At 40.0% G+C, this 144,179-nt stretch overlaps 6 protein-coding genes and 2 long non-coding RNA genes across 19 annotated transcripts; 4 read left to right on the forward strand and 4 right to left on the reverse strand.

Annotated features, from left to right (window-relative positions):
• Positions 1 to 4,528: 4,528 nt before the first annotated feature.
• atp5pd (ATP synthase peripheral stalk subunit d) lies at positions 4,529 to 16,664 on the reverse strand. 2 transcript variants are annotated; one of them, XM_040048306.1, is made up of 6 exons: positions 16,499 to 16,664; positions 11,137 to 11,275; positions 10,719 to 10,815; positions 9,924 to 9,995; positions 9,624 to 9,686; positions 4,529 to 4,794 (listed from the first exon to the last, which is right to left on the reverse strand). In XM_040048306.1, exons 2-6 carry the CDS (start codon positions 11,256 to 11,258, stop codon positions 4,663 to 4,665), a joined length of 486 nt encoding a protein of 161 aa, XP_039904240.1. In that variant the 5' UTR covers positions 11,259 to 11,275; positions 16,499 to 16,664; the 3' UTR covers positions 4,529 to 4,662. The 2 variants fall into 2 exon arrangements, with proteins under 2 accessions (XP_039904240.1, XP_039904233.1); XM_040048299.1 differs by lacking the exon at positions 16,499 to 16,664 and adding an exon at positions 12,790 to 12,934.
• LOC120744112 (medium-chain acyl-CoA ligase ACSF2, mitochondrial-like) lies at positions 15,398 to 21,092 on the forward strand. Of its 2 annotated transcripts, XM_040048259.1 has the most exons (17): positions 15,398 to 15,587; positions 15,882 to 16,033; positions 16,805 to 17,000; positions 17,510 to 17,638; positions 18,220 to 18,273; positions 18,436 to 18,554; positions 18,701 to 18,863; positions 18,994 to 19,089; positions 19,169 to 19,320; positions 19,416 to 19,504; positions 19,591 to 19,667; positions 19,759 to 19,866; positions 19,952 to 20,103; positions 20,188 to 20,329; positions 20,502 to 20,612; positions 20,700 to 20,768; positions 20,866 to 21,092. In XM_040048259.1, exons 2-17 carry the CDS (start codon positions 15,912 to 15,914, stop codon positions 20,914 to 20,916), a joined length of 1,830 nt encoding a protein of 609 aa, XP_039904193.1. In that variant the 5' UTR covers positions 15,398 to 15,587; positions 15,882 to 15,911; the 3' UTR covers positions 20,917 to 21,092. The 2 variants fall into 2 exon arrangements, with proteins under 2 accessions (XP_039904193.1, XP_039904202.1); XM_040048268.1 differs by lacking the exons at positions 20,700 to 20,768; positions 20,866 to 21,092 and having other exon boundaries at positions 15,493 to 15,587; positions 20,232 to 20,329.
• Positions 21,093 to 21,625: 533 nt separating this feature from the next.
• Positions 21,626 to 38,851, reverse strand: ndel1b (nudE neurodevelopment protein 1-like 1b). Of its 2 annotated transcripts, none has more exons than XM_040048290.1 (9): positions 38,831 to 38,851; positions 27,287 to 27,383; positions 25,536 to 25,689; positions 24,616 to 24,764; positions 24,384 to 24,520; positions 24,107 to 24,274; positions 23,935 to 24,026; positions 23,646 to 23,791; positions 21,626 to 23,510 (listed from the first exon to the last, which is right to left on the reverse strand). In XM_040048290.1, exons 2-9 carry the CDS (start codon positions 27,370 to 27,372, stop codon positions 23,420 to 23,422), a joined length of 1,023 nt encoding a protein of 340 aa, XP_039904224.1. In that variant the 5' UTR covers positions 27,373 to 27,383; positions 38,831 to 38,851; the 3' UTR covers positions 21,626 to 23,419. The 2 variants fall into 2 exon arrangements, with proteins under 2 accessions (XP_039904224.1, XP_039904215.1); XM_040048281.1 differs by lacking the exon at positions 38,831 to 38,851 and adding an exon at positions 29,619 to 29,785.
• LOC120744153 lies at positions 27,755 to 48,687 on the forward strand. Of its 3 annotated transcripts, none has more exons than XR_005698312.1 (5): positions 27,755 to 27,765; positions 31,045 to 31,049; positions 32,985 to 32,986; positions 47,715 to 48,346; positions 48,540 to 48,687. It is a non-coding gene; the product is annotated as an uncharacterized LOC120744153 (long non-coding RNA). The 3 variants fall into 3 exon arrangements; XR_005698310.1 differs by lacking the exon at positions 32,985 to 32,986 and adding an exon at positions 38,308 to 38,311; XR_005698309.1 differs by lacking the exons at positions 27,755 to 27,765; positions 31,045 to 31,049; positions 32,985 to 32,986 and having other exon boundaries at positions 47,673 to 48,346.
• An 8,522-nt stretch (positions 48,688 to 57,209) lies between these two features.
• LOC120744163 (RING finger protein 222) lies at positions 57,210 to 59,094 on the reverse strand. The gene has a single exon (XM_040048329.1). The coding sequence runs from the start codon at positions 58,952 to 58,954 to the stop codon at positions 58,334 to 58,336; it is 621 nt and encodes a 206-aa protein (XP_039904263.1). The 5' UTR covers positions 58,955 to 59,094; the 3' UTR covers positions 57,210 to 58,333.
• Positions 59,095 to 64,096: 5,002 nt separating this feature from the next.
• LOC120744167 lies at positions 64,097 to 69,213 on the forward strand. Its single transcript, XR_005698314.1, has 2 exons — positions 64,097 to 68,268; positions 68,344 to 69,213. It is a non-coding gene; the product is annotated as an uncharacterized LOC120744167 (long non-coding RNA).
• Positions 69,214 to 76,327: 7,114 nt separating this feature from the next.
• Positions 76,328 to 102,035, reverse strand: arhgap44a (Rho GTPase activating protein 44a). Of its 7 annotated transcripts, XM_040048377.1 has the most exons (22): positions 101,697 to 102,034; positions 91,784 to 91,823; positions 90,742 to 90,861; positions 90,586 to 90,662; positions 90,315 to 90,426; positions 90,105 to 90,181; positions 89,883 to 89,997; positions 89,632 to 89,700; positions 88,944 to 89,025; positions 88,558 to 88,685; positions 88,305 to 88,416; positions 87,785 to 87,866; positions 87,531 to 87,611; positions 86,929 to 87,042; positions 86,743 to 86,834; positions 85,731 to 85,914; positions 84,861 to 84,878; positions 84,564 to 84,752; positions 81,182 to 81,327; positions 80,671 to 81,072; positions 79,970 to 80,021; positions 78,837 to 78,946 (listed from the first exon to the last, which is right to left on the reverse strand). In XM_040048377.1, the coding sequence occupies exons 1-21, from the start codon at positions 101,747 to 101,749 to the stop codon at positions 80,014 to 80,016; spliced, it is 2,301 nt and encodes a 766-aa protein (XP_039904311.1). In that variant the 5' UTR covers positions 101,750 to 102,034; the 3' UTR covers positions 78,837 to 78,946; positions 79,970 to 80,013. The 7 variants fall into 7 exon arrangements, 6 of the variants coding, with proteins under 6 accessions (XP_039904285.1, XP_039904321.1, XP_039904292.1 ...); XM_040048351.1 differs by lacking the exon at positions 79,970 to 80,021 and having other exon boundaries at positions 76,328 to 78,946; positions 101,697 to 102,035; XM_040048387.1 differs by lacking the exon at positions 79,970 to 80,021 and having other exon boundaries at positions 76,328 to 78,946; positions 80,998 to 81,072; positions 101,697 to 102,033.
• Positions 102,036 to 117,545: 15,510 nt separating this feature from the next.
• Positions 117,546 to 134,611, forward strand: hs3st3b1a (heparan sulfate (glucosamine) 3-O-sulfotransferase 3B1a). Its single transcript, XM_040048405.1, has 2 exons — positions 117,546 to 118,363; positions 126,522 to 134,611. The coding sequence occupies exons 1-2, from the start codon at positions 117,870 to 117,872 to the stop codon at positions 127,138 to 127,140; spliced, it is 1,113 nt and encodes a 370-aa protein (XP_039904339.1). The 5' UTR covers positions 117,546 to 117,869; the 3' UTR covers positions 127,141 to 134,611.
• Positions 134,612 to 144,179: the final 9,568 nt, after the last annotated feature.

Genomic DNA, 144,179 nt, shown 5'->3' on the forward strand with positions numbered 1-144,179 from the left:
GTCATTCATCAGCACTTGCTTCTTTTCTAATTGTGATAATGTGACCTGCTCAGGCCCCATTGCTCTCAGGCCTGTCAGATGCATCGGTCAGAGAGGAAGATCTCCTGTTTGCACAGCCCGGTGAGCACCAGTTGCTTTGCCCTGTTGGTTGACTCCTCCTTGGTAACTGGGCCAACCCACTTTGACCTCTGACCGGGGCTGTGGCCTTTGGATAGGTGGAGAAAAAAATGGTTCCTGCCTAAATTCAGCCATTAAATTCTGGAGTAGACGGGGCCATGCCCTCTAGCCTCCAAAGGAAACACACATTTTAGGGCATTGTGGCATGACAAAGATCATCAGCCCATGGCGGTGCAAGTGCAGAGCGTGATAGATTGCGTAATTTAACATGTGACATTTGATGGATGTCCAAATGAGGGCTATAATAGGTTGTGTGAAGGATAGGTAGGAAGTGAACACTTAGATTTTCACACAGGAGCGGATGTGAGCTGTTTGCTCTGAGGACAGAATGATGGATCGATTCTGAATGGGGGACAACGGCACTAAAGAGGATCTAGGTGCATCCTCCCTGTGTTTAATATACAAACATTACTGTTTGTCCGGACAGCGAGACAGTTTCTAAGGCTAACACAATTCAAAGTAATATGTCAACAACACTGAACAAACCAAGAAATGAATGTGGCAAAAGTCACATTTAGCGAGGTAACAAATAAACATGTTTCCACCCTCATTGACTAATGCTCCACTGCTCCATTCGTGTCAAACAATCGCAATAACCATGCCAGAGTCCTTGGATCCAAGATTTCTACAATACTGTGCAAAATTGCGTAGCCATCCCTTCTTTTCTTTTTTGTTTTCAAGGAGCCACACTTTATTGTAATATTTTAAAGTGTGCTTGAGTTATAACAGTTCTTCAGGCTTGTAGTTTTTCATTGGTGATTAAATCCTTTTTCACTCATTTTCAAGCCAGTCCTTGTACCTGACTATTTGAAGCCACTTAACGTTGCTCTATGAAGTGTTTAAGAATAAAAAGGCACCACACTCAAAAGTCCAACCAGTGTTGTGTCTACATATAAAAGGCAACTTAGGAAAATTGCATTTTAAATGACTTTGTTGCTAACAGCCTGTTGCAAAACAATAAATTCTTCCCTAATTTTCAAACTTAATCTACAACTAATGATCATTTTTGTTTGTTTGGTTTTTTTGAATTTTTGCCCCCCCAAAAAGTGACTCCCCCCCAAAAAATTGAAGAAACTGTAAAAGTGTCAGGCCTAAGAATTATCTGCAGTCGATGAACTATATCTGAAAATGATTTTCTTAAGAAATAGGAAAAAAAACCTGAAGCATCAGATTCACAATGACTTCATTTTTCAAACTGAGAAATTACAAGAAAGCGAATAAAAATACACGGCTGCTCGTATTTTCACATTTACAACATAAAGAATGGAGGGGTGACTTAAGACTTGTGAATAGCGCTTTGGATGTTTAAGATATTTTCTTTCACACCAAGATTATGCCCTCCAAGTCATCTTGGCTCAGTTTTTTTAATACACATTGTTGTTGAAACATCTTATACTCTGTATTCCAGGTTACATGCCACAGGAGAGCAGAGGGATTTCATTAAAATCATTACTGGCTGTAAAACAGTGCGCCGAGTCCTGAGCCGTGGCAACAGTTAATAAGCAGACAAGTGTTGGCAACAGCTGAATGGTCAGCTGGGAAAAGAATGGCTGAGGCAAGGGAAAGTATAACTACAGGGGGTCATGCACTCACACTTGCATATGTGTGTAGCTGTTTCGCATAGTAGCTTAGCACAGGTGACTCCCACTGACCATTAATCACAGTCGGGGAACCTGTTGTGTTGCACAGCAGAACAGAAAAATAAGAACACAGAGTTACAGACCGAGAGGGGATGAAACACATATGTTTGTGGTCTTATTTATCAAGAGAAAGAAAGAAAAAAAAGCATGTTTTTATTTTCCCCCTGCTTTGTTTTTGCCAACAATTTATCCCCACTGACTTTTTTTCAGACTGTTTCCTTCTCTTTTTCAGTCTCACTCTTTGGTATCTACTCCAGAAAACTGTGTTGAGGCTGTATGCAAAGGTGGCAGCACCGTCACGTCGCGTTTGCCCAGTCGCAGACTAAAGAGACGAGCGCTCTGTGGTGTGACATGCTGTGTAGATTTTGGGAGGATTATCACCGCTCCACTGTGGAATGTCTTACTGGGAGAAATCAGAGTGGATGGATGAGGCCACGGGAGCCCACTCTGCTAAAAATGTGAAGCTGGCTGAAGATTTCCATTTCTAGTTTTTGTCTGTAACTACAGCAAGGCCGAAATGTTAATCTTACTCTTCATTTTATCTTTAAATTGAATCGTTTTAACATATTTGTTCAATATTCAGGAGAAGACAGACCGAAGTTTCCATATATTAGAAGTTTGGTTTGATTCCCAGCTCCTCAAGTCAACATGTCAAAGTGGATGATTGTGGCTCTGAGAGCTTTGAGTGGTCGAGCTAGACTAGAAGCATAAATGCAGTCTGCTTACCATTTTGTGTTGCTTTGTGTTTAAAATTAAAATCCTCATGAATCTCCTTTTATTGTGCAATCTATCTGCATGCAATTTTGTGAGTCTTATATTACTGCATTACTCTTTAAGTTAATTACAAGAACTGCTGATGCTCACCGTACTGTAAAGGATCACACTCTTTAGGGACCCATACTACTTACCTCTTATACAAGTAGTTGCAAATTTTAAAATCACTTGTATGCAGATAGCATCCAGCTGTTCTGCTCTTTCCCACCTAACCAGATTTCTAAACTTGCAGATCTAAAGACATATTAGACTGCCATCAAGTGTTGGTTAAAAGCTCATTTTCAACAATTACATTTCTGACTAAACAGTAGCTCAGATATTTAATCCCAAAGATCAAACAATACCTCAGATCTGCGAGATCTTCTGTAGATTAAAATTTTGTGTAACACTGGGGGTTATCTTGGACAGTTACCTGCCTTTAAGGCTTTTATGTCAGGAAGCTGACTTGATCTTTTCATCTCAGGGACACTACTGAGGTAAGATGAAATGTTTCCAAGGTGGAATTGGAGAAATTGTTCATGCTCTTATCTTTTCCCGCTGAAATATTTGCAACTGTCTACTTAAATGTCTTGAAAAAATCATCTTTAAATCAGGTTCAGTCTGTCTAAAATACAGCTAGGGATTTCATATCTCTCATATTTTGGAGTATCTTCACTCTGCCTCCTCTTAGCTTTGGAGTTCTTGTTTTAACTCTCGAAGCTTTGAATGGTTAAGACACCACAGACCCTCTCCGAACTTTTACTGACCTACTCTTCCAAGATGTTTGTTACGTCTTTGGAGCGTAGGTTACTGCTGGTGCCTTGTACTCATTTTACACTTAAGGCATTCTTTTTTGGCATTTGGGAAGTTTCATGTGTGTTCTTTAATATATGTTTTCCTTTTGTGTATTCTTTTAGGTGTCAAGCACCTTGTTACTTTGTCTGTAAACGTGCTTTATAAATGTACTAGAATTGCTTGTAGAGGTTTGCCAAAAGTTGGTCATGATTGAGAAAATGTTCTCATTTCATAGTAAAATAGGCTTAAAGAGGCAAAAACGCTGGTAGAGCAATGTTTTTACTCTATGTTTCATTGCTGAACACAGAAGGCTCGACTCGCTTCATTATGCTTTTTCAGCCCAATGTCGCCCCCTGCAGGTTCCTCTTAATGCAGCAGCTTTTGTCGGTGTTGTCGAGGTTGGGGTACATTCCCGTACTTATCACCATTAAGCCCGCAGTGATGGGCCGAGTTACATACAGCATTAAGCCACAAACCAAAGCCATAATAATAGTGCAGTGAGAGCACAGAAAGCGGGCTTTATGTTTAAAGTCTCTCTCCAGTCCCAGAGAGACTGCTCATATTTCCATCTGTGGTGAAATGCGGATTTATACTGTAGTCATAACAAAGCCTGAACAAGACTGACACTGCATAATAAAAGGGTTGGATGATCATTTGTTCTGCAGACATAGCTGTCCACAAACTGATGGATTGCTTGACTGTCTAATGTAACAGTGTATAGCATGTATTCATACATCGAGGGATTACCTAACTGCACACAGAAGTAAATATACAATAAGGAAGAGCTGCATCTGCCTTTCTGATGAGGAAAACTGACAAAGACGAGGCATTGCGGGTTCCCCAAAGGCAGCACCGACCCCACGAAGGAGGGAAACTGTACTCTCCTTTCTGCTGAGTGTGACTTGGCCGAGTGTGTGCTTAAAAACTGCGTATCCACAAGGGTCGAGTTTTCAGTGAGAGCCGGGCGATATTTCATACCAAATTTAGAAAGAAAACAGTCAAAGGTATCAAGTTGAGTTCATGACGCCTGGGAAGAAATCCTGTAATAAAATAACAGTTGTTTGCCTGCGAGGGATCTGAGAGGTTGTTTATAATGGGTCTGTGAACACTGATGAACTTTGACGCTATTTGATGACCACAAAAAAAACACAAGACAGAGGAGCCACGATTTCAGGATTTAATTACGCCAAATTACAAAGAAATAAAACACACGATGCTTTCATTTCTTGAGAAGTTGATGTACAGACTTATAGACAGATCTTTCCTCAGCATATGGAATATAAATAGTGTGGTGAATTTACAGATCAGCAATGGGCTTGTGTGGCCAATAAGGATGCTTTTCTTTGTCCAGCTTTGTTTCTGGGAATGTGTCATTCAGGTCTTCAATCGTCATCTGGTCAAATGGGATCATGTTCTTGAATTTTTCCAGCTGGGAAAGGAAGAAAAGATGATCAGGAAAAAGAAAAAAAACAAAAAAAACATGGCTTTAATAAACCCTACTAGGCCTTAAGTGGAAATGTCTCAGCAGACTTTTTTCTCCTTCAGAATAAAATGTGCTGCCAGTTTTCCAAGAACACCCAATATTCAGGAGCACTGGGTGCTACTGAATATCCACCTGAACCTGATAAATACAGAGTAAAGTGGTTGCCCCATGATCGGAAGGTCGGGGGTTCGAATCCACTGAATGGCTATTCTGAGGTACCCCTGAGCAAGGTACCGTCCCTACACACTGCTCCCCGGGCGCCTGCTCAGTGGCTGCCCACTGCTTCATTGAGTGAATGGGCCAAATGCAGAGAAAAAAACAATTTCCCCACGGGGATCAATAAAGTATACATCATTATTATTATCATTATTATCACTGACTGTGGAAGAGTTGTTCTGGACTGCCAATTTATTTAATATTCCTCTGTCTCTGAATGTGTGCCAGCCTGAAATTAAACTGTGGCTGTCAGAGTTGGTGGAGACACATTTACTAGGGGTGCAACGATACACAAAATTCACGGTTCGGTTCGATACTTTGGTGTCACGGTTCGATATTTTTTTGATACAAAACAAATGTTCATGCCTTTTTAATTTGTCATTTATTAAAATTATAAATATATATTTTAACTCAAAAGTACAGTTTTTAAATTTAATGTTGCTGAAACAAAAGTAATTAAAAAAATATATATATATATATCTCAGGGCTCTCAAAATTTCAAAATCCCTGGTAGCCCTTCGGGCAGGGACAGTTTTTGGTAGCCCAAAGTAAATGTAAGTAGCCCGAATAAAAAAAGAGCAATTTTTTGATTGATGTTTTGTTTCCTGTTTTGTTTCCTTTACAATATTATACATTAAAGTATAATATTGTAAAGGAAACAAAACATTAATCAAAAAATTGTTGAAAAACAAATTACAACATTGTATAAAAATTACAATCATCAACTCAAATACTTGGTTCTAATTGAACAGAAATTTCTATGAACTTGTAAGAACTGTGTAGGACATGAATCAGTCTGTGTCAGATCCTGAATTTGAAATTTCCACTGAAGTCACGGGTAAGAGACAAGTGGAACCAAGATCTAGGCCATTTGCTTTTTGAAGTTTGCAAAGACTGCTAAATTTTGCCAGTGGTAGTTCACTCTTCGCAACATAAACAGATTTTTTCAGGTTTATTTTTAGTATGTTATTTGCAATTGGTGTTTGTTCTGGGAAAGATATTGCAGACTGAGCAATAATGCATTTCTTGCATTTCTCATGGCTTCTAATGGGGGCCTTTCTTAAAATGACTGGTCCCAGTAACAAAGGCGCTTGTCGACTCAGAAATCGAGAGAAAACCAACAACACACCCGGCAGAACATTATGTTATTTACACGGGTGCACATAAGTGGTCCGCATGTGCGCATTCGCTGTCAAAATAAAAGACGCGCACCAGATAAGAAGTTGCAACGTGCGTTTGCGTCCATATAAAAAGCACTGTTTTTGTCCACTAGAGTGGGATTTTCACGGCACATTCCGCACCACATCTCTGTGCGTTCATCATTTGTTTGAAGCCAGCTCACCTCCTGCAACCACTTTTCCGAGAATACGCGCTTCTTTTGTGGTTCGGACTCCTTCTGACATTTCTTTGGAGGTGGAGGAACACCAAAGTAATTGCTTAAAGGAGCTTCTTCGACATCTTTAAGAGTTTTAAACAAATGTCTGTCCTCCTCCAGAATATCTTATGTATGCAAACACGCGTTGCAACTTCATATCTTGTGCGCGTTTTTTTTTTTTTTTTTTTTTGACAGCGAATGCGCACCTGCGGACCACTTATGTGCAGCCCCGGTTATATAGCTTGTCATATTGCAGCCACAGAAATTCTTTTGTCCATGAAACCATAAAGCTGCACTTTCTTTTTGCCTTATAGTCTGATTTGTCATAACTTTTCCGTTTTGTGGTAAGCTTTTCTTTGGCTGTCACTTCTTCACCCTGACCTGTCTTATTTGGCTCAGCAGAACTAAAATATATATCCTGCTGCTTTTACACACACACACACACACACACACACACATAACGGTCAGCGATTCTCTGCGCGATCAACCTCTCATATGTTTAAGCTTGCTGCGGGAGATTTCACTTGTCATGTTTGCATAGTAAGCTAACGATTGATAAGACGATGTCAGAGGAATTGGTGCGCAAATTATCATCACTCACCAATCAGTACTGTCGCTCTCTATACACAGTTCGGGCGATTGCAAAGTGAAAGCAAAAAACAAGCGCAAATTCAAAAGAGATTTCAATATGTCACATATTGACAGTGGCTCACCGATGCCAATGACATAATTACCCAGCTACATTTCCGAAAGAATGCAAAAGCATTGACATATATTTTTCCTTCCGACAATAGCCCGACGGGCAGGGCAGAGATAGATTTTGGTAGCCTGACTAGAAAAATCGCTAGCCCCGGGACGTCGGGCTAGCGATTTTGCGAGCCCTGTATCTGATTGAGGAATCACTCATCTTTGGAAAAGAGAGTTTATTACAGAGAAATGGCTCTTTCCAAAATAAAAGCTATACTATACGCTTCTTCTGGGCTATATTCTCAGCAGCATATTGTAGCGGGTCAGGGCTGTTCGGGGTTCTGTTTGTACAGTTATGTTTTGTTTATGTTGCCATAGTGACGGGTGATGCCCTCTCGCTGCGACGGTGTGTCCTTCCGGGGTCAGAGGGCGCCCTGTGTGTTGTTGTTGCTGTGCGGTTGCCGTGCTGAGCAGTTAGCTAGCGGCAGTGTTCTTCTGCAGATGTCAATAAACGGCTGTGCTCCCTGGCTAGCTCACGGGAAGCAAGACTAAACGACACCTCCGTCTCTTCCTTGTCTGAGCTCGCCACATTGGTGTCAGAAGTGGGATGATGGTGGCACCCCATGTTCTGACCCGAGTGACTTTTCCCCCGCCGGTCGTGACCGGCCGGTGCGCCAAAAGAAGGCACCTGGACATTTGCAAAGTGAAAGCAAAAAACAAGCGCAAATTCAAACGCGATTTTAATATGTCACATATTGACAGTGGCTCACGATGCCATGACATAATACCGCTACATTTTGCAGCTTGACTATTTTTCCTTCTGATAGCCCCGGGGGGCAGAGAATTTGGTAGCCCGACTGGGTCGTAGCCCGGGGTCGGGCTAGCATTTTGAGCCTGTATCTGATTGACATACTCATCTTTGGAAAAGAGTTTATTAGGAAATGGCTCTTCAAAATAAAGCTATCATCGCTCTTCTGGGCTATATCTAGGCAATTGTGCGGGTCAGGGCTGTTCGGGGTTCTGTTTGTACAGTTATGTTTTGTTTATGTTGCCATAGTGACGGGTGACGCCCTCTCGCTGCGACGGTGTGTCCTTCCGGGGTCAGAGGGCGCCCTGTGTGTTGTTGTTGTTGTTGCTGTTCTTCTTCAGATGTCAATAAACGGCTGTGCTCCCTGGCTAGCTCACGGGAAGCAACACCAAACGACACCTCCGTCTCCTCCTTGTCTGAGCTCACCACAATATTAAACATATCAGGTCCCCATAAGGAGAATCATGTGCTAACGGCTGTCTAAATGACTCGGGTAAAGTTTGTAGCATGCATGCTTGTTGTTTTTGTCTGCTTCTACTTGTCTTTGCACTAGGATGATGTCGGCGTAAATGTGCAGTCATATTCGTTGTGTTCCCACTAGTGCTGTCAGCGTTAATCTCGTTGAAATGACGTTAACGCCACAACACGGCAAATCGCCGTTAACGAGCTACCCCTGATCACCCTGTGCGTGGGGCTAGACGGCCAACACGTTAACGAGCTAACTGCGCTAACACACTAGTTCCCACCCATGTAATTGAGCATTGCGTGGCACATCCAACATACTGTTTTACTTTAGTCCATGACTCGCTTACCTTCAGGGTCATACGTCACATGAAAACCAAAATAATTCCAAACGCCAGATCTGAATGAGGGTGGGGGAAGGTTCAATTTGCCATGTTGCAAGGAGAGCTTAACTTCTGTCTCGCTAGCTTGCCCTGCGCTCTTCCTTCTGACGATGCTGTCTGTGTTGAACGCTCAGTGGATCTGCGCTCGACAGTGCAGCCTAGGCGGAGTAGTCGAACGCAGATTCACTGAGCGCTCAACACAGACAGCATCGTCAGAAGGAAAGTTGATAAAATAAATTACAAATTTTGTATTGTTCGATACATATGCGTACCGAACCAAAAGCACTGTATCGAACGGTTCAATATTGATACCAGTATCGTTGCACCCCTAACATTTACATAATAATGTATACGTGTATATATACGTATACTTGTACTTCTGGGAGTATAAGTGTTGAGGAGGGAGCGGAGGCTGCCATTGCAACTTGGATAAATACTATAATGATTACAGAGTATCTGAAGACTGCCCTTCGCCTCAAACAGGTGGAGCGCCAAACTGCCTTTTCTGCTAATTAATTCCGTGATGTTAACGCTGTGCGCCCCAGTGCACTTTTTCCAGCAGTCACCTGTTGTCTCGGGTGTGGCTATGATACTTTAACCTGATCTAACAGGTGCAAACGTTTTCTGAACCCCTGAGGCAAGTGAAAATCCCGTCATCGCTTCCTGTGTTTCTGCTCCAGCTCCTGACAAACTGCTGCCAGGTACTAACACCTAATGCAAAACCGAGTCAAGTAGATGCTAGCGGAAAATAGCATGATGTTTGATCTTAAGGAAAGATGGTGTTGAAAAAGTTAAATGTCACTTAAGTTGTCCAAAAATAACAAATGAAAAGTATAAAGCTCACCTGTTTTTCATACTGAGCTATACGAGCCTTGGATGCTTCAACGTAGGCAGTGGCTGTTTTGTTCTGGAAGACAAGTAAACATTACAAGACTGGATAGTATTTTAATATAAATGACTCACTACCTGCTCTAAACTAATACTGAAAAGACTCATTCATGTGCATGTTCATTATCCGTGATTATGTTGTGCTTGACTTTTTTTATTTTTTCAAAATTAAACTTTGGATTTTGTCCTTCTCAGCTTTATGTTCAGGATGGGACACACATTCTTACATCCACCATCTCCAAACAGAGGCACTCACCGCTTCCTCCTCCTGAGCATTTATAATTGCTGTCTGAGTGTCTACAGGCTCCGGGACCTTCAGGGCACTGAACTGTGGGACACATTAAATATAAGATTTATACATTCACGTAACTGGGAAAAAGGCCACAAGTACGCAAAATACACAAAGCACAGCTGCTAATTTTTTCCCCAGTATTTTTAAGCACTGGTTCAAATGTTTCTAAACCCTGTGAAAAACTGTAACTAAAGTGAATCTGGCTGCTGTTTTGGTTGAAACTTTAAAAAATGCTGGAAAAAATGAGTGCAAATTAAAAAGCATGATTATTTTGCCAAAAGCCTGTAACTGGAAAATATCATTAATATTAATATGATGTTAACATTTTACATTTCTTCATTAAAGCTATTGTAGAGGCACTACAACCCTGATTCTAAAAATGTTGGGACACTGTGTAAAATGTAAACAAGAACAGAACTCAAATCATATTTCATTTGCAATTCGTTGCTAATAAAACATCTCATTTTGTAACTAATTAGGTTAATTGGCAACAGGTCAGTTGCATACTTGGTTATATAAAAAGCAGCTTAGATAGGCAGAATCTCAAAAGGAAAGGTGGGCAGAGGTTCACCCATCAACAGACTTTTATTAAAAGTGGTAGATTTTTCATATTTGATATGTTTCAAACACGTTTCTAGGTTTTACTATGAATAAAAAAAAAGGAGCTTATGAGATTTACAAATCATTGCATTCTATGTTTATTTGCATGTTGCGTGGGTGCCAACTTCTTTTGAATCAGTACATTTAGTGCAGGCTTACCTTCTTTTCAAACTCATCCACCATGCCTGCTTTAGCCACAACAGATCTGTAGTAGGTCCAGTCAATAGCAGGAGGTTTCTCGGGTAGAGAGGTGAGCCTGTGAGCACACAACAGCTAACTTACTGTCATCACAAGACATGTAAACAGACAAGACATGACAGAAGAGCCCTTCTTGACAAAATCTGCACACTTTCACAGGTGTATTCTGGGCATACTCATGATGCAATGCCAATAACAGATACAGAGGTCGTCTAAATAAAGTTAATTGCAGTTAACTAAATACTAAGAAATAATACCAAACATGTATGACACGGGTGGCAAGAATAGCATGCTGGTGACTTCACACCAGCATGCTATTTTATGGGCGCAATGTGCCTTTGTAAAATGCTGGAACAGGGTTTGAAGACTGAATACACACTTGGCAGCAATGGCATCACTTCGTGTCTTCAGGTTGTTGAACATGGTCCTCTGGTTGGGCGGCACCCTCTCTGCGAAAGCCGCCCAGTCAATGGCCTTCAGTGCAGCTCGTCTCCCAGCCATGTTTGGGAATGTGTGAGCTGAAGAGGACAACAAGACCGGAGACCGGTGTTTCAGATTAACTGGTGTTGGTCAAACAGAACGCAGGGACTGAAGCTGTCACAAGTTCAGCTTTAAATTTGGATTCCTGTGCTGGTTGTTTCTAATGCAACACTTCAGTCATCAGAAAGACACTAAACAAAATCTGAAAACAAATAAATGTATTCCATAAAAAGGTTATACTGGTTTTCATAAGAAACATATTTACATTTGCTTGACTCATTTAAACATTCTTCTCCTGAAAGTGAAACTCCTACAAATACCTCTGTTCCCAACTTTCAGGTGACAAACTTATACTGAGGCCATTTAGTAAATCCAGCAGCTTTTTAACGTCAAAAGAAGGCTCTGCGCTGCTGCAGACATTAGTAAATCTGACCCTAAACGTTCTTCCATCTTTAAAATGCCAGCCTTTGTAATAAGGGATATTTTTTCGACAGGCTTTTCTCATTTAAATCACCTCATAAAACAACAGGGTTGGAACGCAGTGTGGCGTTTTGTAGTCCATCTTCAACACGGCGGACATCCTGAGTCACATCGTTAAGGAGAGACAAGTGTAAGGCTGTTCTCTTTTACCTAAGTCCTGAGAAATTCTCCTATCCACTTTTCCTTGTAAGAGTTTAGGAAAAGAGATTAGGACTAGGATACAGGAGGTACTTTTGGAAAGCATTCCAGGTGTAGTTGTGTCACAGGTTAACCGGGTTTACTGTCACAATGACAGCGTAACATGGGCTGACATCCAATCTGGGTGCAGATACGTGTATGTGTGATTGTATGGTGTAGTTGCAGTGATGATCGATCTCACATCAAAGAAAGCGTTCGGGAATATTTAAAATATCCTGGTATGTTTAAAACACATTGAGCTGGTCATTGTCTAAAAATGGAGAATGAGCACTGAGCATACAGCTGCCCACGTTAGACTGACTGGGTGAACAGCACCATGCAGGGAAACCCGAAAGTCGGTGGAGCTGATCGGTGATGTCATAGGGAAAATATCGGCTTGTGATTTATGTTACAGAAACACAAAGGTGCGCGACCGGACAGAAGGCTTTTTAAATATTTATTTATTTGTTTTTAATTAAAATAATGTAATCGTTGTCTGAAGATAATTTTCATACTGATTATCACCTTACAATCAATAACGATGCTGCTTTAACTTTCTGGGTAAAATATTGCTCAGTGAGAGCCATTAAAGGGTTGTTTTTCTTCACAGATTGTTTTTTTTATTTATTATTGTTGTTCTTATTAAAATGTCCCATCCGCACACTTATGTTATACAGCTAACGCAATGTGCCTTCAGTCTAATGAACTTAAAACGTAGCTAAACATTAGCAGCATAAGCATCCCGAGGTTAGCACGCAGTAAACACGGTTTATACGTTGCTGTCGTTTTATTTTTTCTAACATTTTGTGAACAACTTTGAAAAAGCTGTCCAAGATTAGACTCTGGCGATTAGTTTTAAGGTTTGTTTTGATAAATCTGAACTTCATGTACATACCAACTCCGCAGGGACAGACCGCCGACAGGAAGCGGAAGATTGTCTTCTTCTTCTACATATATATTGGCGGTTGGCAAACAACTGAAAGGTGCATTACCGCCACCAACGGGTATGGAGTGTGGTCTGGAACATCACTCAAAAAACCCTAAAAAACCCAAACAAACAAAGCCCATCATTAACCCTTTTTCCTATTTCCACCATAAACTCTGGGACCACAACTGCTACACCAGTTTCTCTCCACATCATATTGTAAGCTTTTTCTATGTCAAAAAACACTGCAACTACATTCTCTTTATTTATTTCTGCTGAGTTCATGTTCCAAACACAATACTAGATTCATTGCATTTCTCCCTCTTCTGAACCCACTTTGATGTTTAGATATATAGCCTTTACTTTCTATATAGTATATTAATCTTTCATTTATCATTCGTTCCATTACTTTGCAGACATTTGATGTTAAAGCGATAGGCCTGTAAATTTCCTGGGTGGACACCACCACAGCCTCCTTCCAGCTTTGTGGCAGTTTTCCACCCTCCCAAACTCTGTTATACAACTCTAACAAAAGATCTTTAGCTGACTCACTGAGTTGGTTTAACATGATATAGCATACCTGATCTTTTCCTGGTGCTGATAATTTAGATTTCCAGAGTATTCGATGTAGTTCTGTCTTTGTAAAAGGAATATTTAATGAATCATCTGTATCCTCTACCAGTTCCAATAAGTCTCTATTCTCTGTAATTGTCATTTCTCTTCCTCATCGCCCTTCCTTACTAACATTGCCTGAACTGTGGATGTTAACAAAAGTTTTTGCCAACACGTTTGCCTTTTTCTCATCTCATGTTACTACTCCATCCCTCAAGATTGGATAACGATACTCCCTTTTCATACCATTCATCCTTCTAATCATTGACCAAACATTCTGTATTTTTGTCTCCCTCCCCACTGAATTACAAAAACCCCTCCAGAATTCCCTCTTTGCATTTTTAATGGTTGTTTTTACCTTAGCTTTTTATCTTTTATATTCAGTGAAATTCTGAAAATTGTGATTCTTTTTTAATATCTTAAAAGCCTAATCACTTTAATCACTTTATCACACTTCTTCGTCCACCAAGGTACAATTGTCTTCTTCCTTCTACCTTCTTTCCTTTTTATCACCCTGCTTGCCGCCTCTAAAACGGCCTCACAAATAGAATAATTTAACTCATCCACCCCCACATTCATATCAATCTTTTGCATTTCTTGATCACTAATTATTCTAAATGTATCCCAATCAAGATCATTAAAACACCACTTTTTCACCCCCTTATATCCTGTTTCTCTATAATCAACTCACTCTGTCATTATAGGATAATGGTCACTTTCAGTACCTGCCAGGAACAATTACCTCCCAATGAGTTTGACTCCAAAGTAAGGTCAATTGCTGATTCGGACCCAGTTATAACATTCACTCTTGTATCACTTCCATCATTTACGGAAGACGGTCAAACAGTTTAACCGCCTACATGGCTTAAAATTGCCATCTGCTGTTTGGTGTGTGTAACGATCGTGAATAAGGACGAAGGACAAATAGTACAATGAAACAAAGAAAGAAAAAAAAAAGAAAAGAAAAAAGAAATAGAAATCAACTAAACATAACATTCAATGCTGAAATGAATTATTCTGATAATAAATGCAAGTAAATAGCTGTAATTTGGCATGAATGTGCTTTACTAATTTTTCCAGCTTTACTCTAAAGAGCTGAATGAAATGAACCACAAACCTGGTAATTTTTACAATAAAGTAAAATTAGTAAAATTTTTAGCTGATTTCAAGCCAAAATAAACCAATGAGAGGCTTTTCTAATAATTAATAATCTTTCAGAGACCTGAAAACAAAACACTACAAGAAGAAATACTGGTAAAATGAGAAACTTTATTTTACAACTGTTACATGTTTTTTTATTAAGAATAAACAAATTATGGCCAAACTTTGTGTCGGACAAATGGCTTCACATTTGGCTCTAGAACACTTTGGTATACAGAGAGGTTCATACTTGAATCAGTGACTACAAGACTCCAGTTTCCAATAGCTGGGAATCGAATAAGCCGTGCTGCCATGTTTCTTCAGAGAGAAGGTGCTTCTTCCTGATAACCCTTCCAAACAACCCAAGGTAATTAGTCTTTTTCTAACTGTTCTAATTGTCATGGACTTTAACATTTGAACTGAGCCCCGTAGTGTCTGAGATGTAGCTCCTGTTTTGTTTTTTGTTTTTATTACAGTGCCACTGAGCATTGCATTGCCTGACCTTGGGGTGTATTTGCTGGGGAAGAGTGTGAGATTGTGTTAGCATACACCTGAATGCTCCACACCAGAAAACTGCCAAAACCTCTACTTTTATAGAGGTGCTCATGCTGGTTTTTTTTTTTTTTTTTTTTTTTTTAAAAAAAAAAACAAAAAAAACCCCAAAATCTTAGTAGCATTTCACATAAGCTGAACATGTGGATAACTGTGAATAATAAATAATCTGCTCTGGACTGCAGTGAATGATTGCACAGACAAGACAGACTGACATTGTTAATGATAGGAGGACAGCTGAGTTACAAAGAAAAATGTTGAACTTTGCATTTAATACTGACTACATACACTCCTAAAACTGTCCAGATTCACGGTTGTATAGTGTAGGCTGCTCTGTTGTATCAGACAACTGTGCATTTCTTCGGACAGACTGAGCGATAAGTCAGTGTCAGTGATGACTACCAGAAGATCACTGTAGTCCTGGAATACTCCAAGGGGAACACAAACCGACAATCAAAATTTGGGTGAATATGCTTTTACTTTGTCTTTGGTTTCATGAGCCTGTGGTGCATCATGCACACAGTTAACACTTAATATGAATGAAATCAAAGATTGCAATCCTGAATGCACTGAACTTAACCACTGACATTCACTTGGAAATGATTAACCCTGAATATACACGCATGTCAGCCAGTGAGGGTGAGTGGAAGTTAAAGATTACACATGAACTAATAAAATCCAGAGCAAACCAGCAGTCAGCAATATTTATTTACAAGACCCAGCATTTTGCAACCTAGATGCATTTTCACTCTACTTAGATCCAGCTGTCAGTCAGCAGCTTGAGTCCAATGCCGACACCGATTTCATCCTTGCTGCTCGGATCCTGTGCCCACAGTCTCAGATGTGTGAATGGACTCAAATACAGCAACACGTGGAAATCATGCTCCGCAGCTTTACTGCAGTGGTGCCGGTAAGTTTATGTGACTAATTTTTAGCACATGTGCAATACTGAGCAGCATAAAGATTCATTATTTTTTTTAGGTTTTTTCATTGCATTGGCTCTTCAAAATGATCATTTTACTTGCATTAGTCATTTTATGCCCTGATTGTTCTTAGCCTTTAACAGTGAGACTGAGCTTGATTACTGTGCACTGGTGCATGTTTGAATGTATTTTTTTATTTATTTGACTTAAAAGGTAAATATTTAAACAATCTGTTTTGGAGGAAGGAAGGTTCAGGGTTTAAGTAGTCATCGTCATGAGCTCATCCGATTAGAATGAGAATAAGCAGTCAATCATTTACAGGTTTTGTCATTTTATTGAATAATGGGTAAAGGAAGGAAAGACACATGGACTGCTATCTCTAAAAAGGACAAAGTATGATTTAAGTAACTCAAAATGATACATGAACTCAGGAGACTCAAAGAGAAACTCACCTCAGCTGCCGCCCCATGTGGGAGTGAAGAAAGAGTGAGGGGTAGGTGAGTGCAGTCCTTATATAACGAGTGACAGGTGAGTGCAATTAAGGCCAAGCACCACACCCAATCAAAGGTGAGGAAAAGAAACAAGGTGCATCTGGTGAAGTGAATGTGCTAAAAGGTGAGCCTTTGCAACAATCTCCTCATTAATGACAATTACGACCTGTGGATTCCAGTTGGGTATTATCGGCAATAATATCACTAAAAATGCACTAAACTCACAGGTCGTACCATCTGATCTCCGAACCCTGTGTTCTATATCAGGGCTCTTCACGTGGACAGTCCTCCTCAAAACCCATCACTGACCACCAGCTATGTCCACGGCACCTCCTCTTTCTCACTACTCCCCCTGACTGTGAGCCAGAGTCTGGATGCAACTGCCCAACGCTGGCCTGAACGGGAAGCTGTGATCTTTGTGCAGGATGGCATCCGAAAAACGTTTGCACAGTTTCAACAAGACGTACGTGATTTCATCCATTTAGCTTTTGCTTTTTCATGCATTTGACAACCCTTACACATTATTTATATGTATTTAGTTATTGTTTTAGTGGTTGAATCTGACGTTTTAATCATTTTAATATGGGCTTTTCCCATTAAGATCCAAGATGTAGGACCTTTACTCTCAGTGGTGACTTTGCATAAGAATCTGGTTGATTGTTAAACCCTGATTACATCATTTTAAGAAAAACATGGACATAAAATGTGGTTCCTGGAAAGTATTAACCTGGTTTGATAGTGACTCTCTGTGCACCATCTGTAGTTTGTCTTTTGAAGACATTAAAAAATAAGATTAGCTGTGTTAAAAAGCCCATCTTACAGACATCAGAAAGAGACTTAAAAACAAAAAGAAAAGACAGAAGAAGCTTATTTAAGTTTGCTGCTTTTTACCACAGAACCCTGTTAATCATTTTTAACTTTTGAAAGTGTTGTGTGTATTTTTATTTTTTTTGTCATTTTCTTTTTGTGCAGGTTGACAAGGCTGCTGCAGGCCTCCTTGCTCTGGAGCTGAAGCGAGGCGATCGACTGGGAGTCTGGGGGACAAACACATATCAGTGGATCCTTTTCCAGTTTGCTTCAGCCAAGGCTGGAATCATACTGGTTAGTACAGGAGCTGTGTACATGCCCTTGAAACAGCTTTTACAGCACCGTAGCTTGTGTTATCAAACACAGTCAAATGTAAGTGACAAGGACATTGAACCTGGCAGTTGCATAGAGGAGCTGTTATGTAATCTCACAATTTTATGCTCACCAGCTCAAAAGTAATCTGTCATCATCACCTATAATATAATGTGCATAATCAGACACCTTTCTCACTCACTATGTGTTAACAGACCTCTCTGCATTAAATCATTCTTGTTATTAATCTCTGGCTCTCTTCCACAGCATGTCTTTTATCCTGTCTTCCTTCTCTCATGTGAGGGAGTTTTTCCTTCCTACTGTCGCCAACCTGCTCGCTCATAGGGGGGTCATATGATTGTTGGGTTTTTCTCTGTATGTATTATTGTAGGGTCTACCTTACAATATAAAGCATCTTGAGGCGACTGTTATTGTGATTTGGTGCTCTTTAAATAAAATTGATTTGAATGATATGGTATGGTATGATTTCTGTAGTCTTTTGAAAAAAGACAGTGAAGCTTTGCATGGATAAAACTTTTGTCTTTGAACTGTTATCTTTGCAGGTGCCCTTGAACCCAGCCTATCAGGTAAAGGAAGTGGAGTTCACTATACTAAAGGTACAGTCAGTTGGCCCTATTGGGACAATAGCCTGAAATTGAATAGAAATGTTTAGCCTGCTTACAATTTCTATGCTGTACTTCCATTGGTTACTAATAATTTACTGGATTATTCAAGCGTAAAGGAATTTGAATGTATTTAAACAGATTTGTTGCATCTAGGTCCAGTGTAAGGCAGTGGTATGTCCAACCAGCTTTAAAACCCAGAGATTTTGTGAGATGCTGAGGGAGATTTGCCCAGAGATTGGCACAACACCAGGAGGCAAATTTAAAAGCTCCAGGTTAGTCAGATTCAAATATCCCTCCTCTGCTGATATTAAGGGACTATGAAATCTTTTTATAACTTATCACTTTTAAAAAAATGATAGTGTTGAAGTTGAAGCTGTTTAGGATTTGAGACAAAGATATGGTCATGGGTTTTTTTTAGGTTGCCATACTTGGAAATGGTGATTGTGACCGACAGCAGGCAGCCAGGGATGCTCCACGTAGATGATGTGATGCAAGCAGGGGAGAGTCGGCACCACAGAGAGCTGATGGATCTGCAGAGCAAGCTTTCCTTTGATGACCCCATCAACATTCAGTTTACATCAGTAACATTCAGTGTTTCAACTTTTTCCAGGGCACGCATGTATCATATTGACCTGTAACAACAATTAGAGCATTGAAAACGATCTAATAATCATTCTGCTCATTGCTGTACAAATTGCTCATTTGTATAAGGGTACGACTGGGAACCCAAAAGGAGCTGTGCTTTCCCACCACAACATTGTAAATAATGCCTACTTCCTGGGCCTCCGCGTCGGTTACGGATGGAGAGTAAGTTCATGTACGTGTTACTAACAAGAAGAAAGCACAAATAATAGTGAATTACTTCCTTATCTCTATTCACCATCAGCCTCGGGTGCGAGTGTGTGTGCCTGTTCCATTCTACCACTGCTTCGGCTCCGTGCTTGGAGGAATGAGCATGGCAGTTCACGGCATCACGCTAGTTTTTCCTTCCGCAGCCTACAACAGCTGTGCCAATTTAGAGGCCATTCAAAGTGAAAAGTACAGCACCACTCATCTTCACTATCATAAGTGTCCAGCTGTACAAGAATAAGCACTTTCACAGATTACCATCCATGTCTTTTCTTTTACTCCAGGTGCAATTTTGTGTATGGTACCCCCACCATGTTCACTGATCTGCTAAGCCAAGATTTACAAAAATATGATTTGTCTTCAGTTGAAGCTGGTGAGAGACCAAAAGACATGACACCACATTTAATGGGTTAAAATTGGTGTCATGTCTACCCTTCATATTTGCTACTGCATTTTTAGGGATCATGGGAGGTTCTCCGTGCCCTCCAGAGATTGTGAGAAGACTGACAACAGACATGAATATGAAGGAGATAACAGTGAGATGATACCTCTTCAGATAACACTAAAACTTACAGGAAAAGCACGTACCAGCACATAGCAACATATGCAAATCATTTTTCCCCCCAGTTATGCTATGGAACAACTGAAAACAGTCCTGTTACATTTCTTGGGTTTCCAGAGGACAACGAGGAGCTGAAGATGAACACCGTAGGATGCATCCTGGGTCACACTGAGGTATAATTTCTTTCCCACACAAACCTTCATCTACACATCCCTCTAACACAGTGACACGTGGTATTTTTGCATGCCTTAACCTTAGGCTAAAGTGGTGGACCCCGCTACTGGGGAGATTGTCCCTCTTGGGGCCTCAGGTGAGCTGCTGATCAGAGGCAGCTGTGTGATGCATGGGTACTGGGATGAGCCAGAGAAAACCAGAGAGGTGATCTCCCAAGACCGCTGGTACAGGACTGGGTAAGGTGGAGTTTCACATATGTCCCTAGATACACAATTGTTGAGTAGAGGGCAGTGTGGGAAGTGTAGTTGTTGTCTGTACAGTGACACAGCCAGTCTGAACAGTCTGGGATACTGCTCCATTGAAGGACGCATAAAGGATATGATCATTCGAGGAGGAGAGAACATCTATCCAGCTGAGATAGAGCAATTTCTCTACAATCATCCTAAAGTAAAGGAAGTGCAGGTAAGATTAAACCACTCGGGGGCAGCATGAGTACTAAGTAGTGTCTCTGTGTGGGTATAGAGCTTAAAAATACTATTTTGGTTGTTGTAAGCAATAAGCAGCCTCTGAGAATACGCATTAATCAGCTGTAGTGTTCGGTATAAACTGCAACTCTTCCTTCCCGTGCTTTCAGGTGGTTGGAGTGAAAGATGAGCGGCTGGGCGAGCAAGTTTGTGCTTGCATCAAGCTGAAGGAGGGTCAGAGTTCCAGTGCGGAAGAGATAAGAGCTTTCTGCAAAGGCCAGGTAGGAAGAGATAAAACATAAGACTGCTAGCACCTGTAACCCCTTTAAATTGAAGCATGACTGTAGCTTGCCCCCTCTTGCCTTTAGATTTCTCACTTCAAGATCCCACACTATGTGTTATTTGTGGACAGCTACCCTCTCACGGTCTCTGGAAAGGTAGGAAACGTTCACACCAACATGCCATCTGTTTCCAGCATACATGTATTTATATACTCATAACACATAATTAATATGAAATGAAATATTTTTCTAGATCAAGAAGAACATATTAAAGGAAACAATGGAGAAGAAGTTGGGCCTTTAATTTTGTGTCCACGGTTGGAGAGCACCTGAAATGCAGAACAGTGGAAATTGGAACATTTCCATGTTCTTTTTAAATTGTAGTTGTGGGGTGCTATATAAATAAAAATTATTACATTGTTGTTGTTGTTGTTTTTAAACCAACCATAAAACTTTCTTAACCAAACTATGAAACTTAAATTGCTGAACTTTTTTTTTTTTGTTTAAGATCTATGACAACACCAATATTTCACTGAATTAAAAGACAAATTGTACCATTGTGCAGTGTGACAAAAAGAACAAAACAAAAAAAACCTTTGGGAAAACGATGCTTTGGAAAAGTAAAAGTAAGCGCTCTTTGTGCTGTGTAATCATGAAGCTCCTTTAAACCACTACCACCCTTCTAACCTGGGACACTGTTGAATGGTTAGTAATGGTGCTTTTCTATTCAGTTTGTGCACTCAAAGTTTTTTCTTATTACTAGTCTCATTTACACAGATGTTCAAATTATTGCTCATTTTCTATGTTGAACAATTTGTAACCTTGTAACATTCTCACTCCTGGTAGATGCGCTGGGTTTAATATCTTGCTTAAGGATACTTCAACACAAAGGCTGGAAGAGCCAGAGATCAAACCATCAACCTTCTGATTAGTAAACAAAACCACTCTATATCTTGATTCACTACTACTGTGTACATTTAAAAAAAAGAAAAAGAAAAAGAAAAAAAACCACATCCATCATTATCAATCTTTATTTAAACAATTTGATATCATAATACAATGGGCTTAACCACCATACAATAGTAAAACCCATTATCTGAACACATGCCATACAGAATCTGAAATAAATAGGACCTTATTGCCAAATGTCAATATCCACAAAGTGGTAGGCAAAATTGTCATCTATACAAGCTATACACCAACTATAGAACCAATTTAAGTAACAGGCTCCTATTGTGCCCCAAGTGGCATCAAATGATCAACTAACAATGAATACAAGTCTTTGTGTGAGCCTTTAGGGTGCAAATTGGTGACGCTGAGGAATTAAAGATATGTAAGTGAGGGGATGCAGAGCCAAATATGTAAAAATGTAAATATTGCCAAAATAACATTATAGTTGTTGTTATTAATGCACCATAACTCCAGATAAAACTGAGGGAAAAAAATAAATTAAAAAAAATCCTTGAGTCAGTTTTAAGCAGTTTGATTTGTATGAGCCAAAAATGACACCCATCAATAATTAATAGCTGCTAACTCCTAACATGTCACAATGAGGTAATAAGCCTGGAACGACACACACACACACACAAAAAAAAAAATCAATACATTAAATATTATAAAAAGGCAATACTGTTCTCTTGAAAAAACGTCAGTGGACGTCTGCAGAGGAATACACTCGACAGCAGCAGAAACCTGTAAATTCAGGTTTAACCCAGAGGGGAGAACAAGCTGATATTTCCACAAGCACTCCAGACATCAGCCAGTAACAAGAGGAACAACTGCAGCACGGCTACATGGCTTTAAACAGTCAACATTCATTTCGGTCATTCTTCAATTTAAACACATGCAAGAAAAAAATAAAATAAAATCACACAGGAAATTTTCACTTTAAAGTATACTGTGAGATAAATTAGTTAATGTGAACAGATCCCTTTTTAAATATAGAACAATCTAAACAGAAATTAGTTTAACTGTGCAATGCAATGAAACAGAAAAGGAAGGAAAGTTCAAAGGAAGCTGTGGTCTCTCATAGACCAGTTGTCAAGGATGAGTCTTCATATGAACTGTGGAATCACCTAGGTAACCGTGCCAGTTCAAAGTTGACATCTTAAGGTCAAAACATTGCAGTGACATTCATTCAAGCACAGTGCAGTACAGCTTTAGGCACAAGCAAGAAGAGAATGTGGTAGGAACACACACCAGTCAGCCACAACATTAAAACCACTAAAAGCTGATGTGAAAAATGATGATCACCTGGTTACGAAGCACTGTTCTGCTGCAAAGCCCCAGGTACTAAGCTTAACCTCATGGTATATCACTCCCTGATGGTAGTGCCCTTCCTGCTGGAGGAGAACACACCCAGCCACACTCCAAAACAGCTCCTAAACTGCCTGAGAAAGAGTATAAGGCATTGATCTCCAGAGTCCCCAGCTCCCAAACTTACTGAACATCTGTGTGGGAGGCACCAGAAACATCTGCTTCCCGTGCTCCCCAGACACCACAGCTGCTCCAGAAGCCCACCAGGTCCATGCCCCGATGGGTATGTACACAATATAGGAAAGTGCTTTCAATGCTTTTTTGGCTGACTGGTGCAAATGACTGCACCTACTCACAGATGCACTTAGAGCTGCAAAACAGACACAAGCCTCGCTTGCACACACCGAGCTAAAAAATTCACACATCACTCCAGCTCTGTTTTCATTCACTCACACACACACACACACACACACACACACTCTGTGTTCCCAGACTGTGTTGAGGAGATAAGAGTTTCTTTAGAGCTTTCTCTGGCTTGAGGAGCTCCTCAATCACACACTCAAAGGCAGCATGCCCGGTGGAGACAGGGCTCTGGATGGTGTCATGGAAGTCAAGGTGCTGGGGTCCAATCCATTAACAGTGCTGCAGATGTCAAAAGACATACTCAACATTAGCAAAGATATACACACAGCCGGGGCATCCGATTTTAACATCAAACTAAATAACAGAAGGACAAACAGACAGGGAAAGGAGAAAAGCACATGCTAAAAGACTTACGTTTTGTCGAAGTAGGTAGTATGTAGTGAGTGAGAGAAATTGGTGGCATTGCTGTTGAGAAGCATGCTTTTGTCTGTGGAGTAGTTTTTTCTTGCTGCCTGGTCTTTGGCAAAGTTCCTGCAGGCAGCAAGTTTCGACTCCAAAGCCTAATGACAAAACAGGAAATCTCAAATTAGCATCATCATAATTATCTTTCCTTTTAGCGTCGCTGAAAAGACTTGCTCCTCAGTGCAACATGTGCAGAGCTGTTAAAATGTAAAGCCAAAACAGTAAAGTGAGTAACACCTACCCCGACTTTTCTCAGAAGGTCGCCAACAATGTTAAGAGCTGAGATTCTTGCAGAGGGAGTCAGAGACGAGTTACCGCAGCCGTTGGTCAGTGCTAGGACATATAAGCCAGAGTTAACTCATATTACAACTTTTACTCAAACATGAGAAAAATGGAGTAGGAATAATTCTAACCTTTGGGGCTGATAAAAGAGTGCTCTATATTCTTTCCTACAGGTGTTGCTGGGAGGGATAAAGAGGCTTGTACAGCTGAATCAATCTTGTCTATGTCTAAAGTGGGTGAGCTGGGTGCTGACATCCTGTCTGTGGTCCTTTCGCGCACTGCCAGCTCCTGCCTCAGGTCTAAAGAAGGAAAACAAAAAAGAGAGAAAGTTAAGAAACACCGGCTCTTGCACAAATGATGCACGGCCCAGAAAGGGGAAGAATTCATTTATGTGGGCTTTATCTTTACCTCGTGCTTCATCTTTCAACCGCTGCACAGATACAAGGAGAGACTCTTTCTCATCCAGCTCACTCTCCAGAAAGGCATTCCTTTCAATTGCCTGGTTCAAACGGGTCTCAAAGTCTTCAAGAGACACTATTGTAGCCCTACACAAACGGTGACAAGTATTTTATGAGTGTTGACATGTTTGAGGTAAATGCTAGAATACAAACAGAATTTGCACATTGCACGTCATTCTCACCTTTTTGCTCTCTCGAGGTCATCGTTGGCCTGTTCAAGCTCTCGGACATATTTATGGAGTTGATCCTTGATGCTGCGAGTCTGTCCCAGGTCGTCCTCTAGCAAAGAGATCTGTTTATAACTCTGGGCATATTGCTGCTCCAGCTTTTCCTGGAAGACATGGAAAATGTGCAGATAAGAGAATAGTGAGTCTATAAAGAGAAACAAGGACAACAAAGATGCTACTTGATGAGGAATCTAGTTTAAAAATAAATGGTAAATGGCCTGTATTTATATAGCGCTTTACTAGTCCCTAAGGACCCCAAAGCGACATATCCAGTCATCCACCCATTCACACACACATTCACACACTGGTGATGGCAGCTACATTGTAGCCACAGCCATCCTGGGGCGCACTGACAGAGGCGAGGCTGCCGGACACTGGCGCCACCAGGCCCTCTGACCACCACCAGTTTTATCCACTACAAAGACTATCCACTACAAATAACGTTTTATCCACTACAAAGATCAGCATCAGTCAGAACGAATCTCAGGACGGTCACAAGGTTTCAAAGAACATCGTTGTCCAACAGTTGTTAAAGGAAGGCATAATTTATGAGCTCTCTGGTGTAGTTGTACAGTACAGTCACCAATGTGCATAACCAAACAAGCACACTGAAACCCGTGTTCATGTCTACTGTGATAAGAACTAGGCTTGCCTTGCAGTTTTCTATTTTCTTCTTCTTTATCCTGACATCCTATTAAGAAGTGCTGGAGGATTACCTAAGAAAACCCAGATTAACACCTACCATACAAATGAGGCATTGGACCTTGTGTGCAGGATCCAACAAAGATCAGATAACCTCTTAGGTAATCACAAATGACTTTATTAGTGTTCTAGCCAAAGGTAAACGCTTAATGAAGATCAAAAAGGCCCGTTACCTTGAGGTTGGAAACCTCATTCTTTAGCCTCTCGTTTTCACTCTGTAGGTCTCGAAGACGTTGTTCAGCTTGACCAAGTTGTGCCTCCAACTCAGCTTCCAGTTCTCTGCTCCCCTCCTGGAACTCCTGCAACTCCTCTTGGGCTTCATGGCAACTAAATGGCAAAAATACAGAGAGAGTGGGTAAAACCATAAACGGTCATTGTGATAAAAGCTTTCCTGTTCATCGTCCCCCATTCAGTTCTGCACAGCTAACCGGCTGAATGACTGTGCCTATGAGCTCTAGAAAACTGACAGACCTTTGTCCTGCAAGCTGAGCCAAGCCAAGCATGTTCTAGCAGCTTTCTACCCCACTAATGGCCAAAAATAAACCTGTATGAAAGCCAGTTACAGGTTCGTATTTGTAGTCTGGCCTCTGTCAAAGAGGAAATAAGGGTTCAGCTCAGCATTGTCGAGTTAAGCATTCTAAATATACAGCTCTGAAGAGACAGCTGAACTGTGACAGTAGCTGGTTCAAAAATAGGTGAGAAGAACGGGCATGCTGCCATGCATCTCCAGAGTGGAACAGGTTAAAGGTCACAAGCAGGGAAAAAAAAAAAAAAACAGGAGGATAAAAGTTATGAAACAGGATGTTTTTACACACTAAATATTGCATAAAATAGTAATTATTTGTAAATGCATTTATGTAAAGGTAGAAAAGAGAGGAAAAGGCTTCTTAATATAATTTATTTTTTCTCCTGCCGAGCTGACACTTGGTAACACTGGTCAGCTGACTCTGTGCTGGGATAATGCCCTCACAGTGGCTCCACAGAGCACTGAAATGCACGAATCAGTTGTTGTGTGTTCCACACATACCAGCATCACACATGGTGCTTGATCAGCACACACAGGGCCCTGTAACATAACTATGTAACCCTAATAGATTAAATTGGCCAATAGTATTCCATACATCAGAATGAAAAAAAAAGTTCTATTAATGATAAACAATGTTGCGGTTGCCTTGTAAATAAACTCAAAATAAAAAGTTTAAAAATATCACTTCAGTGGAAGGATATTCTGAGAAAATGCATGCCCTAAAAACTGCAACACACTATGGCAAATCTCCTTGAAGCCACTTTTCTTTCCATGCACTGATGTTTTTTCCACCATGTGCCCACAGGAATGTCTCAAAGTAAGCAGGACTTTAACCCCTGCTGTGCACTTTTACACTTCTTCTCATAGACTGTACGTCCACAAATAGGAAAGGAAGACTAAACAAACGTCAAATGACACTCTTAAGTGACACTAATGCCTATCCTGTGGCCTGTGTCATTTCCTATTGAGTAAACCTTAACGTCTGTCAGTGCTGATTTCATTACTCTTTTCTGGCCATTTGCCTTATACGGCTAAACACAGCCTGTGTGGAAACTTTTGGCACAAAGTTATTATGTAATCACATCTTTCAAAACTACTGCGCAAACCACATAGTCAGCAAAACAAAGCAGCTGCTTATTATGCAAGGATGAGCATCTACTGTCCCCAAAAGCTGTTTTTCATCTTATGCTATGTTTGAAGAATCGCTGTCATTCGATTTCCAACTCCGCTTTCTTTCAAGACAGTATGTTATGTAACCTAATTTTGGCTTAATATCAAACTGAAATGAAAGACTCACACAGGCCTGTTCTTTGAAGAAATTAAGCCATACACACCAACTCATACCATAAATAAATTCAGCCATGCATTGCTGTCAGATGCGACACAAATGCCACCTACCTTTTCTTATATTTGAGGGCTTGGGACTTCCAGTAATCAACCTCCTCATCCTTTGACGAAAATTTGGGAATCATCTCTGTGTCCATGTCAGGGCAACCTGAGGATTGAAGGCACATTTGTATTACATTTACAGATTTTTTCAGTTAGATTTGAATTTGTAACGAAAAGCTAAACTAGTAAACGGACAGCTCAGCAGTTTTGCCATTTGCATCCTCTGACATGTTAAATCAAGCGGAGCATATTCTGTTCTTATCTCAGAGCAGAGCCACCATCAAACATTCTCCTCATTCATCACTGGAGAAGAAAGGCCCTATCTCAGCGACAGACCATCCTGACCGCGTAACCCTGTGGGATGAGGTCGTCCATCCTCAGTTACTCATAAATCAACAATGCTAAGAAACCCCCCCCCCCCCAACTTAAATACAGTTTGAAGCAATTACTTCCAAATACCACAAATAATTGATAATAACGTGTGCTCAGTGTGCCAATGCCTTTATATACCTGGGAAAGCTTCAGTGTTATGTGCATTAAGTTTTAACCTCTTAGCTCGCTCAACTCATGCAACCTCAACATGACGAGTTCATTTGCTAAAAAGATCAACGTGTGAGTCCAGTTCTTACATTTTTCGCAAGTGGGTACGTTTTTCATCTTCCTTCCTGTTTGCAGAATTAGCACTTTAATAGACAGTCGTTCCTCTTTTCTGGTGAGCAATTCAACTCTGTGATGTATATGGACCTACGCAGCTGTTGTCAGGGAATCATTAAACACATCTGGAAAGAGCTGCTGTTGGCGTCATGTGTGGGTCTGGTGAAACAGCTGCCAAAACCAGCACTACCACTGCTGTAGCCCCGGGAATATTTATAATCTGGCCCTGGCTTCTAAGGATTTCCTGCAGATAGGACCAGCAGCAAGTGGACATGACACAGGAAAACCCTGAGCTGAAATCAAATGTGCTCTGATTTTTGTGTAAACTGCCTCGACAAAAGTCTCCTATAAAATAAATAAATAAATAAATAAATAAATAAAGAGAATCTAGGGGCTTGCTTGGCTTGGGCCTGGGTGTTGCTTCTAAGTCTAGACTCAGAGAGATGATGACTTTGACTGCAGTTTCCTTTACAGCATTCCTCAGAGATGCCGTCATGAACAGCTTCCCGTATATAAGACCCTCACATGTCAGCACGCTGCAGACCATAATAACGAGGGGGTAACAGAAAGTAAGGGAAATTTTTCAAAGCTTCCTCTGACAAAACATGCTGGATGTCAGGAGACCAGACACAACACTCTAGGGAAGTACCTAAAAAGTTTCTTTTGATTTACTAGACAAAGATCAAACACTACTCATCTCTCTCAATGCTAGGATACAGAGGCTTGAAAGGGATCTGGTGCTTTCTGCTAAATCTTGTAGCCCATCAAAGCCCTACACAGGACAATAACCCTAAGTCATATCCTGTACCAGGTAAAAGCAGAGACAGTCAGAACAGGATAGCTCCTGTTATTTTTCCATTTCCTTTGGATAGCTCTCTGGTTCATCCCTGGATCTGTTTGTCTACTGCAACAACACCGCTACAGACATGGCCCGAATCCAGCAAAGATCTGGAAATTACAGACAAGGGAAGGCAATTAAAGAGAGTGCTTCCTTTTCCACATTCGTGTCTCTGTGTCCTGTGTTGATGCTGACAAAGTCACTTTTCCCCTCATGTACAGAAAAATCCTACATTTGTCTTCAGATTCCTTCTTGGAGTTTTGCTGGTTTGTATAGCTTTATAGGGTGTGGTGGCACAACCCCTGACCTGGGTCCATATTTTGGTCTCCATGTTATGGATTAGCCCACCATACAGACAAACATGTTTAATGAGACAAAAAAACAAAAAAAACGTAAGATTCAATAAAAAGCATGAGACCAAGAACCTCTTATTGATTATGTGACGGCTGGTATTGATCTCAAATGTATCAAAAGGTCTAATTCAGCCCAGCAGCTACAGGCTGTGATTTAACGACGCTGATGATTTTTAGACGTTTGAACGTGTCGGTATCTGATAGTGGGAGCTATGACCGCACAGAGGCTCGGGCTCACGCCAAAAACTGTCGGCTCGCTCTCGCGTTACAAGTAAAAATGCAGCACACGGAACGAGCGGGATTTAAAGGCGTATGAAGCAAACATTTAAGGTGACACTTCTCGATATTTATCCCGAAATAACCATATAATCTTCGTAACGTTTAGGAGAGTAAAGTCTAAAAAACACACACACAAATGCCTCGACAGCTGGTTACACGGACAGGTCAAACACTAAAAACGCGTTAGAGGTCAAATTTAAGAGATTTAAACGGCTACCTGCTCATGTCAAGTCGGTCTACTGTTGTCTTCCGTAGCAGCGAGTCGATTTCCAGCCGGTAAAACACCCAACGATAAGCAGAGCTCCTCTTTGCCGGGCCTCGGGTGATACTGACGTTTCCCAATGAGGTAACTGAGCTCTGTTTAGGAAATTGCCAACGCGTCTCCCGGAACCAACGTAAATCCTGACAGGGGCGTACGTGATGACGTGATTTCACGTTACATCACACGCAGGCCTGCTCCTGCAAAAGATCTTCGCGATTTAACCACACCACACCCTTTTTCGCACTGAACCTCCACTAAACAATAACTTTTTTTTCTATTCAATGAAATGTCGTCAAATAAATAGGCATGATTATCAAACCCATGCCTATCAAATAATTCAAGCAGAAAAAACAACAAAAAGGGCAAATATCAAACATAAAAATAAATACATTAAAAAACTTAAATAGCATGTAAAGAAAAAATTGTTCTTTTTCACACAAACTACATAAATTACTGTTAAGCTTAAAGCAATCTCAAACTTACAGTACATGGACAAATATCATTGATTATCATGAAACGAACTAACAAATATATAAGATAACAAATATATGTGATAAAGATATCGTTGATGCTTCGTCAGCTTTATTTGTAAAACTGCTTAGTACTGTGATACCTTAGATTGGCCACTTGTACACCAAGTGATGTGGCCTTTTTTTAAATCTCAAATTATTATTATTTATAACATTTATGTGAACTGTGGTGATACAAGAGAACAGAATACCAAATTGGGACAAGACAGTTCAAGAAACCTTTTTAATTTGAAATCATATATCTATGTCCGTCTTGATAGGATGTACCTTTGAAATAGGTCTAGGTGACAGGCCTAGGTGGTGTGACCCACTACAATGGTCCTGATTTCTCAAGTGGCACCTTGGGAAAATGAATTGTGTTCCTGATGGACAAATATTGAAAATCTTTGAAGAATACTCATAAAAAGCCCCATATGACAACTGAAACTGGAACAAAACAAACAACAAACAAACAAACAAACAAACACGCAAACCAAAACTTCACAACCAGGGGAACCAGTCAGTCACGTCACTGTTCCCATTGGCAACAGGACCTGTTTTACATAGCAGCTCGTCTCTCCACCTCAGGGAGGATTCTGATTTGCCGCCACTCCAGGTGTAGGTGAGGGAGAGTCAGGGAACAGGAATCGGAAATGACTATTCAAAACAAAAGCAACCTTGAAAATTGTCTTAAAAAGCACTGTACGTGATTTTAAGGGCTCTTGTAGTGCCCTGTCATAGCACACGTGGTCTTACGTAATATGCTGTAAACAGATGTTACATATATACAAAGGAATTTTTAACTAACACTGGTAAATGAAGTTAATTGAGGGTTATACCATAATGTTTAAATGTTTTACATAATCTTATAGTCCGAGTTGCCTTTGAAACATTTCCATTAGTATTTCATTCTTTGCTTGTTAAACACAGAATACTAACAGGACTTGTTAAGGGCCCCTGGATCCAACCTGGGGTGGATTTCTTACTTGCCTCTATGTTGTGACCTACCTGCCTTACTCATCTCGATCATGGAGGTGGCACATTTGTGCCAAAGGAATGGAAAAGTTCCAGCAGGGATAAATGCAGTTCTGGGAATTGTCTTAGAATAGACTATGCCTGATTTTCAGACTCTATAGATGTGCCTATAATTTTTATAGTATATAATTTATTTAAAATTTATGTACTAGTGTGTCCAATCGTTAAAGATTGCCACACTAAGTAGTCCCTGCTGCTACAGATTCCTGACCTCTTTTACCATGCACTTTCCCCTCTACCCCAGTGGGGAATTCCCTCATGACAGGTTACCCAATTCCAATGACAACACAAATAATTTATTCCTACACTCAAATACAGCACATATGAACACTTTAGAAAATAGTGCCCAAAATGTAAGACTGTAAGAAAACAATGTGTAAAACTGTTCTTTAAAACATAACATCTTTGTTCATTCACAGATTTTGTTTTAAATTGTAGAACACTTGTTAAAAACATAGATAAAAAAACAAGAGCTTTTCTGCCATTGTCATCTATTACTTAATTGCTTTAATATGGTATGAATAATCAATCAGTAGGAAAAGGTGTAAAACCTATGAAAGCACAACTGAAAGTCCAAAAGTTTATGCCACTTATCTGTGAGCTTTTTAAAATGTTTTTGTTAAACCCCCAAAATATAACCCCCAAAAATAAATCTGAGAAAATATCGGTTTATACGGTCGTTGGTTTTCTCCGGGAGATAACAGACCATTCATGACCCTAGTCGGGCATGAACACTAGAGGTCGCTAAAATTTAAGACTGACATTCATCGCAAAAGAGTGCCAACTATAACCTACAAACAAGCAACATACAAAGTGCAGCAATGCTTAGGTATAAGGAAACATTGTATTTGTCATATATCACCATTGGCTACAGTGATTCATTTAAAAATTGTTTTTAAAGAAAACCAAAAAACTCCAAACAAAAGTTGATCAGTTGCTTTCCAGTCTTTAAAAACGTGTAAAAACAAGTATCAAATTGTATAGATATCTAATTAAAATAATTACATTCATAAACTGTCAGTTTTTCTGATGGCAGCTCGTTGGGGACGCTTTTTATCTACAATAAGTCAAATATTAATGTGTAATATTTGTTGAAGACATTTCTTTGTTATGGAAAAAATATTAAAATCATCATGAACAATACAAGTGGTGATTTCTAGAACTTTGTGTAGATAATTTGGCATTTTATCAAGACAAGATCGTTGATTCTTGCTGTCCTGTGAACATCATCGGCGTGGTGACGTTTATTTGTTTGCAGTTTTCGCGGTCGCTTCGTGATTGAGAATATCGCCAGGTAAACTCGTGACAGTTTTTAATGTTTTATTGTTCAAGTGCAATAAGACTGTGTTTAAGGTGACCTCACAAATGTTGCAGATTGTATATTCAGTGTTTATTTGCTGGTTTGTCGGTAGCGGCTCATGAAAAGCAAGTCTGCCACACATCTTTTTCACCGTCACCAGTTATTCTGAAACACCGGTGTTCCAGATTAACTGGATTTGGTTGAACAGATGTGTGGCAGACTTGCTTTTCAAGAGCTGCAACCGACAAATCAGCAAAAAAAAAAAAAAAAGCCAAAGATGTCATCTGTGACCCTTGTGAGGTTAACTCAAACACACCCCGTCAGCCTTGATGCTGTTGAACAACAAAATGTTTGAAAATGTCGCGAGTTTACCTGGTGATATTCTCATGCACGACGCGATCGCGAAAACAGCAAACAATTAACACCACGCCGATGTTGTTCACAGGACAGCAAGAGTAAACGATCGGGAGAATCTAGTCGTCGTTATCGTCCCCCTCGTACGTTTTATTATTCCGATTTCAGCGTTTTAACTTCTCAACTAAAGCGTGCAGTTTACTTTGTGTGAACGAACATGGACTCGAATCAACCAGCGCCACCTCTGGCCAAGTGCCATAGCCTACAGCCAAATCAACTTGTGACACATCTGCAGCTGGCTCTATCACCACGTTTGAATTCTTTTCATGCACAATACACTTGTAACAAAAAAACAAACAAAAAACAAACCTGTTGAACTACGTGAAATGCAGTTTTGCTTATTTTGACCTTATCATACACTTGAAGATTCCAAAATCAGCACTCCTTTTGTTTATATCATTTCACAGCAAAGACATATGTATTCAACAAATATATTACACATTAATGTTTGACTACTGTTCTCACAACACATTCTGTCAGCACAGTCAGCATTCATATGTCTATCTCTATTGTGGAATATATCTTCAATGACCTTTCCCAGGTATGTTGTGCCAGTGGTGAGAGAAGCTCAGGTGCAGAAACTGATCAGTGTGTAAGATCACCAAATCGATACCATTAGACAGAAACACCTTGAATGGGTTACTTAAACATCACTGGATGAAATGTCACTTTGATGCACCAACAGAAAACGTATAGTTCAGATAAACTGCATGCCTTTGCACTTTAAAGAGACTGGAGCACCTAAAGGACACATGGAAACATAGACTGATTCACAGATAAGGCTTTTGCACAGAAATCTACATTACCTGCGCATTTGAACATGTTTAATTGCTTCACTCAGCCTGACGTCAGATGAATGACTCTGACAATCTAATTTTTCCTGCAGATTGAATGTACCTTCTCTGTAAATTGGTACTATACAGTGTTCGTGGACTTCCCCTGTAAAGAAGGCAACTACAAATGTGTGCATGCCAAATAAACATGAAAAAAAAAAAAAAGAGATCCCTGTGATCTTTGCTTAATGATTGTTTTTAGTGTTGACAATCTACATTGCTGGCATTGCATCTTTCAACATGTTTGTGGGTGGATTTGAATGCACTAGCTAGGTGTAAGTGCAGCCACTCAGTCTCTACTCAATGTGACCATATGCAGGTGCAGATGTGTCACAAGTTAATCTAGTAGTAGGCTATGGCACTTAGCCACAGGTGGCAGCAGTGGACTGACGCGCCATTGGAGACTGGTCCAGCTGCTGCGTGATAGTGGATCTGCTACAAATTGAAGATCATATGCAAGCCCTTAACCCTTGCATTATGTTTAAAAAAAAAAAATTACATTGATTTTGTTGCGGGTCATTTTGACCCGTACTGAGTAAATCCACTCAGAATTGTCAAAAAAACTGCGATAAAATAATAGAAACTTTATTTTCCATTACATAAACATGTAGGACACAGACATACAGTTTGACTTTACATAACTATTTTTAGGAACAATTTGGTAAAGGTTTTTCATTCCTACAAACACATTTCTTTTGAACTTGCCTGATGTTCTCAGTTTTTCAATGTTCAACATTTTCAATTTTGTCCACATGATGGACAGAATGTAACTGTGTGCTTTCTGCAGATGTACTTCTTGCATTTCTCACAAAAAGTGGTTGTTTTAAAACATGAATCTTCCCAACTTAGATTTAAAACAAAAAATTTCTACGTCTAGTCCAGACTCAAAAACAGATGACAAACCAATCGACACGCCTGAGCCACTCACTTTCTTAAATCCACTCACTGGCTCTGTTTATTACTAATCACTGTGTAACTGCCATCTCCTTACAAATGTTTACTGGATTAACTACACTCATGCAGACTGTATATAACTACCAACATAGTCATAGTCTATTTTTCCAAGGCGTATTTCATTGTTATGGAAAAAGAATATTAAAATCACGATGACCAATTGGAGTGGTGATTCCTATTACTTTGTGTGTGTAATTTAGCAAATTTTTTTTTTCCAAATGTAGGCCAAAAATAAATACACGATATCATTTCATTAATGTCAAAGGTTTGCATGACGCACAAACAGACACAATTGAAAGGTACAAATGTATTGTGCATGAAACTAATTCAAACGTGGTGCAGATGCATGTCACACGTTGATATGACTGTAGGCTGTGGCACTTGGCCAGAGGTGGCACTGGTTGATTCGAGTCCATGTTAGTGCACACAAAGTAAACTGCACGCTTTAGTCGTGAAGCAAAAACGCTGAAATCGGAATAATAAAACGTAGGAGGGGGACGTTTCCCCAGCAAGAGGAAAATACTACTAAAATTTATACATACACCTGTAGTCGACCATTTTTACATTTGCCAACCTAATTCAGTTGGTGCCCTGCAGTCCTAATCTGATTAAACGGTAAATGGCCTGCATTTGTATAGCGCTTCACACTACATTCAGTCATTCACACACACACACACACACACACACACACACACTCACAACGGCAGGCTACATTGTAGCCACAGCTGCCCTGGGGCGCACTGACAGAGGCGAGGCTGCTGGACACTGGCACCACCACCAGTAGGCAAACATGGGGTTAGTATCTTGCCCAAGGATATTTGGCATTTTCAGCATGGGATCGAACCACCGACCTTCTGATTAGTGGCTGACCTGACCTGACCACCTGAGCTACAACCACCCCATTAGATCAGTTGGATTAACTACTGAAGTGTCTCAGAATAACTCTAAAATGAATAATCCCAGATTTTAATATAATGCAACAGTTTTAAAGAGATTTTTTCTAACCGTATCCATTCTTGATGGCAGTGGTTAAAACTTCAGTCGACATGGAAAACATCACAACTCAAAACCACCTAAGCCACAGCCACCAGATGTCTACTCCTGTTGGGATAGATTATTAAACATTGGATGGCATTGAGGAAACTTGTGATTTGGTGCTACATGAATAATATTGAATTGGATGCACATAGTTCTGCACCTAGAAAAATGAAGTGTGATCAAATATTTCCAATAGTAAACAGTAATGCCTGTACATACAAAAACAACTCACTTGTAGAAGTCTGGGTAAACTTCCATAGACATCACACACCATGCCCATGATGCATGGTCTGTACAACTTTGTACAGCCCTGTGCTCCACCAGACAGTGTAAAAGGACAGAAAGCCTCGTGCTGTGAACAGAATTTCGAGAACACTTTACTGTACGAGTAATCTGCTAATTCTACGACAGAATAATGGCGCTGACAGTGGAAAATGGACACAAGGCCACACGGGAGTGTCCTGTGTGCTATGAAAATATTTTGGCTGCAAAACGCACTTTGAGCTGCAGGCATGTCCTTGGTCAGGACTGCTTCAGTAAAATAATGGTAGTTGCCTAGAATCAAGGATCTATCGTTTGTCCTAATTGCTGTCAAGCCACTATTCTTAACGAACAGAAGAAAGATGGCAGCAGATGAAGACCCCATACAGGAGGTGGCTCTTCCTGTCCGATGGGATATTTTCCAGATAACACCGCACACCAACACAGGTGGTGTGTGGCATGGAGGTAACTGGATGTCGCCGTACTTGAGAGGAATTTCTCAGCAAGGTGCAGAAAAGACAAGGGGCGAGTAGGTAAAGTGGTTGCCCCGTGATTGGAAGGTCGAGGGTTCGAATCCACTGAACGCTAAATCACTGCTCACTAACACATTATATTAGAAGACCGTTACCACATGTGGATCGCATATATTCACCAGAAACAGACAAGGGAGATGAGTAATCTGCTAATTTTACAACAGAATAATGGCGCTGACAGTGGAAAACGGACACAAGGCCACATGGAAGTGCTCCATATGCTTTGAAAGCGTTTTGGCTGCAAAACGACCTGAGCTGCAGGCATCTTCTTTGTCAGGACTGCTTCAGTAAAATAATGGTAGTCGCCCAGAGTCAAGGATCTATCGTTTGTCCTCTCTGCCGTCAAGTCACTATTCTTAACGAACAGAAGGAAGCTGACGAAACTCTGGCAGCAGATGAAGGCCAGACACAGGTGGCTCTTCCTCTCTGAGATTTTCAGATAGCACCACACACCTCCACAGGTGGTGTGTACCATGGAGGTAACTGGATGTCACCGTACTTGAAAGGAATTTCTTAGCGAGGCAATGAAAAGACAAGGGGCCAGTAGGTAAAGTGGTTGCCCCATGATTGGAAGGTCGTGGGTTTGAATCCACTGAACGCCAAATCTACTGGTCTATAGTTCATACACTGCTCCCCAGGGGTTGCCCACTGCTCACTAAATGGCCTGTATTTCTATAGCACTTTACTAGTCCCTAAGGACCCCAAAGCGCTTTACACATCTAGTCATCCACCCATTCACACACTGGTGATGAATGTGTGTGAATGGCTACATTGTAGCCACAGCCACCCTGGGGCGCACTGACAGAGGCGAGGCTGCTGGACACTGGTGCCACCGGGCCCTCTGACCACCACCAGTAGGAAACAGACACAACGACAGACTGTCCAAGCTGGGGCTTGAACCGGCAACCTTCCGACTAATAGGTGAACTCCCCACTCTTGAGCCACAATCGCACACATACACATTATATTAGAAGACAGTTACCACATGTTGATCGCATATAGTCACCAGAAACAGCCAAGTGGGAGACACCACAGATGGCAAGACAACTGTCAATATAACCGAGGACGATGCTCAGGAGTGTACAACGTATCAGCTCACATGCAGAGGATTTATCTTCCCACTAGTGCTGATATGTTGGCATGCAGAGGCACCATCTTGTGATTGCGTTGAGAGCCCCCATAATCTGTTTAGGACTTGACTCTCAGTGAACAAACTGTCACCTACAGGAATGAGTCTCAGGTTTTTATAATCAGCGACCAACTGAAACCCACGACACGCAACGATACTGCTGTCACTAGGGCTTCCTAAATGAGACTGCATTTGCCTGGTAGTGGTGATTTATTCACACTGGCACTTCAGACAAATTAAGGTAACGTGAAAAACAAGATTACTAAACATCCAGTGTGCTGTGAATCTCTCTAGAATGAGGGATTCAACCATGTTTTACCAGACATCAGGCGAAATGATGTGTGGTTGCTCTCCATTACAACTCAGTCATCAACATGCTGGTGACCATCAAATGCTGAGCCCTGTCTTCTGATGTGTTACAGCCATAAAGACACCAGAAGCCCTCAAGTTTCTTACAGCAGACAACCCACACGAAGAAATGACACAGGAGCATCACATAGCGGCACTGGTGCAGTTCACAAGTCCAGTATTAAAAAAAAACAAAACAAAAAAAACAAACAAACCCCAAAACAGGCTGATTTCCTGCCAAAACCTTTGACTGCTCCACAGAACTGTTTTGTCTTCAAACAGGCTCCAAGTCTGGTTAACAGAGTTTTGAATGTTTAAAGCAATGTGGTTTTCAAGAAGCAGACAGAACAAATTAAGGTTTAAAAGCCCACTGAGCCCAAGCTCCATAACTAGCAAACCCATTCCCTAACTAGTCTCAACCCTAGTCTTCAGACAGATACTTGTGGTGGGTACTTATGCACTGATTCCACCAGAGCCAAAAGGCAACCAGAAACTGGCAACCTTCTGGTAACCAGGGAAGTGCTCCCAAGACACTGTCTTTAGCCACGTTCTCCATTGCAATAAAGTGAAAACAAGCTGGTTGATCTCCTATTGAGATCAGCCCCTTCAGCCTACAAGAGGAGCTTGGCTCATGTATAATATAGTATACAAATACAGGCCATTTACTCAGTAATAGATACAAAAGGCTTTTGACAAAAAGCTTTGAAAACCCAACAAAATAAGGACTACAGCCAGAGTCTTCAAAAGCAGAAATATTGACAAACGCTAAAATGACAAGTCAAATTGGTCATTATCAGTAAATAACACTCAAACCTTAATGAATGAATTGAAGACACAAGCGGAGACACCAGGTATACCAGTCCACACAAGAGCTTGACTGAAACAAACCAGAACCAATTCTAAACTAAACCACCAACCCCACCAAAGAACGCTGATGTCACACCAACTGAGAAGAGACAGCAGTGAACACATGATCCAGCTTTTAAAGACTGAAGGCTCAGGTGAACTGGATTAACTGATGACCATCTAATTTCAGCTAATTACCCTCCAGAGTTTGAAGAGTGGGAGGGGCTCCACACTGAGGTTCATTTATACATAAAACTAACAGAATTAAGTTCTCCTCCCAGTGTATTAAAAACTATATTTTTATTGAGCTCATTTGTCATTTCTTTAATCAAGTACTTTTCATAGTTTTGATTCTTATTCATCTTATAATGGCAGTATTTCAATCTTTTAAACCTGTTTAAGTCTAAAAATATATATTTAAATCAAAAGACTAAATGTGTTTTGCTTCTTTATAAAAAGTTAACATTTATCACATTTTCACAGGTTAACTCTGACCAGTCATAACAGTCCATTTCACACACATCTTTATATCATCCACTGCTGAGAAACTTCTGAAACATGAAGAAACTTTCCTCAACGTCAAACTGCTCTGGATGAAAATTGTGAAGAAACAGACCACCTGTATATAATAGTTGTGTTTTTCTAGCTTTTCTTTTTGTTGTATAGATTTTTCTCATGGCTGCACAAAATGTAACTATTATAGTGAGCGTGATGTCACTTCGGGTTGCAAATAACATTTTCAATTAAAAGTAGAAAAAACTAACAGATTAGAGAACAGATGGAGTCAGAGCTGAAATATTTCTGCCTGTTTTATTTTCTGATTAAAAAGCAGAGGAAGTTTTTATTGAGATATTTGAATGGATTTACAGCAGCGTGTGCTGCTCTCTCTCTGCTGATAGGATTAAATGGAGCTCACCCACCAGTCTGTCTCTCACTTTGATCTAAATGATTGTAATCATTTGGATAATATATTTACATATTATTTATACATGTATATAATATTTATTTGATTGCACTTTTGATTCCAGTGTTTCAGTGTTTGAGGGGTTTAAGGGTATTGCATTCTCTCACACATTCACGTGTAATAAATAGAAGCAGAAGTATCAAAAACATTACAACTTTAAACAAGCAACATATAGAGTACAAAGTGCAGCAATGCTTAGCTTTAAGGCGGCTATTTGTTTACATATTTTGTTGGCAACCTAATTCATAAAACACAGAATGTTCAAAGGTTTTCTTTAATAAAAAAGCCTTTAATAAAAAACTGTAAAATTAAAAGATGAAAACAAAAACTAAAATAAATACATTGTTAGTTTTTCTGACAGTTTCTTGTGGGCGCTTCTGTTTCATCTGCAGATCCTCTGGCAGGAGACTGGATTAATGCATCTGCAGATAGAAACAATGTTAGAAACCTTACAGCTGCACATCTATTACACACCTGAATGTCTTGTTAATGTTGAGGCCTCTCTGTATATTTTGTTGAAGTTTACTGCTACAATGAAGTGGTCCAACAATAAAACTCAATAAAATTGTCCCTTTAAGGAAACAACCAAACTACACGTTAAAGTTAGCATGATGCAGAGTGAAGGCATTCTTCAAGGTTTCAGCTGATTAAACCTCTCCTTCAACTGTGTACATCCAACACAACACACGGACTCTGAGAACTGTTATAGGAAGTTCTAATCATGTTGATTTTAAATGCGATTCTACTCATAAACAGAAAAAAAACTATGCAGCATATAAAATGGTGCTAAATCTTACCGCTATCACAATGTGAGACAAAGTGTCTGTCCTCACAATGGAGCGCTAAAAGAAATCTGGTCTGGAGATCTCTCCAGGAGCCTCGAAAACATCCATGCCACCGTGAGATAAAAAATCAGCACTACTAGGCAAAAGAGGCCTCCACAGATGAGCTGATACGCCGTACACCCCGGAGCACGGTCCTTAGTTATATTGACCGTAGTACAGTGGTCTGTGGTCTGTCTTCCTTGCCTGTCTCCAGTGGAAATATGCGATTCACTTGCAGTAACTGTCTGTTCAGCGCCTTGCTGAGAAATTTCTCTCAGGTGTGGTGACACCCAGTTACCTCCGTGGCACACAGCACCTGTGGAGGTGTGCGGCACTAACTGAAAACAACCCACAGGGAGAAGAAGAGGGGCCTCCTGTGTGTGGCCTTCATCTGCTGCCAGGTTTTCGCTGTCTTCCTTCTGTTCATCATGATTAGTGGGGTGACAGCAGAGAGGACAAACGATGGATCCTTCAGTCTGAGCGACCACCAGTATTTTACTCAGGCAGTCCTGGCAGAGGACATGCCTGCAGACCAATGTGCTTTTTGCAGCCAAAATAGTTTCAAAGCATATGGAGCACTCCTGTGAGGCCTCGTGTCTGTTTTCCTGTGTCAGTGCCATTTTCCTGTCCTAGAATTTGTAGGTCACTTGTACACTGCAGTGCTCTTAAAGTTCTTCTGTTCTCAGCACAAGCAGTGTTGCCAACTCCTCAGTAAGGAAAATCGCTATTGGTTGTCCTAAAAGTCGCTAGAAGTCGCTAAATGACGTCATCGCCTAATTTGCATAATTGGTCATGCTAATCTAATTGTAACCTATGTTGTTGGAGAGAGAAATAACATCGTGGAAGAGACATAAAGTGAGTAAAAAAGGTCCTAAATGCATTTAGAGTTTATTTAGAACTACAAATTAAATTTCTTTTAGCAATTATTGTTTTTTTAATGTCACAATTCCAACCCTGCTCCTTTACCCGGGCTTGGACCGGCAAAAGTGACCCGAAATATGCACTCTGGTGGAGTTACTTTGTGTGTGTGTGTTTATAAGTAGTTTTAAACCTTGTGATCCACAAAACAGCATAAGAGTAAAAGAAGAACTGACTGCGTTACAGCACCCACTGCTTGTTGAGAGTAAAAGCGATAAAAAGCTTTCACGTCTTTTTTTAGCGACTTTTTTTCAGAAAAAAAAGTCGCTAAGGGGTCTGAAAACTCGCTAAATATAGCGACAAAGTCGCTAAGTTGGCAACACTGAGCACAAGACTTTCTGTCCTTTTTAAATTGTATAGGGAGCAGGGGCCTGTACAAAGTGATGGGAAGGTGTGGCACCGACCCCACCCTCAACCACCTTCCCAAATCCGATGTCTTGACTTGGTGACCCACTAAAATTCACTAAAATTTTGAAATCATAAACAACATAATGTTTTGTAATTACATTTTTTATCAAATATTTTAAAAAACATTACATATTTAAACGCAGTTTTCCCCTGAAATGCTTGAAAATGGTTCAGTCCAATCCCCAACTCTAAACACAGCCGTATGAGTGTTGTTGAGCAGGTATCTCTGGTAGTGAACCCTCAAAGGTTATCAAAGTTTTTTGTACCTGAATCTGTTCGTATTTTAATCAATCAATCAATCCTTTATTTGTCACATGCAAATATAGCAGTCCCTCTGAATATGTATATGAACAAATGACAGACTGGCTGTCTAGGACTTTAAACAGTAGTCTTTAAAATAAATTCAGCAACTACTAGTGCTATTAATAACAATAATAGTTATAATTATCATTGCCTTTCGGTCATTATTTATCGTTTTCCAAAGCACCATAAGTCACAAAATGCTTAGTATTACATCAAACTGGGTTTTAAATTACTTATATTATTGCTGGATGTCATCACAGTATCATTTGTTTGTGTCATCTCATAGATGCAGGGTATCAGGCTATTTGTTTCTTTTCATTGAGTTTCATTAAGTTTCTCATGTTGGGCTGGGACATTAGGCTCCATGGTTTTTGTCCTCCACATGGAGTTGTTTTTCTTTTTTTCTTGTAGTCTGTTAGCTGTCTTTATTTAACCTTTGATTCCAAACTCTTTTTATTTGTCTTGATTTTTTAACTTGAAACACTGCAAGTGTCTCAGGGGAAAAGCCTAGCTGGACCGGCTGGACAGACAGAATCACATCACATAGAATCACATTAATCCTTCCCAACTGCTTGTCTATGGACTGTGGGAGGAAGCCAGAGTATCCAGAATGAACCTGGTACATGCAAACTCCATACAATGCAGCCAGATGGTGGATTCCAGCCAAGGACTTTCTTGCTGTGCGACAGCAAGACCATTTCCCCCCAAGAAATGTCCCCTTCTACTGCTGTAATCTTATGTTAACTTTCTCAAATAATGCAGGTCAGCACACACATTAGTGCTGGAACTGGACTTGCTTAAGTTTCAGGTTTTACGTGAATAGTGAGGCACAGATCCAAGAGATGGTCATCTGTGAGTCTTAGACCCACCCAGCATTGACATGGATTGTTTTGCTAACCTACAGCAGGTCTATCTGGATACTCAAACATCTTGGTGGAGGTGTGAGAAATGCACTAACTAGAAATGATTGTCCCACTTTTCGTATAGATTTTTTGCTGTTGTTTTCTTTATTTCAATTGAGACATTTTGTCCTAAAATACCTGAGTTTTTATTGTTTTTTAGAGGCAATGTTTATTTTTTTGTTGTTTTTACCTAAATGTACTTTGTGATTCACAAATGTTTTTCATTATGAAGCTAATGGCTGCATTGACCGTCAGTTAGGTGCAGTTTGGTTTGTGAGTACAGGAGAATTATGCAAAGATTTTACACTCAGTTTCATACACAGTCTGGAAAAACTCTTACTAGCTATTACTGTTTTTCAGTTCTGTGATTCCCTCTACTCTAAATCTGAGTAAGTCCTATTTTTATGGTCGGGTTAGACTTCAGAGTGGTAATCCACAGGAACCCACGAATATTAAAGATACTTTGACACTGTTCAGCTGTCGTCATACACATTTTCTAATATAAGTTTTAACATTGCATTCACTTCTAGTGAACTTTTCGCATTTTGTCATTACACCCCACCCCAAGCCCCAGGGTGGAGGCCAGAACCCCTCCTTAAACAGGTGCTGTTTGTTTAAGTCAATCATCTACTCCTTGTGTCCCCTAGAACTTAAACTATTACACATTTACACTCTTGTAAAATAAGAACACTCAGCTCTTAAGGATTGTTTTGAGTCGACTGTGTGGGAGGTGATTTGTGATGACCACGGAGAGGACATCGACAGCCTTACTACATGCATTACTGACTATATAAACTTCTGTGTGGATAACACTGTACCTACCAGGACTGTACGGTGTTTCTCCAACAACAAACCTTGGATTACCCCAGAAATTAAAACTGTCCTCAAGCAGAAGAGGAGGGCCTTCAAATCCAGAGACAAAGAGGAGTTGAAAAGGGTGCAGAGAGAGCTGAGGGGACTGATAAGGAATGGGAAGGAGAGCTACAGGCAGAAGATGGAGAACCAGCTTCAACAAAACAACGTTGGTGAAGTCTGGAGAGGCCTCAGAACCATCTCGGGCCACAAACAGCAGAACTCTCTGCCTGGGAGGGATGTGAGGTGGGCAAATGAACTGAATCATTTCTTCAACAGATTTGATTCAGCCATGAGGCAGTCTGCAACATCGGCTGCAGACTCACCCACCCCCACTGCTGCTGTTCCACCTCAGACACTTCACACCTCCTCTATTCACCCTGCTCACTCCCCCCCACCCCCAACTGCAGCATCCAATACACACTCAACACAAGGCTCCAGCCTGTCTCTCTCAACCACCCAGGTTAGGAGGGAACTGAGGAGGATTAATGGCAAGAAGGCAGCGGGTCCAGATGGCATCAGCTCGAGGGTCATCAGGTCCTGCGCGGACCAACTGTGTGGGGTGATGGAGCACCTCTTCAACCTGAGCCTGAGGTTGGGAAGAGTCCCACAGCTCTGGAAAACCTCCTGTGTTGTACCAGTGCCAAAGACTTCACGCCCCAAGGACCTCAACAGCTACAGGCCGGTGGCTCTGACATCCCACCTGATGAAGACCCTGGAGCGGTTGGTCCTGGCTCAGCTTCGGCGCCTAATAAGCTCATCACTGGACCCACTTCAGTTTGCCTACCAGCCTGGCATTGGAGCGGATGATGCCGTCATTCACCTCCTACATCGTTCCCTCGCTCACCTGGAGACCGCTGGGAGCACTGTGAGAATCATGTTCTTTGATTTCTCCAGTGCCTTCAACACTATTCTTCCCTCGGTTCTAAAGGACAAGCTGGTGAACTCTGGAGTGGACCATCACCTCACTACCTGGATCCTGGACTACCTCACCGACCGACCACAGTATGTGAGGACTCAGGGCTGTGTGTCGGACAGGGTCGTCTGCAGTACGGGGGCCCCACAGGGAACGGTTCTGGCTCCGTTCCTCTTCACCATCTACACTGCAGACTTCTCCCACAATTCCACCCAGTGCTTCCTGCAGAAGTTCTCTGATGACTCTGCAATAGTCGGCCTCATCACTGATGGGGACGACAAGGAGTACAGAGGTCTGACCCAAGACTTTGTGGACTGGTGCCAGCTGAACTACCTCCAGATCAACGCCAGTAAAACCAAGGAACTGGTGGTAGACTTCCGCAGGCACAAGCATTCTCCACTGCAACCACTGAACATCCAAGGTATGGACATTGAGGCTGTGGACAGCTACAGGTACCTTGGTGTTCATCTGAACAATAGACTGGACTGGACTCATAACTCAGACGCCCTCTACAGGAAAGGGCAGAGCAGGCTGTACCTGCTGCGGAGACTCAGGTCGTTTGGAGTGGAGGGCCCACTCCTGAAGACCTTCTATGACTCTGTTGTGGCTTCTGCTATCTTTTATGGCGTGGTCTGCTGGGGCGGCAGCATCTCTGCTGGGGACAGGAAGAGACTGAACAGGGTGATCCGAAGGGCCAGCTCTGTTCTAGGATGCCCTCTGGACCCAGTGGAGGTGGTGAGTGACAGGAGAACGGCGGCTAAGCTGTCATCCCTGATGGACAACATCTCCCACCCCATGCAGCAGACTGTGACAGCACTGAGCAGCTCCTTCAGTGGGAGACTGCGGCACCCACGGTGTGGGACGGAGAGATTTCGCAGGTCTTTCCTCCCCACTGCTGTCAGACTCCATAATAAAGACTTTAACTGATCAAGCACACACATCCATACATATGCAATAATACTAAGTGCAATAATCCTTTCTGTCATCGTTGTATTTTTACTCAGTTGTATATAGTATTTGTATTTGTATTCTATTTTTATCTTATTGTATATTTATTTTATTTTATTCTACTGTATATAGTATTTTATTTTATTCTATTCTGTACAGTTGTGTACTGTATTTATTCTTATTGTATTCTAATTTTTGCCTCATAACTTTTGCACTGTCCACTCCTGCTGTGACAAAACAAATTTCCCACGTGTGGGACTAATAAAGGTTATCTTATCTTATCTTATCTTATCTTATCTTATCTTAAGGAAAATTTAAGCAAATTGTCTCTGATTTCTTCTTTAGACAAGAAATACTCACACCACCTTTTTTTGGACGACCTCATGCTGGTATGCAGTTGTCTGAATGAAACGAACAACAGAAACAGGGAGGAAAGAGGAAAAGAACATAATAAAAGGACCTGTTTTACAAGTCAGCTTTCCCCCTCCACACCTGAGGGATTACCTCATCACCTGCAGGCTGTGGGCCTGGGTATCAGGGCTGGTGAAAGAATATGATGTAGGTTTCCAGTATGCTTTAAATCAATGCTGGGTGGGTCAAAGACTCCCGACACCCTGACACTGTGATCATTAAAGTGCCTCACCAGTCAGGTAAAACCTGAAACTCCAGTTCCAGCACTAAGGTATACATTGACCTGCACGACTGAGTAATCCAAAAATAACAATTCAACAGTTGTAATAAGAGGCCATGTTTGGGCTCAGAAGCTGGCGCTGTACAAGAATAACTGAATGAATGACGATTTTCTATTCAGTGATAAAGATAAACAATATTATCTGACACATTACTTGTTTAACCCTCTGGGGTCCAGGTTTTAATTGGCTGTTTTTCACTACTTTTGATTTTACCTTTGTATTTCTCCTTTAAAAACTATTTACCTTGACTGTTTTGACTTTAAAAACCACAAACATGTTTAACGAATCATTTTCATAACTTGAAATATAAATTTAAATTTTTTTTTTAAATTTATATTTCTTTTTTTTTTTAAAGTTTTTTTTTTACAATGTCAAACCACTAAACTTCTAAAATAAAATTACAGAACAATTAGGTGTCACAATAAGTTGCCACACAAATTATTTGTGCTATTTCAAAAAAGAGTTTCTGTCGTAAAAACAGAGTTCTTGTGAACGCTGTCCTTAGAAAATGCAGTTTTTACAGTTATTTCACTAAATGTGACGATAGTATTCAGAAAAATGCATCGCCTATGTTTTTTAATTATATTGGATTAATTAGATTTTATTTAGATTAGATTGGTTTTATGTGGCCTATCAACACAATTATAAACTGTTATATAGTTTGGTGTCTGCACTTTAAATACAAGTTTAAATGAATCTTAAATTGGTCATGTGATTTGGACATGCTGGCGTTAAATAATCTAGCTAGGCTAGCCCCTTTAGAGGACAATATCAGATACTGGTCATTGAGACTCATACCATTGTGTTTAGAGGTGGGGGTTGGACTGAACCATTTTCAGGAATATCAGGGGGCTAGCTTCTTTTAAAAATTATTTTTTTAAATATATTTTTATCAGTATAAATGTTGTAAATGCAAAACATTATGCTATTAAATATTTTATGATTTTATTCAATTTTATTTGGACACCAGTGCGAGGCATCAGATTTTTGGGGGGGTTATGTGTGGGTAGTGCCACCCCGTGCCACAACTTTGTACAGGCCCCTGCTCCACCACACACTTTAAAAGGGCAGAAAGTTTCGTGCTGTGAACAGAAGTTGGAGAACACTACTGTACCAGTAATCAGCTGATTTTACGACGGAATAATGGCACTGGCAGCAGAAAATAGACACGAGGCCCCACAGGAGTGTCCTGTATGCTTTGAAAATGTTCTGCTTGCAAAACGCACTCTGAGCTGCAGGCACGTCTTTTGCCAGGACTGCCTGAGCAAAATAATGGTAGTCGCCCGGAGTCGAGGATCTATCATTTGTCCTCTCTGCCGTCAAGCCACTTATCTTAACAAAGAGAACCCAGCTGACGATACCCTGGCTGCAGATGTGGACACCACACAGGGGGTGGCTCTTCCTCTCCCGATTGCGGCGAGGGCCTCCATAGTCGGTGTGTTGCGTGGAGGAAACTGGATGATGCATCATTTGAGGACACTTTCTCGCCGAAGCAGCAACCAAACGGTCATCTACAGGAATGGGTCTGAGGTTTTCATAATCAGCGACCACGTGAGACCAACGACATGCAGCGATACTGCTGTCGGAATTCCTGCTGAACCTCCTGATTGTCGGGTCACCAAATCCGTCTGCATTTGCCTGGTAGTGGTGATTTGTTTGATCGCACTGGTGTGGCTTCTGGTGAGTCACCTGTGAGGATGTGCAGACTCCAACATCCATTCTCAGGACTGACACATTGCCTCACTTTTTGATAACGGTAAGACTTTATTATTTACTATGTTCTGTAGTTTTTTTTTTTTTTTTTCTTCTTTTCCCTGTTGCGTTTGACTTGTTGGGTGTACACAGTTGAAAGGAGAGAGTTAATGAGCTGAGTCAGCTCGTGCTGACTTTAACTTGTAGCTTGTTCTCGTCCCTCAGACATTTTGTTATAACATTGTTTCTGTCTGCAGATGCATCAATCCAGTCTCCTTCCAGAGGACCTGTGAATGGGAAGCGCCACAATGAGCTGCTATCAGGAAAACCGACGATTATTTATTATTTTTAATATTTAATATTTTATAGTTTGACTTTTTCCAGTAATGACTGGAAAAATGAAGAGAAAAATGTTTAGAATGGTGTTTTTTTTTTTTTTTTTTTTTAAATGAATCGCTGTGGCCAACAAATTATAGAATAGAATTCAACTTTATTGTCATTGCACATGCACAGGTACAGGGCAACGAAATGCTGTTTATGTTTGAAAACTTCAGAGTCACTTTATAAATACGTATTGCTGCACTTTGTATTTTTATATATTGCTTGTTTATAGTTGATTCAAGAGGCCCACACCTTTTCTACAGTTGGTCAAGATTAAAGATTTTAGAACTCTGGTTTTGTGTGTTGTAATAAGTACAAACAATAACTCTTTGCATAAATGGCTTATGCAAAGAAGAAATTACACACACGCACAAGCGCACTTTAATCAAAGCTGTGTGTGTGTGTCTATACACAACACACACACCTGTAGTCAATCATTTTCAGTTTGGTACCCTGCAGTCTTAATCTGATTAACTAGTTGGATTAATTGTAGTGTCTAATAATCAGATTTTAATATAATGCAAGAGTTTTATAAGATTTTTTATTTATTTTTAACATCTCCACTATTCTTCATGGCAGTGGTTAAAACTTCAGTCATCACAGCAAACATCACACCTCAAAACCATCTAAGCCACAGCCACCTGTGATGTCTAACTCCTGTTGGGATAGATTATGGATGGCTTTGAGGCAACATGATTTGCTGCTATAAGAATAATACTGAATTGGATGTACATAGTTCTGCACCTAGAAAAATGAAGTGTGATCAAATATTTCCAGTAGTAAACAACAAAACTCATATGCCTACAGAAACAACTCACTCGTATAAGTCTATGGGTAAACTTGCATAGACATCACACATCATGCCCATGATGTATTTGTTAAATCTTCCCATTGTGTCCTGAAGAACTGCAGAAGAGCTTTTGTTGTTTTGGGTTTTTTTTGGCTGTTTTTTCTTTGAGCCATTTTAAAGCCACATGGCTGTACTTGTTGAAATGTCCTACAAGCATGTATTTGATCATTTAGGTTTTAAATATAAGCATTTTCATCTCAAGCCAGCCTTTTTATGTTTTTTTGCATTTGTTTGGGTTTTTTTTTTTTCAGAAAAACGTAACAATTATTTTTTTAGACTATATAAAAAGCCACATGCCTTATATGCAAAAGTATATTTACATGAGAAAATTTACACTAAATGAAATCAAATTTGCAAATTTGATGACCTGACAATGGCACGTGGCAGGATGAACTATCACACATGAATAACTAAAGATAAAATGACCTAACGACAGGTCATGTTTTACAAGGGGCTCCTGCCTCCACCCTTGGGCTTGGGGGTGGGGTGGAATGTAGAAATGTGAAAGTTTCAATAGCAGTGAATGCAATGCTGGAAATTATCTTGGAAAACTTGCATGAATTTAAGTAACTTGAATGGCTGAGAATCTCCAAAGACATTCACTAAAAACAGTATAATATATATTTATAACAGTATAAGGAAGAGAACATCTTTGGATTGTAAAGCTCTAAGGTTATAAGCAAAGATTTATTTTTTTAATCATAAAAATAACAATTGTAATAAACTAAAAGCACTTGAAAGTCAGAGTGAGTTATGGCTTTAATTGGGATTTTAATTAACATTTTAAAAAGTCAACCAGGTTGGTTACAATTTTAAATGTGCTTTATTTTAATAGAACTAAGATAACCTAAGATAAAAGGTCAGCCCTCTAACCAAATACTACCAGAGATACCTACTCAACAACACTCACACCATTGTGTAAGGTTTGGGGGTTGGTAGGCAGCGGACTAAACTAATTTGAAGTCTGTGAGGAGGGATAACGTCTTAAATATATCAAGTGTTTTATGTGTTTGATTAGCACAAGTGTTTTAAAAGGAAAATACTGTGTTGTTTAGTATTACATAGTTGTTTTGATTTTTTGAGGGACACCGGGTTAAGACAGTTAGGGGTATACTGAATAACTCCCACCCACAGTGGTACCCCGTACTGAAACTTGATAGAGACCCTTGGTCCTGCACACACAGACTAAAAGGGCAGACAGCTCTTGCTAAGGAAAGAATTCGGGGAGCACTTCACTGTAGCAGCAGCAACCCAAAACTAGTTCTTGGCCATACATCTTCAGCAGAAGCACAACAAACGAGAACAATGGCTGATGAGGCTGCTGATATAGATCAGCTTGAACCACAGCCCAGCCAAATCCACAGTGACTCTCAGTTTACTGGACTAGACTTTCTCTTGATGCTACTGGAGATTTTGACTATTTTGCTATCAACCATTTGTCTTTCGTTTGATGGATATTTTGGCTGTTTCCGACTTCCAGATATCGAGGCCCCAGAGAGGTTAGCGCAGATTTTGATAATGGTAAGGCTCTTTTATTCATTCATTTTTGTATTTATTTAATCACTACATTTATTGTGCTCTGTATTTTTAAGTAATCACGAACAAAAAAAAATTGATGTAACTTAAATAGTGTGGCTGTTTGTCTCAAACATGAAGCAGGGGGGTACGTTTAGAAAGTTCATTCTGGAAGTTAATAAAATAACAGAGCTTTTTATGATGTTTATTAAATGTGAAAATTGTAAGTTTTCTTATGTTGTTTCTGGTTCTTTGTAGATGCATTAATGAAACATCCTGCCAGAGGTCGTGTAGACAAAACAGAAACGTCCACAACAAGCTGCAGCTGCTGATTCTTCAGTATTTGTGCTCCTGACAAGTTTCCAACACACCAGGATATTTTGTGTCTATACGTTTGTATTATAGCCTACAGGCTTCCTCAGTAAGATCTACAATTGCTGACAGTAATTTGTTTCTTAATGTATTAACAAATGGCCTTGTAGTGTAGTGGTTTACACATTGCCAATTTGATTCTGTGAGAACCTTTGGGCTTACATCTGGAAGGGGATGTAGTATAAAAATCTGCCAAATAAAACATCTGGAATGGGCTGTTGTGGTAATCCTTTGTGTACAAGATAGCAGCTGAAACTCATTTACAAGATTGGAAAGTATTACAGTACAGAACCTAACGGAGGCCAGTAATTGTAACTACCCAAGATCCAAGCAGTTGGAGGAGCCCTTGGAAACCTGGAATGAAGAGTTTGTATCTGTTTGCCACTTTTATTTCTAAATAATTGAGATCCAAATAAGTTGCCCGAATAAATCAATTGTGTGACTGCACTTTGATTAAAATAAATAATTAAATACTGGAGCCTTTCTTTTATCACTCATTCAAAGTTAGGCAAAATGGTTTAGTTCACCTCACACTCCACTAATTTAATCCTAATAATTTCCTTAGGGATTAATAAATTATGCTGATTCTGATTCTTAAGTATTTTTATTCATCTTAAGGCATGAGAAAAAGATTTTTGAACTTCATTTTTTTAAACATACTTTTCAAAGAGTTTTTTTTTTTTTTTTTTACATGTGGACAACTGGCTGACCACTGTGCGTGAAAGGGTTAAAAGTTGTGCTGTGAGATAAGCAGAGCAATTTGAGGAAGCCAACATGTTTATTTATCTTTAGCGAGTTCTAATTAAACACTGTTGGGTAGCATACCGACATAACATATTCATATCTTTGTAATTCCAGTATCAGAAAGAGCATTAGACCACACGAGTATGTCATCCCTAACTCTTGTGTTTGAAACCATCAAAGGTTTCAGCACTGATAGAAAAGCCACTCCTGTCCTTTATGTGGAATATCTGCTCCAAGTGACTCAGGTGCTTCTTGTCTCTTGATGGCTATAATATACCAGCAGTGAGGGCTTACTTTGCTGCAGTATGATGGCTACCAGGATGTTGTAATGAGAGCATTACATTAATGTGTACACATTCTGAGCACACCGTCCTGGCTGTTTTTACCTCTATTACAGTGCAGCATCACTGCATTCAACCTTGTGCTTTGGGTACAGAAACTGGTTCTCTCTTGGTTTGTGGTCTTGTTAACATATAATGGTAATGAGCAAAGGTAGATTTTGACTTTCTTATGGTCTCTCTTGAAGCACCAGTGAGTATGACTGAGCCTTACCATTGTCAGTGTGAGCAAACTTGTCTCCATGTTTTGTCTCTGACCCTTGCTGGGTAATTTGCTGGGCCTATTTTGACACTGTGGGCTTTTGACCAGGCAGCAGAGCTTGTCTGCAGATAACAATGTCTTTCGTGCAAAAACAGATTGAAAAACCGATTCTGAGCATACAGGATATTGTGTTCCATAATTTTAAACAGCAATGTTGTCATGTTTATGGTACATGTTCAGTAGCTGGGGAAGAAACATTTACAGCATATTGAACATTCTTGAGTCCCTTTGGCTATCTTCAGTATCAATTGCCTACAGTATTGATACTATTGTCTTCAGCCTTGTACTTGTTTGGGTACAACAATTGGATTTATGTTCTTCTTAAAATTGATCTCAATAATTTAAAAAAATAGAGATCAATAATCAGTCATGGTTGTATCTCTGAAAGCACCAATCATAATTTGGTCTTACTGTTGCTGGTGTGGGCAAATATCTTGTATCTCAAGATCTGTCTTGCGAATGGACACTGGAAGTCTGCAGCCAGGACATCCTCTAAACTGGTTTACCAAAAGCCATGCTAGCACAAAAACTCCTACCACAGAGCGGTTTTACTGCGGAGAGGAACAGAGAATGAGTCAGACATTGTTTTAGCAAAATTACATACAAACTAAATATTGATTCAGCTGGGTGCCATAATCCCAGCAATACAACAAGAATGCGTTTTGGCACCAAAGGAATTTTGATTTGTAGACATGCTTTTGGCTACGATTGTCTTGTCAAAATGCTGGTGGCCATTCATAGTCATGAAGGCATCACAATTATTTGTGCTGTCTGCTAACATCTCATTTTCGAGTGTCAATCACCTTACACACTTGCAATAAATTAAGGTCTACCCAGCACGTGTCGACCTTGACACATGTTGACTGATGCATTCTGAGCACAGCCAATGCTTGAAACTTTGGCTTGTGTAGTTATTACTGCACAGGGGTGGGAAGTGGCCTCTTTTTACACTCCCTGCTTCCACTGAGTTCAGATGATTTTAGAGGACACATAATGGGTCATCTGGTTGAGAATTTACTTCTGAGTCACGTTTGACGTTGCAAATTAAACATCTAAACAGGAACAACAAATCCAGGCAAATGGAAAAGTAGACTTTCATTACTAAGAAAAATATAACTGTCTTTACTTGATGATTGCTTCAAATGCTTGTGAAATCACAAATTAACATCATACTACACTGCCCTCTTCTGTTACAGGAGGATCCTGTCATCTTTAGGACAATGATATCTGAAAAATATCTGAAGGTAGAGTACTTGATGTTTTAAGATGGAGAGAAAGATGGGAGAATCATATCACCAATATAAGTGCACACATGTATTTGCTATATTTTATGACTACATTAATGTCAAGTTTGTAGTAAAGAGGTATGGAAAAGATTTGCGTCATAAATCATAAACTATAATAAAATAACTTTCTGAGGAATAAATCTGACTCAGTATGCAAAGTTATTTTGTGAAAACATCGTTTAACATGATTGAAGTTAAATTTTATATAACTTCAATCAACCACCTGAAACCTTGCAATTTTTTTTTCTATCAAAATTCCTCTTCTGTTCCTGTTGCTCTGTTTTATCTACTCTGTTTACCATACTCATCTTTATACATCTCCATTAGATATCATCCGTTAAATTTTGTACATCAGTGCCAATTTAGGCAGGTTCATTAATGAGTTAAGCTATGCCCTCTACAGGATGTCCCTGGTAGTGACATATTTCTGACACATTTCTTTATGCCAGCGGCCAAGTTAAAAGTATGCCAGTAAATACATTTAACTCTTACTAGTGTTCATATTCTGTGCCTTCACAACATGGTTTGAGTTCATTTTGACCTAGGCTAAAAACTCCCCCCGTCAAATCCCCTCAAATTTTGAGCTACAGATCTGTTTAGGATGTTTATAAAGCCGTGTCTGTGTATATAATAAATGGATGATTAATCTTTAATGGTTTCAAGAGCAGCGGAATTTTTTTTAAAAGGTTTTACAATTCACTTTTAGACAAAGCAACTATTGTCACACAATAATTACTATAATTTTAATCTAACTTATTTAAGAATAAATGGAGGAAAGACCCTGCTGTTATTTAAACTAAAAAAAATCACCTTACCGTGACGTGATGGTGCTAACTACTCTACTACCATACCACCCTTTTTCAGGTCACATCTCTGGGTCAAGACACCCTCCAACCTCTGTATGACCTCTGTTGCATATAAGCAACACTGTTTGTAGATTCACCCATGACCCTTGTAAGACCAGCAGATGTCTCTGCAGGAACCCATTGGAAAAAAAAGTTTCAAGATTCATCTAAAGTCCCAATTTTCTTCATTTAACACTGACTGGATCTGAAAAGCTTTCAAATAGATGCTGGTTAAATTTGACCCAGAATAGTCTCATTTCGGGCTGAAAGAATAACAGAGTTTCTGCTGCTGTCAAATATCAAAACAGGTTAAACCTGACCCAAACACAATGTGTTAACTGTCTTCACTGAGGACAAACTTGCTTGACCAGTATGTGTATGTATGTCATTGACTGACACACATGTGCACTGACATTAATGAATAAATCCACAAACTCAGTAGATGCAACAAATATCTGTGCATAAATTACAGTATATTCTATTGAGTTTTGGGTAAATTCAACTTAATTCAAATCAGTTTTATTTATATAGCCTTGAAAGTTGCCTTGAAACACAGGACTTAGCAGTCCTTTGTCATGGGTCACTCATTTGAGACTAATAAACACCACATTTCAGCTGGGTATGAAGTTTGGAAAGACATTTTGGAAAGAATTAATGACCATTTGATGGTACTGATTGGGAGTGATTGTTAAAATACATACAATCAGTGTAAGTTGAAAATTGTAAATATCAGTGTATCATCATACATTCTGGTTTTTGCACAGTTTTGTCATCTAATGCCATCTAACTTTTAAGGTACAGCAGCCTCAAGACCTAATACAGTTAAACATGTAATTAGTTGTCATGAAATTATATATAAGCTATAGATAATAAAATTACTTTTCAAACCAGTCCTAAAAGTGTTTATTTTAAAGTTAGGAGTCTAAAAAATTGGAAGCCAGCCCTCAGAGGTCTTAAAAAAAGCAGTTTTTGATACTTAATTTCGACCTTAGTGTTATTAGCATCAGAAGTGACTGCCTGTTTAATTCATATCCTGTGCCATAAATACACAGCAGTCAGTTCTATCACACCAAAACACCTAAAAATCCGAGAAAACTAAGCATTGTAGGATTTCATTTGTGGTCCCTGGTCCACTTAAAAATAAAGAAAGTCTTGAGGAAAGAGGAATTCGGAGTAAAGTTCACTCTATTAGTACGAGAAGTCTATTTTTCTGTAATAGTTATTGTAGGTAAGAATTGTTGAGGTTCAAAAAGGAGACAGGTGGCTTAATAAACCTTACAAACACTAATAATTTGTTTTAAAAAATGTATTTCATATTTACTTTCAAAGGATTATATTTAAAAATCCAACTTTTCATCAAAAATAACTTAATAGTTTTACGAGACTTGTTTGTGATTTTCAAAAAACATTATTCAGCATTTCGATTTAAAAAAAATACTTTTGAATTAAATGTAAGCATCTCTTAATGAATAATTGTAGCTAAAAACTTACAAAGCACCATTAGCATGGCAGATATATTTTCCTTATATTGAAACATTGCTACACTTTGTTCATTAAATGCTGCTTTCCTTTTCTACTTAAAAAATACAAATCCTGCATTCAATATCTGACATAAGATAAATACCTTAAGCACTTGAGATAATAGATTTTATGATGGACAGCATAATCAGTATATATTGCAGCTGGATCTAGTTTATATACTGATCTGTGGCTTAGCTACATTCACACAGCAAAATGTATATATCTCAAAATAAGGTATCAAAGCTTTTCAATACTTGAGTACAGTGTACATTGTTTCTCTCTAATATACCCACTTCATACCAGCAAAGCATGTAGAATCCTATTTCAATTAAAATGTTTGTACCTCCATCTGTTACTGAGGAGGAAAGAAAGCCCCATGATGTTTTTCCTGACGAGCTAATATGTTCAACTTACATCTGAAAGGTCTGAGAATGGCAGTGCTTTATATTGTGCGTTTTGTTAGTCGCACTGAGAAGTAACTGTGTTGTATCCGTTTGATGATTGACTGGACTGACTTAAGATTGAATGATTTTCTTTCTTAAGTTTGTATCAAGTGCTTCAGGTTCAATGACCTTCGACCCCTTGCAGTAAAAGCAGAGAGAAAAATACATAAAAAACATTTCCTAGCCATACGTAATGTAAATAAATATAGTTATCAGCCTGTGTTGTTAGACTGATTGCATCTTTACTTGTGTCATTAGCCAATATTGTAGCTCAGAACATTCAAAGATGTTTCTACAATAATCATATAACAGATGCTGCAGTTTCACTTTGATAATCTTTGATAATTAAAGAGAAAAAGACACATATAGACAGTTCTCCTCTCAAATGGTTTAATTTATGTAAATATTCTATGTCTAAAAACACACACAGTATGAACATGTTCACTTTTTGTTGTCAATAATTCGAGGCTATTTCTCTTGTGCTCTTGTATCATCACAAATGTATTCTCAATGTGGGGCCATCTATCAATATGGAATCCAGTAACAGGGTATATTATCTAAAAGATAAACTAATACTTTTTAATATTACCATTATGAAGACAAATATATCTGACAGGAAGAACCCTCTGCAGGTTGTAACTTGTAGGACTGGCTCAGCAAGACAACCAACCCAGAGACTGACAGAAACTAGGAGTGTACGGGTTTCCCAGTATGGTGGTGATAACTGCACAGCACATTGTCAAAATGAGTCTTTACATTTGTCATGAGGCTCCACCTGCACTGCCATATACAAGTGTTTTAACAGTTTGCTCAAACGTTTAATGTTAAACTTAGTGTATATTTTTAATATATCATTTGCAAGTATGTGTGTTTTTTTAAGTTCTATCATCTCATTTTGTCTGCAAAAATAAATAAACCAAGGTCAAGTTCATATTAAATGTACCATTTCGACTTTCTTTTTTGGACAAATGCAGACAAACTAAACAATCCTGAGATCGGGGTTGAATGTGCAGCTTGGCTTTGCGCACAAAGGTATTTGCTGCTGCTTGGAAACAGGGTGTTGAACAACAAACAGGGTAACACAACTAAAGTTAGCAGCTCTAACAGCAAAGTGATTGTTTTCTTCAGCTTTTTAACAGTTCAATTACGTTACTGTGTCCACTTTTATTGGATTTACTATCTATGGGCTGTGATATGTGGTTCTCCAGCAGGTTGAACACGTCAGACAAGATTGCAGAACAAAAGGTTTTACTGTTTGAGGCTTCCTAAGATAAACACTTGCTTGGCGATTCTCAGTAAAGGACAAGTCACGTGTATAAACTTTTCCAAAGAATCAAGGAAGGAAACTGATAACATCTTAAAAATCCTCACTCCAACTAAAGCACACCACTCCATTTTCAGTAATTCTGGACACTGAATACAGCCAATCGCGTGTCTTTCTTTAAATGTCAGTAAATTACTCAATTCTTTGACCGAGGCATGCGGATCGCTGGGCTACATCAGTACAATCCAGGGAAAAACCGAAGCTGTCACTGCGAGTAAAACAAACAAAGACAGCAGGCAGAACAACCATCCCGTTGTCGTGCAAATCCTACGCCTGCGCTGGGGGCGAGCCACAGATATTACAACACCGGGCGCATCTCCTTCAGTCATGGGTCGCCCTTGGGCGCTTATGATGAATATCTGGGATCCCTTTTGGCAGGGGCTGATCCGCTTCTGTCGGCGAGCTCGCCGAGAAAAGCCTCTAAAGCAGCGAGTGATACAGTAAACTTCACTCCGTAAACTGTCTCCTGAGGCGCGCCGTGCGCTCTGCTGCTGTCCCACCGGCAAAGGGAGAGGTACCTTCAGGGTCTGCCGCTCTTTCGGATCATTATCGGCTTCGAGTGAGTTCAGCGCTTCATTTTGTTTTTCGATGAATGTAAGATGTCGGCAGATCGGGCAAACGATCGTGTTTCTGATATTTCCATCGCTGTTGATGGTCACCAGCGTTTTGACGAGACAATCGTGGCAGAAAACATGTCCGCAGCTTAAAGTTCGTTCGGTCCCAGAAAGATACTCGTAACATACAGGGCATTCTGGTCCGTCGTCCTGGCTTTCGTCCTTATAGAGTGCCATACTTCCAGTGTGAACTTAATACAGAGAGCATGAAAGGATAGACTTTGTTTACCCGTTGAGGGAAAGCTCCAAGTTCTTTCTCTTCGATACAACTCTCTTACTTTTAACTGTGGGTGGAGCAGAGGCGTGCATAAACGTGTGGCACAGGGTGGCAGTAATCCTTGAATGGTCTTACCTCCCCCCCCCCCCCCCCCTCCTCTCAAAAAAGAAATAAATGAAACATGTTGAAATAATATCTAGTTTAATCACAGTCTTTTGACTAAAACATAATATAGCTTTAGTCATAATTTAGGCATCTAAATTATTTCATACTTACTCTAGTTTTAGTCAAATTATTACCATAACATTATAGCAGACTAAAACTAAAGTTGAATCAGTTGACTAAAATATAAAGTTTTGTTTGCACTTAATTGGATCACTTTCAAACTTGTCCTGCCTTTCTCCAAAACTTAATTAGCTCTGACTGGATCTATTCTCTCAAGAATATTTTCATTTTCATTGTTCAATGATAAAAGCATCAAGATATTTCATCATAGTTTTTGCGCAATCATTTTTATTTGATTATCATGTTGTTTTTGTCAGGTTGTTTGCAAAAACTATGCAAGGAAAGTTACTGGTTAACAAAATTAGTACACAGCAAATTTAAAAGTGTTAAATGTATTGGTGTTAGTAGTCTTCTTGCAAAAGTAGAGTTAATTTTACTCTAAGTAGAGTCACATTCTTTTAATGTAACTCTGAGGTGTAAAATGATAGTAGTTAAAACCGAGTGTTAAAAATTTGTGTTTCTATGTCAAATCTGGAGGTGTTAAAATGGAAACATTAACTCTTGACCTCTTAACTCCGAACTCCTAGAGGGGCTATGACCAGAGGTGGGTCGAGTATCCAAAAATTGTACTCAAGTAAGAGTAGCATTACTTTAAAATATTATTACTCAAGTAAAAGTGAAAAGTAGTCGTCAAAAAAGTTACTCGAGTAAGAGTAAAAAAGTACTTGGTGAAAAGACTACTCAAGTAGCGAGTAACTGTTTGAAATGTCCGATTTATTTTATAAATAAATGCTATCAGACAAACAAAATAAATAAATATACAAATTTTAGTATTTTCAAAAGGAATATATGTAAAAAGATCCACAAAATAAGGCACAACAATTCTAATTTCAAGATTTCAGATTTTCACAACATTTTTCAAACAGGCTTTGTTCACCAATACCTACAGTAAATAATATAAATATATAAACAGTGCAAACAATTTCCAGTGACAAGATATGCTGTAAACTTTAGATTCATTTTTGCTCCAAATGGCACAGCAGCTTCAGAGAAAACAGAACGAGGCATCTTCAACATATGTACATACAAGGCAGCTCAGTTTACCATAAATTGTATAAGTGTGCATTTTTTTCTGCATATTTAGCAAAAATGTGCCCTTTCTTCACTCGGTGAGGTGATGGTTAAGCTTCAGCAGCAGTTTGCTCTCAAGGTTCTTTCTGTGAAGCTGTAACTGTTTAGCAGTGAACAGGAATCCTGCATGACTGAGAAGTCATTCACAAGCTCCAGATGCAGGAAGAGCTGTATTGATTTTGATCAAGAGCTTCTTGATGTGAGGAACACCATGCAATAGATCCACACCTCCAGTGAATGGACATGAAAGGTACCTCTCCAGCTCCCCTGCTTCTGGCTGTCCTGACCCCATGGATCCATCATCTTAGTCGGTTAGGCTGCTGTTTACGCTGGCCTCATCCAGCTCTGAGTCTAGGTGATGTCTGATGAAGTTGAGACCTGTGGAAAGATGTATGGTTTTCAAAAGAATTAGCTCTGGTCATTATAGTGCTGTATACACTGCCAAGCTGCAGATGTTTGGCAAGAAGATTTGATCACACTGGAGATGTTTTTTTACTAACTCTTGTAGAAAAACAACATCCTGTCATTCATATCCCGTACAAACAGTTTGCAATGAATTCCAGATTAAGTTTAAAATAAGAATGCGTCCAAGGCTAAGCAGTGCTAGCCAATAGATCCTCCTGTTTGGCTGTTACTCTGGGAAAAGACGAGAAAGACGGTGATGAAAGCCGTGACTGGAGCTGCGATGTAGCCTATATAATATTTATATTTTACGAACGTGATAATTCTGTAAATTATAATAACGTGATATTATATTGTTCAAATGTGAAAGGTATATTGTTAGAACAATATCCTTTTCACTTTTCTATTTTTCTTTGCCTGGGTGGCAGCTCTACACTTCCGTATCCGAGGCTTTTCAATGTGGCCTCACAAAATTATCACGACTACAACAACCATGAAAAGAGTTGGATGGACATTGCTGCTCAATCACAGCTGCCTGGTCAATGTTTTTCATTAGTAATTTAGCAAAGTTGATGGTGGTGGTGTGTGTGTCTGTGTGAGTGAGTGAAAGACACAAAGAGGGAGAGCGAGGGACAGATTTTGTATGATAAGCTTCATGTTATAAACGCACAGTTTGAGCACTCAGGTCGCATCAGAGCATCAGGCCGTATGGTGTGAGACCTGCATCGTGACCTATGAACTTCTAACCCCTGAGATTCAATTGCACAGTTTGAGCAGGAGCTGAATAACACGACTGAAAAAAAAAAATCGCACAGTGTTTGCCCAGCTTAATGCAGACTGTTTAAACTAAACAAGCTGCTGTTTCACATAATAAACCCTGTCAGTCGCAGTATTGCCTTCTGTTTTAACAGTTAAAGCAGTAGAGACGAGCTGTTTGCATGTGCGTGGAACTCTAGCGTCATTAACCAGGCTAGCTGTTAGCTTATAGCTCACGCTAGTGTTACGGATTCAAATATTGGGGATGGATACAAGAGGAAAAACCAAAATAACAACACTGGTCCGGCCGGGTTGAGTCAAACGATGATTTTAATGATCACACGCGTGGGAGATGGACACCGTACGCAGACAGCATCAGATCTCAAAATGGTGGAGCATTGATCAAACTCTTATAGCCTCTAGTGGCCCCCACCTAATCATAAAAGCCTAAACATTCACATTCTTTCTCTCACACAGCGCCTAAGCTACGACCTTGGCTCCCTGTTTATCTGCTCCTGCTGAGATGGGGCAGAAAACCTCTCCAGTATGTTCTGTTCTCTTCTAATCAGACAAATAAGGCGATGACTTTCTGCGAACAGTATTTCTTATAACTCAGCAGTATAATGCATCATAAAACAATATCATTCATTCACAATAAATCAGCAGTCTAATGTAATGCAAATCAGTTTAACAAATGTAATAGTTATCACCTTCTTCTAATTCAGGAGAATAATGCAAACTAAAACTACATAATAATTCACAATCTTTAATTAAGGGTCTAACATGGCATAAAATAATATTATAATCCCACACACTACAACATGTAAAAATATAATATAAGCTCTAAGGTTCACAGGAACAGTTTAATTAGACACACGTTTAGTATTTTTCTTTATATTCTTGTTTCCATCACTGACTAGGGATGGGTATCGTTTAGGTTTTATCCGATACCGGTGCCAAACCGGTACTTTTGAAACGGTGCCGGTGCTTAAACGGTGCTTAAACCGGTGCTTAAAGAATGGAGAACACAAAATTGGTCCAAAAACCTCTCATGTTCAGCTGTTTTTTTGTAAAAAGATAACAATGTTAGCCTTTTCTGCAGCTATAGGGGATTTATGGCATCACTCTTGGCTGGAAGCAGTGCTTAAACAATGGAAAAAAAAACACAAACTTTGTCCAAAAACCTCTCATGTTTAACTGTTTTCCACTTTTTCTTTGGTCATTTTAGCCTTTTTGGCCAGGGTGAAGGGAGTATCTGCCATCAAACAAGAAGACAGCCGCATGTAGCTATGATGATGTTTGCTAGTTCACCTTACATGCATTAATTTAATAACGTGGTTAGCCTACTCAACGTAAATTACACACGAACAACATTAAGCTACTCACGCAGAGAAGAACGGCTACTGCTGCATCATCATCCGTCATCATTTCTGCTACACTGGCAGGGCTAGGGGCCAGGACTCTCCTCTTCGTGTTTTTGGGGGATGTTGCTAACTCCGGGTCCGATAACAGGCAACCCACCGGCAGTAGATGTGCTCGGTTTGAGGTCTCACAGCAAGCTATCAAATACGGCGCATTTCTCGGCTTTTAAAAACAACGCTATGTGTCGCCAGGTGTTTCATCAGATTTGAGGTGTTACCTCCTTTGACAGTATCACCTTAAAGCACTTGTTGCAGGCTGCTGAGTTTGCATATTTTGCTGTGAAGTACAGCCAGACTTTTGGCCGCTTTGCCTTGGTCATTTTTAATCTATAGCTCTGCTCTAAAAGAACGTACGTACCTGGCCCCGCCTGCTATCCTCGGAAACGTAAAATGATTGGCTAGAATCTAAAGTGTATCACAGCTCAGGAAAAAAAAGCAGCGAAATAAAGCAGCGAAATAAAGCAGCGAAATGTGCGCTGCTTTTCGGTCTGGTTACTACCGTTTATGTCAGAACCGGATACCGGTACCCATCCCTATCATTGACATGTTCAGTATGATTACTATCAAAGGAGAAAATAAACCCTGTGTAGTTTAAAAAAAACTTTAGTTTAATCAAACTGAAATGTTGCTGAACTCTGATGGACATGTCTTTTAATCTTGTCAACAAAATCCGTAATCATCTAAATCTGCCATTTATCATCTTGTAAAATGTTCCCTCTGCTTCTGTTGCACATCTCCCCCGACACTCTCTTCTTCACCTGTCATGTGCAGCTGGTCCAACCCCTGCATGCCTCCTTAAACTGGTGTGTTTAAATCTCTTTACCTCTGTTGTGAACTTTACACAAAGTTTGTGGTAACAAAATCAAACTGATGAAGATCTCCTTTGAAAAACACACACTCACGAGACAAAATAAAACCAGACTTCTCAAAGTAAAAGCAGAGACCTCAAAGCTGGTAGTACAAAACACAGTGACAACGTGCGTATTAGATACCCTCACTCCAAAAGCATAAATATAAAAAAAAACGAATCTCCAAGAATATCATCCTAAAAAATGGCACTGAGGGGGGTGTTACAGTGGAAAAAAAGCAGCCATATTTTCATCAGAAAATGCTGAATTTTAGTAAAAACAATGCTCTGCAGTTTGATACTGTCGTTACAGACAAAGCGGATGTTTAAAGCATTTGGACGCACATTTGAAATGCCATAAGTCTCCTTATCAGCTGGAAATATTAAAGCCATAAAATGACTTTTGAGAGTGGATAAAAACTATTGAACAACAGCAATGTTGAGCCTGTTCCAAAATTTGAATGTACATGTGTTGAAGGTGCGGCTCTTGTTGAATTATTAAACATATTTTTCTTCAATCTTTCGAGCCATAAAAAAACAAAACAACTTTTAATTTTCTTCTGCTTGAGTCTCAGCCTCGGGTAGCTCTACTTATCATTGATGAGTCAGTTGTCTGTTTGTGCTACTTTTTTCAAGGAACAGTCACCCTTACCAACATTATTGGTAAGGGTGACTTTATGTGTTTGGTTACTTGCTTAATAAGTGGATGTACTGTGGAAAGTTTAACCTTACATACATAGATCTGACAGTACAGGTTCTGAGGTAACTATTTACAAAATGTATCCTATCCAAAAGTTCTTTGCAATGTTACATTGAGAAACATTATCCTTAACATATTTGACCCGCATAAAGTACTATGGCCATCACGCTGTCATTTAGAACTGTTTAAATAACTCGTGTCTTAAGTCATCCCATCATACAGAAAATAAAATAGCCGCATGGTTCACTTTTACATCACAAAATGTTAGAAATATAAGCCATTCATAACAACCTGAAAGGTTGGGAGTTTAAAATGCAAACCAATGGAAGCAGAAGTAGAAGACCATAATGTCACAGAGCACACGATGTCTCTTATTGTGTAGACATTTATAAATAAGAGCTTAATAAAGACGCTTCATTTCTTAAGAAATATGCAGGTGGAGTGGTCTTTATCAAAAGTAGAAGTCACGTCTGTGGCTATACCATTGTACACCACAACTTTAAAAATCTTTAGTGTGTGAGGCTGTGCAAATAAAGGGTGACTTGCCCTTCTTGAACCTGCTGTTGTGTTGCTTTTTGAGTGTTTGAACCCAGCGTGTGACAAACCATCTGTTGGGGGTTGTGGATTTGACACCTTAGCATTGTGAAAGTGGGGAAACACGCTTCAGGCTGAGCATAATAAAAACGCAGTCATTCATCTTCCAACTGTATCTTTCTGTTCTGACTTCAGAGTCCTTGTTTGTTTACTGAGTCATACTTTGGGAGTCGTACTGTTGTGATACTGGGGAGAAAAGGGTAAGGTGTGTGAGACTAAACCATTACACAAAAAACTTCAAAAATCTAAAGAGTGTGTGAGACTGCTAGCTGTGTTGTCCAGCAATAAACTTATCTACAATGTGTTAGTGACTTGTACTTCTGTCCCATTAAGCAACGGTTTAACAAATTTCACTGCAAACTATAAAAGGAATCTGGATCTGTCAAATCTGTCAACTTTGAGTAGAGTTCTGTTATTTTGACCTCTTTTTATGGGCCCAAGATTTTGATTCTTTTTGCATGATTTAACCAATTATGTTTTTTGGGTTAAATAAAAAAAACTTTTTTTAGGACTTTAACCTGTGCCTAAATTTCCTTCACTGCTCGGTCCATCACACACAATGTGCATGAACTTAAAATCTTTAGAGTTTCATACTTATAAAGTATAGAAAAGAATACATTTATTCCAATGTATGAAATACACTTCTTGTAAAACAAAAAAAGTTGATTCAAAATGCATTTAAAAAAAAAAGAAGCTCCTGCCATCACCTTTCTCCTGTACACACACACACACACACACACAGAGATCATAAATAGGAAGGATTGCAACAGCTTTTTAGATTTTCACTCTTTGTTGGAATTAATATGAACAGCCACATAAAATTCATTCCAATTATTTGCCTCTGCTTCAATTAAGATGTATCTTTAAATCTACCTTACCTTTCTTGTTCAAAAAGTTTACTGACATAGTAAAGAAGTAGCTAGGGAACTCAGTAAGTATGAGCAGCAATAACTTAGGGACACTTTCTTAAATAAAGAGGATTTCATCATCCGCAGTTCGTGAAAAAAAAAGTGCCACATTAAAAACAAATCAGCAGATCCACAAATTATGGATACAGACTCTTTTCAGCTATAGAGGTAAAGGTATACTTCATGCACTTATCAGCTTACAGTTTAAAGGCTTGCATTAGAGTGCATTGGTGCACACTTGGGCATCTTTTATTTAACATGGTTATACCATTGTGAATTTTGCTATATAAATATGCTCAAGAGTCTATCATATGTGTGACATCCAGCTAAAAATCGAAAATATATATTTTTAAATCAGTAACTTTGCAAATTTAGAGGAAATGTTTTTGGACAACAAATGAGTCGCCTTTAAAACAGGGTTTGAATAATTAGCGCTGACAGACAGACATACTTACCGTGTGAAAGGACCACGGATGTCTTGGAGCAGAGAAGTACGCTGTATTGTTCCTTCTCTCTTATGCATAAGCAACGCCAGCCTGTCAGAAACGCTCTGTGCGGGCAAAGCTGGTTCCAACGCACGTCGAGGCATCAACTGGCCTTTCTGCCGGCTGGCTGGTCCCTCAGCTTTCATGCTGGGATCTGCAGCACAACTTCGCACTGGCCACTGGGGCACGGCAAAACTTGCAAGTCCTAGTCTGACTCTTCACTGCTCGCAAAGAATTAACAATTAAAGAAAGTGATCCAACACGAAACTCAAATCAAACAGCGCAGTCGGAATCGTCCACAACCACGCTCAGTTTCACAAATAAACAAAAAACTTGCACCAGCCATAGACACAGGAGGGAAAACTGAAAACTTCCCAGAAACTGACATTGTAATAAATTAATCACGCTAAAGTCGCCTCTACGCCTTTTTGGAAAGGTCCAGAGCCTTTATACATAGCATATGCCAAGCAGACTTAGTGCGAGATAAATAACGTGTAGCCTTAGAATTTAACATTTACAGTATAAAGAGACACACAGGTCAGTACCTTCGCTATTGTCTCTAAACATTGAGATCCATTAAAAAAAACAATCAGTTTTATCAACAGAGGACCCATGAAACGAGCAAAGCTGACAGTTCTGAAGAGCACGGTGCATGCTCTCATTTCACAAGTTGGCCTACATTTTCCAGAAAGACCACACAGTTAAAACCTGTAAAAATACTGAATTAAGAGTTTTGGACTATGTTTTACCAAATTAAAAACAAATCCCGCAAAGCTGCTTCTAACACAAACATTTATCTTTCAGATCAGTGTCTAAAAAGCACCAAGCGCTGGAGCTTGCTGCTACTGGTGGATATTTTACCTGGATCTTTGTTTAAAAATGTCTTTCAGTCTATTGGTCCCTGTGTGCTCACAATCATCAATACCTCACTGGTTTCTGGTCAGGTCCCTGTTTATTGTAAGAATGCTGTTATTCACCCACTGTTAAAAAAAACCTAAGCTTGATGCTTCTCTTCTCAGTAGCTACAGACCGATTTCAAAATTACCGTTCATTGCTAAGATTTTAGAAAAGGTTGTGGCTAAGCAGCTTATAGCTGTTCTAGATGAATACAGCATTCTGGATAAATTCCAATCTGGCTTTCGTAGAGCTCACTCTACTGAAACTACACTTCTTAGAGTCTCCAACGACATTTTGATGAGATGTGATGCAGGAGAATGCTCCGTTCTGTTGATGCTGGACCTGACCTCTGCCTTTGATACTATGGACCATCATATTCTGCTAGATAGGCTGAGACACTGGGTGGGTATATCAGGGGCTGCTTTGGACTGGTTTGAATCCTATTTGCATGAACGATCCTTTTCTGTGGCTACCTCTAAGTACAGTTCCTCTTCTACTTTTCTTGCCTATGGTGTGCCACAAGGTTCAGTTTTTGGGCCTTTATTGTTCTTGCTGTATTTACTTCCTCTTCAACACTTATTGAGCACTTTTAAGGACATTTCGTATCACTGCTATGCAGATGATATTCAGTTATATATCTCCATGATGTTTCCAAGCTACAGATTTTGCATAAGTGCATAGACTCCATTAGAGGTTGGATGGCTGGAAACTTTCTTCAACTAAATGAGGAGAAGACTGAAGTGTCATGGTCCGGGTGTGTGCCAGGGTGTCTCCCTCCAAGTTGGCATCTCCACCCCTGGGAGGGGCCTCAGTGTTCTGCTGATTGCTCACACCTGTGGGTAATTAAGCTGGGGACTCATAAGGCCAGCGCACTCAACCTCTCTTTGCCAGATTCTCAGCTAACCCTAGTTAGTGCAGGCCACCACTGTGATGTTGCGCACGCTTTGTAAACGACCTTGTCTCATTGTGTGTTTCTCTCACAGCCACGCACCAAGTTGCCAGACACAAATCTCCGCCGAAGAGCTCCAATCCGGACGCTGGACCACCTGACAGTCCCACGGGCTGTTCACCCTGACTCACCTGCCTGCCTCCCTGCCTCAACGCCATGAATTTCAGACCACTCACCCGGACCACCCACCCCTCCACGCCACTACAGACCACCCGCGGCAAGTACGCAGTGCTAAGGAAAATTCAGAATGAACAGCTTGCCCATATTCCTCCTGAACCATACCTGAACGTCTGTACTCTATTTACAGGAACTGCTGTTTCCACTGACCAACACCAGATTGCTTACTTAGCCCAGGCTGCTTAAAACCCTTTTGGTTTAGTTGTGGCATTTTGCACTTGTTAAACGCACATTCCAGTTTCCTGTTTATGAACACTAACTGAGAAAATAAACGTTGTCTCTAAAACTACTTACGTGCTGTTCGGCGTCCAGCATTTGAGTCCTTTCTCTTTTGAGGCGGCCTCGGCCGTGACATGAAGTCCTTGTTTGTACTCCTAAAAATTTTGTACCTAGTGTTATGGGAAAACTTGGGTCCACTTGCTACATTTGCCAAACTGTCTATCAGGAACCTTGGTGTTACTATTGACTCAGCTCTGACTTTGGATGCCCATGTAAAATCTCTGGTTCGCTCCTGTTTTTATCACTTGAGAAACATTGCTACGCTGAGTCCCATTGTATCCCATTCCCAGCAGGTCCCTGAGGTCATGTGACCAGGGCTTGCTGGTTGTCCAACACACGAGGCTGAAAACAAAAGGCAACAAAGCTTTTGTAACTGTGGCCCCCAGATTGTGGAACTCTCTCCCTTTGAGCCTGAGATCTGTGGACTCCGTGGTCGCTTTTAAAAAAACAGCTAAAAACTCATCTTTTTAAACTTGCTTTTGGTTGATTTTTATTTTTAGGTTTTAGCTTCTGTGAAGCACTTTGTGATTTTTATCTTGAAAGGTGCTATATAAATAAAATTTTACTTACTTATTGTCACGGATTTCTAGAATCGATTCGATTCAGATTCACAAGGTTCCAAATCGATCGATTCGATCAGGGAGAGGATGGACAGACTGTTTTCACTTCTTGAAAAATCAGTTCCAATATCAGTTATGCATTAAGAAAAGTATGTATTTGAATATTTTGTGACATTGTTATATGTGTTGCATTAGTTCGAAAGTTTTTTTTGTTATTAATAAATTGATTACAACAACACTAACTGTCACTGAACTCATTTTATTTTCAGGTATTTTTAACATCTATGAACATAATGGTCACTTTGAACAATTTTACATGGATACTGTTAAATTCTCATTTTATTCCATACAATTCTCATTATTCCATGCAACACTTTTGAGCATAAACCATTGGTAGGGGAGATTAGCGCGGGAGGGTGTCCGCCTGATCTCGACGTGTCTCAGCGTTTCCCACATTCTTATACCTTCAGCCCCCCCTTCCACAGTCATAAAACCTAAACATCCACATTCTTTATCCCACTTTTCGAGTTTCATTGCTAAATTGGTGTACTTAGGTGCTACTTTTACAACAGGGAAGCAGGTTTTCTCATTAGCAGAAATGCTTTTACAACAAGGAAGCGGGTTTTCTCATTAGCAGAAATGCTCAATAGACAGAAGAACAGAAACCCTAAAAGAAAATTACAGTGAGATTAAGAGAAACGGCCTTGTTTTACGCACACCACGGGTCAAGAAGGAGTCAGAATAATTTTTGTGTGTGTATATTTGTGTGTATTTATCCCACTTTTCGAGTTTCATCGCTAAATTGGTGTACTTAGGTGCACAAGATTGAAAACAATTTATTCTGAAAAAATGCAGATGAAGAGTTGTTTGTTGACAGTATAGATGGTTTGTTTTTAAACCTCTTACCACTCACAGAGTCCCCGGTGACGGTCTAGCTATGTCAGATGCCAGTCATTTAAGAGACTAATACTTTTTTTGAATTGAAATTGTGCCAAATCACTTTGTTCAACACAGCCCCTAGTAACATTAAAAATAAAACATATTAGAATTTTGTTGGACGCAAGAAAAACTCGAGCATCTTTTTAGGGAGCCGAACTAGGGCTTACAAGTTTTGCAGTGACTTTGCTATCTGCACAGAGCGTTTCTGGTGTGGCTTATGCAAAAGAGAATTGCAACAATACAGCGTGTTTCTCTGCTCCCTTTCACACAGTAAGTATGTCTGTTGTAGACAGTGCTTTATAAATGTCTCTTTGATTATTCAAACAGTGTTTGAAAACTTTATCGTCATCGCCAGCATGCTTTGTACCTCAGGCTCATCAGAGACAATCGTATCCAGAGAATCGTAATTTCAGTGACTGAATTATTGCCGGTCATTCGTACATTTACTTTATTATATAAAATATATAAATTAAATATTTTTGAAACTTATAGAAAATCTAATCTTTTGGTTTCTTTTTTTTTCATAGCCTTTTATCAAACTGTTGTCTGCTACAGAGTTAAAAGTATTGTACTAGTAGTAATATAGCATCCACCATCTCCTGCTTGCATATTTCTGAAAACATCTTAGTGGTGTGGCAGCCATGGGTTGAGCCAGCCCTGCAAACCCTGTGGATGGACGATGCAGTGGACAGTGGGAGGAAGCATCCTAAAGCTGTCTTTGCAGACCAGCCTGTGTGATTCTCCACTCGCCGACCAGAAAAGACAAACGGCGGGTCTCAGTTGCAGCACCTCATCCATCCATGTCTGATCTTGCATCGGCAGATTCAGCAACACAGCCAGAGACTCCCTGTAATCTATTACAGTTGTTAAAAAAACAGTCCAGGAACAGGTCACTCAGGTTAATCCTGTATAAACAACTGCGCCTGCGCTACTGTGCATGTATGAAGTGGACCGACTTGTGATCAGGCACACATGAGGCCGACCGGCTGAGAATACTGAAATCAAAGGAAATCAAACTCTTCTGTCTGGTGAAATGTTATACTTACCAAATCATGCTCCCTGGCCTTATATCCTTTGCAGGTGGAACTGGACCCAGTTGTGAAAACCAATGATTTCCGTTCCTGATTTTGTCTCGCCAACAAAGAGTCCAGGCTGGTGATGATATATTTAAGAACAGAAACACACACTTCTTACCAAAGAAATGAATATTATTTTACAGTGTTGCTGAATCACATGGATGAATTTAACACCTGGACACAGTTATAGCGTGATGACTGGCAGGAGGAGATCTCACCCTGTGTTTCTCTGCCTGTGGTAGAGGTGGAACCAGATCAAGTGGAGCTGATTCTTGAACAGCCTCAAGTCAGAGCTGGATTGACCTTCTGTCACCAGGTACTGATGAGCCCGCTGTGGAGAAACATCACTGATGATGTTCATGAATCCCCAGCTGACTCTGGTAACCTTAATACAGCACAGAAAAAATGTCACAATATTCATTTATGTTGTGATTATTGTGATAATAACAGAAACAGATGCATCTATGTCATCATCTTTGAGCTTTTACACTTAACATAATTATAAAAACATGAGTATAAAAGGTGTTAAAACTCTGATGCCATCTTGGAATACTGCACTTTGTTCATGTCATTACAACATTTCTCTCTTTCTAATGATACATGATGATAATGGTTGGAGCCGCTGCGATGCTTTCGACCAAAACAGGCGCAGCTTGATGACATCATCAACATGCGCTATCGCGATAGAGCGATATAATATAAGTCAAAATCTCTATCGTTGGCCAAATTTATATCGTTTCTATCGTATATCGTTTCTATCGCCATGACACTAATAGAGTAAATTCACAGACTCCGCCCCCAGCACCATAGGCTCCAATCGAAGCTGAAGTGAAGCAGTTTCAGAACATTTTGCTCTACATATTTGAGTTGTCTGCCATGCTTGGTAAGTCATTTTTTCAAAGATTGTTTCAATTATTATTATTAGCTTTTACTTCTGTGGCTCTTTGGAGTTGAGACAAAGCTGTGTGAAAGGCATTAGCCATGTTGCTCGCTGATAGCATAATAATCTGTTTTAGCTAGCCAAATACTACAGCCTTGAAAAAAAGCTTACATGTGAATTTTCAGTCAAATTTTTGGTTAACATAAATACACCTGAAACAATGTCTAGAATGTGAAATGTTGGTATAATGGTGCTACTTGAAGCCTGAAAACGATCTCCCATAAAAAAACGAGCAAACAGCAGTAGCAGATGTCCTGACTGGGTTCTACGTTAGCATTTAGATCCCTCCAGAGTTTTGTGCCACACGGTTTAGGTAAAAATGAAAAAGGTTGAGGTTTTAAATTTAGTTCAGTATTACCTGTTGCCTGTGTCCTTGTCTTTTGGGAAAATACTTTACACAAGTAATGGCTCAAAAATGATTCCTTTTTTTTACTGTGCTGCAATTGATTACCGGGTTATTTGTGCAATTAATTAGTGTCAACTAATTTTTAATCAATTTTTAATCAATCTCCACACAGAATATGCTGTGAATATGAAGGTGGGATATGGGGGACAGCAGAAGTGCGTTGAAGTTCCAAGTGATGAATGAAGGACATGCATATTGTATTGAAGAAATAAGTGATGAGAATGCTGTTATTTGCATTTGCCAGCTCACCTATGCCAGACCTTTTGATAAACAAAATTCTAATGAAAGTGAGAACATGTACATTGTTACATCTTTCAGAAAATGTTTTGAAATTGTGGTGCACAGTTCAGAATAAATGTTTTTCAAAAACCATTGCGTCTTTTTAATAAATGTTTATTTCCAAAGGAATTTCTAGAAGTTCAGAACAGTAAAATTTCCACTTTTTAGAATTAATTAGAAGATAACTCTTATGTAGTTAAACTAAAATACTCCTTGAGAGTTAATATATAAACTCTTAACACCAAGTTAGCATTAGCAAGTGTTAAATTATCAACTCCAGATAGATTTGGTGTTTAACACTAAATCAGAGTTAACATACCAACTCTCCAAAAAGAGTTAAATTAACACTCTCTGGTGTGGACCCATATAGACACTTTAATAGTGTTGAAATCAAATCTGACAGTGTTAATTTGGACATGCTGGATTTGGTGTGTACTGAAAAGGAGAGAGATGACCTCCCCAAGGGCTTCAATCTGGCTTCACTCAAATGTGAGCATGAATTTGAGTTAAAAACAAAACAGGGCAGAGTGGGTTGTCTATCAGTCAGGAGGTCGTTATACATCGTTGAAGTATCCTTGGGATACTGAAGCCTGAGATCCCCCTGATGCATCCATGAATGTGCACGTGAATGTGAGGTATAGAAAAAAGTGCTTGTATACAATGTTCCCTCTAATTTTTCATGTGTCTGAGCGAACACACAAACTCCCTGAGCGGTCCCTTGGACCATTGTGAGCAACAGTAGACGTGTGCACTGTGGTCACGCCAGCATCGAATCCATCCAAGTTACATGGTTTATTAAAATAATCAAATTACAGCATTTACATTTATGTTAGACTACTTTTAATTAACTGCTTTAGCCCATTTACAATGAAAATTTAAAAAATCTTGTTCATGACCTGTGTAGTATGTTAACACTATTGGAAGTAAAAACTTGAACTCCAAATTTGAAAACACAACTTTCTTTTTTTTTTTTTTAAAAAGAAAAAAAAAAAAAAAGCTCTGACTTGTGTTATAGGTATGAGTCTGTGGTCTGGGAGAGAGTCCTGTAACTCTCTGTCTGCAAAATACAGAATATAATGACCAATGTTGGGCAATTAATTATATAGTTACTTCTTAAAAAAAGTAACTGAGTTATGCAAACAACAAAGTTTTTTGCAGCTGTTTACCTAAAAATGCAGCCAAGGCGTTTTTTTAAACATTTCAAACTATTTATAGAACAATCAGGTGTTCTGCATCAAATTTGATGCCACACAAATTATTTGTGCCACTCCAAAAAATAATTTCTGTCCACTATGAGATAAAGAAGAACAACAGCCTGATACCTGCAGGCCTGACAACAGGAGATGTATCACTCCTGTAACACCTGTAACATTCAGTAGTGGCCTCATTGTTCTGACACACACAACAAAACTGTTGACTACACTACACACTAACTGCACAAGATTTGCGTTAAACGTCGAAAATCTCTCACTCAATCTCAAGACACCGCCGTCACTCCTAAAACGTCCCCCTTCCTAAACAACTAAATGCCATGTTGCCATATCATTTTTTGATTGGTCGACATGGTATATTTTTCGACCACTAGGAAAGGTTGGGGGTTTTTTGGTTTTGTTTTTGCTCAAAGGCGGAGAGCGCTTTCGAGGTTTTCCTTATAAAACACCGTTTTTACCGTTTCTTCCCACAGTAAATATAAACAACGATAGTATTCAGGAAGAAAACCAAACGTTGCATATATTTTTATCATAACTCTGGTTTTACGTGGCCTATCAACGCAATATAAAATCTGGTATAAAGTCCACACTTTTTCCGTCAATTGTTCTGTCTGTCCTGCTCACATCTCCAATGGTTGTACACGTTGTGATTAACGTGGCTTCACTCCACATCAGCCACGCCGCTTTGCTAGCTAAAACCCCGGTGTCTGCACACAAGGACGCTGTCATAGCCTGTCAACGACGTTGATTAGCTGCGTATATACGAATGTGAATCTCATTATTAGCTGGACTATGGGATAAGGTGGCATTGTTCTAATCCCATATGGGAGCAGCTAGTCACTTACTGACTAACACTGCAAAACAGAATTGTTAAAGTATTAATTTTAATTTAAATTCAGGTCAGATTTTTTTTTGTGTGCGCAACGCAGATTTTCTGTGCGCAATTGCACACGTGCGCAGCTTAGAGGGAACATTGCTTGTATATGTGTGTAATTGGGTAAATGTGACTTGTAGTAAAAAACACTTTGACTGATCAGTTTGAGTAGAGAAGTGCTATGCAAGTACCAGTCCATTTACCAGAAAAAGGGACATTGATGTGAACAAAAACACATAAGAACCCATTATTCCTCTCTCCAACATCGGGCAAACAGGTGCCTAATATTAGCCATCAGTATCACCCCAATCATGTGAACAACAACAAAAAATATTACAAAGTGAACTTAACCAAAATATAACTTCCACTAGCATCACATTATTTACTTTGTTTGAAATTTAGCACTAGTTAACTTAGCTAGCACATCAGTGACCATAACATTGAAGCTTGGACAGTGGCAGTCGACATGTTAGCATAGCTAGCACGCTAAAAGAATGCAAAAGCTAACCATCAGCTTTTTCTTATGTGCTGTTACTGAAATAAAGATGGTTTCTGTCATATGTAAAATTTTGCATGGGGTCTAATAGAATAATGTAGTAGAGAAATATGCACTAGAAAAGTAGAAAAACTAACATGGACGTGTCTCAAATTGCAATTACAACTTGAATAGGAACCTTAAAATTGTAACTAGGTAAGGAACTTTTATAAATATTCACTTTATAAATAACAAGACGTATATCAAATAAAACCCACGTTAACCAGGTGAGATTATTAAAAATGTAGAGTTTAATATATATATTTCTTTCTGACATTCTGATAAGGATTGCAGGTAGGCTTCACAGTACACACTGTGTTCCACTTGATATGCTAAGCAGAGGAAGGGGTGGGACGGGTGGGCTTGACAAGCAGCAGGTTTTTTTTTGTACATTAGTAGTGAAAGCAGAAGGAGGCAGTACATCCACAGACAACGTCTACTCCTCCACCGTATTGCTCTGAAACCCACAAAGGACCATTTGTCTTAACGATCCACATTCTCTAGAGTCCATCTACAGGCCTAGAGTTTATTCATGGTCCTTCTTACAATCCATAAAGAAAATTGTGATCGACAGAAAACATGGATTATCAAAACACTATCTAAGCGCATGCATGAAACACATTTTCACATTTTACTTTTTTTTTTTTTTTGCTTTTCTTTCACGCCACCCTCTCACCCACGCACGCACGCACACACATGCACACACACAAAAAAATGCAAACAAACTGGGCTTTACTTTTTCAACATACTTGATGATGAGGTGAGTTAGGAAATATAGGCCAACTTAAGTTAAATGATAAACCTATGCAACTTTGTTGCAACCGATGGATATGCACTTGAAATCTGCTGTTACTTTACTGTCGTAATATTTCTTTTAAACAATTATGGTTTGTGTTATGGGGAAGGGTACATATTTTTTCCCTTGTTTGGCAACATAATAATTACACCTATATATGCATGCTTTTAAGTGGCTCCAAGTTCCAGTAATGATTCACAAAAACGTTACATTTATGCTGCTCCGTACTGGTAACAATACATGCCATAAGGCCCTAATCAACCTTCTGTCCAATGCTAACTCTTACTTGTCCTGTTAGGTATTACAAAATCAGGTAGCCTGCTATATGAGATCTGAGTCAGTCACATTCAGAAACAAACCTGCCTCCTTGTATAAATGTATGGATCCAGCACAGAAAATTAAATCCTCTAGCACACATTAATTATGTCTATAGTTCCAAAATAACAACCGGTGTGAGGGCACTTGCAATTGTCATACAATTACCACAACTATCAATATAATCAACATCACTAAAATCTTCATAAACAAAGTCCATTGAGAACACACACTGAGGCATACAGTAGATTACTTCTGGAGCGAGAATAATCTATAATTAATTTTGGCAGAGATTAATTCGCACATAAAATAATAATAATTATAATCAAAAAGGCTTTCAAATGAAATTAATGGCTTATTTCTGCAGGTTCGGGAAAGGTGACTTTGACCACTTTTTGGACTCTCGTGGATGAGTAAACACTGTAATTGCACTTTAACTGACAACGTTATTGTCCTCGGAATCTTTGAAGGAAATTATACTACCACTGCAGCATCTGTTACATGATAAATTTGTATCATTAATTGTCTGAAAATAACAGCAAAGGGCAATTATTTCAAATTTAAACGTGCGCCAATTTTACTACTAACAACAGCAGTTTAGAGGATAAATGTGTCCTCATTATGAATTCATTAGATGGCCCGTGCAAACAAATCATTTACTCAAACAAAAAAGAAGAGAAGATGGCATCTGTGTGCAACTCCTTCGGCCTTTAGCATGCCTGAAGTCAAAGCTTAAGAGGAAGAATTAGAAAGACCACATTTGATTTTTTTTTCTTTAAGCAGAAAAAAACATTCTGCATTTCTGCTGCAGCATCATAGTTACCTGGTGTTAAAGTGAAAAAATTATGACTCTACAGTAAACCTGTTCATTGTGTGTCGGGACAAAAATAACATCAAATTTTTAATCATTACATTTTCTACACAATAAATATCAGCACATATATCATTATTATATATTCAAGATATGCATTTTACATATAGTTTTCCTCTCAGCTTATATACATCAGTTTATGTACAGTCTTTGTATTTACACAAGGGGTCAAAGGTCACTGAACCTGAAGCACTTGAAACAAAGTTAAAAGAGAAAGACATACGAACCTAAAGGCAGTGTAGTCATCCATCCGTTATCACTCACTGTTACAGCACTGGGGTGGGAACTAAAGTTACTTTTCGGTGTGAACAACAACAGTAACACTCGCACAAAATAAAGCACTGCCATTCTCAGGCCCTTGGTAAGAAGCAGGTCGATCGATATTGGCTTGTCATGCAAACACGTCGTGGTGCTTTCTTTCTAAATAAATAATGGATGCAAGAAGTACAAAAACTTGAATCATAATAACATTCTTCTCTTACTGTGCTGGTATAAAGTGAGTTAAAGTGAGTTCACCTAAAGATAAATTTCAGACAGAGCACTGTAGCTGTACTTGCGACAGAAGAGGGGAATTTAAAATGGGGAGTGGCACTAAGAAAAACAACGTTAAATGTTACTCTGGCATGCAAAGCCTGTCTCTGGGGCTCCGCATATTCCTAATGTGCACAAAACTTGAATACCCTGTGAGCAATAAAACCAGACTACGCTCTCGCTCCGTGTTTCCGTTTCACCCTGAGGATGGGCTTTGCTCCAAACCATGTCAGGCTCTGAGTTTCCCTAACCAAATATTGTACAACTTGCAAATATCATATTGCAATTTGATTGCATGTTCTAATAAGGCAAAAAGAAACTTGAAAACACAGAAATACAGACCACTGCATTAAACGACAAAGCAAAGCTATAAAAAGAAATTAGAAAAAAAAAAATCTTTTTAATGCAATACTCATCTAAATTCCAGTCTTTCCTCCTAAAGGCAACTGTTCCTCCACTATGGCATTTTGGTGTGTTTTTTTTTTCTTTTTTCTTTTGGTAGTTGTAGTCACACTAATTTACTAGCAAGCAGTTGGAAAAGTTCAGTTTGTTTGCAGCCTGTAGCAGATGTGAGGGAGGGTTCATTTTCTGGTTGGCAATGGTGCGGCCAGTGTTTTTCCATCGGGCCTTGGCGGAGACAGTTAAAGAGTATGTACAGCCATAGGGGTTCTGGAAATGATGCCTATGGGTGATAGGTCATAGAGTGGTGCTCTGGGGCTCCTCCTCAGGCACACCATCCCCCTCTGGATCTGTCACTGCCATGGACCTCCTGCAGGGGGCACCGCTGAACTCATCGATGAGGCTGTCCAGATTGACATTGATGGAGGGGATTTCATAATTGAAGATATCTAATGGTGAGGATGGGAAAGGTGAGTATGGTGAGCAGAATAGTGTGGATGGTGATAATGAGCACCGGGAAAAGGAGGAGGAGGAGGAGAGGGCAATATGACAATGAAAATGGAGTGTAAAAATGAAAGAGAGCAGAAATAATATTAATTGTTTTGAGTCTGAACTCATGGTAAGTGGCATATGATCGAAGGAATCAGTAGATTACGTGTGCTTCACATTTTACAGTGTGGTGCTGATTATGTCAATAAACTTGGTAGAGGCTAGTGTAGCGAGTCGCTGCCTTTTGTGTCTTTTGAGACAGGAAGAACAGATATTCTGTCAGATAAAATACAATAACAAGTCAAAATGACTGCACAGTGACAAATTACATGTTTACAACAGTGGACAGATAAACATCAAGGAGGCAACAGGATGTGTGTGGAACTCTCTGGAAAGAAAATGGCACCAAGACACCAAGTGGGCTTAAAGTAAGAATGGAGATCTCTAGAGGACTGAAATTAGTATTTGCTGTGAATATAGATACTCTTACGTGCTGCTCCATTTAATGGAAGCGGCAGATCCAAACAGAGACGGATGGCTACTCCTGTGTCGGAATGAGATGGAGTGTGGCAGTGTAGTAAGAGGAAGCAGAGGTTATAAAAAGCGATGAACCTGCCAAAGGAGGAGTGGGGGTTACCTGTGACCCCCCTGATACGAGTGGCAGGGGCGTTGGAGATGTCTGCCAGCATAGGGCTGGGAATGGGGAACAAAAGGAAAGGGGCTTTAAGATGAAACCGTTGTAAGCGATGGCATCTGCAATGTGAGCGCAGTGTGATGCACTCTGGGAAGTCCTTAAGCCGTGCATTATTGGTTGAAGACAGTGCAAGGAAAGTACAGCCAACCTGCTAAAAAAGGACGGGGATTATGATTGGGCATTACAGGGTAGGTATGTTTGAGGCAGGCTGCAGGAGACCCCAGAGGCATCCACGGTACGAGGCCAGGCAGTGAGATGGAGTATATGGGGCGGGGGCGGTCTGGCTTACCCTAAAAGTCCCCCTCACACTTAGCCCACACTGAATCCCTGGCCTCACACAGCTGCAAAGTACACAATAGTAGCAGGGGGAACAAGAGAATGATAAATATAACAAAGTGACAAAATCACTGGTGTATATATATTGACAGAGCACCTCAGTTTGAGAACATCATATTGTAGCTTTATCGTTGGGTTTGTCTGGCTAGGTTTCCACTCCTGCTACCCAGTAAGAGATGCTAGACTGGTGTGAACTGTGTAAGCCTCTGACCTACCTCTGCCAAGTGGGGGTCTGGGTAACACAGATAAACAGAGAGCACATGATGAATCTAATGGCAACTTTCATACAAGCAGGACGAGCTATGCTTCTCTGATGTTTCCACACATTACCCAGAAACATCATCACATAACACAAGCAATGAATACATTGGTCAAGAGATTTCCTTACTACAGTAGCACAAGAAATGCTAATATTTACATTTTCTTATCATTCTCAGGCATCTGTGTCTAAAAGGCAACTTGTATTCATTCAGACATTTGTTTGGGAGCAGTCAGTAAAGGGGACAGGTTTGTCTACAGTGACAGGTTCTACAGAGTCCTACACTCGTCCACCGTCTCCATTGGACAGAGCCACAGCGAGTCTGAGAGAGGGCCGCTGCAGCCCCACCTGTGGGGGTGGCGGTGGGGGTGTTGTTGCCAAGGGTTGATGTTTACCTGTAGACATGCTCTCCCCAGGAGACAGTCCATCCAGGAGGCCCTGCTCCATGGGCTGAGGGACTGGGGCCACAGGTGGGCCAGTTAGCCCCGGAGGGGCTATGGGTGGCTGAGGAGGGGGCAGGCTGGGTCTCTGCCTGGGCTTAGGGGCAGGCCGCGACTTGGTGAGTGTCCCCGTCAGGGAAGGCGGGGACGAAAGAGAGTGGGGTGTACCCAGTGGGGTCTGCCCAGGGGAGGACGGTGGTACTTGACCTGGAGGACATGCCAGTCCATAAGGGGAAGGGGTGCTAGGAGGTGTAGGGGACAGGCTGACTGGTGACGGCTGACCTGTGGACTGGTCAGACATCCCTCCAGACTGGCCGTATGGGACCTTAGGAGGCACGGGAGCCAACTTCTTGGAACCTGTTAACACACCATAGTCATATTAAAGTTACCTGTGGAAATATGAATAAGACATGTTTAAAACTTCAATGTCAATGTCAATGAAAGCACATATTACTGAGGCCCTGACCTTTGCGCAGGGTGTGTGGACTGTGCTCTGTGGAGTGGGGAGACTGGCTGCTGCTTTGAGGGCTACTGCTGGGGGGTACTGTTGGACCTGCGACCTGGATGGCTTTGTGTCCAATTACAGGGGAAAGCTCTTTACTCTTCAATGAACTGAAAAGGATGGATATATATTAGTATGTGAACATATAAACATATAAACAGTGTTTTGGACTCATCGCAGTCTACATTTACAGTCACTACACCATCATCACCATCATATACATGGCTGCTTCCACTGTTAATAACATTTTTCTAATCTCAAGGAAAGCAGTTCAAAATCTCAACACCTGTTTGTTATTTTTTTAATAGATTTACAAAAATTTGGTGCACAATATTCTGTATGGATGCAGATGCTTTCAATCCCCCTGCAACAAAAGCTACTTCTGGGTGTTTCCTTATTCACAAGGGGTTGCCACAGCAGGTAGCTCTACATATTTGATTTGGCAGATTTTTACAGCAGATGCCCTTCCTGATGCATCCCTGGAGGATTTCTGTCTCCCTCTTAAAAGGAATCATGGCTCTCTTGCTTGGCAAATGTGTAAACCACTACACTATAGAAAAGAATAAGACAAACACTTCAAAAAAATAATTGAGCAATACCAGTATATTGACTATATATGTGCTAAGAAACTCAATTACTGGGATGTGACATTCATTTTCATGAGTGATTAACAAACAGAAAAATTCCACCTGGGCTTGCAGAACGTTTGCCAGATTTAGTAAACAACAGGGTGTGAATACGGATTGAATGTGTCTTTGGACAGTGACAATACACTCAAAATAGATGAGAGACACTTCATGCAACTAGATATGACTGACAAAGTATTAACTGAGTACATAAATGAACCGAAGTCGAGTGACTCTAAATAAACTGCATGAACAACAATAACAAATAATTGCTTAAAAACGGTTTAGAAACTTTGTTTTACATGACCCATTTGAATACCCCCCCACCCCCTCCACCATCACCACCACCACAAGTAAGAAAAAAACAGACAAACAAACAAAAAATAACACACTTATAGAAGTGCCATTTAAAGTTGCCGTCTAATTAAATGGTATTCGTTTTAGTTGTACATCTTCAGCAGACTTCCGAACCACAGGTCATCAGCTTTCCAAATCACAGGAAAAGTGTTAAAAAAACAAGTTCTGACCACAGACAGAGATTTGGTGTAATGATTCACACCGTCCTGTTTGGTAGTAGCACCAAAGACTTCTGACTCAAGAAACTATCAGAGGCAAAACTGTAAAACTCAGCACTTTGGGTCCAGCTGGAGGTACTGCACTGTTAGGGTTCCCAATTTGCTAATCTCATAAATCCTTAAAATTCTTCAAAAAAAACGAAGAGGTTTTTCATGTACTGTGTGCTGGTTAGTAGAAAAACTGCAGCAGACTTGACAATAAATACATTTCTATTCTAGTTCGAAGCCATTCCTTGTGTATTTATCATCTACTCAATAACAGCAACAAACTGAGCGCTATATAAGCCAGTAACATCCTTGGTTGCTAGGCAACCCAGCTGACAGGCATCCTGAGACAACCTGTGTGTTACAGAATCTCAGCTATGCAATTTGATGGGAGAGGTAATAAAAAAAGAAAAAAAGAAAAAAGCAAAAATATGAGCCAGCGAGCTAAAGGAGAAATACAGCTGCCACTCTGTGATGCATCCATAGTGGCCAGGCGTGTGTTGTATTTACCTAGTCAGCCTGGGGGGTCCTCTCTCTCTGGCACAGGGGCAGGCAGCCCACGGCGGGGGCGGGGGCACGGATGAAGGGAGGCTAGGGGGGTTGCCAAGGCTCTGGTCATGACGGGTTAGTACCAAGGGGGTTTTGACGTAGAGGGGCGAAGCATTAGTGTCTTGTGGGGGGGCATGCGACATGTCACCAGGCGGGCTGTGTTTGGGGAAGTGAAGACAGCTAGGTTTGGGGTTCGAATTGATGTCAAGTGACGAGGAGGAGGAGGAAGAAGAGGAGGAAGGGGGAGGAACAGGGGGAGTGAAGCCAGACCAGCGCATTGGGGGTGGGGGTGAGCCAGGCGGCTGGGACTCTGGACCTGGTGCCACAGGGCGAGCGCAGGGCGGGGGTTTGGGATAGAAGTGGTGGGGGGCAGTGTGGCACATAGAAGTGGGGTAAGGGGGGGGGTGGACGGTCCTCCCCTGGGGGTGGGTGGGCATGAGAGGTGTCCGGCCGATTGAGCGACACGTTGTCTGAGCTGTAGATATTAAGAGAATAGACAGCACAAAAGAAACAGCTCTATTGACTGAACAGGGAAACGCACTGGAGCGATATAGGATAAGCTGTTTGAATGATTAAGGTGTGTTAGTGTGTTAGTCAGTTCGAAGCCAAAACCAGTAGGCAAAAAAAAGTGCTGCATCTTGCGGTGGGCAGTGGGTACACAGTCAGCTTATTGCAAATACAAAGACAAGCACAAAGAAATAGCAAAGAAAATTAAGTTTCATTGTGAAAGAAAAAATGATAACAGTGTGTAGGACTCCCTCTGTGATCACCTTGTGTCTGCACACTGCATAGAGCTGTGAGGATCCTTCTCTGGAACCAAAGTGCTGGTCTGCAGCTTTCAGTAATACCAAGTTGAGTTGATGACTGAAACTCTCCTCACTGCTGGATATGGAAGCCCTACCCGCCTTAATCCTATATGACTTGTTTGTATCGCAGGTCCTGCAGTCAGCCCAGGGCAGTGTGAAACAGACACAAAACCCTTTCAAAGGCTGAAAGAGCCACAGGAAATGGGGGTGGGGGGAGAAAGACAGCCAAGCCAGAAGCCATAATATTTCTTGTCTGCCACATAGGCAGAGCCAGTGACCATGAGGTGATTACTCATGTGTTTAATTGTGATAATGATACCAAAGAAATTGTGAAATCAGTCTGCGTGTCAACAGAAAAATAACTAATTCACGACCAAAGCTGAGAAAGCCAAGCCACAACAATGGGATATTGGATAGATTAGCATGCACGCAACAACTAGCAGGTTGAAGCTTTGCGTCACGTAGATAAACAAAACTTGTTTATACAGTATTAGGACTAAAATCCTTCAGATTTGAAAAGAAATGGGCTTTTTTTGGCAAATTTTACCCACAGTGACCTGACAAATGGACACAAGGACAACTCTAAGAATGTGTGATGTCTGAAAACAAATTCAGAACAGAATGCAACATGAACATGTTGAGGGAGATACTCCAAAAAAAAGATGGAAGCATTGCATATGAATGGAAGCATGGTTAACATGGCCAAGAACCAGTGCAAGATGATGGTGATGATGGTGATGACAATAAAAACGAACACGGGTGGATGCATGGAGAAGCGAGGGCCAGGGTCTCCACGGTGACTTACCAAACCCTTTCTCCAAGTGGAGGTGTGGCAGAGGGAGAGATGGCAAGCTCTCCGGGCTGCTCGGGGATGAGTGTGTCTGCAGGGGAGCCGGGGCCTTGCATGCCTGGAGGAGTGGAGGAAGCCTTACGCGCCAGGGTGGATGAACCCTTACGAGACACCCAGGAGGTATCCATAACCCTGACACCCATACTGGAGACAAAAACATGTACAGACTCATGTGTGACATCAGCAAAACTCATGTGAGGCAAGTGGGGATAGTAAGGAAAGAAGTCGTGGGAAGAAGGAATGATACAATACCTTTGTATCTTCCTAATGCTGCGTTAGTAAGGGAGAAGAGAGGCAAAAGTGACATGAGGTCATAAGTAATGCAGACAAGGGTCACAAAATGTTTAATATTTGATATGAAGCGATGATTATGGCAGGGAGATGAGATCAACAGTAGAGGGAACAGTAAAGGGATTCAGAGAGAAAGTCAGGTCATATAACCAGTATGTGCTAATCTGCTGAATGCCATTTAGAGGGTTATTTCTTCCAATTAAACCTTTATAGTCTAAGAAAAACTCAGGCTTCTCCCCCACATTGAATAGTTGCTTAAACAAATTTAGATTGATGCCTTTAGTGTTACATCCTTTGTGTTCACTTGATTGGGGTGTTTTGTTCAAGGTGTTGGTTCTAATTTCTCCAGTGATATTCCACCGTCTCAGTGAATGAGTCACGCCAGGTGACGTGCAATCCAGACTGTGAACGAGGAGTTGGGTGTGGGAGGATGGGATTGGAGAAATATTTCCTCTTGAAGAAAAAAACCTAGCAGCTCTCCATCAGAAACCTGTTGCCATAGAGACCATGCCATTCAAACTTATTCAGCCCTACGTATTTAAATGAGGGCAGTTTTCAGGCTTCTCTTGATGAATCCTGATAATTAAAGGTACACCTGTATATATTACTGTGAGATAAGATATTTAACAAGAAACTGATTTCCGTGCTGCTTATGAAGGCTTCTGACTCATCCGAATGAAAACTTTAGATCGGAGGATCTTAATGTGCAAACGCTGCTCTCCTCAAATATAAGAATTCAGTATCTGTTGCCTGAGAAGAGGCGTGGGTGGAAAGAGAGAGACTGAAGGAGAGTGAGAGGTGGGTAGCAGAAGTGAGCACTTGGCATCATACCCATCTTTCTTGTAAAACTCCAGCATCATGTTGTCAGTGGCGACACTCAGTGGGCGTCGACTCTGATCGTGCTGCTGCTTGCGATCGGATTGGTCCATGTCTGGTGAGGGCATAGAGCTGTAGTTGGAGTTGTGGTTGGTGTGGATCGGGCTTCCATAGCTGCCTGTCAAGTTGAACTCAATCTCTGAAGCAGAAGCAGACACACCATCAGCATGTAGTCTATTATACTTACAGTAATGTTTAGAATTGTGTGCGTTTTGAGTGCACACAATTACTCCAAAAAAACCACAGTTAGTATGAAGAACTGAAATAACTATAATAAAATTAAGATTAAGCTATGCAACAAATACAGTACTAAAATGACATTTTAATGCTTTTTTTAGCATATGAAAGTCTACAGAGAACATCCAATCAATAACAGTTAATCTTCAATTTAAGTCACATGCTGCAACATCAGCATTGCACTGTGCTGTGAATCAATGTATAATGGTAGTTGATACACCAACCAGGTGCTGCTCTTCAAATCCACAAAAATGAAAAAAAAGATGTATACATTTAAATATCACCAGAGTGAGTTTCTTGCAGTCCCTTCAACATACAGAAATATGAAACAACAGTGGTTCTTTTATTTCTGAAGCGTGACAAAAAACAGGCATTACCTTTGTTAAGGGTCCATAGTGTCTTGTCCATTGTTAAGTATGTTTATGTATGTTTTTTATTGGGTTAGTCAGTTTGCTGTATTGCTGTATGGTGTTTGTTTGTATTATTATTGTCTTGTATTATCAGGCTGGGGAGAATAGCCATGCAACCATATGATTTTTGAGATGTTTGCATGATTATGACATGCAAAACTATGTCCATTTGAATAAAGCTAAACACTTTTTTGTTCTGGGCAATTTTTTTATCATCTCAAATCCCCTAATTGTTACTTACAATGATATAATTTAAACAAGAAAACAGATAAGATGCCCAGCGCAGTTACAATTTTACATACATAGTGTGTAATCCCCACCTCCAGGGAAGAACCAGTCAGCATGCTGAATGATTGGCTCGATGATGCCAACAATCTGTAGGGACACGGTCGTCATCATCTCTGTCATGTTCCTGGATAGAGCAGACAAGTGAGCTATAGCAGAGTCACTCAATCGTTGGTTTAAATCCAAAGAATAAAATTATTAGTTGCTTTAAGAATACATACGGTTCATTGTGTGTCCAGAGCAAGTTTGGTCCAAGGACAATAGCCATGTTACCAGGAGTCATCTTGTTAGCATCCTGATACTCACTCAGCTTGGCTAAGAATTTGATCAAATATCTGTAGGATTGGATAAAATTAACTGTGCATTTTAAAAGTATAACCCACTGTTTTTGGTTAGATGTGACATGTCTGCTTGTACCATTTACTGATTATAAAGTTAAAAAAAAAAATGATAGCAGCAATATTAGACGTGCCACCTACAGGCAGTAAATAAGACTGTAAAACAGCATGAGTTATTGCCTGCAGGAGGTACAACTACGAGTACTGCAAAGACATTACAGTAATTTTCTTGTCAGTGATTCTTGTACTTCTAAAGTTGCTGATCCTGCTGTTAATATTATTTCCTGTAGGTGGCACAAGTTGAGTAGATATTTGTGGGATTGAAAGGATTTCACCCGGATTTTCACTTGGATGTGGTCCAGTTTTGTTTCTACATACTTTCCCGGTTTTTGATCTCCTAATGTTTTGCTTATGATAGTAAGGCTACACTGAAACATGTGCAATCCTGCAAATCAATGGGCAGAAAATCAGGGAAAGAAACTGACCTGAAATTGTTTAAGTTGTCTGTGGGGAGTTTTTCACATGTTGCCATCAATGCCTGTAGTCTCTTGTCCATGTCTTGAATGCTGAGGAAATATAAAGTCATTACGGTTTACTGTTGCTCCACTTCTTTATAAATGTCATCATTTTTCTTTTTGACAGTTAGGGGCCCTGTACTAACACGCTGAACTGGTTTCTATTTTTAATCACTGCCAATGGCACAATTTGAGAAAATACTCTTAAGAGTACAGCAACTCACTTGGAGGCTTGAATCCATTCATCATAAAGTTCAGTGGTCATCAGTGGATCTGGGAGCTCACGAAGGTATGATTTCAGGGCCCCTGTGGGATTAAAAAAACAAGGACAGCGTAAAAACTGGTCAGCTCTTTGAAAGAAGTGGAGGGTTGTTTTCTCTCTACTGGCGAGCCCATGCTCCATATCTCTACTCCCCTCTAGCAGGCCCTCATAGCTAGTGCATCTGCCAAAGTCAGACAGCTCAACACAGATTTCATGCTAATCTGTGAAATGAACAGCAATATCTGAAGAAAAAGCTCTTGGGAAGATAACGCAGAGGAAGACATTTTCCAAAGAACCACATTTGCAAAGTGCATTATGTCCAAAAAAAGACTGAAAACACTTCAGCTTTTTACAAATGAACTTTTGATCATGGAGTTAAAATAATTGGCTGTTTACAATTTAGCCTCTAACAATTACAGAGAGTTGGGATTGTTGTTATGGAAATGTGCTTTGAACAATGCATTTATGTGGGCGTAGATCACCTGCGATGGCGTGTGGATCGGAGGAGTACTCCTGCACATCAAGAACTCCACAGTCCAGGGACGCTTTCAGCTTCTTTAGCTTGGAGGCTGATGGAGCCACTCTAAAGAGGCCCTACAGCCCCCACACAGGAAACACGTGATGTGTAATTATCATATCTAACACATCTGAGCAGGAACACAACGCAGATTTTGAATATTTCCATTAAATGTTAATTATGGACAAGTGATTCATGTATATGTGCGTTTCTTCTACCTCCTCTTGCATGCCGCACTCTAGCAACATGGTGACACAGGCTTCGATGGGGAAGGCAATCTCTCTCCCACTTATAGTCAGGTGTTCCTCCAGGGACTTGCCATACGACGGCTTCTCCACCCACGCCTCTGCAATACCAAACAGTGCCCAGAATCACACGTGGATAAAAACAACCCTATGCATCATGTCTTTTGTCTAGCAATTGTAAATTAACCATTAATTAAATATCAAGGTGCATAACTGTTCCTTAATTATGTTGTTATGTAACATGCCAGGCCTATTAGTGTATTCTTTACTGATCATCTTGGTATTCCTTCGGGTACAGAAATGGAGCAGATCTCAACACAAACACACACACATAGCTCTTGACACAATGCATGACTCACCTTGGTGAGCTTTAATCTGGGGTAGGACACTATGAAGAATCTCTAATGACTTCCTGTGATATTCTGCCTGCGTTTCTATCAGCTACAGAGGAGAGCAGGGGAAAATAAAATATAAGATAATGCACCAAACAATTATGATTTTAAAGTCATCTTCAGTGTTTACTACAGCTTGTGTTTAAACGCAAAAAAAATCTGATTCTTATCAGCCGCAACGTTAAAATGTCCGGCAGGTTAAGACAGCAACACTCATCGTCTTATTCATTCATTCACTGACACGTAGTACTCATCGCTGCGCACCAAGCACACCCACCAATTCAGGCAATGACACGCCCTGAAGGCAGTGGCTTCAACCAGTAGGGCAATGCTCGCCGCCAAATAACAAACCCGCTCGGGAATGGTTTTAAGCGACACAACAAAGACACCAAGGCGTTGACCTAACCGAGCCTCTTAGAATCCTAATCTGGATATGCCAGAGAAGGCCTGATCACAAAGGAGCCAAAATATCAAGTTTTAATGCCACATGTCCTGTCCATACCCCAACAGGTTAGAAGTGACAACATGAGTGGGACCTACATGATATGAAGCAGTTGTGTAGCTCCCATATTTAATGTTGTTGGTGTAAATGAACTCTTACACCAAAAGACAAAAAACAAAACAATTTGCCAATTTGATGACATATTTGACTTACCGTCTGGAAGTAGTTTGCATAGTCTATTTCTTTGGCCATGAAATTGTACATATCTGCTGACAACTGATCCTGAAAAAGAAAAATCGTCTTAAGGAAATAATCTCACTAACATCATAGATAGAACTTTAATATCATTCCATGACTGTGGCCCATTTGTGTCTGATTCATGTGCAAGTGTTATAAATCAAAGAGGAGAGCAAAAGTAGCTGGATGAAGGCATGATCTACACGTAGCTCTGATCGTTGACTCACTCTGCAAATCTCCATCCGATTGGCTGTCTCCTCCATCTCCTCTCTTAGGGACTCAGACTTGGCACCGGGCTGCAGAGTGCTGGGGTGACTGGATGACTTGGATGACTGTTGATATCTGTGGGTAAATGAAACAGTCGCCCCTGCTTTAGACATTCCAAGTTTTTATTTTAGCAATACACTAACCACAGCAGGTTTTAGCCTCACTGTTTGAACACTGTTCACCTTGTTCGTGCTGAGTCCATGTCCAGGACAAGTTTAGCTAAGTGCTTCCTCTGTTTCTGGATATTAGGAATGTCCACCTGAAAAAAAAATCCAAGGAGTTAATATGAAAACAGTCAACTCATTATACTTTGTTTCTGCTAATAGCAATGGAAATAAAAACACCAAAATGCAACTTTTAACTGGGACATTAAAATAACACTATCTGCTCACCTCTGCAAGGACATAAAGAGGCTCCACCACATCTCTCTCTATCTGGTACTCAAACTGAATGAGTTCCTGGGCGAGCTTCTCCTCTGTCTCCCCACAGAGCTTCAGCATTTTTCTGTTGGTAAAAGCCAAGCACAAAGTCATAAGCAATCAAATACAATTAAAATGCATACAAGGATAATAAGGACAGAGAAGAATTCAGCTGCCAAATATGTAATTAAAGATGACTCTGTGTGTGTGTGAGTTAAGCACAGGCGTATTAGTAGTCACTAACCCCAGGAGAGAGTCTTCCCCCAACACTGCAGCCCCTTCTTCCATGCATTGTGCCAGGATGGTAAGCGGTAATTTTTTCTGATGGTACATAGAAAAAATGTTACACACACTTCTGTAAACTTCAACAGTTGCCAGCAGGACTGACGCCCGTACTCACAGAAGGTGACTTTACAGATCTCTTCTCCATATCAGTCCCCTGCTGACCCTGCAGGCAGGCATTCAGTTTTTTGTGAGTGCTGTGTGACACCTGCTTGACCAGATCTAGGCGTTTCTCCACCTGGGAAAGCACACGCAGACCAGATGAATGTGCTTACATGCACACATGTATCCTCACAGATGCAACATAACTGTCAGCTCTAACGCAGCATCATGAATCAGCACCTGCTCTCTCTTCACGGTACATACTGACAGTAAACCTGTGATATTTACTCTCAGTAAAATTATATTTTTAAATTAAGAAGTAGGATAGAAGAAGTCAAACATTATGCATTATAGTTAAGCCTTTCTATGATTCACTTCAGTTGCACTTAAATCTAACACACAAACACTATCTCTCTCTCTCTCTCTTATATATATATATATATATATATATATATATATATATATATATATATATATATATATATATATACACTATGCAAAAGAAAATAAGAAACAGAAATATGCAAACTTTATTGTAAAAAAAAAGGCAAGCTTTCTTGCCATTCCTTCAATTAGTCTTCAGGAATAGTTCTCTGGGCTTCTTGAAGGACATTTAGAGCTCTTCTTTGAATTTTGGCTGGTTTTTGTTCTGTTCTGTGTCAAAATAATAAAAGGGCAGCCCTCAGCCCTGACCGATTGGGCATGATGGGAGGAAAACAAAGAAACAAAAAAAGAAATCCTCTGAAAATGGTCATGTTTGAGGATTTGACTGAAAATAATTGAAAAAGCAGCCAATGTCCAAAGAAAAAATAAAAATAAAAAACACTTTGGAAAGCTGGCAGAACTGTGACTCAAGTGCACTTTAAAAAAAGTACAGAATATATAGCAATTAAAGTACATTGTTCCCAATGTACCATGTGGTGATTTTGACGGACATTATTTTTGATGTTTAATAATCATTATCAATTTATTACAGACTACTAATAATTCACTGCTGTTCACAGGTGCACATATATACACATCTGACATCACAGCTCCCATACACATCTACAGCTCACCTGTAGAAGGTCTTCGCTCAACACCTCTGTTTTTTCTGCCCTGTAAAGATAAAAAAAACAAACAAACATATATATTAATACGTTTTCTTTCGTATTCTTAAATCCACAGAAACATGATTGCATGTGGCAATTTTATCAGTATGTAGGGAAAGATATGGGAATCAATTCTAGACCAATAAAACATTACTGCTAGATAGCAGAAATTCTTGGAAAATGTTCATTCATCATCTTTCCTATGCAGAGCTTATTAAATTTCATATATTAAACACTGCATTCAAGAAAGAGAAGCAAACTTTCTCACTGGGAAACTAACCCATGGTTTAAAGTATTTGGCTTCTCTCTTCCTTGTATTATTTTATGTTATTTTTTGTTTTCTGATGAAAACAAATGAAAGGAATTATTGCACAACGCGCACAAAGGATTACGAAGCTTTGGTATGCTCTTCATTGGGTAGGCGGCATCTTGGTGCTTCCATATACACACAGAACAGCTGCCACAATCACACAGTTTCTGATTCACACAGGAGAAATAACATCAGACATGCTACCTTTTTAAGTTCTTGATGACATGCCAGTTTAGTTTTGAATAATTTAACACATTTTACAATTCTTGCGTGTCTTTCTCAAAATGCTGTGGGTATAGAAGGCTCATTTACCAATGTGGCAATGCTCCAAAATTTATAGGCCGCATGCACACCTGTCTCTTTGGTGTAAGTGGGTGAGTTTGTGTAAGAATGCAAGTGTCTCTTTGAGTTATCATCTTCAACAATACATAACAACAGCACATTAAAACCGCCGATTCAAATGTGTTAATTCCCACTGCATCACATCCTACTAAAAATCCAGCAGATGGGGATTGAGCCAAAGACTGAAGGAAAGGGCTGCAGAGCAGATGAAGCAGATAAAGCTACTCATCCGGAGAAGTGAAAGAGCCATTAGTTCAGAAAAGAGCAAACCACTGGATTTTACAAATACATGGTGTCAGCTCAGTTCAATCAGCTTTCATTTTATGACTTTAGTCAGCAAGGACATTTTCCATATAGCTTAACATGCTGTTTATGATTCTATAAGAAAAGACAGAATAGCCACTTGTCTCCTAAGAACAATTTTATTGTACATTTTCTTTTTTGTGGTAAACTATTACAGAATCTGACACCAACCAAAACTTTAATGCATGCAATATATAAACAATATATAAGGAATACCTAATGTGGAGGTTAACATATGCTTTCTGCCAAGAAACAGGGATCGGGCAGACCATCTGACCTCCTAAAATGAGGCATTTTCAGATCCCCAGCAGAACACAGTTACTTGGGACTTCCCTTCCTGTGCACACAGCCTCTTCCTGTGATTGTGCCCAGACTATGCCCATGCCAACCGCAAATAATGAATCTGAATTTATCTTGGCAAAGCAAATTATATAAAGGACCTTGGTTTGTGCAATAATTGTCACGAGCCAGGGGAAATAATTCAGAAGCATATTACCAAAATGCTGTTTTCATGTATGTTATCAAACAGGCAACATAACAGCTCTCTAAAACTGTTGCTAAAAAGAGGCAAAGTATGAAATGACTAAAAAGTGTCTAATGTTGACACACAGTTGTTTACACATTACCAACAACAGAAAGCTGAACTATTGAGGCATTAGCATCTCCAGCCTCAGAGAAAAAAAAAATGTGAGCATGGAGCCATGGGAACTGGGTCAAATCATGTACCAGTGGATCTAATCACAGCCAGCCTCTCGGAAAACTGCTCTACTCAATGAGCTAGGAGGCAAAATACAGGAAATGTGTGTGTGCATGTCTAAGAGAGAGTGACAGAAAGATAGCAAAGCAAGAGATTTCTGGCATGATTTATAAGGATAACTGTGATCGCAGATTGCAGATTACATGACAAAGGGAGGACAAAAATAACCCAAGCAGCACACTAAAGTTTGGCACCGTTCTGCTGAACACTCCACCAGACAAAAAAACTCTGAAATGCCATGGTTTATGAAACAACCTCCCATGCAAGACTGTATTATGTACTGAAAGTAGGTAGTTGCTCTGCATTGTCACTGCCACTGTCTATTGCAGGCTGATCAGCTGACTGGATTTGTTGTTTAAAAGGAGGCAATAACAATTTAAATCATAGACATCTAGCATCCTCAAGGACCGCAAGCGGTGTGGCTATTATGACCTAGACATCAAACAGATTGGAGCCTATCTTCAAAGGCAGCGCTGTCTTGTTCTATGAGTTTGTTTGTTTTCAGAGAGTGGCATTTCCTCTTAGGAAAGCAGCATCGCACATAATCTTGCTGCGAAGATGCAGAGAAAAAGCAGCATTGTCGAGGCATGAAAACTGGGGGGTACTGAAGTTTCTTGGCCCTACCGAACCTGATGTAAGTCTAGCTTCAGGGACAGCTTAGAGGTGAGGAGAGATGTTCTTCTCAGCAAATATCGTGCAAAGTGAGACCTGGGAGGAAAATAAAGACGTGGGAGAGTTGGCAGCCTCGCAGGTGGTATGCTCATGGAGGGAAAGGGAGACGTTGCCAGGTTTATGCCAACCATCTGCCACTATGCAGGCATTCCTTTACCTGGAACTGGTGATGACTCAATACAAACACGTGCACAGTCATCTAAAAATATGCAGGTTAATGAAGTAATGTTCAAATTGCAGACATTTATTACAGTCTTGCATGCAAAATGTAACACTGGTGAAAAGGACTTCAAATCGGAGCAATGCAAACATGAACGATCCCAGAGAGCGGAGGAAGATAAATGAGTTGACACAATATTTGCGCAAGATGATCAGCTGCCAGAATGACAAACTTTTTCTACATCTGGGAGGAACGTTAGCAAAGAGCTGACATGAACAAAAGTCTAGGTAAGGTCTGTTTAGGACATATTTGTAAGGTTTCAGAGATTATAAGTCGTTGTATTTCTGTTAAGTTGCAGTTAAAATGTTAGCTTGCATCTATATATTTTTATCTCAAGCTGTGTCAATGTTGGACAGCTGCATCGTTAGCCCCCCAGCACTGAGCATGGTTTATGAAAGCATAAATAATCCATGCTGACATAATCAAAATGCGAATAAAGAAGCAGCCGCTGTCTAGAACATATTGCATTGGTAGCAAGCCAATTGCTGGCTGTTGCTGACTTTCAGTTCATCTGAGATTCAGCAGGACAAAAAGGAAAAAAATGGTCATTATCTGGTTTGCTCACACTGCTAGCATGGCTAACAAAGGCCCCTACTCTGAGGCCTGGAAGAGCTACACTGGATGCTAGGTCTTGTACTGCTAGGGGAGGGTAGTGGAGCAGAATGGTGGCCCTGGGCCTCAGCGGGGCATTGCACACCCTGGAGCGCTGGCATGAGATCCACAGTCAGTTATATACATACACACAAGCAATGACACACACAAAAACCCACAATGGTGTTTATGCTTGAGATCATCCGTGAATATTTCTCCACTGATTGCTTTTTGTTTTCTCTAGACCTGCATCGTGCATCTAAAGGCCCAGTTGGTTTCTACCCAAATGATGAGGCGGGGCAGGCGATGGGATACGGGGTTACTAAAACAGAAAAACCCACTTACTGTAGTTGTCCACTAAACTAGGTCACAGTTCTGTCAAGTATGCAACTGTGAGCACATACATGCACACAGGCATGCACATATACACACACACATGCGTCCAGAGAAGGAGTGAATGAAAGAGAGAGTGAGAGCCTGCAGTGTTCAGTAATGTTTCACTGGAAACACAAGCATTGAGTTATCTCTAATAACTTTATTCATGGTGCGCTGAATAATTTCGACAAAAAGGCACGCAACAATGTGGCTTAACTGTGTTTTTACACTTGTCATCTGCCGAAAGACACACACAGACACACACACACACAGCAGCTAAATGACTTCAAATGCAAGCAAACAATAAACTACGACAAAGCAACAAAGGTCAAAACAATCCTTTACTTAGAAATAAAACCTTTTTTTGCCACCTTTTTTGTTAAAGCTATAAATTTCTTCACCATTTTGGGAAATGTAACATGTGCGCTGGCAGAGTCAAACGAATGTGATGAAACAGCTAATACTAAATGAGCGTTTCTAGGCAACCAAAGCAAAGGAACGACTATATTTGCTGTGCACAAAAAAAAAAAAGGAGCTGGAGAATGATCTTTTATGATTAAACAGCAAAGGGGAAAAAGAGGTAAATAAAACAGGAAGTTGTTATTAGTAGATCAGTGCTTCCTGTTCTGAGCCTATTGACATTCTTGAATGGACGGAAGTGAGCATGCTTAAAGGGAGTCACCCGTCTCATTTTTCTTTTTAACAATGCCAAGCTTGTCCAGTTCATTTATAGCAGTTTAGTACTAAGAATTATATACCAGAGAACTTTATGTACAGTGGTATCATCATAAATTTAGCCTTTAGTGATTCATTCTCTGCATCCCTGTTGGAGATGATATCATGAGCAACAGCCTGGGTCAACCCTAATACTTTGACATGTCACGTCAAAATATTGATGCAGCAATGCTATCCTACTGCTTTCTCTTGCAATCCAGTTATTGAGTCGCTGTTAAACAGTTAAACAGCTTCCCTGACATTTTGACTTGCTATTTTATGAGTTTTTGTGGGGGGGGAGGCCTCTCAGATAAATGAGGGTAATGCGAATGGAAACTTAAATGAAGAAGAAGATATTCACAAGAGGAAAATGGTGGATGGTGGTGGAAAGCGAATCAGATCTCTAATTAGCTCAACTGACACATTACTGGAATGAACAATAATGACATTACACACACACACACACACACGCTCACACTGACATTAAAGCGCAGTGAATAAATACACAATCCCTATTTCTTTTTTTCTTTTTTCTTTTTTTACCAATTTAGGGCAAATTACTTCAGTTACACAGAACTCATTATGTATCAGAGAAGATTGTCTTGTGATATATTGCAGAATTTCTGTGACACCATTATTATCATGTGAGTTCTTCTATTTGCCACCCTGCTGTGTACATGATCACTTGCACAGGAGCCAGGTCGATAGGGACAAAACGAAAATAAAACTCCACAGGAGAATCTGGATCTGATGGGATTAATCAATCTCCTTCAAAATGTTGCAAGTTTTGTTGTTTGTTCTTTAAAAAAAAATAAAATAAAATAAAAAAATCAGTACCGAGTTTTTTAGTTGATCTTTAGTACAGGGGCTCTTTAAGAGGTTAGTCTTTTGAATGAATCAACACGAGTGACATGGAGAGGAAGAAACAGCGCTTCTCTCTGATATTACATCATCTCTCTTTTGATGGCCAAAATGGCCCCTTGACAAAGGCTCTTTATCTCTACCATACCCTGTAGTATGCTGTCTCTGAAAGGCACTGATGGGGATATGGGAGGGTTACACTTATTTAGCAACGGCTCTCGCATGATCTAGCGCACACATAATGATTCACTTCTGACTGTTGATGGCTTCATAATAATTCATAACACCATAATGCCGTTCCATGTTCAGCTAGAAATGATTACAAAAAAGACAATAACAGCAGTGAATCAGATTGTGAATGGAACTTGCTCCAAGATTTATATGGTTCCAACCCAGAGAATCAAGGCTAAGAGAAGGAACAGAGAGCTGAGAGGTGGGGGACGCTGCATTTTCATGCAACAAGTTACCTGTCAGCGACCATATGCCCTTTTAGAGCCTGGCACACATTCTCACCAAGAGGTGTGAATGTGTTAATCTTGCACTGAATTTAAAAACAAGCACAGACACCTACTTCTTATTCTAACAGTAATTTGTTTTCAGTGTTAATATGGTCAGCTACATATTAGTGCTCAATGCTGTTTCTGCCCCTTCCTCTCTCTACTTTATACAGTGCAGTGAGAAAGTATTTGCCTCATTGCTTATTTATTTTGTGCATATCTGTCACACTTAGATGTTTTAGATAATCAAACAAATTTCAATAGTAGAAAAACCCAACATAACTCAAGTAAATACAAAATGCATTGTTTTATATGATGATTTCATTTATTAAGGAAAAAACAACAACAACTTATCCATACCTACCTGATCCTGTGTAAAACAATAATATGAGCCCTAATCATAATAACTTGTTGCACCACTCTTGGCAGCAAGAACTGCAATCACGCGTTTCTGATAACTGGCAATGAGTCTTTCACATCACTGTGGAGGAATGATGGCCCACTCTTCTTTGCAGAATTGTTTTACCTCAGCCACATTGGAGGGATTTTAAGCGTGGACAGCTTGTTTAAGCTTATATCTCAACCTAATATTAGTACTAAACTTCGATTAGGTCACTCAAAAACCTTTCAAATGTGGACTTCCTGGTGTGTTTTAGATTGTCCTGCTACATAAGCCGAGTGTGCTTGAGCTTCAGGGTATGAACTAATGACCAGACATTTAACTTCAGGATATTCTGGTCGACAGCAGAATTCATGGTTCCATCAATTACATCAAGTCGACCATTTCCTAAAGCAGCAAAGCAGCCCCAGAGCATCACACTGTTTGACCACCACCATGTTTGACTGTTGATATGATGTTATTTTTTTTTTAATGAAATTCTGTGTTAGTGTTACACCAGATATAACGGGACTGAAACCTTCAAAAAATGTGGACATTTTCCACACCCACAATCTGTAAATCGGCCACCTGCGTGCTTAACAATAATTCATTATCCTACTGCGTCAGAAAAGAGATAGAAACCGAGTAAGAGACAATGCAGGAAAGAGAAAGCAGCCCACAAATGACTGCCATTTTCAGATAATTGCATTGTGGATTGGTGAGCTAGAAGGCACAAGTAAGAAGAATGCATCTATCATAGAGGTATTTGCGAACACCACAAAGGTGGCAGAAGCAGAGTGCAAAGATGGAATGTGGGTGTGTTAGGGAATGAGATAGTCCTGGGTTTTTTTTTGTATCTATATGTAAATGTTACTGTGCAGGAAATCATATTCTTACAGTCTTGAATCATAGAATCTTTTTAACAGTCTGTCCTAGACCTACATAGGACAGTGAGTTGGGAATAGAGAAATAGGTCAAGAGAAATGAAGGGTGGGAGCTGGATGAACCAATATAATCTTTTGCTTGCTTCCTGTAAGGACACACAAAACAATTAGAATGTCTTTTTTTAGACAAACGCAAACACTAAAGTACCGGGGAGTTTTCACGGAGACTGAAATCTCAATTAAAGGTTAATGTCCAAAAATAATATTTATAATACAGGTCTCTCCTGCTGTACCAAAACACATTTCTGTTAGCACTAAAGTATGCATGGCTGCACACCCTTTTGCTCCACAGAGGTAATTGGTCAAGCTGGTGATCACATGACATGGGTCTCACCCAGGCAAGCTGCAGCAGAAGCAGAAGCAGCAGCAGCAGCAGCCGCCTTGGAGAGCCAGAGGGATGCTGACACAGCACACCTGAACACCAACCCCCAGCTGAAAGAAGACCTTCATTATAGACTTGCCATTACAAATGCCAATACAAGACAAAAAGACGAGCAGATATAGTAAAAAACAGTTATTAAAAAGATATGAGTTATGAGTCTATTCTTAATAAAGAAACCTGCAATAAATAAACTAAAGCATACCGGTAATTTTATTATTAAATCTTGTTTCTAAATGATAAAATGTAACTCTACATATTCTTAGTAACAGGAGCAGTCACTGGTATTATCAAATCTAAAGAGAGCACTGAGTTTCAGGGGGACCAAAGGCCATACCCACAGAGAAACCCTGCTCCAGTCTGAGGATGGTTAAAGCTTGAGTCAGCAGAACAGTTAATATGAAGCCTGTTTTCACTGTTTTGGCACTTTATTCTTTCCTATAGGAGCCCTGCATTACTCACAGGACAAAACCAGCGGAATTAAAAGACAGCTCAGGGGTAAAGCTAAATTAAGTCCATTTTACTTAATGCACTATATAATAGTATATCTTCTGCAAGAGCAGAGTGCAAGGAAGAGCAGCAAAATGACATTGGCATGATAAGACCGTTTCTTGTATAAATGCTTATAAAAGTCCAATAAATCTGCACATTTGTGATATGTACACATTTTCCCACTGTCCCACACTAACACTCTAAGGCATGTAGGTGCAGAGCACCTGGATCCACACATAGTGTATGCATACAGCATACGTGTTTACTTTATTGGTGGTAATATCAAGAAACATTTATGTTATGTGGTTTAATATAAGTAAGAGCTGTTTAAATTTAGCTCTCCAGATGAACCATGCTTCAGCACCTCTATACACCTCTTAAAATCCTTCAAATTATAAGAGGTGGAGAAATACAGACATAGTTACTGAATGGAGACACCTGCTCTTTTCTAGCGAAAGAAACCTCAAAACAAACAAAACATGATCGTCAAACCAGCATGATCGGGTCATTAGTTGCTAGATTTGGTTTTTCCAGATAGATGGTGATCTATCTCCACATGGCATAGCCAGTGTTTGACACTGTTCAAGGTCACCACAGGGTCAGATCCATTACTTCTTGATCCAAAGATCAAATCTCTGACTATGGTTTGAGAGTGGCAGTTCTTGTTATGGACCACTGTTATTATTAAGAGCCCAGCAGGGCTGTCCGGGGAGAGTTATGTTCCTCATTATCACTGTGGTACAAACAGACCAACTTAGACAGCCCCAGAAAAGAGCTAATTTTCTACTTACACTAGCACCACTTGGACCATCTGCATTAAATAAGCTGTATATGTGCACGTACACATGCATAAAAGGAAAAGTGCCATATCTTCTGTGGCCATCTGAAGTCCTCCAACCTGCTTGCCCACACACATATCCAGAATCACACCCACACACACAAACACAAACACTCTAATGAGTCACTAGAAGAAATGATGATAAAAAAGACTGAGGCTAGAAAAAGCAGTATGACCTATGGGGAAAACAAAAATGATAGCACCAACACAGCCTGCAATGTGTGCCCCTCCTTTTGGGCGCATAATAATAATAATAATAATAATAATAATAATGACCCACACCTCCTGGTCCTAATCCCCCACCTCCCCTCCCACCCCCTTGCTGAGCAGAGAACACCTTCTGGCCCAGCGCTGCTTGACAAGCTGCTTTCCCTGAACACAGAGGGTGGGGGAAGACTGATAAGCCCACTGGATCGGTGTAAAATGTCACCGGATTTCAGAACCATTCAGAAGCAGAGCAAGAACATGAAAAGAAACGGTGAGGACAGAGGTGGAAATCTGTCTTCAGAAACCCCTAATTTAGTTATTTTTAGGACGTTCAGTGGAATGGAAAACCGTCCATTTAAACTGACACATATCATTCCAGAAGCGCATCAGGGAGGCGTGATCACGACCTTCAGGAATTCACGGAGTGGATAACTCACGCCTAAGAGGTGCTTCCCTCCTCACAGCTGATATCACTGCGTAATAAAAACATTGCGCCTTTTTCTCATTTTCCCCTCACGTCGCAGCCCACACTGCATCCGTCTGCATCACGTTTACCTATCGACAGGTTCGGTGACAGGAGTATATTTTAATCACGACATAACTTGGCAATGCCATATTTGTCAAACTCCACCGATGATACTCTGTCATAAAAATTGGGTCGTCACTATTTGATGGTCCATGTCGCTGTGATTTTCTATATTTAACATATTTCCGTGGGCAGGTTGGAGCTACTGTGGCAATGCGCCTACACGCTGCCTATGCGGTAGCCTATTCCAGTTGGTATTACGCATAGAACACTTAGGGCGTTTTGAACATGAGGTATACAATATACTTCAGTAAATAAGCAAAAAGCGCAAAAAGGGGAAAAAGGGGGCAAATTAAAGAATGAAAGTCTGTTTGCATTCATCCGATTCGCATCCTACTGGGGCCATGCAGGGGGGTTCTCCTCTCTTTGACTTGGCCAGTCGCGACAATAGCGCACGGAAACGGTTTCCTTACCTTCCCACCGTTTGGTTGGCGAGCTGTCGCATCCGATTGAATTGCTTCTTCATCTTGTATTTTCTCTGTTAGCACCTACGAGGGGAAATATTCCGCATTACTTCTCACAATACATATCTCCATCCTCCACAGAGGTGCAGCACAAATTCCAATCTCCCATTCCCCCCCTTTCCCTCATCGCAAGCTGCCAGCGCCGAAGAAGTATTCCACGATTACATATTTTCAATTGATAGATATATGTATATTTTTTGCACATCTATATTTGCTCCATTGCCTGCGCAGGGATGCTGGACCAGTCCACCGCGCGTACACACAGGCAGGGAGCGACAGCAGTGACAAGTAGCGGCTGCGCAGCAATGCAGTGTGGGAAATGTAGTGTATCTATGGCTGACTCTTGAATAAAGACTCTATTCTTGCCGGTTCCTGTGAGCTATTAGGCTTAAACGGATCAAATGTGTATTCATTTTTGCATTTTTGTATTTATTTCTTATGTGTGTGTGTGTGTGTGTGTGTGTGTGTGTGTGTGTGTGTGTGTGTGTGTGTGTGTGTTTCTGTAGATATCAGTGGTTGCCTATACTGGTCCACTGAAAGCGTGAAGGGAAGCCCAGTTAATTACTGATTGATTGGTTGATTGATTGAGAAAATTTTCATTTGTATTTTTATTTTTACCCTTATGGCAAAATAAGCTGCTACAGGAGTTTCAATAAGGAAACGTGCACTCAAACCTCCACTAATAGCTCAATTACTGTAAGTCAGCCTTGGCCACAACCCCATCTAATGTCCATTATGTGCCAGTGCATTGCCAATTCACCCTTTTGTTGCGTTTGCACAACATCCCCATCTAGTGTCATTTGTTTGCCAGTGCAATGTAACTACATGGCATATGTAGTATTAAGTTATAATATTAAGGGGGAAAAGTTAATTATTACGTGAAAAATACGAAACTTTGACTGAAGTTCTTGTGCTCATAATGTAATTTTTAATGACACTAAGAATAACACACATATTTCTGAAATATATTTTCTGTCCTATAACTGGTTTGAGTGCAGAACTGAAAATATCAACTATGAAAGGGTCTTTTTATTTGTCTCCTTTGTGAAAGTTAAAAGTAAGGGCATAGGCTTTGTTGCATCTGTGTTATGGGCTCTTTGCTGCTTTTAGGGTAACTGTCCAGAAGGGAGCAGTCTTGCTTTATAAACCACTTAAAAATTTCACAGCTGCAGTGTGAAATAACAGTGTTAGCATCATAGCGTCTGGTATGTTCCCACATTCAAACAAAAATGATGTGTGAGCTCAAATGTTTGGACTAGCTGGACTTGTCTTTTGTGCATGCTCGTCTGCTGAGTTTATCACATAAATCCAAAACTTGCAAATGTAAAATGCATATTTATTAGTCACAGTGTCATTGCTGCTTTTTTATTTATTGCCTGAAAGCACTGTGCAAACCTTTATTCAAGGGAAACACTGCTAACAATTGTGACTACAACCTACGACACATCATTTTGCGTTTTTCTTTTCTTCTTAATGCTAAGAGAGTACTTATAAATTAAGCTATAGGAAGCCTATGGATAGAGCTATCATAACAAAATATGTCCCTGCATGTCAGTTCACAGCACAAAGCAGTTAAAACCTCTGACTAGGAGTGACGCCCTCTGGCTTAGTGTCATATGCCTTAATGGGCCAACAGGTGGGGTACACGCTGCTGCCATAAGGTTCAGAGGCCTCGGGGAGTAAATGATACAGAGAAATAGCTGTTTTCTGCCCTCATTAATCTCACATGTTGGAAATTGAGAAGGGCGGGGGAACCTTCAGCCTTGATCTCGACCTTTTGACCTTGTCAGATCATTTGTTTTCATTAGTCCGCACTCAGATGAACTGGCCAGTTCCAGTTCAGACACCTACCCTGCCCCCTTAAAGAAGGGAGGATTCCTAAAAGTATCTCCAGGGGTCTTCTTAACTCTAGAGCCCCCAACCCCCAAAACGTACCGCTCTAGAGTCTCTGGACACTTCTAAATCAGCGTGGATGATTCCTCACATCCGCTAAGCCTGTTTCAGAAACTCTTTCACCGGTAATCCCTGCACAATGAACAGTATGCCCTTTTTCAGAGAAACAGGAAGGGTGAACATAAACTTAAACCACACGGGAACTGTGTGGTGCATTTCAATGTTAAAGAAAACTATTAAAGATCTCCTGGGTTTACAGTATTTTTGCAGCATATTTCACATTATGGCACAACGGGAAGAAAAAAATGAACCCTTCATCTGGTCTCCTGCTGTTCGTGCCACAGAACGAGATGACTGAGTGTTCTTCCTCTCACTCTAATGCTCCTTTAGCTTGGCAGTTGGGGAGTAATTGGCTCCGAGTTTGTCTAATGAAGCCGTCTCTCAGGTCATGACCTGTCCACCTGATGACCCACTGCTGCTACTGATGTGTCCTCTGCACTTCGACAGTGACCCGGTAAGACGGATGCCTTGTGGTTCGTTCACTAAGGCGTGGTATCATAGTCACTCCTGCAAAGCAACAGGACCTTCGCATGCAGCCAGTGGAGGTGTTAGGTCTTGCTGGAAATGAACTGGTGGCATGTGTTTGCTTTGTTCAAAACAAACAAAGGTAGGGCCTTAGGAAAGCTTTAATGGCACGTTATGAGATCAGGTTAAAAGCTGCCCAGTCAACAAAGGCACGATTGGTGGGATCGTCACGCTTGTGTTTTTATCTTCAGACAGTTAGCATCATATTACCCACATCAATTAGTCCAGGCGTGAGGAGTGGGGTGCTACAAGCCTTTGTTCTTTCATTAAAGAGAACTAATATATTCATCAAGGAAGTGTGGGCAAGGCAACAGATAGACACAGTGGCCCCCCTTTTAAACAAGAAGAATTTACCTATTTGGTAATCATTATGATCCTGTTGATAACCAATATACAGATCTGTGTCAAATTACTTTTAAAGGCCATTCTTTGGAGTTAATATACTTTAGTTCTTGCCTCTCGGGTGTGGAAACAAAAAGTTCTGCACAGGCATTAACGTCAGCTTTTCAGGTAAGCCCGAGAGCTGAGGCCTGACTTTGTGGTGTGTCTTTAAAGGGTTACCTTGGGCCATAATGAGTCTCAGCAAGCCAAGCGCCAGGCCTAATGAAAACACTGTGACATCTGAGGGCGAAAAGGCATTACGGGTCTAAACTACAGGGGTTGTTTTAACATGCAAATGACAGAAAATGATGGTTATCACAAACACCTTTCAGACACACTAAATGCAGGTCTGCTAGCCAGTGGGCCTCGAGTCGAGAGAAACAAGCAGAGCGTTAAACACTGATGGTGTGTTGGACATGCAACATATGAGAAAACATAAAAATACTTTTTCTTTTATTTTGCTCTGGACAAAGCAGAAGATAACTGTGGCACTTTAGCAGAAAAACACATGGTTCTATTTATACAGTAAGGTGCGGACTAAGAAGATGGCGCTATCATATCAGCTACGAAGGTGTTATCTTTCACAGCACATCACCTAGATCTTCTAGCATGGAACCCGCGCCGTATCGAGGAAAATTAAACCCGAGAGCAGCAAATGAGCTAAAAGCATACAAATTTTCATCATCTTGGTTGGAAATAAACAGTCACATGCGCGCTAATGAAAACTGTTGCACTCGAGGTTTTCATCTGTGCAGAAAACCTCTCCAGAGAATTGCATTTCCACTTTGATACAAAAATAATGAGAAATGAGAAGTTAAACATAGAAGACCGACAATAATTAAAGATGTAAAGGACGCTGTCGGAGTGAGTTAACATAAAAAAAAATCTTGGCTACAACAGAAAGTTGTTCTTAAAGAAAATATTTAAAGCCACCTGGCAGTTGTAAAATTGTTGAGTCATTACCCTCTTATCGTTTTGTTTTACTAAACTGATCATTACGTAAGTTTCATAACCAATTGCCAGTTATAACAACCTAATATTATATAAAAGGACTTAAACCATCTTTTATCATTTAAACAGGTAGTGGTTCACCAGAGTGACAGGTCTTTGCCTGTGGCAAGCTCAGTGATGTGTTTTACAGGAAGTTTTTGGCATGGTACACTTGGTCAACCTTTTTTTAATACCAACTCAATAACTGTACTCGGGTGTGGTGAGTTGCAGCTGCGGTGTATTGTGAATGTATTTGTGATTGGAGTCTGCATGTATATACATGCAAGCACACGAAATGCAAGCTGGGTTTTGCTTGAAAGAGAGCCTGAATATGCACTAAATGTTGGTCTGTCTTTTCTGTTTAGAGGTTAATATGTGGAACTTTTTAAATACAATACTGTGCAAAAGTCTTGACTCATCCCTCATTTTAACATTTTTCTATGTTTCCAAAGAGTCCAACGTTCTGGTCAATTTTTAAAAACTGGTCTTGAGTAATAGTTCTGCAAGCCACTTGTAAATCCTAATGAATTAAGCCTTAGCTTGACGTTCTTGACGGCTCCTCCTCAAATAAGTCCGCACTTCCGAACAAACAGCCTCACCAGACTATTTGTTAAACTTCACAGGGGCTCTTTACTTTGACACCAAGCTATTTACGAACATCGTGGCAGTGCTATGTTTCACCCTGAATGCTTACAAAACGATTAAAAATGATGCGAGGTGATGAGAGACAGAGGGGTAAAAGGAAACTGTGAGGCTCTCTCAAATAAATTACATTTTATTATAATAATTATCCCACCTTGTTGAAAAATAACTAAGTTGTACATGAACACTAAATACTGCTCAGAATAATGAATTAGGAAATCAGTTTAACTCATTATGGTGTTCTTGTGAAATACAGAAAATGAAATTAACACAAACACACTATTAAATATGAAAAAATGCATTTAGGCTCCCATCAGTCATTTTAGCATAATTCAGCTGAAGGGATGAACCAGTGTTGCGTCTACTCAAAACAGACAAATTCACAAAGAACCAATTTTAAACTGCACCTTTTGGCACTTTGTTATTTGCAGCCTGTTAAAACACACACACACACACACACACACACACACACACACACACACACACACACACACACACACACACACACACACACACACACGCACATGCACACACACAATTTGTTCCAATTCTTTAGCTGAATCTTTGAAAAGTGCTAAAGATAAAACAATTTGACAAGCGGAAAATAGAATTTTTGTACCAACAAGGTGATTCGCAAACAGCTAAGGACACATGCTGTGCAGTGTGTCCTCTAAAAAATTGAGGATACTGAACAAGTGGAGGATGAAAGAAGAAGTGTCAGGCCTAAAAATCTATCCACAGCAGATGAACAGCATTGGAAAGTGAGAGAAAAAACCCAGCAAAAACCTGACACAGGACCTGAGAGATGAATCTGGCCTTTCATTTGATCAGTCTACTGTTCAATGAAGCCTTATCAAAAATGGTCTCAGTGAAAGGGTGACTGGGTGCAGGACAGAAAAACACAAAATGGAGCATTGTTAGTCATGGATTGGTTCCTCCAGAGAGCAAACCAAAAAGCAGCAAACATCCAGAGAAGAGCTTTGAATGTCTTTCAAGAAGCCTGGACTTCAAATCCTAAAGACGACTTAAAGAAATTACAAGAAAGCTGCCTAAGACAGCTCAGGCTGTGTTGAAGAATAAAGGTTTCAAATATTGCTTTCGCAAACTATGCAAAATATAAAGAAATGAAGGGTTGTAAACAGGATTGTATACCTCTAGAAATGGATAAAGCTGAACTGGAAATCATGGGGGAGGTGGTACTGCTGTACAACTGTACCTGTGTGATGCTGGTGTTTTAGGAGCAGATGTCACATTATAGGCCTGTAAACTGAAACATGAGGCCACTGTTACCCTCCCTCATTATATTTTCTTATTACTTGTGTGTGAAGGAGCAGTCCAGGTTCAAATGTGCAGTAGATGTTTAAAATGCAGGTTAGGAAAAGTTTCAGAGGGGCATGTGAAGTTTATGTGTGCAGCTTGTTATCAGCTTAGATATGAACAGGTCATAAATCAAAATTTTAACATTAACAGAGTGATCTGTTTTAGAGAATTTGAGCATTTTCCTACTCATTATTATGAGAGAGACTGCAGCTGTAACGCCACACTTGGATATTGTTGCAGGTGGAGCTGGTTCATCGTTTACACAAAGATTTATCCCAGCAGATCACTCACATACGCGCACCCACACAGACGCAGAAGACTTTTGATATGAGACCAACACACGGAAACCAAGGCCTTGAGGCAGCCTTGGCATTTTATGGATCTGAAAGACAGATTGAGCTCAGATGGTTCAGGATTTATGATGCAAGGCGAGCAACCTGAGGGACAAGCCAACTCCTCCCTGTGCTGGCAGCCACTAGTGATAGAGAGATTTACAGTCGGGATATTACAGCTGATTGCTCATAAAGCATGGGAAAAGTAAAATGTACAGCGAGCAAACAAATTTCGTGTTCTTTTGCAGAGCCTGAAGCTGAGCTGAAGTGTTGGACGTTTGGAGTATATGTTTGACAAAACAGCTCAAAAACCTCGATCTAACAAAGATATTATAATAAAGATGTTTTTGGTGTTTGTCCACACTTCGTACTGTAGTATGTACAGTAAATCTGGAAGAGGTTGAATTTTCAACGGGCTGTCAAATCCCAATGAAATATACATACACTGCACAGATTTGTAGGGCACTGGTGTGTTTATTCAATGCTAATGAGCGCGGTTAGCCTCGCTGAGAGAGTTCATGATTGTTAATGCCGTATTTGTATTGGCCTCACACTACTCCTTCATGCTTTGTTAAGACGGGATCAGTATATTATTAAAATTAATGTTTTTGCAGACATATGGCTGAACAGAATCAAGGTTGCGTGTTTGTCTTTTTTCCCCGGGTTTGTTTTCAAAAGACTGAACCTAATGTAAAAACCAACCTCTTTGTCCTGCTGAGATTTCAGGAATGTAGAAAGCATCATCCTTGGTGAAGAGCTTAGGTGACAGACCGACCTTATTTCTCTCAACCCTGAGCTGAACTCCATTAAGGGCTGCCTCAAGTCTGTAATTTTACCGACAGCCTCTTATCATGTTTGTCTTGTCTCTTCCTCAAGGGGTTGACTGCTTGCCCACAGACAAGCTTTACTTCATTTCAGCTGGCTCTCCACAGAGACATCCGTGACTGGATAAAAAGTTCAACTGGAAGATTCGAAATTTACTTTGTACATCTCTAATCACAGCATTTCAGAGAAAAGTAGCATTTAATTCTTTCCCTGGGAATGTCTGAGTTACGTTTTCAATGGAGTGATTGCATGCACGCTAAACTTTACTTTATGAAACTAGACGGATCCAAGAGGGTATTTTAAAAAAAAAATATTTTAAGCAACATTTTTGACAGTGATTGATTTTCATTGATTGTGGGATATTATTTTACTTATGCACATTGCTTCAGTGGTTAAATCCGACATACTTGTATAATTTTCTTGCACAGCTATTATTTGAAATCCGATCAATTTTATGAGGGGAAGATGTTTTTGAATACCCCCAAAATGTATAGCTTAGTACTGCAAATGCTTAGCCCTGGAGCCACACAGCTTTGTCATCTTAGCCCAGATCAAAGCGAACCTGTCCAGTCTGACAGGAGCCAAGGCCCTCGATGAAGGCTCTGATGAGCTTGCAGTTGGAAACCAGAACTTAGTCAGCACCATGGGTGGCATAAGGCCGCAAAAGGAAGCTTTGGGTACAGTAGTTCTTAGAGATGCTCCACAAATGTGAAGTGAGATCCATATGAAGTCCTAATCGGAAAATGATGAGGGAGATAAAAGAAGATCTAAAGATGAAGCATGACTGGAATGTTGAAACAAAAGCACAGAGAAGGACATGTGGTGCTGAGCATAATGCGTCTTTAGAGAACCTCCACCCAGACGGAGCTTCAGTGAGAAATTTGTCTTGGCCCCAGCCTGAATTTCTTGTGACCTCAGAGCGCTGCTGACATGCCATGTTTCCTTATTGGAAAATAAACACTGGCTGAGAATAAAGATAAAAAAATGAAGTCACAGAAATAAAATAAACGACTTATGAAGCTGTGTGACAGTATGTTCAGTTTTATGGAATCTGTGCTTTGAAGTAAAATTTTAAAAAGTGCATATGATTTAGAGAGATTAATGAAAACTCAAGTATAACATATTATTTATCAATAAAATTTGGATGTTGAGTTAAAAAAGAATAAAATTGCACATTTTCCATTATCATATAAAGTTTATTCAGTACAGTAATAAACACAATTCATCACAGAGCATAAATGGCAGAATCAACATAAGTTTTTGAGTATAACTCATAATGTCTGCATGCATAAACCTGAGATGTGCAGGTTAAGAAAACTCTCTGAACTTCCAGTTTAATTTACAGAAAGCCTCCCTTGTTTTTCCTCCTTTATTTATAACTGGCTTCACCACTTTGACTCACAACCCTGGCATCTGATCTGCTTTGCTTTCAAAAGGCCACATCGTAAATTCCTAGACCTTGATATTTTCCCTAATTTCCCACAGGACTGTAATGATGCAGGCTTCTTTGTTGAAAGCACCTGTTCTCTGCTCAGATAATGGGCTACATTTCCATCCAGGATATACTCCCTAAGGGACACTGCAAACCTTAGACTTGAGGGTATCTAGTTGCCACGATTGCCAATGAGCGTTCACTGCAACCTTTTGAACGCTACCAGTCAGTTGTGCTCTCTGGCTGGTAGGATCTGTTTATGGAAGTGGTCAAATAGCAAGGTCGTGTTATCTTTTGAAGTTTTTTTTTTATCTGTGTACATTATGATAAAGCAGTCATCAGGGTCAAATATACTCAGCATGAATGTCTCAGGGATTTACTTCAGAGCCATGTACATTCCACAGTCTCTCCTTGCCATGTGTCACTTTTTGTTTTCTTTAAAGTTATGCAAGTACAGTCACTCTGAAGCAGCAGGTGAAAATATGATAAGATTTCTGAATGAAAGCATTCCTAAACAAGATAAATTACATTTTATTTAAAGTCAGATATCAAAGGTAGTCAGCCGATAAGCCAGCTTGTTAACTGGTAAACATTCAGTTTATCATACACCGTATCAGTCTCCTGCAAATAAGAGCTTTTGTTTAGAAGTCTAGTTTAGAAATCTTCTTCTAATGTTAGACATTAAAGCTCACACTTCTTACCCAAAATATTGTACCATGACATTAACTAAGAAATGAAGAGATGGATATATTTTTCTAAATATCTAAACATTTGATATATAACATTTCAATTCAATTCACCTGTATTTATATGGGGGTCATATGGTAAAAGCCTACAATAGTAGATTAAAAAAAATCCCCCAAGTTCAGACTTTTCTCCTTTAGCAATCACTTGGCAACAGTGCAAATGAAGAACTCCCTTTAAACAGGAAGAGGGAGGGGCAGCCATCTGCTGTTACGGTTGCGAGGTCAGGGACAACACACACAAACAAAAGAGAGAACATAGGAAAAGAGGATAAATCGCAAACTGTGAAAGAGAGGCAAAAATGACAAAAACGTAATGACATACTGGAGTGTTGCATAAACACATGGGGAGTTAAAAGATGGGAGTGGGGAAGAAGTGCTTCATGGGAAGTCCCCCAGCATACCTAAGAGATGGCTCAGGGTCACCTGATTCAGTCCTCACTGGAACATCAATTACTGTCAAAAAATTTGTGTTTTTGTTTTTAATCAAACCTGTTTTGCTCACGAAGATGGAAAAATAATACAGACAAAGACACAGCAACTGAGCAGACTATAACATAACAGCTGAAAAGTTGTTTTCGCTGCTGTCCTAAGCCTTGACACTATGAAGCTGCAAATGTTAACCTCAGTTCCAGTCACTTTGGACATTAAATGATTGAGCATATTATGCTTACGTACATAAAGGTAAACGTGACAAACACTGCACCGCTGTGCTGTCCCTACACCTTGTTTAAAATAATCAAATGAGAACCTTACTGTCTGGAACTGTCTGGGGTTTTGTTTAAAATGTGGTAATAAAAACAAAAATTAAAACAAGAAAATAAAGGTTTTTAAAAAAAGAACTAAAAAGAAAATGCCAACCAAGACTGGTAGAATTCAGTCTGATGGATGAATCATGGGTGATCACAGCTAATGTGGCTCAAGTAGAAAACTGACAGTAAGAGATCATAACCTACAGCAAGCCTTTCACTTACTCAGGTGCTGTGAGCCCTATTTTGAAATTTACCTCTTTAGTTCCACTTAAAAGGCCTGTCAATAACACACTTTATATACCATTAAGAGACTTTGGAACACACTATCTGATGGATAGTTTGTGTGGGCTTTTCCAGGCTATGACAGTCATTTTCTCAGTGGCTGTTAAAACCTGAGCTCAGCTTAGATTTCTAACTTTTATGAACATGAAGCAAAGATATGTCGAGCTGGTAGGCGAAAGCAAATGTATCTGATATTATTTAAAATAAATCTGAAAGTGAGGTGCTAAAACTGTATCATAACAGATACTGCAAACTTGATAATGAACTTGTAACCGTCTGGATATTGCCGAAAAATAAAAATTAAAGAAAAAAAAAATCAAACAACACAGATGATGCCAGGAATTCACAGCCTTTTTTGATACATGCGAAACAGCTGCCAGAGGAACTCAAATATTCTCAGTACCCTTTTCTTTGTGAGTTCATTGCTGATGACTTGTTTCTTATACTGAATACTCTACCATTTGTGCCACTGGGAGAAACCAGTGAAACAAAAGGCTGTGGTCTATGTGCAGCAAAATACAAGAAGCATCCTTATAGGGTGAAAACGAGGTCAGAACAAATGCACCATGTATGTTTTAGTTTTTTATTTGTCTAAGAGGAGAAATTAGACAGCGACTGCATCCAGATACACCGCTAACTCTATATATACTCTCCAAAAATTGCAAAAAGCATAAATGCGTCTGCATCTTTTTGCTGTTATTATAGCCACACTGACCAATATTAAAAAAGCTAAAATTATAATGGGAATTTTAGCTTGTGCAGGACTTGGCAAGGCCAGAACATCTAAGCCTGCCTGAGCTTTCCAACCTGTCACAAGGTTTTGTTTCCATGTCCAGGAGGACATCAGTATGGGATAAGACTTTTTCTACAGGATCAAGTGAGGAAATCCGCTCAGGCTACGGTGGCTTTTCCTTAAGAGAAGATAAGATGGTCTTTAGCACGGCTCCAGAGAATTTATAGACATTTTAAATGGCCTTAGCTAGAGTCAAAGACCTTGAAGGAAGACTAATGGAGTCAGAGAAGTGTCTTGATCGGCCTCTCAGCTTACCTAATAACCCTGTCATTAGATTGAAGGCTTTGCGTGTGTAGGATCTCGGTCATCCCCGCTGTTATTTGCCTTTTCTAGGACAGAGTGCCGGATGAGATCATCCATCAGTCGACTTTACCCTCTAATTGGCTCAGATCTCTGACATCTGCAGGTTGCTGCAGTAGAGACTCTTGTGCTATGCCATGTGTTTATGTTTATGTTTGTATTTGTCTATATGTACACATTAGATATGACCATAGACGGCACACAGGATGCACAAGTGAACACGCACGCAAGAGCACAGATGGTTTACATCTCCACCTGCTTCCCTCTTTCTTCACACAATTGCGAGGATGGTGAAAAGAGGTTTCTGAAAAGACGTTGACAGGACAAGGTGATAAGCGAGCACAGGATAAAGCAGTGCCATTGAAGTTCTATTGTGCAGGCAGATGTTTAATAAGACTCAGCTTTAGGGTTCTTTTTTTACCTGGCAGTAAAGTAACAGCACTCTTCACTAATGCGAACAGTCACGATGTTAAACGATTCTATATTTGAACTTTCTGCATTTTTTAATTGCATTATAATTGCAGACTGGCAACCCAAATACACAAAAGGAAGATAAGGTTGTATTTGTTTATAACAAGAGTACACATTTTAGTGGTTAACACACACACTGAATCCCATGATTGGAGTAGGAGTGTGTGCTGAGACACAGGTCTTTATTTGACTGTCTGGTTTTCATGTATGAGCTGGGTGCTGTTTATGTCATCTGTTTAGGCTGCACAATAGAAGTCTGTTAACACAGTCCAGGATGTGTAGAACAAGTCAAGCGCTCCCTTTAGTGTGTCCACTTTGCTTTTCATCGGCCCTTGTGAAGTGACACAGAGTGCAGAGTGCGTGTGTGTGTGTCTGCTGGATATTGTTTATTGTAAAGGATGACAGATGGAACAAATTAACACACACTTTTATAGAAATCTGAAAAAAAACAACAACAAAAAAACGTGCTTGGGCACCTTCTGTGCTCGTGTGCGTGTGTGTATTTGTGTGCATCTGTGTGTATCCTCCCTCAGGTGTCTTTTGTTCTAACTCTAGGTTTCATCCTCCCAAAACTGTGCACCACTTTGAAGTTTGTCAATCCCCCAGCACGGAGACAAAAAGGAGGCCTTAGAAAAAGGCTAACAATAGGGCTTATGCCCTCTTTGAAAACTGCTCTACAGTGTTTCTCAATCACAAGCAAATAAATGATCAATGTGATAATAGTTTATCTTTATAGCTCTTACAGTCAAATTACCAGCGAGCTGACTACACATCTATACAGATGCTGTAGTATTGATCATATTAAAACATATGAGTGTTCTTGAGCAGCTAGTGCCTTGATACATTATATATTGATGCTGATCTTTCTTTCCTTTTTTCTTTGGCTCTTTGGCACAAGCTTCAGTCTTGGCTTTTCTCCCACGGGTCCTTCACACTTATAAATACATGTACAGCCTACATTCATTTATACATAAACATCATAAAACAAAGTGGCTAGAGTTTGTAAAAGAGGACATAAGAGATCCTCTCTTAACATCACATTAATATCAAATAAAATACTAAACAGGATATATACTAAATCTGTGGGCGTTTTCATTATTAGTTGCTAAGTATTTTTTCCAGTGGCTTGAAATGTGGCTCAAGTCTGATTCTTCTACTGTGTGTGAACTTTAAGCGGCTGCATTACACAAGGCGAAATTCTATGACTTCTGAAATTTCTGTTAATTTTTAGACTATTTCAAACTTTTGTCACCTGCATAAATAACAATACTCGATCTGGTATGGACTGCAGTGCCCCTATGATCCTAGCTTATAGATTGGAGGCTAATATAAAAGGTTCATGAGCTAAAGTAGCACACCTGGGTCTCCCAGCCTATTAAAGTCAACCCTTTGATTCACCTGGTTTGCATTCAAAACATTATTATTATTTTATTTAACCAGAGTGGTGTGATTTATGTAGGCATTGCTGTGTGATAGGACAACTTTTCTTGCACACCCACCAAATGAGAGCGCACATGCTTCCAAGCCCACCGGTGACTCCACACATCCTTTCAAGGAAGCATTTCATTCATCCCCAAAAAATGGAACAAAACAAAACACTGTGCATCGTGTTCAGGTTTGAACGTGCCCCTGGCCTCTCTCTGCTATCCACCTGGCATCGGCCTTCTTGTGTGTTTGTACCTCCAACAACCCAACAGCACATATGGCACACATCCACTGACATTTGATGTTTTGAAGTTTTGGTAAAGTTTTAATAAATTCCACTTTTTTATAAGTACATTTCATCTGTGAACTCCTGCTTCTCACTCTCCTTGAGCCAATTTGTGACAGGGGAACATTACATAAGAAAACTAATTTATCCCCTTTTTATTCTGTTTATCTGACGCTCATCCATATGAGTGTTCCAGTGTGTTTACACTTGGCAAAAACAGACTGAATTTGTCAGTAGAACCTTGGCTTCAGCCAAGTTAGATAAACACATTGTATCTCTTTCAAAACAGCAGTGTAGTAGTTTGTTCATTGTGATACTTACTTAGATAGTTTTCCCATTTTGTGAGCTCTGAATGTGGAAAATGTCTCAGTGACACATCCACATGAAAACGGCATTACTCATTTGCACGTCAAATGAACAAGCTTTTTGGACTTTAACTTTACTGCTGATGCTTCGATACTTGAACTCAACAGTTCAACTTCCACTCAGAGGTACAAGTACACAGAGCAAAGATAAACATGATCTGTACACAAAGTGGAAAGGGCAAACCACAAGTGCATAGCTCCAACCAAACCCCTTGGTGCACACAGTTTCCCAAACAGGTTATCTTGTGCCTGTGTCCTGTGGAAGTGCAACTATTAGGATTAGAAAACACACACACACTTAGCCGCACACCACACGCATATCATATATAGCAGTGTCTGAGAGATGAGATAAGGGGCTTAGATGAAGGGGGCAGGGTGGTCTCTGGCAAAACTCTGACTGACATGGCAGCTCTGGGGTAATCTTGCTAATCCTCTGCTAGCTCAGGGGTGCAGTGGGACTGGAGGCCTTTGACCCTGCACCAGAAGGAGGTGCTAACACAAACACACTGAAACAAACTTTTGTGCTTCCAAATTCACAATCACGCATCTTCATCGTTGTCGTGATTGCCGTGGCCTCACCCCCACAGCCTTAAGGGGTAAATGATTAACTTTTATGGTTCGTGATACCGTTTGTTTGTGTGGAACTACACGTTCACATTTTTGTGGCGTTAGCAGGGCCGTTCGGAATCATTATGAGGCAATTAAAGGTGACTCACGTGAACCGGTTATAGCACAGAAATGTGGGAGGCTGTCAACAAACAGCTGATCTTTGATACACGTTTTTTACGGTGTTAGTTGGATGTATGCTTGTGTCAGTAAGTTCTAAAGTTATAAAAGCTGTGATGGCTTGATCTCCCTTGACAGAAACACGTATGTAGTAATGTGCTTCCATTTGATCAGTAGGTATTTAAAAATCACACGGGTCAAATGTGCAAATGAGATAATAGCGTAATTAGTATTCCCTTGTTTTTAAATAAATAAATAAACACATTTTTGATCTATTTCTATTTAGTTAAAATAAAAATAAAAATTACCTACTGCTTTCCTTGGTGGTTCCCTGTGCTAAAGTAAGCCACCTGTAGATTAAATTGTGCCTTAGACCAAAGAGAGACCTCCTCTGTTATTATAATCATAAATACTTCAACTTCATTCTTTCATAACTAATTATTTTTATTTATATATTTATTTATTTTTAAAAAGGCATATTTTGATTTTATTAAAGTTCCGCTCCAGGCTGAAGTTCGTGTGTGTTTTGGTGAGTTTTTTTTTTTTTTTTTTTTTTTTTTGCTTAGTCTACATTCAGCGCTTCACCTGTATCAAAGTAGACCAAGGCTGAAAGAAAAATCCCTGAACTTTCAAAATAAAAGTCAAGTGATATGGTAGAGAAAAGAGGTTTCTGGCCGACTTCTAATGTGCACGGAGGGGAAAAAACAGCAAAAGAAAAAGAAAATGTCAAAAATCTTCCAAAATTTGAAATGTGTGTTTTTTTTTAAATAATATTATTGTGTGTAATATTTTTTAAGCACAACCTGAATCGATGTTGTTCTAGTAATAAAGATGAACAAATCACAGCAAGTACCAAAGGGTGGCACATATTATCATATGAATGTAAATTTCAGCCTAAATTATGATCAGTGTGTGCTGTAATGTGAGTACATAGGTTTTTCTTCTTCTTCTTCTACTTATTATCATTATTATTATTATTATTATTTGCCTATGGATAATATCCTACCATAGATTTAAAGTTATGATCTGATCCACTGTCTATAGATTGCAGTTGTATTAAAGTAGCGTATGCATAAAATCTATATAAGGAAAAATGTATTAAATAAAGACAAATCATGGATAAAATGTGAACATGCGAGTGTAGACCGTATGTATAGATTTCTTTTACCACTTGACAACGCTTACTTTGAAAAGCTTATCGGAAGTGATAATTTCTCTGCTTGACGCTCTCGCCTGAAAATAACTTGGTGCTTCAGAGTGATCGCTCAGACGCTCAGAGGCAGTGATGGGAGGCAAGCTGGTTCCTGACGCGCATATCGCTCAACTGGTGATCTGTTTGAATTGCTTTTTGCCGCTCAGTTTTTTTGTTTTTATTTTAAATTAAAGTATTTTTTACAGGTATTAAAGTGGAACTAGATGAGCATATGCAGTTCAGTTTTACTTCCCATGTTGGCTAAACGCTAATTTATGTTTTGGGAAATTGCGCAGCGGTTGTCCAGGAGCAGAACCATGGCAGAGGAGTGAGGCAGCTTTGTCAAAATGCAAAGTAACTGGAATACAACTTTGTCACGGCGGTCCTATGGAATATAGTCCGATTATACACAGTCTACATGTTGTGCCATCATCCCACGTGAAAAACAAACTCTTTGTATTTTGCATAATGCTGTCCCTTTGGGTGTATATGATATATTGCTGTGTTGGCTACTGCTCCACTGTTCCAAACCTGACGTACGGATCGGTGAGCAGACGCGAAAACCACGCAGAAGTTGACAACCAGGGGTCCTCTTTAGGAGCGTCCAGGGACTTACTAAATAACGAGAACGAGTTGGACAGCAGAGGAGACGAGTGGGATGAAATTAGAGGCGAGGCGAAAGCGTTGGATGATAATGCCATGTCAGGTTCCCTCAATGAGTCGGAAAGTAAAAAGTTGCCCCAGGCAATCATCATCGGAGTGAAGAAAGGAGGCACCCGGGCGCTGCTGGAGTTTCTGCGCCTGCATCCGGACATCCGAGCGGTGGGAGCGGAGCCGCACTTCTTCGACCGCAACTACGATAAAGGACTGGAGTGGTACAGGTAGACTAGCTCACTCATCCTCACTGTGCAGTATTAAAAACCCACGAGTCACGCACACGAGCGCTACAAAAACACGCCATGCCTCATTTTCCAAAAAGCTGTTTGCTCATTGAAACGTGGGCTACTTATGTGGACATAAATCTCCAGTTGTCTGCAAGTGTATCGCAATAATTGAGGTTTACATTGCTGTGATTGATCGTCATATTTTCAATCTTCATAAAACCTAACAACCACCTTCTCCCCTGGCTTATTAAAGACACAGTTATATTTACATTTCTACTAAAGCCTTTCATGTCCTGAAAGTCTAGCCTCACTTAACCAAAAGTTACGCCTGTAAATCATTTTGACAGGTAGCCTCATAACATCAGTTCTGATGATCGAGCTATGTGTGAAAGTTGATAAGAAGAAGAAACCAAAAGATTACATTAAAAAAAAGAAAAATAATTTTACGCGGTGTATTTGTCACAGCGAAAACCAAGTAACACTGAGATGCTGCTCGATTTCTATTTTATGAATATTAACAATAATGAATTAAATAAATAAATAAATAAATACAAACACTCATACTGAGATTATGTAGTGTAGAGTGTGTCATGTATTATGGGCTCTAGTTAAACAGATTCACAGTTTGTCATGCTGATTACCAATCATGAAGGAGGAATATATAATGAAAAATATCCATTGTGGAAAGGAGCAAACACCATGCAGGTTCATTGCCTCTAACTGAAGCTCAACCATGGGGTTTATCCACAAAATAAATACTGCTGGTGAGATGTTATTTGTTTCCTCCTGTCATAGAGTTATCTGCAGCACTGTATAATCTCTATATCTACCAGCATGAAGAGCAGGTTCAGGCTTTTAGCATATAAATGACAAACTTTTACAGTTTTAACAACTGCCAGTGAAGTCAAACCTTTAATGCACTTTAAGCATTTGAATAAGTGACACAGTACGAATTCACATTTTAATAAAGGGAAATTGTTATCATTTGCGCAGTTTTGTTTGGCCGCTTTTCCAAGTTGTGTCGATTTACACAAAGGACAGTTATTTTGTGCGTGTTTGCTTGACCCTGACTGACAGTTCCCGGAATTTTTCTACATCTATCCTTGGATCTTGACTTTCGCTGGCTTTCCAAAAAGGAGAGCAGGCACCAGGGAGAAAATGATAATGCAGAGCTTCCATTTAGACTTGACCTGAATTCTGGATGCGGTTCAGAGTAATAGCCTTTGGTTTATAGCTAGGAGTCAGCAAGTTACATAAAACTGTCATCTAACTTCCTGAAGTGAGATTCAACTTTCTGTTGATTCATTTGGAGTAATTTGTTTCAGAAGCTCAGTCGATCAGAGGCTCTCATCACAGATCTTTGGTTGCTTAAACACTGAATAAGGCAACATTTTTACTGTATTCTCTGTCATGGCAACTGTTGTCCTTGTATGCAAGCTCTTTACTATCACCTCAGCTGCACAATAACAATGCACTACTCTTAGTGGAAAAAGAAAATACTGTAGATTGGAACTGAGTGCTTTACATCAGAGCAGCCACATTGTTAACAAGAGATAATAGGAGATACTGCTGCTTCAGGTGTCCATTTGACTGAGCCCAGGGATTAACAGGCAGTGTCAAAGGATGTAGACACTGTTTCAAAGCTGGCTTCATAGAGCTACAATAGGGGAAGCGAAGCATTGTTCAAAGGACTTCTTGCCTAAGCTCCTTTGAGAATTTCCGGACAGGTTTAGGGCATTTTTGGATGATCAGTCTACGGAGAAATTCTTTTGTCCATCACTGTAGACTCAAAAATAACATGAAACCGTCCTGCGCTTGAACGCTTATTAGTCTTCATGCTGTTTTAATCTACAAGTAACACATGTCTGGAATGGATGATGACTTAAAGAAAAGGAAATACCATCATTAAAGATGGATAGAATTTAATGTTCATTAAGTAAAAGTCCAAGAAAAAAACCTTTTACAGATAAGTGAGGCATACTTACTTCTTGTTCACAGTGACACATGCACACTAAACACACAGTTAGTGGCTGTGAGAAGCAGTTTGATCTTGAGAATGTTTAATGCGTAATGAAGACTTCTTCTTTTTTCAGAGAGGTGATCCAGCTAATTAAAACAACTCAGCTTGAGTTGTCACAGTGAGATCGCTGTGCCACAAATTGATCCCCTTGCAGCACAGCCCTGTGACATCTAGTCAGCCCTTAATGATCATTTAGTGGTGCTCAGAAAACCTCCGGCTGCCTTTAAGGAAGAGTGCATTGTTGCTGGATGATCTTTAAAAGTATACTCTGTAATACATTTGAACTTTTGCTGAAAAAAAAAGTCATCAGACAATCCTGTGTCCACACTAACCAAGCCAGAAAGAGGCATCCACTGACTTGTTGGCCCATATCTTTCACTTCATTGCCCCCCGACTAATGGTGAGCAGTGGCTTGGGGAGAGGTGCATTCTGCTGGGTGGGCTTATCAGCTCCTGGGGTGGCATTGAGTTGTGCCCGCACCATTTATCTGCTGTGATTGGTGTGTTCCATTCTGTTGGAGGTCTGTTGTGTCCATCCCTCTGGAGCCCCACATAGAGGAGGGGCCCTCGCCCAGCAGGAGGCCAACCACAATATAGCATGTTTTCACTCTAAGGCAAAAAAAGCGAAGCAGACATACAATACCACATGCTTACTCGAACAAAGCGCAGGAGGCAACTTCCAAAAGCCGTGGGAATGGCTTTTTTAGCACGATTCTAACTTCCTCCTCTATATCTTTTTGGACAGGTTATCTTCTGTTCAACGCTCTGATCAAGGTCTTTTGGGCTCTGTGCAGTAGATGTGACTTAATTGCTGTAATCATGTTTTTCCTCTTGAGGTTCCAAATATAGAACAATGAAGAGCTTTCTTACTAACTCATGGAGGGTGTCGGAGAACAGGGCCTAATCCTCCTTGGAGCCCCGGGGGAGCTTACTGCAGCCCAGCGGCAGATAGAGGGCAGTAAATTTAAAGTGAGTCCTTTCTTACTTTTGCGTGATGGAGCTCCATGAAAAGGGATGTTGGAGAACCCCTGAGGATTGCATTAACCCTGACAATAAAAGAGCAGACAATTAGTGTGAAACATGTTTTCTCTGCCTTCACTTTGTATGCAAATGTGCTCAAAAGGGTGAAAGTGCCCTTTGACGAAGCCCAGCAGGAGTTCATCAGGAAGAGCATTCACTGGAACCCGCCCAAGAAAAGACTCAAACACTACGCTTAAGCTTTTTTAGCCCGAAAGTTGACTTTCAGATTTTCTGTGCGAAAAGTTGCATTTCCCAGGAGCGGGTTTATTTAAATCCACTGGTATCTTTTTGCGCACTCAACACTTTTAGCTGCAAGGACACATGAGAACTGGTGTAAGTGAGACAGCTCTCGATGAAGGTATCACCCGGCTTAAACTAATGTGTCAGCACACTCACAAGAAAAGAAGTTTTGGGGGTTTTTTTCCCAGCAAACCATGAAACCTTGCACTTTAAGAACTTCATTTCCTACAAAGACCTTTTAGTTTGCTAGCAATTCCTAGAATAAATCCTATAAATCGTCAATACTAGTAATGTGCGCATCCTCTCCCTATTCCAGAGATTGGAGGCTTAATTTGCTGCAACAACCCCCTGGGCTTTTGCTTGAGGCAATTTGTCAAACCACAGCACTTATTACAGCACTTTGGAAACACTGAAACAAAACAAGTTCACTCCATTATATCCCCATGAGTTGTTGACTTCCTCATCTCTCTCTTTTGTAGTTTCTTCAGGGAAAATGTGTTGTTTCCTGAAGCTGTCTTTCACTCTGCTGCAGAGACTCCCTGACAGAAAGTCAGGGCAACTTTAGAAACAACCAGTCTGCCTCAGCCATCTTTGTTTTTCTTCTTTGAAGTCTTGTTTTCGTTTTCTGATCCTCTCAAACCACCATGCATCTGTGAGGAATAGTCTAATTGTTCCAAACATCACATATGCCAGAAACATAGATGTTGGATTTCTTTTCTATTTTATAATAACTCTAAAACACAATTTAAGCTTTTTAATGTACACTATTTCTATTCCATTACTGCTCAAAACAATACAAAGCTAAGCTGATGAGGCTCCGATATATTAATGCTATTAAGCTCTCGACAACTTTGTGCTTATTCACAGTCAGCACACTAAAGCTTGATCATATTAGTTCGTTAGTTTCCTGGCCCTGTTACATCTGTGTCACAGTTTTTACATCCACAACTATGCAAGTGTTTGTCAGTGCTGTTTGCATTTGAGTGACTACTAGTTCACTTCAGCTTGGCTGCTGTTGCAGGACTGTTCACCCCTTGAACTTTGATCCATAGATTCAGACACAAACACATTCCTGTGAAACCCCCTTAAATTTGATGGCTCACACTGTTGTCTCTTTTCATCTACTGTGTGTAAAGACAGTAGCGAGTAACCCATACAGGCTTACTATGCACTGATAGCAACAAAGGTTTTTATAGCTGTTGTCATAATTACAAAAAAACAGTACACGCTAAGCGATTAGCTGAATGTTATTGGATTGCATTTTTGAGCACCAAGACTTAGATTAAAAGCTCTGTAAAGAATGGATTGCCTGAATTCTTAGATGTTAAAGGAAGGCTGGCAGTTGTGTGAGAGAAACCAGAATGGCTGTTCCTCCTGTTTCTCCTCCTCCTCTCTTTAAAACAGGCCTGGTTCCACCAGGCAGCCAGGTGGCCTTGAGTTCTGCATATACTGACAGTAATAATGAAGGACATGCAAAAGCTGTTATTTGTGGCTCCATAAGAAGGAAATTTAAAGTGTAATGACGATGTTTTTGATACTTAAAAAGAAGGCGCACAATGGCTAGAGAAATCCTTGCGTGTTAGTACACTGGTCTGATTATTCCGAGTGGCTGCATACCACACCTCTCATCCTGTCTTTGAGGAGAGGGATGTTTCCCACAGAAGCTCAACTGCTCTTGGAGCTGCAGGGTAAGATTAGAACTCATCATGCCATTAGATAACGTTGAGGGGTTTTTTTTTTCAAGCACTGTCCCTTGTCACTAGGATCTAAGAAAGCTGAAATATAGATGCCAATTAGAGTCAGTCAAGCAGAATACTGCAGAATACAAAAAAAAAAGCCTCCTCCTGGAGTTTTTTTGCACCCTACTTGCTCCTTACTGAACTCATTACTGAGGACATCACCCAGCAGCTGAGCACCAAGCTACATGCAGTAATGTTGTAAATTCCTACCTTTGAACCTGCTTCCTGATAGCAATGAATGTAAACAAGGCACCAGAAACAAACCCTGTCTCCCCGGCAGCCAGTTAAATGGACACACCTGACTGCCCGGCAGACAAAACAGAGGCCCATTACACAACCCACCAATCCCAGATTAATGTCTGTCTGTAGGTTGTGCTATTGAGGCAAGAAAATGCAGGCGCTGCATCTAAAAATGCCTGCCGACAACTTTGGCGTCAGAACAGAGGGGTGGGGGCATGCAGTCTCCATCCTCCGACAATGCACCTGATTCCATCTAATCCTTGTATTTACTCTCTTCCTCTCTCCTTATCTCCCCATTGCTATTGCTCTGAGTGAGGTTTGTCTGAAATGCAATTTAGTTTGTAACATGACAATTATAAGCGTTTTTAATTTTTTGCTTCATGACTCAGAAAACACAATCCATTTTGTTTCACACATACAACCAGGGTCATAGGTAAGCTGGAAACTATGCCTGCTGCATAGGCCAGGAAGCAAGGCACACTTTGGAAAAGCCAACTCAGAGTAGAGACACATTCAATTTAGAATAACCAGTTAATCCCACTAACTTCCTGTCTTTGGACTGTGGGAGGAAGCTAGAATACCTGGAGAAAACCCACACAGCCACAGGTGCAAACTCAGCCAGTTGGTGGAATCAAACCCAGGATTCTAACTAAACACCGTGCCACCATGGTTATATATTTGGCTATTAGCTTTGTATAGCCAATTAAAACCATGAAAAATTCATGAAGGGGTCAAAGTCAGCACCTTATGGCTCAGTGTGCCTCAATGCTAAACGACAATGCATTTGCATAGCTGACTGATAGATGCACTGAAACCTATTGGTTCCAGGCAACATTGTTTATTAAGCAGAACAAATTACGAAAGCTTGCTACATCTGCCCCCCCCTAAGGCAACTCGCTCTCAGACCTCGTTCAGTTGGAGATGTTCTCCTGTTCTCTATCGGTGCTAAGATGAATAATGCATGCCCTCATCACGCAGGTTGTTTTTCTCATTGACTAAGTGGAAAGTTTGATAGGTAGTGAGGTTTTGTGCCTATTCGGGCCTCGACAAAGGGCCTACGGCACTGCACTTGTGTTTATTCAAGAGATGGAGAAGATAATTGCAGTGGGCTCCAGTATAGTTTTTTTGTATCTCTCTCCTCTGTTGTTTTCCATCACCTTCAACTGTAGCTAAGGTTCTCAGGGAGAGGAAAAACACTATAAATATGTAAGACCCTACAGCTTCTATAGACAAAAGAAAGAGCAGGTGACATTAGGCGAAGAAACTGTATAAGGAAGAGAACCCCTCTTCTGTATAAATTGCACTAATAGTGTTTGGGTGATGTTTGTAGCTAAAGTCTTCTCTTCTCGCAGTGCTGTGAAGAGCAAAATCTTGCCATATTCTGTTAGTTTGCTGATGCAGAATTGCACGAAGAAAGCTGTTGTTAAACCAACAGATGGTTGGAAATTGTGGTAATTGTTTTAATGACATGACATGACTCCCTGCTTTCCTGTTGTTTGATTTAGATCAGCCGTTCACTATCAAAACCTAAGAATATTACCATGCAGTGTAGCAACTGAAGATTTACATTGTGACTAATGCAAACCCACATGAGGTTTGATTGAAAGGGATGCTTGTTAACGCAAGGCAATATACCATGGCTTAACATTTCTTTGTCAGAAGAAGAGATATGTGCACACTGCTCTTGATTCAAGTCATTTGTCACATCAGCGTGAGATCTCAGACTCTGATTAAGAGCTGCGGGGCACCAAAACGTTAGTTCAACATGCAATGCAATTTCTAAAAAAAGAGAAAAAAAAAATGAGATGCTGTGTAAAGTAAAACTGGAATGCTATAATTTCTAAATCATTGCATTCTGTTTTTATTTACATGATTTTGATGATGGATGAGGACCAGATGAGGAAAAGAGTCGAATCAGCAACTCCCTGACTCAATCCCAGCATGAAAATTGCATTCCCTACTTGCACTCAGCTGTATAGGAATATGTGGTGTTGTATCCAAACTTTGTGTAACTGTTTGTTTTTTCATGGATTTAAAATGCTCACCAGTGATTCTCATCATAATAGCCACATATCTCTCTCCCCCTCTCTCTAGAGACAAGCCAACCACCCAGTTCGCCAACAGGCAGCCAACCAGCCTCTAATGCTGCTGCGTGTTTGGCTTAGTCCTAATCCCCCTTGGCTCACTTGAGCCATTATCCAGTGAGGGCTGCAGTTAACAGGCTATATTATGATCAACCCGAGCCATCCAGGGTTAAGAATAATATGCAGTAATGGGAACAGACAGGTTCCAAGCATATTTCCAAAGGAATGCAAAGCTTCATCAAATTGTCACATTTCTCACAAAAATACTGATATTAGGAGAAAGGTGCATGACATTAAAGTGCATAATGCTGCCTATTCATAGCTAAACCAGCATTTTTAAGTATAACGTAATGAGTCTGAGGAATATTTCAGTGTGATGATTGTGAGATGATTTAGGTCATTAGATGTTTAATGCAGGGACACGAGGGTGGATGTCTTCCTTTACAGTTTGTACTCGGAATGTGGAACTGTGTATTTTTTTCCCCCACACAGTTACTGAAGATTGATAGGACTTCTGCTTTACCTGCCAGCCCTTGTCACGTCATGCACTGTCACATGGCTTTGTTAATGCAGCTCAAGATTTCTACTACTGTCTTCTTGGTGATGACTGACTAGCTGCTCTTTGACAGTGTTTATAAAGCTGCCATGAAGTGATATTATGTCATCGCTAATCTCATCGTCCTTGATTGGCACTTTTGTAAGCTGTTAACTCTACAACGGAAAACAGAGTATACAGCGGAAATGGTAGAGTAAGTTTTTGCAAAATATGTCATCTGCAGTGCAAATGTAATTCTTTGTGTTTGTTCTTTACAGGGAATTAATGCCTAAGTCATCAGAAGGCCAGCTGACCATGGAAAAGACCCCCAGCTACTACGTTACTAAGGAGGTCCCTGCTCGAATCTACGCCATGTCTAAAGACACAAAGCTAATTGTAGTTGTCCGGGATCCTGTCACGCGAGCCATCTCAGACTACACTCAGACCCGCTCCAAGAAGCCAGACATCCCTTCTTTTGAGAGCCTGACCCTGAAGAACACCTCGGCAGGTCTGATTGACACCACATGGAGCGCTGTACAAATTGGCATGTACGCCAAGCACCTTGAGCGCTGGCTCCAGTACTTTCCCATGGAGCAGCTGCTGTTCGTTAGCGGAGAGCGTCTCATTACCGACCCTGCAGGTGAGATGGCTCGTGTCCAGGACTTTCTTGGGCTGAGGAGGGTGGTCACAGAGAAGCATTTCCACTTTAACCCAGCAAAAGGCTTCCCCTGCCTTAAGAGACCTGAAGGGAACAGTAGGCCACATTGCTTGGGTAAAACCAAAGGCAGGACCCATCCTAATATTGACCCAGAGGTGGTTCAGAGGCTAAGAGACTTTTATAAACCCTTTAATTTCAAGTTTTACCAGATGACCGGTCATGACTTTGGTTGGGACTAAGAAAAAAAAATGATGACAGGCTCACGCTGGTTATCTGGAATTTCTTTTTGTTATAATTATATCACTCTGGAGTTATTGTTTTACAGTCTATGTACAGTATTTGGTGGTGTGTAAAAAGATCAGAAGTCTATTTTATGATAATTTATTGTTATGATATTAACTCACTAAGCTGCCTAACTAGGTTTATTCATGTTTTTATTTGTCGCGAGCTACAAAATCTCTCTTTTTTTGACCTAAAAGCACACAGTTTTTACAGGTATTACAATCAGGGTCACTGTGTTTTCTTTTTCTTTCTTTTTCTTTCTTTTTACCCAATTCAGACCCAGCTTGACAACAAAACTGGTAATATCCCCTTAACATTTGCCTGACCCTCAGAGGTCTGTGGACCCACTTAGTCAGGTCGATACAGGCCTCAGCTGATCCAGCGCAACTTGCCAGGTAGATCAATAAAGTAATAGCTCCTCATCATGTCAATTAGACCTGAGTGATGGCATTGTCTTGATCTTTCAAGCGTCTCAATAAAACATTGATCCATTAATGGTAGCAAGTTTATGGTCAACCTTTGAGCCAAATTCAAGTTAATATGAGAATATAAATTTCCACTGCAATATTCTGACTTAACCACTATTTATTTTGTCTCTACAGAAGAATGTTGATCGGGTTCCAATAGAGTCGTGTCAAATCTGTTTTGTATGTTTTTATCCATTTTCCAAAGAGCTGCCTCCCAGATTTCATAACGCCTATAGAAAATGATTTATATGAAAAGTCATATGAGCCATTCACATTTATTGATCTGTACTGAAATTGCTCTCATTGATCACTCTGTGCAGCTTCTTACTGCATCTGATAGTGGATGTGTTAATTATGCCTTTTCCCACAGTACATCAGCTGCTGGAGTGAAAAGGAGGACTTATTTTCTTTACTTTCAGAAGAAACTAAACCAATATAGCCTTTTAGAATTCCTCATCTAAGTTTCATTTGTGGTTGAGTTTTATTCAGCCTCTACAATTCAGCAGTTCCGACATCATCCAGGGTCATTCTAAAATGATTTGCTACAACGTTGTTGTTGTAGAGGCACTATTTCACTGTATGCTTTGCTTTAAAAACATTGAAATTAGTTGGGTTTAAATGAGATGTTGATTAAAAGGTGCAGTCTTGTCATCTTTAATGAAGAAATAAAGAAAGTGTGTTTTATCAAAGTCAAACAATGCAGTCTCTGGCATCCTTGGATTTTCAGTATGGTTAGAAAAAAATAGGATAGTGCTATAAATGTGTTTTATTTGTTGGGTAGCAGCGTGGGTTATCAATGCTTCAGAGTTCTGCAGGCAAAAGTGTGCTCTTGTGTCTAATCACCATTTTACACATTGTTGCGCTAACAGGCTAATTAGCACGTTAGCTGTCTTGGCTTCCCACTGCCACCACTAAGAGGATTTCGTTGCCATGACCCCCACAAACACATTAAGTGTCAGGTTTCTCATCAGGCCAGAAGTGACTTATTATGAAATGCACCGGATTGGTTTTTTTGTTCCTGGGTGAGCCTTCAGGAGTCCATTTATATATATGAGCGATCCCCCTCATGCACGCTGTAGTGTTCATAAAGATGATACTGCTGTCGATTGCATAGCATTCAGTCTGTTTTTCACATTTCTTTTTATTCCAGAAAATATTTAGAGCCTTCTGTTAATATGTTTTATCGTGCTTAGATATCCTGTTGAGGCATTGTGTGTTGTCCTTGAACTAGTCTCAAACAATGTGACCCATCCATCAAGCAGAACAACTAATCGCTGAGCTAAGGTTATGGTTCAAGAGAGGTATGAATCACCTCGCTCTATTAACAAACAACCTTTATTTAACTCTCCAGCAAAACACCCTCATTTACCTGAGGCTGCCAGCAGTGATGAAGCCAGTCTCCCTGGTGGCAGGCTAGGAGTCTGATCGCCCAGGAAGCAGCTCCCTTTGCAATTAAAGGAATAGATGAGGGGTGCTGTAATTGCTAGGCTCCCAGCTGGGGAATTGCTGTTAGCATACATCCCTACAGGCTGTTGTAAGGAAGGCTGATGTTGTTTGAAGGTTAGGATGAAGGAAAATAGACACCTGGCATCCATGAGAATTAAGTGACTTCAAATATCAACTTGGCAGCTTCCACTGGGGAATAGAATCAGAGAAGCTGAACAAAAGCGAATGGAAATAAAAGTGTTACACAACACCATAAGGTTTGGTTTAGAGGACATATGAACAGACATTTGTAATTTGGGTGGAGGCGGTAGGATGAACTGTACCCTCATTAGGATGTCAATGAGACGTCTTCATATTGTGCCAAGATGTTAATCACGCAGGAGTCGATTAACATGTTTAACATACACATGCAGAAATCATTGCAGAGGATTAATTCAGTCAACATCTGACTTGTTGGCTGAGTCTTTCAGTTCTGCACCTGCGAGATTCTAAATTGTGCATTTAAGTGGCCTTAGAAACAAACAAAACATCTGACAGGAGGAACTGAGAGAAATAGGCATGTACAGAGAAACCAGGCTGACTTTGAACTAAAAATAATTCAGGTACTTGGTGGATGCCTCAATCTACAGAGACAGCTGCCTCTATAGACGGGAGTAAGCTACCTGTTTACTCTTTTCGAGGTCCTTGAGGAGACTGGGGTGTATTCCAGTTGACATGAGGTAAAACAACACGGCACACCCTGGTTGGTCCACAAGTCAGACAACTATTTACGCTCATATTCACTTCTCTTGTAGACAGCTGGAGCACCTGGAGACAATCCATACAGGGATCATGATAAAACATGCAAGCTGAGCACAGAAAGGTCCCGGGTGGTTTAAAGAGAAGTGACAGTAATAACTACAGCACCACTGCACCAAGTTAGCCAAGTATTAAAGTCTAATACTATCATATCTTCTATTTTAACAGGACGTTTTCTCTCTATTTCGCTCTCTCTCTTTTTTGCTAACAAAAGGTTCAAACAGGGTGAGTGGAAACTGAAAAGTATTCATAAATCTGTAAATGTTGCAGTAATCATTTTAGTTTCACGTTGTACTGAATTTGGATTGCTGACATCTTCACTATCTGATGAAATATCCTTGCACCATCAAGCAGCATTTACAAACAGGATATAAGGTCATTATCAAAACTTACTCTGCCCCTTTATGTTTTAATTTTTGTTCTGAATATTATTTTCACAAAGTTTAGCATATGATCACATAATTTTGTTTGTAGTTGTTTTTTTTTTTATCTTAAGACATGATTTATAACTGGGAGAAGGTAAAAGAAAAAAAAAAACAAGCTCCCAAATCACAACAAATTCTAGAGCAACAATCTGAACTTTGTTTTAGATCTTAATAAAACAGTTGCCTTCCTCTCTTGCCCTTAATCATTTATTATACATTGTCCAAACCCTAATCCTAATCCGATAGGAAGGGCAAGCATTAATCTCAGACAGTGGACTTGGAGTTGGCATGTATGTGCTGACATAGCTAATCCAGCTCTAATCCCTTTTCCAAAAGGGCTTTTTTAGCTTTGAGTTGGACCAACTTGATTTACATAAATTCAACGGATCATTTATATTTGACGATGAAGCAGATGCTCCTCTAAAGTACTGATTTGTGCCTCACACTCACACCTCGGAGTTGTCGGGTCAAGTCTAATTACTGCATTCACTGCTGTCAGATTCTGATGCGTTGTTACTGCTCGCGATCTCCTCGGTGGCAGGATCTAGACTTGTGAACACAGTTTTTCATAACATCCGGCAAAGCTAAACATCTCTCAGCATGTTATTCTGAAAATAATGATGCAGATTACTTATTTGTTCAAATGCAGCAGAGCTATTCACATCCAAATTAGTTTACTGCAACATAAAAAAAGCCCATTATTAGCTGCTTTAGCTTAAACTCATTTGTTTAACATCTGTGAAAGTGAACAGCATAGTTAGTGTTAGTAAAAATGATATTTTTCTTAAGAAATTTATTTTCAAACAGTAAACAGTTACATCAAACAACTTAAAACCCTGTCCTTTAACCTTACAGCTGTGGCTGTAATCAGCTCACTAACACTTTTTCAGTGCTGTTCATGTTGACAGTGTTCTCGATCTGTGACTTATATTTAGCTTCATCAGTAGCTGAAACAGATGTGCAAAGAGTCCTTGGGCCTCGTTTTAATCACATTTTTAGCTTAGCAATTGCTTTGACTTTAATTAGCCCTCATGCACTAGCATAGCTGTACTTCAGGTGCTTGTTTCAAACTGTAGCACTTGAAAATATTCTCATCTAATCCCCATAAAATTTTTGTTTGCACGTAATTCTTCTGCAAACAACTGAACAACTGAAAACAATTTTTTCAGTTGTTCCGAAAATATTTTACTCTTTCCCTTAAACGCTGTCAGTCGTTTGTGTCATTATCGGTACTCGTGAAAAGCTCAAGCTGCAGGGTGTGTCCAGTGCTATTACTAAATTCACAATGTGCAAGCCCATTAGGTTTTATTTAAAAGATACCCAAGGTTTTATCATCATCCTAATCATTATAAATAGATATTTTCTTATGATCTTAACGTTGATCAGATTTTGTGGCGTTATTGTAAAAGACTTCTCAGAGGACAATAACAGATACTCTGATGTTCTGAATACAGGGAGTTGCGTCACCGTCAGTGAAATCCACTTGTTGTAACCAGAGATTCCCTCGAGGAAAGGTATGAAGGGAGAAGTGCCCTCTAACCAGTGCAGGCACTTCTAGCGTTAATGCTCATTCTGTGGTCTCCCAGCACTATTTGTTGCAGTCGCCCGCCTGCCTGGTACCACTTTGGACTCTCCATTAGGCCAGACCTACCAAATCCCAGTTGTATGCCACTGTAATGACTTTATCACTCTACACTCTCAGAAAATAAAATACCTCATTAAACCTTTGGAGGTACAACAGAGTTTCACAACAGATTATGTCTTAATGTAACAGAACGTTATAATTAGGTACAGGGAAACTATGAATTTATTTAAAATTCGCAAAACCTTTTTCTCGATGACATCTGCACCTGTGAAAACAAAAGTAGGTTTAAACCCAGGACCTCTTTGTTGTGCTGACCATGGTGCAGTACAGAGTAAAACCTTAAAATCTAAGATTAAAAATCTATATTGAACCTCATTTCTCTTTTTTTTTATCCTCCCAATACCGCACCTTAAATATAACGGAAATAATGCAGATACAGTTTTTAGTGCATGGGAACGTGTTTACCTTGTAAAAGTCTCAAAAATCTACACATAGTTACCTTTATGTTCAGCATTTAAACCTGGGGGTACATTTGTGTCTTCACGGATGGCTCTGGACTTTTACCGTACCCTTTTTTCTGAGAGTGTATCTCAGCAAAACCAGTCCTGACTGGAATACCATTTTGATATTGGAATTGTACCCTAAATTTTCTGAAAGGCAATGTACTATACAATGTACAGCAATGTACTAGAACAACCCTTAGCATGCTTGGCTAATCTAATTCAACCCCACGTCTTTAAAGAAAGAGCTTTTTTCCCCCCTCGCTTGTTCAGACTTCACCACCTGTGACCTCGCCCAGCTCAGACATGTCTATGTTTTTTCAGTCTTATCCTGCTTTCTCTGTAATGAGGTGTGTATAGCTCTACTCTCCATGCACCGATGTCACCTTCATAATCCAAGATTTGGACCCAGAGGGATATATAGGACCCTCAGTGGGATTACAAACTGGACTGTCTGTTGCATGGTCTGTTGTCTGTCTGAAATTTGAAGAAAGAGCAGGAGGATATTTATCTTATTGCTAATCTGGAGTGAGAGGCATTGCATTGTCTGAGAATTGGCTGGATGTATTTATCTGTACATAAGTGTGTAATGGATAGGAATAATTTTTAAAACAGAGCTCTTAAATATAGAAATGTTCCTTCTGGCAGCAGCAGAGACAAGTCCATGAGGCATTATATTCAATAAAGTTATATTGCAAAACATATTTCAGTATCGTCCTGGACAAGGATAAGCAGTGGGAATTCATGATTTAAAGACTTGTTGGCTTCTACCAGAGAAGCCACAATAAAAATTGCCTAGGGACAATAATATGTCTGCCTTGAGCATCTGAGAAGCACTTCACACAGAGATAATTTTAAGGCTTTTAGGGATTTAATCTGATTTTGCAATTAACTGGTTTGTTAAACTCCTGCTCCTGGGATTAAACAGAAATTAAAGTAATTCGGGAATAGAACAGGGAATTTCCCAAGACGGTCTCTCCAACGCACTCTGGTAATCTTCCATCCACACAAATGCAATCAGTCAATAAGTGTTTTTGGTGCTTATTTTCAGCAGGCCATGTGTTTCTTCTTGGTAAGTCCCTGAAGCAGGCTAAGCACTGCGAATCTGAAATCTCGATTGTTTTTTTATTTCTCATATTCTGATCACATTGAATGCCTAATTAAATGAAAACAATACTTTAGTCGTTGGATCATATTTTTTGATCATTTATACCTCTGGTGGATCCAAGAACGTGAGAGAGAAGTATCAACAGTTTGAACAGAGGGTAACACATCACAAACTCAACATATTCATTATGAGGCAATACAAACTAAATGGTCATTTTCTGTATTTACAGAAATAATATACAACACCCACGCCATGTGTATAATAACTTTTCTTGATGTACTCTTTAGATGTTCATAATTCATGATACTGAGCATTTAATTGATTCCCAGTAAGGAGGAAATCCACTCCGGCGATCATATTTCATTGCCTCTATAAAGCTGGTGACCTATTCCTGATCTGAATGAGTTCTGCCCTTGATCTCCCTCCCCCTGTTGTCCTCACTTGGTAAGCAGTGAACATCAAGGTCCTGATTCGTCATGGGTTCTATTGAGCAGAACTGCTTATGTTGCCATGGTATCAGGGGAGCGCTGTCGGTCATTGTCAATAAGATGACAAGCTCTCATTTCTTTTTCCTGTTGCCACATTTGCCCTTTTGAGACATTGGTGCTTCAACTTGAAGCAAAAATGCAAACTATAACATGAGAGGAGCACAGATTTCTGCTACCAATCAAATGGTAATCATTAATTAGCCAAATGTGGCTATCAAACTTGTTTGTAAACAGATCTACCAAACTTCCCCGTACCCTCTGGATCCCATTCTTTCTTTTCATACGGTTGTGATTGTAAGCGTAGGAGAATTACACAACATCAGCATCTTTGCAGCAATTAGCACATTCTAGGTGTCAAACACCTTAATGCTGAATCTGCCCCCTGAGACAGCTGCTCTCCTTGGATTATTGCCTTCATGGAGATGCAAGACCTGTGCATTATGTATTTGCCACTTTGATACCAAATACTCTCCTTACTTATTACTCAACACAGGTCCAATGTAGCCAACTGCATAACTGAGAAAAAGTATGTAAATTGCGGAGGAGTCATTCATAACTCCAGTTTTCCAACACCAAACTATTCCTAGTGTGGTGTAGATGGTCAAAAAAAACCCAAAAACAACCCTGTTATTTATTTTTAGGACCAAATTATTCCTGATGTCAGGGTTTGCACCTTTAAAGATTTTGTGTTCAGCCATGGTTTTACTGCCCCTCCCACTTGAGATGTAGCCTGTGAAATAGTCTACAATGGTAGACGGATGAAGCTAAATGTCTGACCTACAAATGAACTTTTGTCACATATATAATATTGAAATAATTTCAGCAAGTCCCAGGAAACCTTAAACAGACAGCAAAGACTAATGTGGGAATGGAAAGCACCAACTCACAGAAAACAGGCATTTTTCTGAACATAATTGTCATTACAATCATAACAATTGTATCACAGCAGAAATAATTAAATTAGTCTGCCTTGTCTCTCCTAATACAGAGCGTGTCCTAGTCCTCTGAGCTATGGGTCACTGGCTGGTGGAAAGGCTTTACTGAAAAGGAATGCAAAGTGTTTAATGGTGTGAACTTAATAATTTCATGTTGCAGGGTTAATATCTCTGTACTGTAAATTTGATGTGACATTAGCTAGACAGTCTTGCGTGTCAGTATTTAAGCAGTCACGAAGATGAGCCATTCACCCACCCACATCATCATCACCTAGACTTTTTTTTTCTTTCTTCCGTGTGCTATAGAAGGTTGAAGCGGTGGCTAAGTCAGGAGAGAAAGAGCCGAACAGAGAGAAGCATTGAGTGGGTGGTCGCCTGCAAGCCCACATAAAACTCTCTGTACTTGAGGTTAGGAAATGTTTTTTGGCCTTCTGTTGAAGGTTTCCATTAAATGTAATATTTCTCAAACATATCCGACTACTCTGTTTCTTTTTTTTAAATCCTGATTGTTGTTTTATGATGCTTTTAATATGCCCACTTTAACCATGCAGCACACTTTAGTTCTTCTCATAAACCAGCAGCATTAGCGGCCCTTTGTTTTGTTTATTCAACTTTTTTTTTCCACGTCCTTTCAAATGAATTATTTCACAACACCAAACTCCAGGTTAAATAGAAATGCATGTCAAGCAGAAACAGGGTACAAATAAAGTCGCATATTCAGATCAAGCGGCAAATTCAGTGAATAAAAAACAAAGGTATGGAGACTCCACAACTCTCATGTGAAATAAGCAGACCAACAGCTTGGTATGAAAAAAGAAATTCGGTCTCTACGTCTAATATTTGCATTTATAACACAATGGTAGTGGTGAAGCTTTTTTTCTTTTTCTTTCTTTAAAGAAATCACCTGTTCATCTTACCCGGCTGCTTTTAATGACGGGTAGGTTTCCCCAGTTGCCTGCTAAACTTGATCTGCACCAATCTGAGTCACTGAACCTAAATCTGTTAATTGTGTGTGTAGTGTTGACTATATAGAATTAATTAATACACTCATTTCTGACAATTAATATAGCTTGCTGTGTGCCACAAACTATCCAAGAAACGTGCATTTTAATTTGAGTAAATAACATTTTTTATTTATTTATATGTTATAATTAGTCAGGCAATCCATGTATGCAGGTTATAGCTGCATCCTCGCTTGGGTGGTTTGCCACCCTTTCATCCAAAATTGGGCACTTCTGATTCGTAGTCTTCTTATATTAACAGTCAGTGCTTCAGACACTGAAATATACTCTGTCTATAATGGATACTGACCACTTGCGATCCATACATGTGTGAACCCACGCACACATCTGATTGTCAGTTGCAACATTCATACTCAGCGCTAAGATGTTTTTGAATCACTTACGGGATTGTAATATCTCTGAATAAAAGAAATACCAGGCTGGGGGTATTTGACTTAAACAAATCTTGATGGGTCTGCAGGCTCACCTTCTAAGACTTGCACAGCAGCCTGGTGTAAATGTGCTCCAAAGACACTCACTAACCCGAAATCTAAATAGGAAGTGACACGTGAAGGAACACAACACAGGAAAAATAGATCGTCTCTATCCTTTACGTAAGATGGATGACCTAGATAAAGGTTTGTCCTGCAACTAAAAGCTGAAATTAACACATTTAAATCCACACTGTGACAGGTCTTTTGCCCCATTTGTAAGGCATTGGCTGAAAGAGAGATGTGTTGTAGTCCAATGGCTGTAAAACTGTAGCAGAATTTCTTCTCTGTGCTGCATTGGAGGAAAAAGAAAGCAGATTTGAAGAGCTTCTATAATAGTTTCCCAACATAACTTGGACCAGCTGGTGCACACCCACAGAATGGAACAACTGGCCTTTGGGGTTCAGCCCGTTGTCTCACATAGTGATTTAATGAAAGTCATCAAAGAGAAACACAGAGGAGAGTAAGGTTTGAATGAATAACCGAATAATTGCTGAGGCTTTTCGATGTGGTGTGATACAGCCAGACTCCGGAAACATAAAGAAAAGAGGGAAGAGAAGAAGGTTTTCCTCAGCATGATTGCCCTCACTCTACATGATGGCGAATGGAGCTGAAAAATTTAAGGAAAACACCTTGACGTGTTTAGCCAGGACCTGATTTCCTTCACCATCATAGGCAAACGTCTTTCCTTTGAGTACATTCAGCGCTTGCCTGGATTGATATGTGACGTTCCAGGTAGGGATGGGTACCGGTGTCGGCACCGGTTCTGACATAAACGGTAGTAACCAGACCGAAAAGCAGCGCACATTTCGGTGCTTTATTTCGGTGCTTTTTTTTTCCTGAGCTGTGATACACTTCTAGCCAATCATTTTACGTTTCCGAGGATAGTAGGCGGGTCCAGGTTCTAGAGCAGAGCTACAGATTAAAAAGGCCCAAGGCGAAGCGGTCGAAAGTCTGGCTGTACTTCACAGCAAAATATGCAAACTCAGCAGCCTGCAACAAGTGCTTTAAGCTGATACTGTGATACTGTCAAAGGAGGTAACACCTCAAATCCGATGAAACACCTGGCGACGCATAGCGTTTTTTTTTTTTAAAAAGCCGAGAAATGCGCCGTATTTGATAGCTTGCTGCGAGACCTCACACCGAGCACATCTACTGCGGGTGGGTTGCCTGTTATCGGACCCGGAGTTAGCAACATCCCCCAAAAACACGAAGAGGAGAGTCCTGGCCCCTAGCCCTGCCAGTGTAGTGATGTAGTGATGACGGATGATGACGGCAGCAGCAGCCGTTCTTCTCTGCGTGAGTAGCTTAATGTTGTCCGTGTGTAATTTACGTTGAGTAGGCTAACCACGTTATTAAATTAATGCATGTAAGGTGAACTAGCAAACATCATCATAGCTACATGCAGCTGTCTTCTTGTTTGATGGCAGATGCTCCCTTCACCCTGGCCAAAAAGGCTAAAATGACCAAAGAAAAAGAGGGAAACAGTTAAACATGAGAGGTTTTTGGACAAAGTTTGTGTTTTTTTCCATTGTTTAAGCACTGCTTCCAGCCAAGAGTGATACCATATATGCCCCACAGCTGCAGAAAAGGCTAACATTGTTATCTTTTTACAAAAAACCAGCTGAACATGAGAGGTTTTTGGACCAATTTTGTGTTCTCCATTCTTTAAGCACCGGTTTGAGCACCGTTTGAGCACCGGCACCGTTTCAAAAGTACCAATTTGGCACCGGTATCGGATAAAACCTAAATGATACCCATCCCTAGTTCCAGGTGTTATACTGATCATGTTTCCAAAGGGTTTAAAAGGACGACCTTTAACTGCAGGTATCATAGTAGTGTAGCACTAAGGTAGATGTGGTGCACTGATTAGTGCTGTTACCGTGGAGCAAGAAAGTCCTGGATTCAAATCCAGTGGTCAGCTGAGACATTTTGATTTTGCATGTTTTCCCTATGCTTGTGTGGGTTCTCTACAGACACTCCAGCTTTCTCCGAAAGTCCAAAGACATATGTGCGCATGGATTAGGTTAATTGGAAAAAACAAGTTTATCCAGGCTATACTATGCCTGTTACTCCATGACAGCTGAAACGGGCTGGATAGATGGATGGACTTCAACTGCATCTCTCAACAACTTCAAGTCTGAAGAATTCCACATTTTCTGAGGTGTTTCATGGGAGTCATCCCTTTGTCCACTGTTATTCAGTCTTTTCGCTTTCTTGGAACCATCATACTGAAACACAATAAATCCCACTATCAATCTGACATACAGCTGCATGTGTTACTTTGCTTAGACAACCTGAAAAGCTTGAAAGATGCACTGATGATCTCAAGCACTCAATATTTCAAAACTTTCTCCAACTCCAAGAAATAAATAAATAAATAAAAAGACTCATGCCGAAAAAGTACAAAGGCAGAAACCTGAGTGTTTTTATTGATGTCCAACTGTACTCACAGCACTCCACCACTGCTATTATGGCAGGGCTCAGTAATCTTTAAAAAAAAAAAAAAGAATCTAAACATAAGAGTTTCCTGACTCACAAAAAGTGATCCATGTATTCACCTCACAATTAGATTACTGTAATGCACTTTTTGCTCCCCTTGAAGATTATATTTAGGGTCCAATTCATCTTCAGCTGGATGGGTCGAGTATAATAAAGCATATTATAACTCTACTGAGCGCTTTGCTAGCTGCCAGTGCAGAATTTGCCTCAGTATGATAGTGTAGTAGTCAGGATAAGGACATAATTTTTCTTAAACTATATGTTTATGTGTGTGTGTGTGTGTGTGTGTGTGGGTACTTTAGTGCCTTTCAAACCTGTATATGAATTGTGCTATAGCTATAAATTGACTTTACGATGTTTAGAGTGTATTGTTTTCTGTTTTTGCCATCATCAGCCTGGCTAGCACCAACAGTTGGATAATGGACGGATGCCACTTTCAGGTCAGGATTAGAAGTGCTGTCTTACAACATTTGTCGACTTCCTTCAAACTGAGACAAAGAGGGTATGAAGTTCAGCTGTCTGCTGCAGTTAAAGATACAGAGGGAGCTCACAAAAGTGTTGACAGTTTTATTTTCTTTGCCCTGCAGGCATGGATTTTATTTCTAAAAGCAAATAAAATTAAAGATAATGTTTCCCCATTTCACCTGGAACTTCCTCTGTTTACTGTGGCCTGGTTTGAACTGCAAGGTATTATGTACACTGCAGTAAATTCTTATGGAAAACACTTCCCAGGAGTATGATAGTCACAAATCACTTATTTAACAAATTCTTTCCCTGTTTCTTTATTTATTTATTTTTTTTAATCTCTAAAATTTTGCCTTCGGGGGTAATTTTTCTTTACTTGGTCTTCAAACACATGAAACTAGAGGAAAACAAGTCGTGTTCCCTACTGCACTGGGATGCATTTTTTTTCTTTTGGAATCGGCTGCATGTTGACGTCTCTCACATTTGGTCTGTCAGCGCTGTGTGACTGTGTAGAGGCAGAATACGAATTCAGGATCAGTGCACATGTATGCGTGTGCGCATCTGTGTGTTTGTGTGTGCGTGGGACGTATCCGCATGAATGAAGGACCAAATTCCACATTAATCAGAAACGAATCATGGCAAACCACAGGATCAAAGACCTGTCAGCTTTAAAGATGGCTTCATGCCCTACAAACTTTGAAAAATTGCTTTTAGCTCATCAGGAACTCCGCTTCCACCCAGAAACAGCATGCCTATGGCTCAGACCGTTCAGTACTTTACTCCTTTCAAAGAGCTTTCTCTCTTTTCACCCTATCTCCTCTTCTCCTCTCTCCTGCTCCTTGTCTTTTATCCTCATACAAATAACGAACAAACTAAAATAAAGCCTGATATCTGACCTACATTATAAGAGCCTGGTGTGAAGCAATTCATCTTTTTTATTTTTATTTTTTAAAAGAAGCTTCTTTGGACAAAAAGAATGAAAAGCCATGAAAAGCACTTCGTTTTCTAATGACACATTTTTATCTACAATTATTTTATTTGTGAATTCTTTATAATACTTTGATATAATAGTTCTAAAAAAACATTGAATGTCATGTTTCTTACTAACTTTCCAACACTAAAATTCTCTCTACTTAATCTCAATCCTAAAACCTTAACTATAAGACACGATTCATTCCAGATATTTAAAAGCCTGACACGAAATCACTCCTACTTCATTGTGAGGTCCTTCCCCGGGTACACGCACTGGAGTTTCCACATTAAATGCTACTTGTTTCCAGAATGGATAAGGACAGTTTTAAGCTTTATAAACACTAAAAACAGATTTAAGGTGGCCACAGAGAAATGTTCCTCATAAAAGTAAGTCAAACTCTTTGCAAGACAATAAAAAACTTTAGATATGTGCACATCATTTTGGCTGATGAACTCATTCCTTACCATTGGGATGAACTAAAGGGACTCGACTGGCACCTTCCAGGCGTGCAAACTTGATGAGAACATTTCCGATTTGCTAATTTACCATGTTTTAAATTGTCAACACTTATTTCACATCGCCCACAAGAGACATGCTGCGACATCATGCCTTGCAGTGTTTTCAGCAGGCTGATCCCTGATCAAACAGAATTTGGTGAGCCACAGTTGTCAGGGTTAGTCAGCTCCACTCACGACTCAAGTTTAACAGTGTCTGAATGGGACCTGTGAACTCTCGCAAGCTTAAGATGAGGCTGCTATGATCTGGTTGCCTGGCTAGGAAATAGCCGCGAGCACTAGACGTGAGCTAAGCAGCTGACTTGGGAGTATTTCTGTTCACTTCACAAGTTATTGTACAGCTCCACGCTTGTTTTTAATTAGAAAGTTATGACGAACATTTATAAGCAGTTGTATGAGTCGTTTAATTTATAGTCATCTCAGCATGTCACGGTGGAACCGTACAAACAAATACAGATAAAATTGAAAAGGCTAACTAGTGCAAAAGGGCTCAAAACTCCTTTCTCAGTTGAGGTGACGTTTTACAGCCAGATTAGATATATGATGCCTCTGTCCTGTGGGAAATAGGATCAGAGGTATGAGCATGTGACATACAGTCCCTTCCTTGCACAGGACTGTATCACACACTGAGGATTAAGAGACCTTTCTGATCAATATTGAAAGAGAAATGACTGCTAATCAATAACATCAACATGTTGTTCTATTTTTTGTCCTTTTTTTAAAATAAACCTCAATTGTTCAGTGTTTATACGTTTATACATAATGGTAGCATTACTGTGGCGATTATTCATGTCACGCTACAGTGAACCTTTTGAACAAAATCAGAACTTTGATATGCGCCAAGCTCCTAGTGTTTGTAATAGCTCACTGTGATGATGTACAGCTTTGGGTTCCATGTCAAGGCAGTGCTGTGCTCCACCTCCAGCTTTGCATTGAACAAATCCTCATCTTACCCCTGGCTAACCCAGAACTTCTCCTCATGAATCCTGCGTTTTATGATCCAGAGGTTTAGTGTTGACGTTTGCTCTGCTGCTGGTCATATGTCGAGGGTGGGGGATAAACTTGACAAAATGAACATGGTGTGAACTTCAGCACTGTCAAAAGGCTTCTTGACACGCTGACAGGCCCAGATGGAAAAGTCTTGTTAGAGTGCATAAACACACTTGAGGTGTCAATGTAGCTGTAAAAAACACTTGTTACTTCTGTCGAAGACAATATGATATCTACTAGAATAGAGCCTTTTCTGACAGCAAGTTTAGCATATTTGTTTTTCTTTTCCCTTTGAGCTTTTCTATATAATCTTTTTTATTTAGAACATGGATAAATGCATGGAGGTGTTGTATACTGATGGTTAATTGAAGACATTAATGCCATATAACGTGGCGCTGAGTCATACTGCATCTGCACTGCACAAAGAGCACAGAAAGGTAGCATTTTTCTTGGATAAATCAATAGAAGGTATCCAGACTATTCTTCCTTCAAATGCAGCTAGCAAAAAAGGTCAAGGCTCTGACAGCAATTATTTTCTGCTACTAGCTCAGAAAGAAATAATTACCAAGTTTACCACTGGACAGTTTTCCATACAACCACAGAGAGCTCAAGATGCGTAGTGTAGTAAAGGCTGAAAGGGAAGAATTTCAAAAGCTAGAGGTTTGTCTGTGGTCCAGCCATCAGAAAATCCAAAACAATACCTTCTTTCCATCACAGCACTATTGAATAGTGCTTCAATAGCACTGCTATTGAAGAAATAACGCAGGTTTCTACGATATTGTGTAATGCCATGCACACACTGAAAGTATACACATATTGTATTTGTGCTTCCTAAATGAATACTTAGTAACAGCATCAAAACAAATCACACATCTCTCCACACAGCTTTGGAAATCTGGTTTGATGGAGGCACCTCAAATTTTCACGCTTGACTTCCCCCGCTAAACAGAGGACCTCTGTATACAGGCTGAAAGGTTACCGGGATCATTAGCTGATGCTCTTTATGATACAGCTAATGATCACCATTGTTTGCCTTTACCACTCGAGGCTTTGTGAGAGATCCAGGGAATGAACATTCAAGCTTAGCATGTTTTTGACTTTATGGATTTCATTTATAGAATTTCATTTTTTATGCCTTTTCTTTGATGGATTTATAAACAACGTTGCAGATTTAACTTTAAGCCAGTGGTGAATCACAGCTGTGCAAAGTGTGCCCCTGTGTTTGTGAAAGCAACGTGTTGCTGGAAATTTTTTCCTTGCTTAAGCACAACTCACTCATCAGTTCAGACTTTTCCAAAACACATTTAAAGGGTTCACAGCCTTGTGTGTGCCTGGGGCACTTTTGTTTGCCTGACACCATAAATGAGGAATTAAATCAGGGGCACTTACATAGACATTTCACTCAACCAGGCTTATCATAGATAACTGGTGCTTTCATACAAGAAAGACAACAGAAAGACACTTCTCCAGGGCAAAGAACATTTTTTTATTCATTTATTGGAAGCCTTGAACCAGGGTGGATTATAAGCCTAAATAACTTTTAATTATTTTAATAACATATTCATTCTCAATTTTCAAACATACAACATTTATCCGAGATAAAGAGGGAAAATATCATAGACTAGCAGTCTGCATAAGACTGGCCTCTAACATGTTCTGTAAGACCAAAACATCAGTTTATTCAGTAGAATTGATTTACATTATCGTCAGATAACATTACATGAGACACTGTATATATTTATCCTCCTGTGTATTCAAGGTCCAGTCTCCAGGTTACTTGTAGTCAGCATGTTGGGATGGACTTTGGATTCAAAATTGTCAAAATTAACAAAGCAACAGATATACAAAGACTGTTACAGCTCAGTATGAGCTGCTAACAACAAAGAACCACCTTTCTTTGGAAGACCTGCCTTTCCGTTAGCTACACTGCAGTATACTTGACTGAACAGACTGAATAAACACTGAGAGGCCTGATTGTTTGATGCTGGTGTCTTGGGTTCATCTCCTCTGGATTAATGTGAATGCACCATTGAATAGCTGTGTGTATCTATATAGCTATATTACATATAAACTTCTCTCTACCTGCCTGTGGTGGAATCTGAAAGGGATAGTGAGCCAATACATCACTCCCTTACCAAATTATTTACAAGTGAAGCTTAAATATAAACAGGTTTAATTGCTACCTGAAATGTGAGCCTGATTGAGAGACATAACAGCATTTCACATCTTATATTTATTGTTCATTTGCTCACATGTTTATACCTGCTACCCAATTAGGCTGTGGTCAAACTGAGATTGCATTATTGA

Source organism: Simochromis diagramma, unplaced genomic scaffold (genome assembly GCF_900408965.1).
Source record: "Simochromis diagramma unplaced genomic scaffold, fSimDia1.1 OVJJ01000321.1, whole genome shotgun sequence".
Taxonomy (NCBI): Eukaryota; Metazoa; Chordata; class Actinopteri; order Cichliformes; family Cichlidae; genus Simochromis; species Simochromis diagramma.

Excerpts from the sequence above, each read along its gene's own strand:
- atp5pd (XM_040048306.1), bottom strand. The coding sequence starts at position 11,258 with ATGGCTGGGAGACGAGCTGCACTGAAGGCCATTGACTGGGCGGCTTTC. Across the intron at positions 10,816-11,136 it reads AGTGATGCCATTGCTGCCAA|GCTCACCTCTCTACCCGAGA; the intron begins GTGTGTATTCAG and ends GTGTGCTCACAG. Across the intron at positions 9,996-10,718 it reads TGGATGAGTTTGAAAAGAAG|TTCAGTGCCCTGAAGGTCCC; the intron begins GTAAGCCTGCAC and ends TGTGTCCCACAG.
- LOC120744112 (XM_040048259.1), top strand. The coding sequence starts at position 15,912 with ATGCCGACACCGATTTCATCCTTGCTGCTCGGATCCTGTGCCCACAGT. Across the intron at positions 16,034-16,804 it reads GCTTTACTGCAGTGGTGCCG|GGCTCTTCACGTGGACAGTC; the intron begins GTAAGTTTATGT and ends GTTCTATATCAG. Across the intron at positions 19,090-19,168 it reads GCGTCGGTTACGGATGGAGA|CCTCGGGTGCGAGTGTGTGT; the intron begins GTAAGTTCATGT and ends ATTCACCATCAG.
- ndel1b (XM_040048290.1), bottom strand. The coding sequence starts at position 27,372 with ATGGACACAGAGATGATTCCCAAATTTTCGTCAAAGGATGAGGAGGTT. Across the intron at positions 24,765-25,535 it reads ATGAGGTTTCCAACCTCAAG|GAAAAGCTGGAGCAGCAATA; the intron begins GTAACGGGCCTT and ends CATGTCTTCCAG. Across the intron at positions 23,511-23,645 it reads ACTACCTACTTCGACAAAAC|CACTGTTAATGGATTGGACC; the intron begins GTAAGTCTTTTA and ends TGACATCTGCAG.
- LOC120744163 (XM_040048329.1), bottom strand. The coding sequence starts at position 58,954 with ATGGCACTCTATAAGGACGAAAGCCAGGACGACGGACCAGAATGCCCT.
- arhgap44a (XM_040048351.1), bottom strand. The coding sequence starts at position 101,749 with ATGAAGAAGCAATTCAATCGGATGCGACAGCTCGCCAACCAAACGGTG. Across the intron at positions 89,026-89,631 it reads ATGCAAACTACTTCCAGACG|CTGATAGAAACGCAGGCAGA; the intron begins GTAAGTCAAATA and ends TCTCCTCTGTAG. Across the intron at positions 81,073-81,181 it reads TCCACACACCCTGCGCAAAG|GTTCCAAGAAGTTGGCTCCC; the intron begins GTCAGGGCCTCA and ends GTGTGTTAACAG.
- hs3st3b1a (XM_040048405.1), top strand. The coding sequence starts at position 117,870 with ATGGAATATAGTCCGATTATACACAGTCTACATGTTGTGCCATCATCC. Across the intron at positions 118,364-126,521 it reads AAAGGACTGGAGTGGTACAG|GGAATTAATGCCTAAGTCAT; the intron begins GTAGACTAGCTC and ends TGTTCTTTACAG.